This window comes from Carassius gibelio, chromosome A21 (assembly GCF_023724105.1).
Source record: "Carassius gibelio isolate Cgi1373 ecotype wild population from Czech Republic chromosome A21, carGib1.2-hapl.c, whole genome shotgun sequence".
In the NCBI taxonomy this organism is placed as follows: Eukaryota; Metazoa; Chordata; class Actinopteri; order Cypriniformes; family Cyprinidae; genus Carassius; species Carassius gibelio.
In genome coordinates this window covers 16083193-16227371 of record NC_068391.1, presented here as the reverse complement: position 1 = coordinate 16227371, position 144179 = coordinate 16083193, and the positions used below count along the sequence as shown (strand labels likewise).

Below are 144179 nucleotides of genomic sequence, written 5' to 3'. Positions count from 1 at the left end.
CACAACATTCAAAAAACAATTGACCATTTTCTCACAACAGACCTATTGGTTACCGTTGATAAAGTGAAAATTGTCGGAAATTTGACATTCACTTTGATAATACAAATTATGCATTAGGACTTGCATTTACTGGCCTAATAAACTCTTTTGGAGTCAAGCAAAATGTCACTGGGCCCACTTCTCGTTTTAATCATATGCTAGATTTAATTATATCACATGGAATCGATCTTACTGATATAGATATTGTATATTAACTATATGCCTCTGCGTTAATATCTAGGCAGAGCAATTGTTCCAGCCAATAATGACAGATTTGCAAATAACCTGCCTGATTTATCTCAACTGCTCTGTGTACCCATAAATACACATGAACTAGATGAAATGACTGTCAACATGGGCACTATTTTCTCTAATACATTAGAAGATGTTGCCCCCATCAAATTGAAAAAGGTTAGAGAAAAACCTACTGTGCCATGATATAACAGTAATACACACTCTCTCAAGAAAGAAACTTGTAGTCTTGAGCGCAAATGGAGAAAAACTAACTTGGAAATGTTTTTAATCGCATGGAAAAACGGTATGTCCAGCTATAGACAGGCTCTAAAAACTGCCAGGGCCAAGCATATCTACAAACTCATAGAAAATAACCAAAACAATCCAAGGTTTTTATATATCACAGTAACTAGATTAGCAAATAAACAGACACCACCCACCACCTGATTTAAATATTCCCTCACAGTTTATTTATTGATGAAACAGATAATATCAGAAATACAATAACAAATGTAGATTCTAAAGCGTCTAATACTTCAGTTTCACCCAAAAGTAACCTGCAGTGCTTTACTTCTATAGAATACTAAGAGCTAAATAAACTTATCACTGCATCTAAACCAACAACATGTTTATTAGATCCTGTACCCACTACATTTCTGAAAGAGTTGTTACCTGTAGAAGAAGAACCGCTTCTCAATATTATTAACTCATCGTTATCTTTAGGTCACGTCCCAAAACCATTCAAGCTGGTGGTTATTAAGCATCTTACTAAGAAACCACAATTAGATCCTAGCAAATTCTAGAACCATTTCAAATCTTCCATTTACGTCAAAACTGTTAGAAAAAGTTGTGTCTGCTCAATTGTGCTCCTTTCTGTAAAAAAAAAAAAAAAAAAAAAGATCTTTATGAAGATTTTTAGTCAGGCACCACCATAGCACATACACTACACTTGTTAAAATGACATATGACTTGATTCTTGCGTTAGATCAAGGGTGCATCTCATTGACATGTTTACTTGATCTTTGTGCTGCGTTTGAAACCATAGACCATGACATACTCATAGATCAATTACAAATCTACAGGTATACAAGGGCAGGTTTTAAGATGGTTTAGATCCTACCAGTCTGATCGCTACAACTTTTTTTATTTAAATAGGGAGTCATCTCATTCATCACCAGTAAAATATGGAGTGCCACAAGGATCTGTCCTAGGTCCTCTGTTATTTTCAATATATGTTGCTCCTTGATAATATTATTAGAAAATACGTGATTAGTAGACTTATCAGACCAAAAAACAGTACACAGAATCTCATACATTACAATTTGCAACTAGAAGGATGTACTGTTACTTCCTCTACAGTCAAAAATATGGGTGTTATATTAGACAGCAACTTGTCTTTTGAAAACCATAATTCCCATTTTACAAAAACAGCATTCTTCCATCTTAGAAACATTGCCAAGCTACAAAATGTATTACCCTTTATCTGATGCAAAAAAGCTGATTCATGCATTCATGGCCTCAAGACTGGACTTTTATAATGCACTGCTAGGTGGTTGTCCTGCTTCTTCAATAAACAAGACACAGGTAGTCCAAAATGCAGCAGCTAGAGTCCTTACTAGTTCAAGAAAATATGACCATATTACCCCAATTCTACAGTCTCTGCACTGGCTACCGATTAAGTTCCATATCAGTTCCAAAATATTATTACTTACCTATAAGTGTCAGGGTTATTATGCATTATTCTGCCTTTAAAAACCCTAGTCATTTCATTTCTGTTTTGTCTGGTCTACCAGCCAAGTACGTGTGTGTTCCTCCTGTTTCCATGTTGGATTTAACCTAATGTTGAATTAATAATGACTCTTTCGATTATTCTCGGCTCTGTGTTCCTTTTTAATTTAAATCTAGATTAAAAACACATCTCTTTGGCTAAGCATTCAAATAATGCATCTCATAATTTTGGACTGCAGTTATATCTGATCAAATGTACATGATTATTCTTTAGCTTGGGCTGAGAAAAGATGATGCCAACCCTACAGAGGACCCCAGGTGATGCTAACCCTGAAACAACATAAAGAACTACCAAATTTCTTTCTATAATTTTGATTGCATCATATAATAATTGCTGTTAATATTGTTCATCTTCTGTTTGATTACATCTTTAATTGATTTTCCATACATATTTGCCATACGCACATAAACTGACAGTCACTTAACTGATAACTAACTACTAAATATTGTAGAAACTTAATTTTCTAAAGTTGCTTTGCAATGATTTGTATCATAAAAATCCCTATACAAATTAACTGAATTTAATTAAATTGAATTGTGCAAACTTAAAATTTTCAGGTCAAAATCAAATAGATGAGTCAAATACATGTTCTCTTTTGTCAGACTCAAACTTTGGTCTCAGATGATACACAAACCTGTCAAATACAAAGACTATTCCCCTGACTAGAGAACACTAGTGAGATCAATTCAAAACACTTTTACAAAAACCTCCTTTTGGGAATTTTTTTATATATATATGGCATGCATAAGAATTGCATTTCAATACAATTACTGTTATCCAAACTGTTGCCATAGTTTATATTAAGTAATACTGAGGGTGTACTCACACTAGGCACAGTTGCCATGAACCGGGCCAGAGTACGATTGTCCCCCCTCCCCACTCCCCCTCTGGCCTGCACTCACATATAGGGTTTCAGCATTCGTGCCGGAGCACGCTTACGTCATTATGGTGCGACGGTTTCGGGATAAACAGGAAGAGCGGCGCTCTCTGAACACAATGGAGTCCATCGCTCTGTTTTCTTTGTGGATAATTTTGTGTCGTTTGGTCCACAGCGTCTCACAGTTAAACAGATGTGTCGCCTTAGTGGCGCGAAAATTTTCACGTAATCGTGCTGCTCGTATGAGGATGTTTGCAAGGTACCAGCTGAAGTGCAGCAAGGACTTTGCAGTTTTTAGTTTTTATGCATTTTGCACCTCTGCCGTAGACCAAAGCGACCCTTTCCCTGCCATGTTGGTTTTGGAGCGTCGCAAAACCGTGACGCAACGCGTCCTTTTCCGTGCTCCGGCACGGTTAGCGCTCACACTGCATGCGAACCGCGCCCGAGTCCAACTGAACCGTGCCCTGGCCCACCTCTTCCAAGCGGGCCAGGGCCGGCCAATCGAGCCGTGCCCGGGCACGGTTTGGAGCACTCACACTAGTCAAACGAACCGCGCTTTGGTGGTCAAACGCACTCGGGCACGGTTCAAACTGGCTAGTGTGAGTACACCCTTACAGAGTGCAATGTTATATTGACAACATGACTTAGTACTTTGACTTATTGATTTGTCAAGTCAACTAAAACAAGGCTTTTGCATGTAATCCATTTTGTGGTGCCTTTGTGGGAGATTCAGCAGTTATGAAAAAAAAAAACTAAAAGCTGTCAGAGATAATGGTATGAACTCCTCCGAGAATGCTGCTAGTGGAGAAAAGTATATTATAAATTCTCAGAAAAGTCAGGAATCACAGTTTGAGGCTGTGGACACATCGATTTTTGTTTATTTAAAATTGTACCTGAATTCCTTTGGCACTCTGCTAACACATCAAATGTCATTTTAGTGTCTGAAAACAATTACTGTCTGTTTGGAAATTTAGACATTTCCTCTCAGTGTACTGATATGTCTAAACAACCAATTTTGCCTCTTTGTATTAATAGTTTAATTTAGTACTTTGAAACTGATTTGGGCTTTGTGGAAGATTGGGATTTGAATGTATTATTGAATATCAAAATGATAAATCACAAAGTGTGATTATTGTTTTGCTATCTGGAGTTCAGTAGTCTGATGGCCTGCAAGAAGAAGCTGTCTCGCATTCTCCTGGTTTGGGTCCTGATGCTGTGGTACCATCTGCCAGATGGTAGCTGTGAGAAGAATTTGTGGCTCAGGTGGCAGGAGTATCTGATGATCTTCCATGCTTTCCTCACATATATCTGGGTGTATATGTCCTGGAGGGAGGTAAGCTCACCTCTACATGACTTTCCAGTTGAAAGCAGTGCAATTCACGTACCTGGTGGTGATGCAGCCAGTCAGGATGCTCTCCACAGTGCAACTGTGGAACTGTCTGAGGATTTTTGAGCTCAGACTAAATTTCTTCAGTCGCCTGAGGAAGAAGAGATGCAGGTGGACCTTCATCACTACTGACTGTGTGTGAGTAGTCCAGGTAATGATGTGAATGCCGAGTAACTTGAAGCTGCTGACCCGCTCCACCGGAGTCCCGTCGATGGTGGCGGGAGGGTGCTCACTGATCCATCTCATGAAATCCACCACCAGCTCTTTGGATTTCTTGATGCTCAGAGAGAGGTTGTTGTTATGGCACCAGTTAGTCAGGGTGCACACCTCTTATTTGTAGGCTGATACATCATCGTTGGTGATCATGTCTACCAGGGTGCAGGGTGAAGGCAATTGCATTATCTGTGAAGCAGTTTTAGCAGTAGGCAAACTGCAGTAGGTCAAGTGATGCAGTAGGTCTGGTAATATAATAATAATAGGGTGCCAGCTCAACAGGACACCAGTCATTCAAGCAAGAAGCAGTGTTGTTTTTGGCAGCACTTTTAGTTTTAGTCTTAGTCTTAGTCTTTTGGACTAAAATGCTTTTTAGTTTTAGTCACATTTTAGTCACTTATAAACTTCATAGTTTTAGTCAAGTTTTAGTCGACAAAAATACAAAAAGGTTTTAGTCAAGTTTTAGTCGACGAAAACGCAAAAAGGTTTTAGTCAAGTTTTAGTCAATTTTAGTAAAAAACTAAAAAGTAATCTTTAACAAATTAATTTAGGTTAAAAAGTATTGGAAATGGACTTAGGTTTGACAGGTTGTAACGAGTGTTGCAATTCATAAAACAACAGTTAACCTTAAAAGCTTTGCATAATAAACTAGACTTTCTCATTGATGGAGATGCAGTGCTGCCAAGCTGTACTTCATGGTCGCATTGGGCAGAAACCTTTTATCCACATGTTTCAAGTTATATTTGGGTGGTGGACCGGCAGAGGATCAATGGGAGGGATGGAGGGCCAGGTCCAAAGAAAACAGAAAACAGACAGAAAGACAAAAGAAAACAAAAACACAAAAACATAGGTCCATGAAGGACATCACGTGATGCCCACCAGGGCAGAGCAGAGGACCACCACAACCATGTGGTCAAGGCAGAAGCCCCCCAGGGTGGAGCAGAAGACCACCACATCCTTGTGGTCGAAGCCGGAGTCCCCCAGGGTGGAGCAGAGGACCACCACGTCCTTGTGGTCGATGCCAGAGTCCCCCAGTGCGGAGCAGAAGACCACCACAACCGTGTGGTCAGGGCAGAAGCCCCCCAGAGCGGAGCAGAAGACCACCACATCCTTGTGGTCAAGGCCAGAGTCCCCCAGGGCGGAGCAGAAGACCACCACATCCTTGTGGTTGAAGCCGGAGTCCCCCAGGGCAGAGCAGAAGACCACCACAACCGTGTGGTCAGGGCAGAAGCCCCCCAGAGCGGAGCAGAAGACCACCACATCCTTGTGGTCAAGGCCAGAGTCCCCCAGGGCGGAGCAGAAGACCACCACATCCTTGTGGTTGAAGCCGGAGTCCCCCAGGGCAGAGCAGACGACCACAACGTCCTTGTGGTCGATGCCGGAGTCCCCCAAGGCGGAGCAGAAGACCACCACAACCGTGTGGTCAGGGCAGAAGCCTCCCAGGGCGGAGCAGAAGACCACCATATCCTTGTGGTTGAGGCCGGAGTCCCCCAGGGCGGAGCAGAAGACCACCACATCCGTGTGGTCAGACCAACGGGAGGACGAACCTCTGGTAATCCCATGGCGTTTCCACTGGACTCCAGAAGACCAGTGCCGACCCGACTCTGCTCTTGAAGACCATTGGTGACCCGTATTTGTTCATGAAGATCCCCGGTGACTTGACTCAGTCCTCGAAGATCACCGGTGACTTGACTCTGTCCTTGAAGATCACCAGTGACTTGACTCTGTCCTTGAAGATCACTAGTGACTTGACTCTCTCCTTGAAGATCACCAGTGACTTGACTTGACTCTGAGAGGTCAACGGTGTCTAGCCTTGTCTCTGGAAAGTCCATGGTAGCTAATCCTGACTCTGGAAGGTCAAAGGTGACTAACCCTGACTCCGGAAGGACAACGGTGACTAACCCTGACTCTGGAGGGTCCCCGAGCACCTGACTAGACTCTGGAGGTTCGACCGGAACCTGACTCAACTCTGGAAAGTCAATGGGCACCTGACTCGACTCTGGAAGGTCCACAGGAACTAGCCCTGACTCGGGAGGGTCAACCGGAAGCTGACTTGATTCTGGGGAATCTACTGGAACGTGACTCAACTCAGGAGGGTCAACAGGGGCCTGACTTGACTCTGGAGAGTCAACTGAAATTTGACTCGACTCTGGAAGGTCAACAGGAACTAGCCCTGATTCTGGAGGGTCAATGGTACCTAACCCTGACTCTGGAAGGTCGATGGTGACTAACCCTGACTCTGGAGGGTCCATGAACACCTGACTTGACTCTGGAGGGTCAACCGGAAACTGACTCAACTCTGGAAAGTCAAAAGAACACTTGACTCGACTCTGGAAGGTCAACAGGAACTAGCCCTGACTCTGGAGGGTCAACGGTAACTAACCCTGACTCTGGAAGGTCGACGGTGACTAACTCTGACTCTGGAGGGTCCATGAACACCTGACTCGACTCTGGAGGGTCAACCGGAAACTGACTCAACTCTGGAAAGTCCACGGGCACCTGACTCGACTCTGGATGGTCAACAGAAGCCTGACTTGCCTCTGGGCAGTCAACTGGAATTTGACTCGACTCTGGAAGGTCAACAGGAACTAGCCCTGACTCTGGAAGGTCAATAGTAACTAACCCTGACTCTGGAAGGTCGACGGTGACTAACCCTGACTCTGGAGGGTCCATGAACACCTGACTCAACTCTGGAGGGTCAACCGTAAACTGACTCAACTCTGGAAAGTCAACGGGCACCTGACTCGACTCCGGAAGGTCAACAGGAATCTGACTCAACTCAGGAAAGCCCACTGTAACTGCTTTCCTCTGCAGTGGCTCCGGGCTGGCGGCCATCTTGTGCAGTGGTGCTGGATTTGCAGACGTGACGTGAACAGTCTTGGGAATCTCTAGGATTTTTGACAACCTGGAGAAGTAATCTTGCACTGTGGCGCTGGACTGGTGGCCACCTTGTGCTGTGGTGCTATGCTGGCATCCATCTTGCCTCCTGGCACTGGGTTGGCAGCCATATTGTGCTGTGGCACTGGACTGGCGGCCATAATGTGCTTTGGTGCTGTGCTGGTGGCCATCCTGCACGGTGGCGCTGGACTGGTGACCACTTTGTGCTTTGGCGCTATGCTGGCGGCCATCTTGCCTTGTGGTGCTGGGTTGGCGGCCATTTTGTGCAGCAGCACAGGACTGGCGGCCAGCTAGCACAGCGGCGCTGGCTCAGCTGATTTGCGTCTCCTCTCCCCTCTCTGGTCATAATGGGGAAATGGCGGCTCCCAACCGAACCCCGGGTCAATGGGAGCCCACAGTGGAGATCGCTGCCGGACCTCCTCTCGACTGCTTGCTCCGGAGCGACCTCCCCTGGTTCCACGGAACACAACTAGGCGAGTGCCCTCAAAACCATTTCTTTCCCGCTTGATGGCTGAGGAGGAAATAGTAGCAGACATACCGCTGGATCTGTTTTGATGGAATCCTTCTGTGACGATCATGCACTTGGAAAACACGAGGAGAGGGAGAGATCCAATAGCAGGTATGTTTAATAACAAAAAGGGTAATCCAAAAACAAACAGTCCAAAGTGACACACAAAACAAAAGAGGGAACCGGATAAAACGGAACGGGAACTCGGAGGAACGAGAAGGCAAGGGTAAGTCTCGGGAGATGAGAACATGAGTACACAAAGGGTAAGGACTCCATACAAACAACAGGGAAAGACAGGTATTTATAAGGGGACTAATGACAATAGATTTCCTGCACCTGTGCAATTAACTGGAGTGCAATTACTGTGAAGACAGGACCAGACTAGAGGAATTATAGTGCCTATGGTGAAGTGCCTAAGGAGAAGTGAGCTCACTAGTGGACACCCAGGAAAACAGAGACTGACAGCGTGACAGTTTTGAAACATTTGAGGACAACAGAAAGGAAAAGGGAGAGGGTGAAAATGTATGTGAAGACTCCAGCTAGTTGTTGAGTGCATGTGTTAAGGACTCGAAAGAAAGCCGTCTAGACCTGTGGCTTTGCTAATATTCATGTGCCAGAACGATTGGGTAACATGCGCTAAAGACACGGAGAGTGAACGAGCCTCAGCAGTCTCTGCTGACTTTGAATCGAGCACAGAAGGCATTGAGCTCTTTAGGCAGTTAGGAAGCTGTGTTTTTAGCAGGGTGATTGCGATTCTTGTAGTCTGTGATGTTGTGGAGTCCTTGCCAAATGTCTCTGTAGTTGGAAGTATGCTTAAATTTTATTGTTGTATTGGTGCTTTGTGGTCTTGATGGTTTTGTGGAGGGCATAGCTGGCTTGCTTATAATCATCTGCATTACCGGAATTAAAGGCAGAGGTTCGAGCATTGAGCATTGAGTGGTTTCTGATTCAGGTAGGTTCTGATTGTTTTTGTTGGTACAATGTCTTCTATGCACTTCCTTATGAAGCACGTGACGGTGTCTGTGTAAACATCGATGTCTTCATCGGATGCAGCCTGGAACATATCCCAGTTGATGTGATCAAAACCATCCTGTAACATAGAATCCGATTGATCCAACCAAAGCTGAATTGTCCTGAGGGCAGGTGTTTCCCGCTTTAACTTCTGCATATAAGCAGGCAGGAGTAGAACAGAATAATGATCCCATTTGCTTAGAGGTGGGTGGGGGATGGACTTGTAAGCATTCTGGAAGGGGGAGTAGTGGTACTACAATCCAATCTCTACTTGTGTTGCATGATATGTGCTGGAAGAATTTTGCTGCAGTCCTTCTAAGATTGGCTTTGTTGAAATCCCCTGTTATAATAAATGCAGCATCAGGGTGCACGGTCTCCTGCTGGGAAGAAATCTGTGCTCTCAGTTCACAGAGTTTATTGTCCAGGGACTGGATATTATCCATAATATACTTGTAAGTGGTGGTCAGTCTGACGAGGACACTGGCTCTCTTTACTCTCCTCCAGCTCCTCAATGTTGAGGAGTTTAAAGTCTGGTTTACTGGTTTGAGTAATTGTATGACCAATAACCAGGAGTGTTTGTCTGTTGTAAACAATGAGGGAGACAACATCCAGAAAAAGAAACATCCAAATTACATACAAAACATACAAAAAGCTGCCAGTTTGGGTTGGAGAATCACACTTGGTGCCATCTTAAAATATTTTTTACAATATATTTGTGCCATCCATTATAGGGCGCAAGAGCATTCCCTTTACAATCACTAAAAGTTGTCACCCATATTAGTTCATCTCTTATTTATTTATCTCTTATTTATATGCTTTTTTGTAATAAAATGATTCATGCTGAACACAACAACCAAACAAAAACTGTGATTTAAAAAACTCTGATTTAAACAGTGTGTGGATTCTAACTTAAATGCCTCTGATTGGCTTTTGGGTTCAAGATAAGATTGTGATTAGCTACATTTCTCAACAAGATGTTGAAATAGAAACCGATCACCAGAGTGCAAATCATAAAGCACTGTATAGTTTGCCAAATATGCATCATTGACTGAGGGTGCTTTCGATTTCGTTGAGGGTGCTTAGGACCCTCTAGCAACCTGACACTGAGTACAAAATGTAGCTTCTGCCATGACCAACCCAGTTCCCTGTCCTGAAACATACAGAAAATGAGTGGGGTGAACTTAAGAGAAACCAACATGGAGCTGTGAATCTGAAGGATCTGGAGAGAATCGGAATGGTCTCAGATCTCTTGTCAGGTGTTCTCCAAACTCATCAGGCATTATAGGAGGATACTCAGAGCTGTTATCTTGGGAAAAAGATGTTGGAATAATTGGGTGCCAATAATTGTGTCCAACTTGAACTAGAGAATAAAAAAATAAGAAATAAATCATAATGAGATTTGCTCCCCACTTCCCATTGCTTTATTTCAGTATAAGGTTAGAATTTTGTGATTTTTTTTTAATGAATGATCAATAGGATAAAAGATGCAGATTCGTTTTTACAGAGCCACCTTTGCTCATATTTACCTCATATTTAACACTGACAATATCAGTGGAGGGCAGTATACATATAGGTGGGGGTTGGTTCTATAGTAAAAAAAAAAGCAACTTTAACATACATCTGATCGATTGCGATGCAGTGCTCACTGACATGCTTGCGCACGAATCACGATCACGCACACGCTCAAAAGAATTGTAAGATCTACTGCATAATAATAATAATAACATAAACAAAGCAAATAAATAAGTAAATAAGAATGCTAAAATATGTTTGTAGTTATGAAGAATTCAGAAAAAAAAATGTAGAAGAAAATTTCAAACAGCACTTATAGGCTTTTGCATATGAACTCTTTACATGAAGTAGTAATCAATTTACACTATTTGAAAATAAATAAGAGCAAATGTGCACATTTGAAAATAAAATATTATGTTTTATAGTCAAAAACACAAACACCTCTTGTCACATTTATTTATGATTTACATGATTCATGATCGCAAATTTTCAATTCAAAACGGTTGAAATTTCATAAGAAGTTGAGTAGTTTGCATCACTAGATAATTTATTACTGTCGTTCTCTGAACATTTCTATCATAAAACGTTTTCTTTTACAGTACTACTTACATATTTCCATGAACTCTCATTGCATTGTGACAGTGAGAGTAAGACCCGCTGCCTTTGATTTAAATTGCCCATCTCGATCATTTTGACACTGACGACCGCTGACCAGCCTAAAAGTTTAACTTTTAAAACGATTCTTGTAGTCTGTGATGTTGTGGAGTCCTTGCCAAATGTCTCTGTAGTTGGAAGTATGCTTAAATTTTATTGTTGTATTGCTGCTTTGTGGTCTTGATGGTTTTGTGGAGGGCATAGCTGGCTTGCTTATAATCATCTGCATTACCAGAATTAAAGGCAGAGGTTCGAGCATTGAGCATTGAGTGGTTTCTGATTCAGGTAGGTTCTGATTGTTTTGGTTGGTACATCGTCTTCTATGCACTTCCTTATGAAGCATGTGATGGTGTCTGTGTAAACATCTATGTCTTCATCGGATGCAGCCTGGAACATATCCCAGTTGATGTGATCAAAACCATCCTGAAACATAGAATCCGATTGATCCAACCAAAGCTGAATTGTCCTGAGGGCAGGTGTTTCCCGCTTTAACTTCTACATGTAAGCAGGCAGGAGCAGAACAGAAGAATGATCCCATTTGCTTAGAGGTGGGTGGGGGATGGACTTGTAAGCATTCTGGAAGGGGGAGTAACAGTGGTACTACTATCTAATCTCTACTTGTGTTGCATGATATGTGCTGGAAGAATTTTGGTGCAATCCTTCTAAGATTGGCTTTGTTGAAATCCCCTGTTATAATAAATGCAGCATCAGGGTGCACGGTCTCCTGCTGGGAATAAATCTGTGCTCTCAGTTCACAGAGTTTATTGTCCAGGGACTGGACATTATCCATAGTATACTTGTAAGTGGTGGTCAGTCTGACGAGGACACTGGCTCTCTCTCCTCTCCTCCAGCTCCTCAATGTTGAGGAGTTTCAAGTCTGGTTTATTGGTTTGAGTAATTGTATGACCAATATCCAGGAGTGTTTGTCTATTGTAAACAATGAGGGAGACAACATCCAGAAAAAGAAACATCCAAATTACATACAAAACATACAAAAGGCTGCCATTTTGGGTTGGAGAATCATACTCGGCGCCATCATAAAATATTGTGTACAATATATTTGTGCAATCCATTATAGGGCGCAAGAGCATTCCCTTTATAATCACTAAAAGTTGTCACCCATCTTAGTTCATCTCTTATTTACTCTATGCTTTGTTGTAATAAGATGATTTGTGCTGAATACAACAACCGAACAAAAACTGTGATTTAACAAAAATCTAATTTAAACAGTGAGTGGATTCTAACTTAAATGCATCTGATTGGCTTTTGGGTTCAAGATAAGATTGTGATTAGCTACATTGCTCAACAAGATGTTGAAATAGAAACCGATCACCAGAGTGCAAATCATAAAGCACTGTATAGTTTGCCAAATCTGCATCATTGACTGAGGGTGCTTTCGATTTCGTTGAGGGTGCTTAGGACCCTCTAGCATCTTGTAGAACCAGGTATGATCAAATGTGTCACTGAGAACAAAATGTAGCTTCTGCCATGACCATCCCAGTTCCCTGTCCTGAAACATATAGAAAATTAGTGGGGTGAACTGAAGAGAAGAAGCACCAACATGGAGCTGTGAATCTGAAGCAGTAGTGTTGCCAGAAAAGAGACTCTGGGTGTGCATATGAAAATCTGGGTGTGCCACATATTGTCAGATTACTGTGCAAAATTATGGGTTAGGCCTTGTGTCCGGCTGTCCATCAAGCCAAGTTTTTTTGCTAAAAAAATTAAGAAAAGAGCTCTAGCTAGCAATGTGCAATCAAAAATTATCTGTTTATATCATAGACGGTTTATATGCGCGGCAAAGATCTCTGGGGAGCTGTTGGGGTCACAGTCAGCTGCTGTTTGCTGATTGGTTGGCAGTCCGAATGCCGGCAGATATATTTTAACAAAATTAATTTAAAATGTAAATTATACATTTTACAATTTTTTGCATTAATGCAACATATATTGGATTCTTATTTCTGTGCCCCTGAGAGTATGATTTAGAATGTTCAGTGGCGTCACAGAACTGCCAGATTCAAACTGCTTTCGTGCGTTGGCTGGCACTGAGGCTGGCACTGAGGCTGAGACGGACGCGCTCAGCGCTTGTCATATATCACTATTAATAAGCAGTGTTTTCAACCACATAATGTTGGTTTTAGGTTTCATACATTTAAATATACATAATCACTAGTAATAAAAATACATTGGTAGTTTGTAAAATACACACTGATGTCTATGGAAGCAGCAAAAACTATCTAATCAAAAGTGTTTTGCAGACCGTGTTTTATTTATATCTCAGACAGACATAGCAGAACAATAAAGTTTCCTCTATTCTTCGTCCAGTTCAACAGCCACTTACTTTCATGTATTTCGGGAGAAACTGGGGAATTCAAGTGCTGTACGTTAAATCCGGCTGACAGGACTCTGAACAGCAGCGCGGCTGACAGGACTCTGAACAGCAGCGCTCATCTCGTTAAAGATCAAGATAATTTATAAAGGTTTTTAAACGAAGAATCGGAATATCAGATAGTTGGCATGGTAAGCATGGTAAGTTTGTGTATATATTTTAATAAAAAATGAAAAACTAAATGAAACGAATAGTGATACATCTGTTAGTTATAGAAGTCGGGATCGTTGCATCACGTCGCAATGTATTGTGGGAATCGCGGTACAGAAGTAGATGTACTGTGTAGTAGGCATTAGGTAACGTTGGTCATTTGGTCATTAATTTTGATTATTTTTTGGAAAATGGTTCAGTATTACTGTATTGCGAACTGCTGTAATCGGTCTCATGATCGACAGGGCAAACGCAAGAAAACACAAGGTGTCTGAAATCACCAAGAGGCGTCAGATGGCTTGGGTCGCCGCTGTACGGAGGAAAACCATTCGATAATATTATAAAACATAGTTATGATGAGACATGTTGTGTATGGTCTCTCTCTCTCTCTCACACACACACACACAATCACACACACACACACTCAGACGCTCAGACACAGACACATTACGTTTTCCCTAGTTTTTGGTCAGTAAGGGAGTCAGTTTAGTGTCTGTATTTTTTGTTTAAAAATTTTCTTTTGACCCAATCCTGAACTTAATTTGCTTTTGATCTTTTTGTGCTGACTGTATTTAAAACTTTGAACAACTTATTTAAAAAAAAAAAAAAAAAAACTGGAATGAACTTCAAAATAGGAAGTTAAGCGTCTTGTTTTGGTGAACAGTGGGTTGTGTATGAGGTGAGTGTTCATCAATATTATACCGGATTACAGAACTACCGGATGAAAACAGTGGATTTTTGCACGTATGATAGGTGAGTAATTACTCCTGAAGTGTAACAAACCCGCATAGACAAGCTTCATAGCTCGCAGAATCTGAGAAGTGTGTGTGTGTGTGTGTCACCACTGATGCTTGGTTAATGTTAACATTTCCTTAGTGAGAATGATTGTTTTCTCCACGTTTAATTTGCAGATCCATTTGTGATCTGCAGGTGAGCCTCCAGTGACTTTAAATTTTTTAATTGATCGGAGATGTAAGCGCTCATTCCACAGACCCGGTAGGAGAAATTATCAGGGAAACTGAGGCTTGGTAAACTTTCATGTGTTCATAGGGATCGATTCCGCCTACAACCTCTTTTTTTTTTAAGTAGCGTTATTTGGCTTCATTATTAAGTTTGTCCGTATAGGTATAGGCAACTTTTTTTGTCACGTTCTATAACTTTTTCTGGAGACCGGCTATTATCTTATTACAAACCTGATTTGTGTTGCCTCTAAAATGGCCGGCATTACCCACAATGCACCATTCCATAACGTCTACGCCCGAGCTCTATTGTGGCTGTGGTGTGTCACGTGACAATCATGACGCATCGCCATGGAAACAAGGGGTCAGTAAAAATATTTGAACTTACGAGTGAAAGGGTTGATTTTAAAAATATATATATATTTTCCAAGTAAACAACAATAGCCCAAGTTTAGTAAAAAAAATTGAGACTATCAAAAATAATTCTGCATCTATTTTTAGGTGTGGGTGGCACAGGCACACCCTGGCACACCCGTGGCTACGCCACTAATCTGAAGGATCTGCAGAGAATCGGAATAGTCTCAAATCTCTTATCAGATGTTCTACAAGCTCATCAGGCATTTTAGGAGAATACTCAGAGCTTACATCTTGGGAAAAAGATGTTGGAATAATTGGGTGCCAATAATTGTGTCCAACTTGAACTAGAGAAAAAAAAAATCATAATGAGATTTCCCCCCCACTTTCTATTGTTTTATTTCAGTATAAGGTTAGAATTTTCAGATTTTTTTAAGTGAATGATCAATAGGATAAGATGCAGATTCATTTTCACAGAGCCACCTTTGCTCATATTTACCTCATATTTAAGACTGACAATATTATTGGAGGGCAGTGTATATATATGGGTGGGGCGGGGGCTCTATAGTAAAGAACGCAACTTTAACATACATATACATCTGATCGATTGCGATGCAGTGCACACTGACATGTTTCTGCACGAATCACGATCATGCACATGCTCAAAACAATTTAAGATCTACTTAATTTACACTATTTGAAAATAATATTTTATTTTAAAATGTGCACATTCGCTCTTATTTATATGTCTTATAGTCGAAAACACAAACGCCTCTTGTCACATTTATTTATGATTTACCTGATTCATGATCGCAAATTTTCAATTCAAAACGGTTGAAATTTCATAAGAAGTTGAGTAGTTTGCATCACTAGATAGTCTATTACTGTCGGTCTCTGAACATTTCTATCATAAAACGTTTTCTTATACAGTACTACTTACATATTTCCACGAACTCTCATTGCATTGTGACAGGGACAGTAGACCCGCTGCCTTTGATTTAAATTGCCCATCTCAATCATTTTGACATTGACGACCGCTGACCAGCCTAAAACTTTACAGCCTGGTACAAAAAGTGTTTTTGGACTTATAGTTAATTTTGCCCATCATGACAACTGTGAGGGTTGTAATTGTTTTATAATTTATATTTAGCTCATCCGTTTAAATTATATTAAGCCTTAAAGTTCTGCATAATTGAGGGATTAGCCACTTGAGTGACAGTAGTAATGCCGCTGCTGTCACTGCCGTCGAGCTACAGGTGGGTGTGGTTTCAACAACCTGATCCTGTCACTGCTGTCGAGCTATAGGTAGATCCCGCCTCTTTGCTCATTTCCAAATTCCAATTATCCAGGAGTGACACGCTGTGATGCTTTGCCAAGATGGTGACGATAGCGATTTCTTTTCAGAAATATATGGGTGACATACAGTACATACATTTTAAAACAACATTACTTAACTGTTTCTATATTTTAAAGAAGTTATAAAGAAATATTGTGTCAAACTATTGCACAAATAATAAAATAGTAAAAAAAAAAAAAAAATCCAATCAATTACAGCATTTATGTAAGACTGCTTTTCTCTCTCTCTCTTTTCATTTTGATTTCTGGATGGTTTCATATTCTTAATTTTGACTTTATACCCCTTAAAAAACATTACAACAAATTATTTGGGAATTGAAAACTTCATTATAGAAGATTGTATTAAGGTCATGAATTGCATTTCCAGGACATTTCTAATTAAATGTATAAATCCAAACACAAAATAATGAGCATCACATCATTGACCCATTTACAAATGCTGGGCTAATTTACTGGTCTCTCAGCAGCCTGCATTGACACAACACCTTAATGATAGCACGGATGCACTGTTCTCGGTCATGTTGCCCTCATATTAAGTAAGCAGTGTTTATTTATTATTATTTTTTTTTTTTTTTCATTTTTCACACAGTGAGCTCATCTCATTTAGCCATCAATGACTCAGCATCAAAATTAAAATTCACCCACAGAAACTGCTATTTCTTTTATTTATTTCCTTATTTTATTTTATTTTTTCATTTTTTGCTGAGGCTAAAGCAGTTTTCAGCAGGCCATGGCTCAACTAATCTTCTACAACTTTGCAGTGACAGTTTTTATGAGCATTGTTCTTTTGGCAATACATTTAATCTAGAGCATTTCTTCCCTACTCTAAATAGCAATGAGGGGGTGAGTGGTTCAGATGGATTGGACATGCACGTGCTTAACTAGTGTGGTTAAGAGAGTATGTGAGTTGTTATGGGGAGTTGGAAACAAATGAAAATGTTTTCTGGCGATTCATTTGATTCAAGGTGTTTTAGTGATTGATGGACAGAAGGTACCTCATTGCTGTCGGTTATTCCAAGGTTTCTGGAAACAGATTTATCCTTGACTGGCCAGGTTCAGGTAATTACTTTTTTTTATTATTATTATTCTCCAGTGATCCATGTCACTTCCTAAGAATCACAATGACTCAATAACACACAGATAAAGAATGATGGAGCTCTTGACTGAACTGTTGACAGCTGATATTATATAGTACCATATGTATTCTAACATGTGCTCACTGACTAAACCATTTGGGGGCAGCTGTGGCCTAATGGTTAGTGAGTTGGACTAGTAACCTGAAGGTCACAGGTTTGAGTCTCAGTGCTGGCAGGAGTTGTAGGTGGGGAGGAGTGAATCAACAGTATCTTCCACCCTCAATACTCATGGCTGAAGTGCCCTTGAGCAAGGCCCTGAACCCCCAGTTGCTCCCTAGGCGCTGGATCTATAGTTGCCCACTGCTCCGGGTGTGTGTTCACTTCTCACTGCTGTGTGTGTGTGTGTGTGTGTGTGTGTGTGTGTGTGCACTTGGATGGGTCAAATCCAGAGCACCAATTCTGAGTATGGGTTGGCAAATGACTTTTTTTTTTTTTTATACTTACTTAACTTTGAGTGTAAATATTAGCATATGTGTTTCAAATGAATAAAAACGGAGAGTAATGTCTGAATAAAGGAATAATTCACCCATAATTAGCAAAAAAATGTGGAGATGAGTTTCATTATAGTACAGATTTAGATTCACTGTAGAGGATTCATTGGCAAGCAAGTGATGTGCAGTTTATTTATTTATTTATATTTGATGAAGAAACAAATTCCTCTACATCTCAGATGACCTGAGGGTGAGACATTTCATCAGTTTTCATTTTAGGGTGAACTATTTATTTAACCCTAAAATGGGCAATTACCAGCTGGCGTGCCCATGAACTCCATTAGGCACTCCTTCAGATTTATGTTCCTGTTTTGTGTGTGTGTGTGTGTGTGTGTGTGTGTGTGTGTGTGTGTGTGGACTATTTGCCATTTACTAGGTTTGAATCATCTGTCTTTGTCTTTAATTATTAAAACTGTATGTGCATTTGGATTCTCTCTCTGACTTGTCTCTTCAAACGCATAACAAATATCAAATGTCAGAATGGGGTTTTGAGGAAGGTATATTAAAATATCTGTAAGATTTTGAAATCAAATAATGACAATCAGTGTTATATATATATATATATATATATATATATATATATATATATATATATATATATATATATAATGAACCACAATTACCGGTGATTGTTCTGTAAATTCACTAAATGGCTACGCCGTTTTAGCATTCAATATGTCAACATATGTATGTTTAAGTAAAAAGAGGTAAACTGCATTATTTAAAGAGTTCTGCTGTTAACCCCTGTGTGTGAATGTTCATCAAAAGCTAAATTGAAGATCGGACAGATGAATCTACCTTCTGTTTCTGATCCCATCAAAGACCTACAAGCACTTCGGACCCCATTGAATGTGCTAGGTATATGTTTCTAATATTGTTGCCTACTGAGCCTTTTTTTTTTTTTTTTTTCAGATATCAGATATCATCGGTGCAACTAAATATCCTGTTATACCGCCAACAGATCACTGCAAGTTCATGGTTTTGCCACTGTTTAGATTTGTCATCAAAGATGGCCTTTTTTTCATAATCCTGTTGCTGCTTTCCATGATTACGCTTTACCTAAATTACAGAAGTAACTATAATAAATATTTTGTTCAACACACTTGCTGAACAAAAGATTCATTTAGAATATGTATATATATATATATATATATATATATATATATAGAGAGAGAGAGAGAGAGAGAGAGAGAGAGAGAGAGAGAGAGAAAGTTATTTTAAATTGTAATAATATTTCACAATGTTAGCGTTTTTATTTTTGATCACATAAATTCATTGTTTGTATAAGAAGTATAAGAGACTTCTTTCAAAATCATTCAAAAATCTTAATCTTAATTAATCCAAACTTGTGGCTGGTATATACTATAAAAAGTGGTAAATGGCAGTTACAGCATTTATTTGTGTCTCAGAATATATTGGCTATTTTGGAAAGAAATTCTGAAAAACATTTCCATCCATCCATTTTTCCAAACCGCTTGTCTTATGTAGGGCTGTGGAGTTTCTTTCCCAGTGTTTCAGGCCGTATAGGCAGGGAAATACCTTAGATGGATGGCCAGTGAATTACATGTTTCCATTTAAGTTTGCTAATCCTATCAGGTTTACAGAGGCACTAAGGGGGTAGAGGTTGCATTCAGAAGCCACTCTTACATCAAAGGCCTTTTAATAAGCCAACACCAAATCATTGTGTTGGATAAATTGTTTTCCTTCTGTTCATTCAAACAGAAGTGTGCAGGTCTTCATTATATGCAGTTTGAGGTTTCACTGGAAATGTGTTGTCCTAGAAGACAAATATTTTATTAATGTTGCTGATGAGGATTTCAGATGCTTAAAGGCAGCACTAAGTTTTTCCTCTTTCCCAATGTTTGACAATGCATTCTGGGATTTTGCCTTCTCCATAAAGGATTAATATGATGGCGGTCTTATAATTTTGCCAAAATAATGCTGCACATGTCAATCAATCAATCAATCAATCAATCAATCAATCAAAACTGCCTATGCTAGGCTTTGAAACAGAGGATCTCTATTTGTTTTGTCTGTAAGTATGTCTGTCTGTCTGTCTGTGTCCTTTGCTGTCTCTCTTTCTGTGCTTTAAAAAGGGTCATAAAATGTGATTTCAAGTTTCCCTTTCAGTTTGGAGTGCTACAAGCTGTTTGTGAATAGCTAAGATCCCTAAAGTTGCAAAGACTAAAGTCTTAAACACAAAGAAATATATAAAATGGCTCGTTTAAACACACTCCCACATGTCTATGTCACGATGTGGGAAGCTTTGGACACTGGTTCATTGTAAACGTGAAAATACTTTGTTTGGCCTTCCAAACCAGGACACAACTAGAACTCAGTGGTTACGTTGTATTTACAACACTGTTTCAGAACAGTTCAGCACAAATATTCAGATGTGTGCAGTACATTTTGTGGACGATTGTGTTACACTACAGTGTTCTGACTCACAGTCTGTAAGTACGTTTACATATGTAAAGGATTTGCCACTGATGATTCAAATGCAAGTTTTGAGTAGTGTAGAGTAGTGCTTGTTGTTTGTCATTTCTCCTATCACAAATGCAGACATGGTTTTATGTATTTAACGCAACACGTATAAAGATGGTATAAGTAATTATACTCACTTACTGAATGCATTTCAGAAAGGCAGGGCATAGAGGAGAAACAATAATGCACAGTTTGTGAAAAATATTATTATTATTTTTTTTTTTTTACTTTAAACCGCATAAACACATTTCATTACACCAAATACACAAAATAATGTTCTTTTTAGCAACATTATATGACCCATTTAAGAGCATGTTGAATTTATTTTGTTTTGATCTCTCTCTTTGCCTCTTCTGTTTTGTCCCACTGGGCTGTTCTGATTTTCTCTCTGTGCCAGCTGAGCCCCAATAAAATATGACTTAAATGACGACCAGTAGATATTACTTCCAGACCTTTTGGGTATAAAACAGTAGTACTCAGCTGGTAAGTTGGAACCCCAAAATGGGTTGTAGGTCTGTATAATAAATAAATGAATCCAAATAAAAAATACAACAACAAGGATTAATGAAAAAGGGAATAGAATAATATGTAAGTCAGTGGATCATCTCATCACTGACAATGATGAGACGGCTTACAGAGAGGAGAAGAGCACCCCCCCCCACACCACAACATACTCCCACAACACAATATGCCACATACTGCACTTTAACTCCAACATAGTTCAATACTGCACTATATACTGCACTAAAAACAATATTGTGTCTGCTACCACTGGATACCATTCAATTCACATCCATAACATTTTCGCATATATTACGTGAATCTATGTCTACATAATGGAGAATGTGTACATTTGTGTACATGTGTACAATTATACATACTGTGTATAATTGTGTATTGCGAATTGTATGTTCATACTGTGTAAAATGTGTATTGTTAACTGTAAGAATGTTTAATAGTACACTGTGTGTACTGAGTGTATGTGTATATTACACATTGTCATCTGTATAAACTTTATGTCTATGTGTAAATTGTTCCTGCACTGTCTGGAGCACACTCCCAAGAATATTACTCACCAAGCCACATGTGCTGTGACAGTAAAAGTGAGGATTTTTTTTTTTTTTTTTTTGGATGCAGCAACTGTGTGGGCATCAACATTTTTCAAAATATGTTTTTTTTATGTTCAACAGAAGAAAGAATGTTATACAGGTGTTGAACTTGAAGGTGACTTGAGGGTCAGTGTATGATGACAGAAAATTCATTTTTCGGTGAACTATCCCTATACTATTAGCTCATGAAAGAGAAATTAATGAATTGGGTGTTTCAATGTTCCATGCATTTATTGAAAAATATTAGCACTAATATTTATTTCGAAAGGCAAATATGATTGCTTAAAGGAATAGTAAATGCTACTGAAATAATATTTGTTCTTTTTATTATTCAAAATCTACACTGATAAAATTATTTTTTAATAAACATTTTTCTCTTGTTTTTAATCTATATATATATATATATATATATATATATATATTTACTTGATAGTTTGCCTACTTTCAAAGAAATGAAGGGTCTGTGATTTTTATGGTAGGTTTATTTTATAGACATTATATAAATGAACTATAAATTAATAAAAAAATATTTTTTGGTAAGTATTCCGTCTCTATCCGTTTAAATAAACCTAAAAATGACAGACCCTTAATTTTTTTGTGAGAGGGGAAACTTACAAAATCAGCATTGGATCAAATAAATATTTTTCCAACTGTATATATAACGTACATATAGTAGAATTGATATTTTTATTAACATATAATTCAGTTATTAATTAGAATTTATATGTATACATTTTACCAGGCATATTTGTATAAACAAATAAGCTAATCTCATAAATGATATAAAGTAACAAGTGACCATGAATAAGAAGGTGTTTTTAAGCCACCACCCTGAAGGTAGGTTATTTTATCAGTTCAGAGATGTATTTTCATTCATCTTTGTCATTTCGACGTCTGATTTGATGTTTGATTCCTTCACAAAAACACCCCAGTGGGTCATTTTCAAAGCTTCAAAAGAGAAAATGAACCTAAATGCATTGCAAGACTCGTAAGCATCATTACATGTTGTCAAGCAGTGTTATTAAGCTATCACTTCCCTTGCATACATTACACCGTCTTGCATCACTTGGCAGCCACCGCATTCACTCCTTACATCTGTGTCTCAGAGCTCTAAGATATCAGAGATACTCCAGTCTCATCTTGACACATCCTCAGAAATCTTAAAGGACAAGAACAGAGGAATAACTTTGCTGATGCCTGATTTTAGAAAATGATTAGAGAAAACAAACTTTCTCTTTTAATAAGGATCCATGTGCTTCTGTGTATAGGTTATCTAGCAGATGGTATTTTTCACCTAACTCATTCCCCAGTGATGGGTCTGAGGCTCAGAAGAGCTCAGAGAATTTAGAAGCTTCCGTAGCTACTCGGAACACCAGAGAGCAGAATCTGAAAAATATTTGAAACTGAAGCTGTTCTCTGGCTTAGGTTAGCAAGATCAGTTTGTTCAGTAAATGTTTATTTATTTATTTATTTTTTTAAGAATTATGAGTATTAATAAAGATCTCCTACGGGATTTGAGTGAATTAAACTCTACAGTCATGGCCAAATGTTTTTGCAGTGACATCCATTTTGTGTTTTGCGAAGTTTGCAGTTTCAGTATGGATCATTGGAAGAAGTCTCTCTTGCAGGATGTTTTAAAAAAATTATTTATTCATGGCAGTGTTTTGGGTAAGAATTATGAGAGAGCCCACTCCCTTGATTGAAAAGCAACCCCACACGGATGATCTCAGGATGCTTCACTGTTGGCCCAACACAGGGCTTGTGGTAGCGTTCACCTTTTCTTCTCTGAACAATCGATTTTCCAGATGTCCCAAATAGTCGTAAGGGAGCTTCATCAGAGAAATAACTTTGCATCAGTCTTCTGCTGTCCAATCTTTGTACTTTTTTGCAGAATTTCAGTCTGTTCTTGATGTTTTTCTTCTTGGAGAGAAGTGGCTAAAGTGGTAAATGGTCCTTTCGGGTGCAATATTCTTTCTAGCAATTTCCTTGCATTTGATTCCATTTTGATGCAAAGCGCTAATGGCTGCACTTATTTCTTTGGTGGGAACCATTGCTAACAAGAACACAATGATTTGAAGTGCATCTTCCATCCTTTTATAGCAAACAGTCTCCTCTTACAATCGAATTGGAATGATAGTGATTAACCTGACTAGAACTCATTCACACTTTCCCAAGCGCTGCTGATATGATTAGTAATGTTAGCTGGTTATTTTGTGTCAGGATCACAAAACAGTTAAATTTATTTATTTATTTAGAAAAGTTCAATTTTTGGCCAACTAAGCTTTTAGCAATTATTTAAAATGCATCTGATCACTCACAGCAATAATCTAGAAACGATGTGAATAAACACCACAACGGCTTATAAGCTGCAAACTTTGCAAAATACAAAATGTATGTCACTGCCAAAACTTTTGGCCATGACTGTAGCACAACATACTATACATTTTTTTTCTCTTTTTGTGGCAAAAAGCTGACAAGAGCTGTTTTTCTGCTGGCCTTTTAATGATGACTTAAGAAGCTCTCAAAGCTAATGGTGTTTAATTCTTTGTCAAACAGCTGACACCTGTGATGGGTGACCACAAGGGTATACAACAATAATTAAACTCTGAATGAATATGCAAGTAGCATTTCTTGATTTCACCCATGAGAAATTCAAACTTCAAGCCCATTGACACTGGTGATTGCCCTATAGAGAAGCTTGTGGAAAATTGCAAAGTTAGACTTAAGTGGCACATTTCAGCTCATGTAGTCCTCTCAACCTAAATAAAAAAACAAAAATATAAAAATAATGTTTTAATTAATAAAAGTGGAATATAATGTGTTTTTTAACCACATAGACAGATTGCATTACACCAAATACACCAAATAATGTTCTGTTTAGCAACATCATATGACCCCTTTAAGCGTGTCTCATTGGATAATCGAAAGTTCTACATGCTTCATTGAACACTTTGGCCAAATCTGACCCCGTTCCATATGTCACTGGGAAAGCAGGACTCTCATGTGATTTCTTTCTCTTTCCTAACAGTCATCAATGTTAAGTGTTTCCCACTGGATAATCGAAAGTTCTACACGCCCCACTGAATAATTTGGCCAAAAACAGAAAAGATGTCATATAAGTAAGTGGTCAAAGGGTCAAAGATTGCATGTGTAAGTACTGGGACAGGCCTGAAAGTGACCATTGGATGCACACTTAAGAACTAGCTGGGTGAAATAGGGCATCTGGCTACTTTTTATCAACATATCTTTAAGACCCTTTCCAAATAAGGTGCCATCTGTTAACATTAGTTAACATGAATGAAAAATACTTTTGTTAATGCACTGACTAGCATTAAGAAATTTTATCGTATTGTAAAGTGTTACCTAACTTTTCCTTATTTAGCATTTTTCTAAATCCTGAAACCTTCTTAAATAAGATTTTAAATTGATTTTTGGTGTGATCTCAGACTTCAGACAACGCCATACATAATGGAATTATTTCTTTAAGGCTAACACCTTGTCATGTGGTGACACTGCTAAACCTTCTGTCCTGTCTAATTTTTCACCCATAACCTAATTGCAACAATGTGAGCTGGTTGCACACATTCCAGTGAGGGCTGAGTGCTTCGTCTTCACATCGCTTGCCTCTGTGCTGCGGTACACAATGCTACTCCTCATCTGATTAGCGTGTGCTGGAGCTGCTGCCACCCGCCCCCGGCTTCCCCCGATCTGACCCCGTTCCATCTCTCACAGTGAATGAAGGACTCTCATGTGATTTCTTTCTCTCATTTTCCTAACAGTCATCAATGTGCATGCAAAGTGGACACCTCCCTGCTTTTAGTAACTTTACCATGAGCTCTGTTCTTTTGTTGTTGTTGTTGTTTTGGTTTACAGCCTGGATGACAACCGACTGCAATTAGGGTTCTCTGCAAAATGTATTAAGCTTCTCGTTTGAGTCCTGAGAAGCTCTGCCAAATGCAGTTACTAAGCATGGCCTGAAGCAAGATATTACATATGTTTTGATGGCAGTTTTGTGACCACCAGAACATCACACTATTTGTTGTGAAACAGCATTGTCCTCTATGTTGGGTCAAGAGCAGAAGATAACGCACATGATACAGCAAAATTTTCCTCTGAGGGAATCTGTCCTTGCTTTTTGCTATTCTCTTTCATTCTTCCTTGATGCGTGTCTCTGGTCATTGAACACGATGTATCTGTTCTCAGAAGCTGATTTCAGAGATGGAAGTTTTTCAATAGCTTTCAAGTAGGAGAGCGAGATTGGCTTAGATATAACTGTGCACCAGTTCTGTCAGCTGTCTCATTAGGGAACTTGGTTTCAGAAAAGAACAGGGCAGAATTACTGAACGGCCATGTGGTGGGCCCCCCCAGAGGGCTAAGCAGTGAGGCACCCTCTTTCCTGTTTGTGCAGTGCATCCATTGAAACTGAATTGGAGCCGAATGTGTAATAAGGTGCCCCTGAACTTGAACAATTGTTGTTTCATTATCACGCACAGTATGCATCAAATGGCTGAAATAAAACACAACAGGATCCTTTCATCACTTGCATAATTTTCACACATCCTCCAACATGGGGGACTATTACCATCCATTGTTGCTAACCTGCTCTCATGCTGTGATAAGATGACTAACCAAGTTATTATTCCTTTTCGTTGATTATTAATTATTATAAAAGACACACACGCACACACACAAATTTATTTATTTATTTATAGTTTTCACTTTTGATTTTAACCTTGAAAATATCCCTAAAATACTCTGGCATTTGTGTCACAGGGACCTGTTGTCATTTGATCCAGCCTTTAACTGAGATTTTACATGAGTGCATTATAAAAAATAATACTGTATTTATTTCATTAACATCGTGTTGATTTATGGTGAGTAACATCACAACACTGTTATGATCTGGAACAATAAAGATTAGATTTTTTGCCAAATAAGGACAAAAAAAAAACAAAACACATTAATCATTCTTATTTGGCTCAGACAGAATGTGATCTATCATATAGTCTTTCATTTTAAAGGTGATTTGAATAAGCTACTCTGTGTAACTCAGTTCAGCTGAGATTTAAATGCTATGGACATTTTATTATACAATTATAGAGGCATTAACATATAAATTACATTGAAAAGAGGGCAATCACATTTAAACCTAGTTATTCTTATGCAGCCTTTGATTGATGTAGTTAATTTAACATTATTATATTGGGAGGAAAGGAAAAATTTATATTACATGTATTTAAAGCTTGTGGATGAGACAAATTCACCACCACGTTTTCTTACAGGCCTTTGAAGCCCATCAGGACCAAGGACAGCGGCAACGAGTCAGATCTGCAGTGTTGTCACAAGACTGAAAAACATGTGCTTCTAATGAGCAAACTTTTGCAGTTTTCTTTCTGGTAACTGATTAAAAAATATTCTGAGATATTAACAGTTAAAAGGGTTAGATTTGTTTTTTTTAAAAACGTGATCTTTCCTTAATTCCTCCCTGTCTACCTTGTACTTATCTGAACAATGTCGGAAACGTTGTATAGCAAACACTTCATGTTTTTATATGCCTCTTTATGATGAATCGCTCGTATTTCTCAATTGTAAATCACTTTGGATAAAAGCATCTTCTAAATGAATAAATGCAAGTGCAAATGTTTCTTTCATAAACACCGGTCAGCTCAAAAACTTTATTAAAATGTCTCACATTGATGTCTTTGTACACTGAGCCAATTTAATGAAAGCGTCTGTCTTATCTAAGATGTTTAAATCCAGTTCTGAAGTATTTTGAACATGTATTCCTGTAAATAATACATAATTAAAGAGGACTGCCACATAATGTGTGGTCTTTGAGGGAGTTTTCACATTAGACCAGATAACCTGTCTGTGTTTATCTGATGAAATAAACATATTGTATAACTTAAGTTAAAATCTCAAACATAAATAGAGTACAGTACAAAATATGTGCACAAGCAAGAGAAATGCTTAGAGAACCCGTAACACTATTTACAGAGCACACAGACAAACTCATACACAGATAAACATGATGGTTACATGCACACACATGCCAACACATACAATATATATGGGTCAATGATGTGACACTCATTTTTGTCAGGATCCATTAAATTATAAAAAAATGCCATTTCTATTTGAACAGTTGTACAATGATATATATATATATATATTTTTTTTTTTTTTTTTTTTTTTTTTTTTTACATTTATGAATTAGAAGTCATATTTGTGGGGTTTAATGAAAATATGTCAAAGTGGTGTAACCAGCTGGAGACTATAAAACAAACTACTAAGAGAATTAGAAGATAATTATATCTTTCACTTCAAAATAACAATGGAAGCAGTTTTTTAATTTGTATTATTATTATTATTATTATTATTATTATTATTGCGGTGTAACATGGTGTAATATGCAGAAAGACATTCTGTTTTCATGTGCCAAGAAAACCATAAAACTCGTACTACTGTGTGTTAAGATGATTTGTTTAGGTCCAATGGGGTCAGCCTCTAAGAACGCTATGATATTCATTAATCAAAATTCTATCATAATAAAAATTATGTTTGAAAACGATTTGAAAGCTTTTTATATACTAATATATCTATGCATATTCAGTGTGCAAGGAAATAATTTTAGTAGCTTTTATTTAATGATTAAACCACTTTACATTTTTTTAAGGCAGATATATTTATATATTATACACTGAAAAAAATGGTAACCTAAAAAAATGTTGATTAAACCTAAATATTTTTATATTTACCACTTTTTACAGTGTATAATATTTTATTATATTATATTTTATGATATATTAGATTCCCTCTCTGACACTTTTATTTGTCATTGACCCATACACATATGTGTGTGCATTTACGTGCGTATAGAATGCTTGCACATTATCTTCTTGAACGCTTTCCTAAAGTCTCTATTGAAAATGGTGTAAATTATGGGGTTCACAGAACTGTTGCAATAACCAATCCAGAAAAAGAGATTAAACATTGAATCCGGTATTGGGCAACTTTCTCGGCATATGGCATGAAGGCTGTACGTAAAGAAAAAAGGAAACCAGCAGAGCACGAACACCCCCATAACCACAGCCAGCACGGAGGTGAAGCGCTTCTCTCGCATCTGTGCCAGTTTGGACTTGGACAAAGACAGCTGACGCGCCTTCGGCTCCTGATCGACGTCCGACGCGCGACTACATGCCCAAGAGAGACGTCCATTTTGCTTTGGACACGCGTGTGCCCCTTCTACCTTCCTGCTCTTGGCGAAGCGCGAGTTTCTTTGTCTGTTGGAGACGCACGTCTCCTCCAGATCGATGTCGTCGAGTTCGCCTTTGCGCTCTCGGCTGCCTGAGCTGTGGCTGCTGGGGCTCTCCATATCTGACTTGCCTTTACGCACGAAGCAGGTCTCGGATTGGGAAGGCTGTCGCTCCATCCCGTTCTTAGCCACGAACACGGTGGACGCGCGCTGTTTGGCCACCCTGTAGATCTTGCAGTACACCAAAATCATGATGAGACCAGGCGCAAAAAACGACACCATGCAGGAGGAGAGGATGTACCAGGTCTCGTTGTTCAGCAAACACTCCAGCTCGTCGTGTTTGGTCATGAGAAGCGGTGGGAAGGAAATCACGGCCGAGATGACCCACACCACCGTGATCATGAACTTTATTCTCCGCGGGGTTCTCTTTAGGTTGTAGCTGACCGCTTTGGTGACAGACCAGTAGCGGTCCAAACTTATGGCGCAAAGGTGCACAATGGATGACGTGCAGAAGAGCACGTCTAAAGCCAGGTAGAATGCACACCAGGTGCTTCCAAAATACCAGTAGCCCATCACTTCATTGGCTAGGGAGAACGGAATAACCAAAGTGGCCACCAAAATATCAGCAGACGCCAAAGAGACCAGAAAGAGGTTCTGTGGCGCACGCAGCGCGCGGCTGGTGAAAACGGCCACCACCACTAAAACGTTACCCACTATGGTCACCAAGATAATTACGGTAACCACGAGAATGATGAGCACCGCAACGTACTGTGAATGCGGCGGGGGTCTAGGCGCGCTCGTGCCATTAGTATCCGCGGATGAGTTCGGCGAGAGGATGGTGATAGTAGTTATATCCATTCTGAGTGCCGTCGGCGCTGATCCCCCATTTCCAGGCGTATTCTCATCCGAAACGCGCTTCGACTTCAAACTTGTAGCAGCCAATCTGAAGCGCTGCGCGATCCGCAGAAAACTCTGCGCCAAACGTATCATACCAAAGATAGTGTGCTAACTTTTAAAACTCCCAGATGATATGAATATCTTTCATCAATTTCAGGTGCCTTTTTGACGGGGCAGTGGTCAACCACACAGAACCAAGACATCTTTTTTTTTGCTAAAGAGGAGGCAGGGAATGTACCAGACATGAGCCTGAGTCCTCGGAACGCTCCAGTGTGTCGGGCTGAACAAATATGGGAGTGTTTGTGCCCGTTTCACTCCTCCTCTCTCTCTCTCTCTCTCTCTCTCTCTCTCTCTCTCTCTCTCTCTCTTAACGAGACGGGGGTGTACTGTTTGCGCTGTCAAACTATGCAAGCTCTTGATGTGTGATTAATTAGCAATAAAGCATTGTAAAATCCATAAGTGGTGGCGTGTAATAACTTTCATGAATAAGTCATGAATGTACATGGGATATATTAATCAGTTTCACTTCATTACCCAGTAATCCTTTAAGAATTATATAATGCTATATATAATACAGTTAGTTACTAAATAATTTGTCAAAAGCAAGGTACAATTGCTAGATTGCATTAACATTTACCTTCTAGAGCCATTCATTGGGCATTTAATTTGATAACAATGGATCCCATGTGAATAGGTGCTGTCAGACTAAGAGACAAACAGCTGATAAAACATCACAATAATTGAATTCTTATTTTTGCAACACCTTAACACATAACAGTAACACAAATGAAAAAGTGTAATTTGAATGAAATATAAACAGATATAATAATAATAATAAGGAATCAAATGAATATAATAATATTATATCTTTATAGGTTTTATATTAAATTTAAATACAATTTTATTTTACAATATCAAAATTACAAACAATGTAATGTAACCTACAGTTTACCAATTATCAGGTTTTTATTGTGGAATACATTTATTTAAAGTTATAATTACTAGCATTTTCACAATATGTAATCTTGTGACAGTTCCTCCTGAAGGCAATTAGTCACTAATATAATTTCCAGTGTGAACTGATTAATGCCATAAAATACACTACATGCTGGAGCTTTGGGGTAATTTGGATGCTTCACTGTGCTCCACATGCTTAAGCAACAAATATCCTCATTTGTTTTTAGAGACGTGATTGTTAACTTGCTATACAATTAGGCCTGTAATTCCAGCCGTATATAATAACTGAAAGTGAGATTCATTGACTACTAGCTGAAAATAGCATATTATGCAGAATTTAAAATGTAACCAACTAATTGTATCTCTGGAGATTTGCTTTTACAAATCACACTAAAATGAAAGTGTTTATATATATAACACAATTTTTGAATGTAAAAACAGAATTCATGAGTTATTTAACGCTGCTGAACTATTAGTATAGTTATAGTTACTTGTTGAACAATGAGAAATTCAGTCAGCATTGAGGCGTAATGGCTTTTGTTAAAATGTTTTGTCAAAATAAGAATGTTTGCAAAGTATGGCGCTGAATTGATAAATCACATAAACCTAGTTGATTAAAATAGGAAATGCTATTGTGTTATATAAATATTGAGATTCAACAGTAATTTGCATTCATTTAATATAAAACAACTTTTTTTATACAACAAACTGATAGAACCATTGATGTCAATAAAAAGAGCAGAATCCTAAATATGTCTTCATTTTATTTCACAATGTACATTCAATATCCCAACATGTTTTATGTAATTCCAGATTTCAATTTATTTTTGAATACCCAGCTTGTCAATGTAGTCTTAAGAGTTTTAAGCCCCACTCTACTTTCAGGTCAGATTTTTCCAGTGAGTGAGAGAGAGAGAAATGCTTTCGAAGCATTGCATTGAGGAGCTTGCGACAGTAATGTGTTTTCTACACCAAAGGAGCTATATAGGAGCTTATAGGTGCTATAAGGGCATGCATTCTAAATGTAAATGGTAAATATTGAAAACAGTCTGAGGGCATTGTTTTTCATTTATGTGCATGTTATTGAAAATGACACCAAATCTATGTTCCAAACATACAGTCCACTGCTTACTGCTTTCTGATGTGGAACTATACATACACAAACATCACTCAACTCGCAAAGGATTCCAATAGAGTTTGATGTTAACATGTTGCTAAGCTAACTGCACAATACCAGTAAGAATAAAAATAAACAAATCTGATATAAATTATAAGATTACTGTTACATTAACAATAAACTGTTAAATTAACAATAAGTATATTTATAGTTAACATTTCTCTCACCTTTATACACTGTCTCAGGTATATTTTTAATGCTGCCTTTGAATTTGGCTATGAGATAATTTAACACTGCAAAGCGTGACTCACAAAACAACATTCAGAAATATATTTTCAAAATGTTGTTGATCAGGCTTTTATGACTCATATAGTGTGATCAAGAATATGGGGCTTATACTCGAGAACAATAAAACACCTCAGTTTTATTCAGACGGCCAAAGTGAGCAAAAATAGACATCTTTATAACAGTATAGCAGACTACTTACAGAAAATGCATGCAAATATCAGTTGTCGCTCTATATCTGTGATATTTAAATGCTTAAGATGATGTTATCAAAGCTTTGTAGTTTTTATTGCGAGGAGCAAAACATATAACGCAGTGCAATATATATTTAAAAAAAAAAATATATATATATATATATATATATATATATATATTTTACAATTATACTAAAAGGCCATTTAGTTGCAAAAAATGTTAAACTATCTAATAGTTCACTCAATGCATGCATTAGATTGTGTACAATATGTTGTTCATAATTTGCATTTCAGTCATGATACAATAGGCCTTATAGGTTTAAAGGGCACATTCAAATAAATAAATAAAAATCAGATTTCACTCCCATGTTGGTCCAAACCTGTATGACATGTTGTATGCCTGTGGAACACAAACAAATCAATAAATAACCACTTAGAGATTTCTTGAAATATCATCTTCTATGTTCAACAGAAGAAATAGAGTCATACAACGACATGAGGGTGAGTAAATGATGACCCTTCAACAGCATGTTTTTAACCATATTTTTCTCAGGTTTTGTAACATCTCTGATGCCGTCAAATATTGCCTCTGTAGGCAGCTCACTAAAGCACATGAGAAAGACACTGCATTGAATGCTGCATTACTAATATGAGCAATTGACTCACACTAGGGGTTTGCTGAGTAATCAGCCCTGCTCTCTTTATGGCTAGCTCTTTAAGGGCAAATGCTCTGGCTTCAAAATTGCTGATTGATGTAATTACAAATTCAATTGAGCCCTCTTAATTGTAATTCAGGAAGAAGGTCAATATTAAGAAATATTACAATATTCTTTGTTCTTAAATACTCACAAATGAACACTGGAGCTTCACTGTTTAATGAGTGGAGTGTGCTGGGATCTGTTGTTCTCATTTGGTTGCTTTTTTTCACAGGAGTCAGAGTCAGCACTTATATATCTCAGCAAACAGACGTGTCATTCCTGCTGCTTTCTGTGACAAGGTCAGATGTGTGGCAACTGTGCACATTTCTTGCTCTTTGTCACTATACTGGTTCTCATGCATGCAATCATACATGCAAACACACAATTTTCTGCAGAATATCCCACCGGGCAGCGGGATATTAAGTTTTATGAACTCAGGGATGCTGAACTCCCTTAGTGTGTGTAATGACTTGGTGGGTTTACCAGCATTGCAGCTGTAGCTTCCTATGATGCCACCGGCACACACTGCTGGAGGAAAACACAAGGTTTTGTGCCTTGAACACAGCCCTGAACTGTTTTCTGCTCCAAGTTCCTTTGGTTTTTGCCCTTCAGCAAATGAGGCCCTTATTTAAAGCTTCAAAGGGGGAGGGGGAAAAAAATCAATGCATAGCAGTTTCCTCAACCCATGATTTATGTTCATTTGCATTGATTGTCATCACCTGTAGTTTTTGTCGGGATTGATCACTGCCTTTATTTCTGTATCCAAGTCAAAGCAATGATCTATGAACATCTCAAATAATGTGCTGGAAAAAAAAAAATACTTAGAAAAAGGAGCTATTTCTGTCAGAACCTTAAATTTAATTTTGTTGGTGTAACCTCACTGATTGAGTATGATGCTGATGATTTAATAAAACAAATTTATTTGGATGTTATAACATGAGGCACATTATGAGATTAATACTTTTTTCATTGAATATATATTCTTATATATACTTAATATTCTCTGAAAATATATAATTATATATATATATATATATATATATATATATATATATATATATATATATATATATATATAGCTAAAAGTATTTTACTAAAACAAAAATACAGAAAAAGTAAATGATTAGGGTGATTATTAAAACATCAAATTCCTTTCATAGGAGCTCTTGATGGATGATGAGGAACTGGATGATCAAGTTTGTACTTGATGTTTCTGTTAGCTATATCACTCCTGACCATGTTGAAATGCTACATGAGTGTCTATGAGTAGATGTCCATTGAAAGGGGTTGGACAAGCCAACTAAAGGTTATGGCACAAATGATAAACCAAAGGCCTTTAAAAATTTCAATTCATGAGAAAAATAATTTTCCAAAGGCGAGCTGGTATGTGAAAGTGTGAGTAATTGCTATTTGAAGAAGGGCCTGTCCTTTCAGACTCAATGATGAGACTTTAGATGCTGGAAAAGGCTAAATGTAACAGCTAATATTTTCTGTGTTTAAAATCTAATGTGATATTTTTTAATGACCCAGGCTGTTTCTTTGCCCAACGTCACATGCATTCCAAAATATAGCTCATAGATGTACTTGGCCATTCACATTGTTATGCAAAGAGGTAAATGTAATTATAACATTGCTCTTAGACGTGCTCACTGGAGGTGAGAATGTGGGGGTGTGAGTGTGAGAATTGAACAGGGAGATACCACAAAGGGGAAAAAACAACAACCCGGTTTACCTTGAATCATTAAATGAGATGCAGAAAAAGAAAATCTAGACGATCAGGGCAGTGACAGCTTCATGTCAAAGGTCAAAACGCAGCCCCTGTGACAAATTCCCAACTTGAAGGGATCCCCCCGGGCCCTCTCTGTTCATGATTCAGATCCACAGGCGGTTTCTTTGTTCGCATTTGACTTACACAATCCAGCTTCTTTGCTTTAAAAGAGGAACGGAGAGAAGGCAAAAAAAAGAAAATGTAAAAAACACGCACAGTTAATAATATTGTGATATTGTCCTTATCATTATTATTTAATTATTTTAATACAAAAATTGATCATAAATAAAAACTGATAATATTTGAGCACCAAATCAGTATTGACAGCACTGAACAAATATTTGAAAATGGAAGTGCGCCACAAAGCTCAGTGTAAGAAGTCCTTTTGGTACCATCACCATGCCTTAACAACTGACCAATCAGAATCACGTATTCCAGAACATCACGAAATAATGAATACAAATTGACACAGGGGATTTATTGACTAATGATGTTCAATGCAAAAAGTCACTCATGTATCATTTCATCAACACAGCTGACGAAAGAGATTAGAGACATTGGAGATTTCCACATTAGACAATGTGTCTTTTGACTCCAATAAGCCAATTACAAACAAGAGATGCTTAATCCTCTTCATTTCACACAAGGAGAGTCACAGTAAAAATAAATAAATAAATAAATAAAAAATAAAATTAATCAGTTCATTTGCTTTATTCTGTTTACTGTTGCCTTTGTATGGCACTGTTGGTTTTTAATCTATCTAGTTTGAGTACAGAACAACCACAATAGGCTTAGTAACATAAAGTCAACATAATACGCTTTCTGAAGTCGTCAAGTGTATTTAAACAAGTCCTCTCTATTACTCAGTTACATGTCAAAATTGTCACCCATCGTTGAATATAAACCAAAAGTCAAAACTAACTGTGATATTGCTGGAAGACTTGGTGAATAAAGAGAAATGGAAGCTATATGCCAAACCATGAGTATCACTGCATGCACATGATTCGATTTCCTTCTTTTTTCTATTACAACCTTTACTTTTTCCCTTGACCTTTAGTCCCTGCTCATTAGAGATGAGAAATGATGACATTACCAGACTCCTTTCCTACTGAGCTGAGATAATTATCAAGTGTTTGATTTATATAACCCGAGGCATTCGATTTCTCGAAAGCGCTAATAACGCTGACACTCGCATGCTATTGAAAGCCATTCAATAGCTTTTGGCTGGGACGTCTCAATCATAGTCTTTTAAATGGATCCTACTGTTCAAAGCATTAAGTCACTGCATTGGAGAGCTTTCTGGCAGACATCTGCGCAGTCAGTGGAAGTGGGAGCGAGATGATTGAGAAACACAAAATGATAGAACATTTGACAATCGCAGCCCTTGCAGTGCTCAGATAAGTGTGCGGCAAAAGCATCTGTCAGATTTCAATGTGCATGCTGCTAAATGAGGATGCATATTAAAATTATGCTTTAGAATTTATGTAGGTGCTAACTGGATGATGTGGATTCAGTTGGGCACATGTGGATGATAAAGAAATGTTCACATCTCTGATTTGTTTTGAATTATAGAATTGTAATAGTTGGGGCTTGGTAAAATATACACTATAAAATACAGATCTAATATTATATCTGATATTCCCTGGAATGCTGACATATACTTTTAAATCGCATTATTCTCTCTTGAAACAGAGTTTCTTGCACTTTTTGTTATACAAAAATCCCATTAAAACTGTCTTCAAAAGGTAAACGACATGAAAAAGTTTCCAATGCCACACATGATCATGTCTTCAGCATTTACATTTGATATATATTTTTTATTAACCTTATTGTGTTAAGATTTGATTTCCCCTCAGACTTTCAATCCAAAGTGACTTACAGTGCATTCAGGCTATAACTTTTTTTACTCGTCACTTTACATCACTTGAACCAAATTATATTGTGCTTGATTTCCAGCTATAAGTTTGAAATTAGTCTTTCAGACAAAAATGGCGTAATGTATGTATGAATAACCCAGAAAAGACTTTAATCTTAGAATATATTTTAAGATGTTTGATTTATTTAAAACTATTGAATCATGGGGGTAATGATTGCATATTAATTTTGTTTTGAATGCTTTGTTATATTTAATAGCCTGAATGTGATTTCTGTAAACAAAATGTATGTAGCCTATAACATCAAGGTGTCTTTCAGGCCTCAGCAGGACCTCAAGGTCTCAGACCTACTGATGTTCTATCATGAAAGGTTTAACCCTGGTTACGTGTATCATCATGTGGAAGATGTCAGGGATGAAACTATATATAGCCCTCAGCGGGTGGGAGTGTGTTTGTGCTTATGGCAGGATTAGCACTTGACAGTTTCAGTGTTGTCACCGAATCTTTACATCCCACATTTCAAGCACATTTTATTGAAAAGGCTGTATTCCTTTTGCATGTCAGTGCCAAATCAGATATTATGTAAATTCATTAGCACATATACTTTACGCGAGTCAGTTAGGTGTGTGCTTGATAGTCATTAATGCGCAAAAATATGCTTCTGGCAAACCTGTAGTTATTTTAATATCAATATGTCATTTTTTATGTAAGTGTTGTAAATATATGTTAATATGAAAACAATCCAATTCACACCACAACTTGAAAAACATCATAAAAACATCAAATAAACTGTAATTTTACTAAATTTCAATATTATACCACAATCAATAGTCTAAGGACAAAAGCAATGCAAATGTTGTATATCCATAGAATAGCTACGGTATATACTAGTCTGTTTTTTTATAGTCTAGTCTAGTGTTTCAGCTAGGCTACTTAAAATGAATGAATGAATGAATGAATATACAGTATACAGTATACAGTACGAGGTATTCACTTAGCCCGTATTCAATTTTGAACAGAGCCCAGATGTGAGCATAAAGCTCTATGATGCCATCCAGTGTCTAGTCAAATGTACTGTAAGTCATAAACTAATTTCAGTTATAACATTTTTTATTTTTTTTATTTTAATGGAAACATGAAAGGCTTTAAAGACGTATTGCTTGAACATTCCAAGAGCAAACTGAAAGTACAGTTTCTTCACATATTATTCTATGTGGTTGATATAATCTATTGGGAAGTGCATGTCGTATGATTTTCAACATGCGCAAAATTGACCTATTTTTTGTGACTCCCATTTTTGGCCTGCTTCGCTGGCGTAAACAGTGTGGAGGCGTCGAGCTAACAAGCAGACCAATCAGATCGCTCGTTTCAGGGACAGCCAATGAGGTGGGCGCTTCTTATCGCTCCCAGAAACTCTCACGGCCGCCATGATGCTTGTTTGCCTTCAGTAAGAAAGAGCAGCGGATCAGAAACAAAGGAAACGCGCACTCGTCTCTGTGAACTGGTATGAGCTTACAGGTAAATCTAATAGTGGTTTAAGGCCTTTTCAAATCTATCTAGAAGTATGTGAGCAACGGAATATATTTTCTTTCACATTGCTTTGTTTGGTGTTGGTCTAGTTTTGTAAATGTATAATCTCATGTTAGCCAGTTAGCCCATGAGCTAATTTGCTCAATCTGAATAGAGGGGAAATGATGTATCAATAAGAATGTGATCTTAAAATTTTTATTAGATGCGCGCGTGGGCGCTTTAATAACTATGATATTTGATGAAATTAGCAACCAATCGACGTTGAATGTTGAGATCTATGTTCTTGGTTATGTAAGCAGCCTGCTGTGTCCGTAGGAAAGCTACATATGCTAACATATATGCTATCTTATGTTTCTTTTTTTACATCGTTAAACGTTTTTTACGTAAAATTTACGTTTGATGTTTCCGGTCGATTTATATAGCACAAGTTCGCTTAAAAGTAACTCCCAGTTCATCTAGAGGGTTCCCACCAGTAACGTTAAACGGATAACGCTCACATTATAGGGGGTCCGATCAAACTAATTCACTTCAGCAGTTAGACAGCAAATCTGTGGCAAGTACATATTACGATCTAAAGCCAATTCATTTCCTAATTTACGTTACGTGTTCTTAATTGACCCATTAAGGCGCCTTGCAAGTTGCAGTTTTTTTCAGTTTATTTCACTCGCGTGGCTAGCAGCCCTAAGTTAGCTCTGGGAAATCAACACGAGGTGGTGGTGTTTTTGTTTGGGTTCCGTTGCACAGCGATGACGAAAGACCCAAAAACGAACCGCATCTGGCCCAGTGGTTAACGGTTTAGTTGGCGATTAACACTGCAGTTATGTAATGGTTAGGCTTTATACTTGCACCTTGATTTGGAGTTCAGTAAGGACTTAAAGCTACACCTTTGTTTCCTGAGATTAGTAACATGAACCGCTTTTCTGTCTGTGCCACGACTCAGTTTTACTCTTTCAAACGTGGTTTTAAATTAGATCTGTTTCGATAGATTCGCCCTTTGCCTTATGTGCAAGATGCTCGCTCAAGAACGTTGAAAGATTTACTACCGCTAATGTTAGTTGGTAACTTCTTACAAAACTTTGTCACAAGTTGTTGATCTGATGCATTTCCCGTTTTCTCTTTTTTTTTTTCTTGGGAAAAAAAATAACGTTACTTCTAATTTTTTTTTCATTTATGGTTTTAAACTCTTATGGTGCGTTTTAACTGAAATCAGCTTTATGCAAATTTGAGAAGCGTGTTGACGTTGAGCGCAAGTATCTTTTTGTCATACGCAATGGAAAAATCCCCTCAGCCATTGATCCTGGAATTGCTTTTGCGTGTTCTCTCTCCTGCTCCCTTACACTCTCAGACAAGTTTCAATGTGTTTATGCACTTTAGTTATTTTTGTTTACTAGGCAGCCCACCTGTTCTTTGCACATTTGCGGCCATTGTTTCCTGTCGTATAAAACCGCTTCGTGTGTGTAAAGTTCTATACATTTCCTGTTATATTGTTCTGTAGTGAAAGTGATTGTTTGTTTCAGTATTACCGGGATGCCCAAGGAAAAATATGATCCGCCTGACCCAAGAAGGATGTACACAATAATGTCCAGTGAGGAGGCGGCCAACGGGAAGAAGTCATACTGGGCAGAGCTGGAGATTGTTGGTAATGTTTGGGCTCTCAGAGGGGGTCATGATGTCACCGTGAGATGAAAATAAAATGCATGGGATTTTGAAAATTTATATTGTATGAATGTTATAGATCTTATTGTGAACCATTAATCTTCTTTATTTTTATTTTTTGACCTCATTGTTTTTAATCAAAACGGCATAACTGGATATTCCAGTGAAAATGCCAGACTATTTTCTGGTGAAGTATAAAGGAATTCTCCAGTCATTTAGTCTGCTTAAACCCACCCCACAAGCTCTCTTTCACCTGCGGTAAATTGAGCATGACGCCCGCATCTCAAAATTCAAACAACCGATGAATAGAAACAAGTGTCTGCCCTAGGTTTTTTTTATTTTTATTATGCTCCGATGTTTGTCACAATATGGAAGAAAAGCTGTGTTGCTGATTGTTTCTTTGTGACTTTCAGTGCTCATTAGTCCAATGCAAAACGTTAGTACTAATTAATCAATGTACCAATTACTCCTTTAACCACTTTTGTTTTTGGCTTAGGTGATTGTTGAAGATAATGTTAAGCAATGGGCAAAAAGCTATTTGCACTTGTTTATGCTGTTGAAGTCTATCATGTTTTTAAGTCTAGCCAAGATTAAATACCGTAGTAAAATAATTTTAATGTAAATTAGTTTTGTAGAACTGCAAAAAAGAATAAATTTGATTCAATCACGTTTTTGTGGACAAATTTGAAATGCAGGACACAGACTGAGCTGTTGTGGAAAAAGTGCAAAAGCCAGTTGCTTTTGTAACCTTTTTTAATATTTGGAGATTTTTTTCCCCCATAGCGTTTTCATGGTTTTATCCTTTTCTGTAAGTATTAGAGAATAATTTGTCATTTTCGTAAAGGTACTTCAGACTTTAATGAATGAGCATCAGCGTGCACATTAGATGGCAATAATAAATTTACAATTAACTGTTAATTTAAGTTATCTTTGTGAGAGCAGTAACTGTAAAGACACTATTATAATTGGTAATTAGGACTCGATTTCACAAAACATTTTATCTCGCCATTAAGAGTTTTCCTAAATAGCAGTAAAAGTTTAGCTAATAGTTTTCTCTTAAAACCTATTCACAAAGCTGCGGAGACTAACTTTTACTATGGAATAGACTAAAGTCTTGAGCTAAGAGAAAAGGCGGGGTTGTCCTTGTTGGTGTGGATGATGTCAGCATACTTTGCACACAATGATTGGCCGATAGTCTCTGTCAGAGATTTATTCATAGCAATATTGTAGGGCACAGTATTATGTTGACGCATTCAAATAAAGGGTTTAATAAAAAAAAAAAAAAAAAAAAAAGTTAATAGCCAGATTTAAATAAATGAAGGCTAAGTGTCACTAATTAAACAAGTAGGCTATATATTCAGTTAATTGTCAGCCTCCCATGTATGCTTCTCATAAACAATTAGTCAATATGCATTAGGACTGCCCTTGATTAAATATTTTTGTGGGCATCTAGTAGTCATTTATTTTAAGCATCAGTCGACTATTAGTCACACTTTTATTAATAAACCATACAAATCATAATAATGATCCTTCAATTGCCTACATAGCCTAATAAGCACTCAAAGGCTTGCCACAGCGCTCCAGCAAATATAATAAGGATTGTGTTGTGGAAAAACAGCAAGTACACTGCATTAACGTTTTAATAAATTGTTATACTAGTGCTTTCTATTTTCGGTTTAAAAGATGAAGTCGATGACACTGACTCATCTCTACAGTAGTGATGCACCTGTATGCGTTTTTCGTATGGATTACATAATCTGAGAATATTTTTCAATTTTGAATTGGTTAATTTTAGTTTCACTCTCTATAGATATTTTTCATGTCCATAATAAGGCAAGGAGTTTCGCGCAAAAGTTCACAGAGTCCAAGAAGGCAAAAAGCCCATCCTGTTTGCTTTCATTATTTTACAAAAGCACAACGTTTTGTTATTCTGAGTGCACACAAATAAACGTAGAGTCTATACAGATACAAAAGATGTATTCCTATTATCTGTATGACCAAAAAGGAAGTATTTTAAGAGAAAAGGTTTCAGAAAGTACGGAAAATAAATTATTTGACTAATCTAAGAAATAAACATTAGTTGCAGCCTTAGAGTTTTGAAATAGGTTGGTTTCATTGGCGATGTGTTCAGATGCTTTTGAAGCTGCTGAATTCAAGTGCTACACTTTTTTGGTTTTAATAGAAAATACATTAATTTGCAGAAGCAAAATGTGCAAATGTTGTTTCATGTTGATATTTTGTTTGAAATTTATCATATTGAGTCTATTTTGAGTTTGTGTTGCTTAAACACAATTAACAGTTTATGCTCTGTTTTCCTTGCAGGAAGAGTGAGGAGTTTGAGTTCAGCATTATGGTCCCTTACCCATCTCACTGCTCTTCATATCAGTGATAACTCACTTTCGCGAATCCCGCCCGACATTGCCAAACTACACAACTTGGTGTACCTGGACCTCTCGTCCAATAAAATCAGGAGCCTGCCCGCCGAGCTAGGCAACATGGTATCTCTCAGGTGAGAAGCTAGTTGGCTTGAAACCACCATAAAGATTTTATTTTGGTGTAAAGCAGATGAATGACACTATTGTGGTAGCGTGCAGAGACTTTTTAACCCCATGCTTGCTTGTGCACGAGTCGTTTGGCCTCCAGGCTTTAATTAGGTCCTGTATTCTTTAAAAGTGATGTTTGCCTCCAGAGGCTGTACTCTGATAACACCACCGTTCTCATATGTGGGGGACACAGTGGCTAGCTCTGAATCAGTTTCATTTGTCACAGGTTGAAATATGTTACCACTTCTCTGCTAGTGTGATTAGTGCTGCTCGGTATGGATATAAATCATGTTCTGAGAGGAGCTGAAATGCTACCTTTTGAAAGTGGTTGGGATTTCATCCAACAGCTGAAATGCACCACGCTACAATAGGTTTTGTACAGCATGGCTGCTTTTATGCCAAAAAGGCCTGATGACGTGTAGATTTTTTTTAGCATTTGGCTTTTCGTTCAATAGTCGATCTGTTTAAAAACACCTTGTATTGTTTTGTGCTCATTGCTGTATGATTATCACTGTTTTTATGGCATGCAAATTTTTGTCTGTTTGTTTCACAGGGAACTGCTTTTAAATAACAACCAGTTACGAGTTCTGCCTTTTGAGCTTGGAAAACTCTTTCAGTTACAAACGTTGGGTTTGAAAGGTACTACTTCCCTTTATAACCCATTAAACTTTAGTTTTGCAGGCCCAGATGGTTTTTATGGAAGTTGTTGCTGTTTGTGTGCTGGTTTTAGAATGTAGAAATAGTAAAAGGTTTTAAACTAGCCTGAGTGTACTACACTTATTAGTAGCAGAAAATAATAATCATATTGGTCAAAAAAAATCTAAAATGATCAAGGGACAGAGAATGTGTGCAGAGCCTTTCTCCGGGTGTGAGCCTAGTTTCTTTGTGAGCCTAGTTAGTTGTCTATTTTGTTGTGCTGTAGTGAGTGTCATTCTTGAATAGGAATTGTAATGCATCTTATTTTTTATTTTTAATATTATAGTGTGTTAGTGTAAATGTAAAATGTATTTTAATCATGTTTAAAATTACTATGTTAAATTTATCCTTTTTTTTATTTTATTGTTTGGCAAAATATTAACCATTTTGATTTCAGATGTATTCCCCTATTGTACAATTCATTTTAGATAATATATTGATTTCTTTGGACTTCTTTCCTCTTTTGGATTTTCAATTAAGTTATGTTAGGATCAGTAATGGAACTTGAGAAAATTAGATGTAAATGTATTTTTACAGTGATGTTCTGTTATTATTTGTTTCTATGACATGTCAAGTTTCATGTTTTGTTGTTTTCTGTAGGGAACCCACTTGCACAAGAAATCTTGAACCTCTACCAAGAGCCTGATGGGACACGTCGGCTCCTCAGCTACCTGCTGGACAATCTCGCAGGCACCAAACGTGGTGAGTCAACCCTTGTACAACTGCCCTTCTTGTGTGGCGAGCACCGAAAAGCTTCTATTCTTGTACGTGCTCTTTAGAGCAGATTAAATTCATGCAATGAAATGAGTCATGGACTTGTTTGATTGAACATTTTTCTTTTGATGCTCTCTGAATTACTGTGGAGATAATTATGCTTTTGCATGGCAATGCGGCAGTCCGACCGTTTCCATTGAGTCATTGCTCCATTTTTATTGAAGGGTTCACTCACTGAGTGCATTGTTGTTGTTTTTTGGCCATATTATCTATAGAACAGCCACCACCTCGCTCATGGATACCATTGCAGGAGCCTGACCGGACACGGCCAGCAGGTGAGAGACACTTTCACTTCAGTTCACATTGTCACACAGGCCTGCACCATTTCATCTTTCACTTCTCTTTTACCCAGGTGCAGCAATTTAGAGAATTCTTTTCTAATATAAAAAAAAGGGCAAGACACCCTCAAAGCGTTGCTTAAAGGCTGTTTTAATTCAAGAGACCTAGGGCTGCACAGTCAATCGAATAATGCTGAATTTATAATAAGGTCGTGTTATAATTTTATTAATTTGACCACAAAATGCTAATATTTGATTAGACATAGTCTGCAGGCACTGTCTGTTTTATTCAAGCACATGCATTTTAGCTGTCCGAGTTTGGTTCGCTTCAAGAAAAGAGCATTAAAAAAACCTTTATTTTTCTAAATGCAGTGTTCTATTTGAATGGTTTAAGGTATAAAAAGCATGTCTTACCAATTAAATTCATAAAAAAAAAAATATCAAATTCAATTCTTTCAAGGTTTATTTTAATGGAAGTTTAAATGTCCTTGGTTTAATAAAATGATCAAACTGTAGTAAATTAGTTTATAAATATTTTAAAATAAAAGCAAATTAATTTTTTTTTTTTTTTTTTTTTTTGGTACAATACTGCTCTTTTTCAAAATTGGCCCAATTCTAGAATACCTTAATCCAATCTAAAATCCAGTATAAATATTGAATATTTTTGTATATAAAAGTAACAGCATCTTTAATGGATAGCTATTTTTGTCAACCTCACTGAAGTCTTGCTTCCTCTCTCTTCACACTCCAGCACTTTTCTCTGTAATGTGCTACAATGTGCTGTGTGATAAGTACGCCACACGTCAGCTCTACGGCTACTGTCCCTCCTGGGCCCTCAACTGGGAATACAGGAAGAAGTCCATCATGCAGGAGATCCTCAGCTGCAGCGCAGACATCATCAGCCTGCAGGTTTGTCAGCCGCTCCCATAATTCAAGCTGAAGAACTGTGCTTTAAAAAGGATTTCTTCCTGGAATAAACTCCTTTAAGGAAACTTCGTGCCATAATTAGCCAGTGATGCCAAAACTGTTCAGTCAGGTGATGTCTCATTTACACCCAGCAGTAACAAAACCACCAATCTGTTCTGTGCCCAATAGGAAGTGGAGACGGAGCAGTACTATAGCTATTTCCTGGTGGAGCTGAAGGAACATGGTTACGAAGGATTCTTCAGCCCGAAGTCCCGGGCCAGGACTATGTCAGAATCGGACCGCAAACATGTTGACGGCTGCGCCATTTTCTATAAAACGGAGAAGTGAGTCCACCTTAGGCAGACTGCACGCCTTTAATTTTTGTGGTTTTGTTAACAGTTGTCCTAGCATGTTGTTGTTTTTTGCATGCGTCATCCTGACCTCACTGTTTCTGTTGAGCAGGTTCAGTCTGGTGCAGAAGCACACAGTGGAGTTCAACCAGCTGGCTATGGCAAATTCTGAAGGTTCAGAGGCCATGTTGAACAGGGTGATGACCAAGGACAACATCGGAGTGGCTGTACTACTAGAGCTGCGGAAAGAGATCATGGAGCAGTCTGGTCCGTTTACTTTTCCCCTTTTTTTGCACTCTTGGTGGATTTTACTCCTCCTGGTGTGGCTTCACACTATATCTGTATGATTAACTGAAAATATAAAATCACCAGTACCTAAAAAAAAAAATTTTTATTATTATTATATATATATTTTTTCATTATTGTGCTATTTGGGTTAATGTGATCGATCTGCCTGCTTCATAGTGTGAAACGCACAAACTGAACTTTTTGTTGTGTGTGTGTGGCTTAAAACTAGTAAGATAAATGACGACGATAAAATAATAATCATTTATAACTTTTTAATCTGAATTTATATTTTACAAAGTCATTGTTTACAGTGATTTTTTTTTTTAAGGGGATAAGGTGCAACATTTATTGTTTTCATAAAACGGTTGATACGCATACCTTGCAAGGTTTCGTAAAAACGCAGTAAGAAAAGTTTTATGAAATGACACGTCTGCCAATCACTGTAGTTTTTCAGCAGCATTTAGCAAAAAGGGCGGAAAGCATGCTTGATGCAATGATGTTGCAGATGTTTATACAAAAACCAAGTGTAATTTTAGCAAATGTATATTTTTCATACTTAAAAAAAAAAGCCACAAGTTAGTAAAATATACCAATTATCACGCTTTAACTAAAACCATAAGGTGGCGTATCTCGATGGTAGTCATGTTTAATTTTATAGTACTTTTTCAACCGAGATTGATTCCATGCAGCTTCACATTATTAAACAATGCAAACTTCACGAATGAGACCAATCCAAGATGCTGTAAAGCAGCTGTAGCGAGACAATGGTGTCATTCTTCACCTCCAGTCAGTTCAGTTTTGGTTCAGTAGCTGCGCAAACTTCATTCATCATAAAATGAGTTCAGTTCAGAGATGAGCAGTTCAACTGAAGACAGTAGTAGTGTTGTTCAGCTCAAGTCAGTTAAGTTCGTGAATTTGTTTTTTCTTCTGGGTAGAGACTCTTAAGTCTCAGAGCAATATCTAAGCAGTGTCTTTCTACTCCATAGCTGGAAAGCCTCTGCATGGCATGGAGAAACAGCTCCTCCTTGTGGCCAATGCTCACATGCACTGGGACCCCGAGTACTCGGATGTGAAACTTGTCCAGACCATGATGTTTCTGTCTGAAGTGAAGAACATTGTGGACAAAGCCACTCGCAGTCTCAAGCTCTCCTCCATCTCAGGAGAAACCAATGCTATCCCCCTCGTCCTGTGTGCTGACCTCAACTCTCTGCCTGACTCGGGTATGTGTGCCAGAATCAGTTTTTAGAGAGATTTTCTTTTTTGCATTTAGCCCTGATGGAGATTTTCATGCTCACACAGGTGTGGTGGAGTACCTGAGCACAGGTGGTGTGGACAGCACCCACAAGGACTTCAAAGACCTGCGATATATTGACAGCTTGACCAACTTTAACTGCAACGGCAAGAACGGCACCTCCAGCACCAGGATCACACACGGCTTCAAGCTGAAGAGTGCTTACGAGAACGGCCTGATGCCTTTCACCAACTACACCTATGACTTTAAGGTTTGATTTTTTTTAAATATATATAATATATATAATCGATCACTTATCTAAGCTCCCACCCTTTCTTTTTAAGTGTGTGTATAGTGTCTATTATTGTCTGACTTGATTTTGTGTAGGTGTAGTAGCTTCTCACTCACACACTTAGTCCTATGTTAAATGTATTTGTTAGTTTTTATCATATTTAGTCTGTCAAATTTTGACAGTCTCAACGTTTTAGTCTAGTTTTAGACAATGAGAACTTGACATTTTAGCAATAAGATTAAGATTATTACTATTAAGCATACAGCCAGATTGCTCGCCTAGCTGAGGCATGTAGAGTAGTCAGCAATATTGTTTCCATTTTGACCAAAAAAAAAAAAAAAGGTTTTTGGTAAAGTTTCCATCTTTTATATACATTTTAGTCTCGTCTTATTTCGTCAACAAAATTGCGCATTGATATGGTCTCATCATTTATTATTCTTGTTGTCTCGCCTTAGTCAAATTTTCATCATAGTTTTCTATAACAAAATTAACACTACTAGTCATTTGCTTAAATCTGAGGGGCCATTTGTCTAGAGACAACAAGCTAGTGTTTAATGTAAAAATGTATGCCATTTGCCATATTTCTTTTTACATTTGCGACATGATGATGATCATTTATTTTGAGGATAAAAATGTTAAATGTAATTAAACGCTTATAACATTTTATATAACACTCGTTGTTAAATATAAAATATTATGAAAATAACACCCAATTTATCAATTGGTTTGTAGGGTTTTATCTTGAAGTGTCAAACAATCAGTTGCACAATTGTAATATTTATTTTCTGTTTTTCAGGGCATCATTGACTACATCTTCTACTCTCAACCTTTGCTTAATGTGCTGGGCATTTTGGGTCCCTTGGACCTCCACTGGCTCCACGAGAACAATATCGATGGCTGCCCCCATCCCCACGTCCCCTCTGATCACTTCTCTCTGTTTGCACAACTGGAGCTGCTCCTGCCCTATCCGCCTGCTGTCAATGGCATTCATCTGCCGGGTCGCAGGTAGTTCTCCGAGCCAGCAGGGGGAGCTCCGGCCCCGACCTCCTTTTGCTCTCATAGTGGAGAGAGAATGAGGCAAGGGCTGTTGTGTATAAATCTGATTCCCTTAAGAGGAGATGGGGTACGGCAAACTTTTATTCCCACGGATTTTAACTGAAAAAGACATTAATGTCAGTCTTATGTCTACCATCTCCCACCCAGTTTTTGTTGTTGTTTTTGTTTTCCCACCTTCTGTTTTCTGGGCACAGTTAACATTCTGTACTTTTTCTTTCCAAAACCCCAAGGGCCCTGAGTGATTATGTAAGTTTTACCTAAAGACAGAAAAAAAAAAAGCTTTTTTATAAATAACTAAATGGCAATATCTTTGAAACCCATGCAGGGAGTCCCGATCAAGCGAGTTATCATGAAGCGCATAATTTTGATCATGCTACTATAAAGCCAGTTTAGAGCATGCAGCTGAATTTGATGAAAAATAAAAATGAATTTCACCAGCTTAGGTCAGATAATCCGACTCCAGGAACAACCCTTTAAACAAGGGCTTTTAATGTGTAAAGAGAGCTGGCCGAACTCATATTTGCACTCAGTGGTGCTGAGGCCTCTAGCTGTACACCAGCGATGGCTTTGCACGGCCCACCATCACCACCTACCGGGCCTTGTTGGTCTTATAATTAAGTCCATTGGATGCCAGAGCGATTGTACCCTTTTTTTTTTTTTTTTCTCTCCCCTTTCTTTCCAAGTGTGAATGCCCGTTTATGCTCCCTGTGATGGCCGACTTATGAAGTCGTCTAGCTTCATGTGTCATAGAGCACTCCTTGAAATGAGGTGTTCGCTTTTTGGTGCGTACAGCTGAGAAATGATTTCAGGGAAGAGAATTATCTGGAATGGCCTTTGCAGCTGGGGAAGTTTAGCCGGAAATCATGTTAAGATGCGGAGAATGTTAGAACAGGCAAAGACGAGCACATCCCACTCCTAGACCCTCAGTGTGACCTGTAGATGCCTCACCCAGCCAAGACTCCAGATCACTCCAGATTCTTATTTTAAATAAAAAAATATCTACATGATTGTATACAAACAGCAAAGTTCCTGATAAACTGTTTTTTTTTTTTTACACTTTTAGATTTGGTTAAAATGATTGTATTGTAAATGGAAGTTAAGTTTCTTTTCGTTTCAGATGTTCATCCTAATGAACAGTCAAAAGACCAGCGTGTAAAAAAAAAAAAAAAAAAAGGTTTTCAGGTTTCTGCTGTGTAAAGTTGCACTTTTTTCAAAGGTTCCCTTTTTTTTCCCAGTGTACCTTTTTTATTTTTTATTTTTTTTAATATTCCACTGAGGCAAATATTTGGTGACGTCGTCTTGTTACCCACTCCGATATTTAAGAACATGCATCATTGTGTGCCTCACTGATTCTTTCTCGAAGCGCACTGCCAGTGCTATCAGTGGACACCTGAACAGCCTCAATCTTTCTGTACATCTTCACCATTCTTATATAATATCCTCATTTCTGTTGGTTGGGGCAGGGTTTGTATTCGCTAAAGGACATCTTAATCTAAAAAAACAATTTTCTTTGGGTGTCTACAAAGTCGGGTAAAGTAAGTGTTTCTGCTGTTGCGATCTGCGCTCGTAATTTGGAGAAATCCTGTCATTCTCCTTAAGGTTTTTTTGTTTTGTTTTTCCTCATTTTGAATTCCCTATTTACTGCCACTTTTCCTCTCGACTCAGGCAATTCACTTTATCCGTATATTTTGCTTGTGTATCTCTTTGTTTTGGATCTCGTTCTGTATTTCACTTCCTGCTAAATCACGGTTATCTCCATGTGTCGTGCCATCCAATGCATTCTGCCACGAGGCCAAGTGTAAAGCTCGATTTACTACTGTAAAGCCTGTTCTCTGACCTAATGAAAACATACATGGTAATTTTTTTTTTTTTTTTTGGCTGTTTTCTTTAAATGCAAGGCTAGAGTACCATTTAGTGTGGTCTGATTTATAACTTCATCGTCTACGGTGGCACCGTCGTTTATTGCCACATGCTCTCAAAGCCAATTTGTTTTCTGTTTCCCCCTCCCTATTGAATTTGTCAGGTTTTTAAAATCGAATGGATTGACAAGCACTTATTGTAGATCACTGGTGCAGCTACTCATTGCATTTTCGTTTTTTTAAAATGAAAACCCACTTTTGCTTTGAGGCAGAAGTCCATTTTAATGACTTTTATCAAGCAAGAGAAAATAGATGAACTGGGGAGGACCATCTTATAGTTGCCGTTTTTGGTGTCCCTTTTTAGTCCTTACGTTATCTCAGTCAGTTTTGTTTTTCTTCTGGTTAATTTTAATTGAAAGCAACTTGTCTGGTTTTGGATTGCTGATGGTGTTGTAGTAAAAAGATTTTTGTAAAGTGTGAATAAATAATGTATCACGTTTCCTTTCTTTGACCTGAATTGTTAATGTATTATATCTAATAGTTTGTCTCTTTAATTTTGATTTTGTTTTGTAATACACAAAACCAAATTTTTTTGTAAAAATGTTGGCACACTGAATTATAGATTTATATTGTTGCTAACCTTCACTTCAAGATACTTTTTGAGAAGGGAAAAAAATGCGTCAATGGGATCGTAAAGTGTCACAGAGAAATAAAGTGCTGTCATTTTGTCACCAAACAATTTTGACTTTGACCCTGAGCTTTATGTGACATTTCACTTTGTTTGAGAGCCAGTTAGTTTAAAGCGTATAAACACGTTTGGGTTGTGGTAAGCATAGCAGACACTTTTATTTCTCTCCAGATTTTCCTGTTTTCTTTCTATTGATTTCCAGAAGAAAGTATGCTTAAATGTAGATGAGATGGAGACCTCTCTTATATTAGCAAGTGTTCTTGTTCTCCTTCGGTTCTGTGCACTCCTCAGTTTCACAACCTCTGAAAAAGTCACTTTAAATTGTGCATGTTTAGATATTGTTGCCATCACCAACTTATTTAGGTGTTTTTGTTTCCTGTGGGTCAAAGGCAATGGTTTCAGGTGGTTTCTTGTGCACAACAGGCAAAAACAGCATAATGCTAATCATGTCAACATGCTCAACTTGGCAATAATGACTCGGCCATTTTCCCTCTTTTCAGATCCACTTGAGCAGATGTTTCTGACTTTACCATAGAATTTATTTTCGTTTCCTTTTCCTGTGTCATAGTCAATTTTTCTGTCAGTAGGGGTAGTATTTCAATGGTCAGGATTCTGGTTGAATCAGCTGAGAGTCAATAAGCATTTAGGTAATGTCACTATATAATGCACTGGACCAACTCTTGTTTACCATTTATGGAATACCAGCATAACACTTGCACAATGTTAAAAGAAAAAAAAATGTTGCATATATATAGGAAAAGAATATAGATATATATATTAAATCAAATAATGGCAGCTGTTTTTAATTCAATATTAAGTGTTGGGGATAAAGACCTAATGGTAAACAAGGCGTTTCGGATTTCACTGTTTCTCCAGTTCTCTTGGTTCTCTGAGTAGTGATGTGTTTATAACAGGGTCAGCTTGTTTCCTTTACACCGGTGTATTTTTTTTTTCCTACTCATGGTAAAATAAATTCTATATCTGTTTCAAGTCTTTGTGTTCTGTGTTTATTCTCAGATTTGTTTTTAAAGTTAATGCACCTCATATAGGCTGCAAAAGTCCTTTTTGAGTTGATTTCTTGAGTTTGGTACCACAAGTTACAAACTTTTTAACCGGTTAACTGCTCATTTGCCATTGTTTGAATGAACAGGTAGCCACGCCCACAAACTCATGTCATTGGTTGAGATTCTGATGTTAAACAGCAGTATTTTGATAGCACACACTTGTTATTGTTTGTGCAGTTTTAAGGGAAATTGACATTTACAGTTAGTTGTCTCTGCGTATTAAGCAGTAAATTGAGATTATAAGGTAAAATGACATGATTTGGCTGTTTCCTCCTAACCTACTTTGTTTTTCCCCGAGGCTGCTAGTTACTGTATGTCTGTCCTGAAGTGGTTCACCCAGCAGATGGAGTGCATGTTTCACAGCACTGATCATGGTTTTTTTTCATTGTGTTCTCAGATATGAACTCATCTCTTTTTTTTCCCCCCATCTATAAGCTTGGCAAGAATTGTCTGATTGTTAAAAATCTTTATGCATAAATCACAACCACATGACGCTATAGAGAAATGACCCTATAAGATTTCAAAGTTTGTGAGATTACAGTGCATTTTTACCAGACAGATAAATATTATATTGTCTACAAAACCCTCAAATTGACAGTCTGTATGAATGTGTAAATAGACATTTCCCCACAGTTCCATTGTGATTTAATGCAATTGCTATGGAATCAAACCATCCTGCAAAATGATTATCACAGGGAGCATAAACAGTCAGTCTTGGGTAGCAATGCGGCAAACATCTGCAGCGCTGAGATGAATAAGTCATGCCAGTCATAATTTGTTTAAACTTTGTCAATAAGACAGCCAAGTGCTCCAAATTATGTATCGCTGAGAAGCCGAGATTCATAATCATGACCATATGCACAATGGAAAATGGCAAAATATATTTTCTTGACCTGTTTGTGAGAAGTACCTGGGTGACAATATTTCACATTAAATTTATAGACATGAATACAGACCGATAGTCTATTTCACGGACAGACCGGTAGATAGAGTATTAGTTAGACGGAAAGATGGATGGAGTCTATTTGATGGACTGAGAGAAAAGAAAAACATGATGGATGGATAGACAGATAGATTTGATTGATTTTTGTTATTATGGCCTTCAGGAATATTGATTGATTGTTAGATCCAGTTTATGATGGTGTTTCTCAGCACAGACAATCCACAATAGACCGTTAGAATGCCACGATGTCATTTTGCTGCTTTAAAGCTGAAGTTGTTTACAGGTTGGGTTTATCCTTGGGTAGACTTCATTAGTTTTGAAGTTTCATTTCAAGGTTTGGGCCGTAGGGAATCTTTCTTAGTTCTCTCTGTATGTCCATATGTTGGTTATAATGACCCAAAGCAATGATCTCTGCTTAAAAAAAAGAAGAAAAAAAAAAAAAAACTTTTTCCGACACAATCTCTTAAGGGGGCCACTTTTTGAGGTATGATCGCTTTAGAATATGCTTGACTTTACACCGAGGGCCTTAATGTTGATCCTAAAACCACATTTTAAATCATTTGGTCCGCTGCCAGCAGAGAAATTTTTAACCAAATGCATGTCCATGCCTGGGCCTGTCTATCCCAAGGAGGTCTGTAATTCCTCATTTCTTCAGGTTTTGTCACTTTAATGACACCGCAAGCTCCATCTGCTTCTTTGGCCCCTTATACTATTTGAGGAAAAAATGTACTCGTACATATATTAGGCCTATCAATCTGATAGATTTAATGGATATGATAAAGAACCATCATGCATCAGCAGTCCTATGATGATTCTACCAACAGCAAAGATTTGAGGCCAATATTACACTTTCAAAATGACATGCAGTTAACACTTTTTTGAACATAGGAGATAATAATCCAAGTCTCGCTTAATTAAACCTGTAATAGAATTTATCAGATATAATTTTGTCATGTGGAATTCATCTAAATATTTATTATTAAATATTCAATTTAGTCAGGATTTTGTCATTTTTTTAAAATACACTTTTATTGTTAGGTTTACAATTTTGTTTTCTCAAAAAGACATTTAATGCTTGGGGTTGGTTAAGTAATTAAAATGGTTGAACACTTGAGTTTGCAGCAGGTCTATAGCTGAAAATAGATTTTGTTCCATGGAAAATGGAAGCTCATGGTCCTCTGCTTTTCGTCCTCTTAGGCTCATGAATTGTTCAGTGGGTTTCGTAAATGAATAAATCAAGAATCCAGAGGTTCTGAATGAGTTGCCAGTAATACATGTGCATCTTTATATTTTAGGATTTCATATTTTACCAACAGATTTCAGATGTTGCCATTTGACCTTCAAAGACATGCTGGTTATCAAATACATGTGGTGCATTTTATGTAATGATTTTTGGCTGTATATCCACAATTCTTGAGGAATGCAAGGGGATAAGAAGCTAAAACAGCATAACATGGCATGACTAGTGCAGTTTATAGAGTATACAGCATTTAAAGCTATATAGTGCTGCAGCCGTGACTTCATAACCCAGAAGACTAATTCATCCCTGTCCTATGGGATTTTATACGTTTTTTTTTTTTTTAATTCATGAGGACAATAAGGTCTATGGAAGCCCATTTCTCCCACTGAATAAAAAATAAAACAAGGTAATTGCAACTTTTTATCTCCGAATTGCGAATTCCTATCTTGCAATTCTGATTTTATAACACTCAGTTACGAGTTCTAAAGTCAGAATTGCGAGACATGAACTCATAAGTCTCCGAATTTTGACATTTTTTTTTTTCTCTGAGTTTATATCTTGCAGTTCTGACTTAATAACTCGCAATTTCGGAGAAGTTACAGAGACTAAATTGTGAGTTATAAAGTCAGATTTGCGATATATGGACTCTTAATTGTGAGAAAAAAAATGTCAGAATGGTGAGATATAAACTCGCAACTGTGAAAAAAAACTCAGAATTGCGACTGTATATCTCGCAATTCTGACTTTATTTCTCAGAATCATGAGTTATAAAGTCAGAATTGTAACATATGAACTCTCAATTTTGAGTAAAAAGTCAGAATTTTAAGATATAAACTCACAATTGCGAGAAAAAAAGTCAGAATTGCACGACTTATGCAGTAAATGGCAAATGAATAGTTTACACAAAAATGTTTCTTTGCCAGAGTGGTGATTCATAAATGCAAGTCTATGCTACTGTCAATATTAGAGTCAAAAACCCATATACAGAATTAATTACAATTAATCCATGTGACTCCTGACAATATATTCAGGTCTTATGAAGCAAAACGATCAGTCTGTGTATACGTACGTCATTATGCATCAAAAAGCTCACACTGATGAAAGCATTCAGAACTGTTTGCCTGAGGCTATGGATTACAGATAGTAATTTTGTAAATAATGTTCAGTTTTTTGCACAGACCGATCATTTCGCTTCATAAGACCTAAAAATATATATGGCCAGGAGCCACGGGTATTAATTTTGTGTGCCCTCTATATGCTTTTTTGACTCTCAAAGTGATGGCAGCAGTGGACTTTTTAACTTTTTAACTGTTCTAATGAAGAAAAATGTAATTTACATCTTAGATGGCCTGAGGGTGAGTAAATTAACAGCACTTTTTCATTTTTGGATGAACTATCACTTTAAAGCTCAGAGATGGCAATAACATGGGGTGTTTAACTCCTCACAGAGAAATTCACTGTCTCGCATACCAGGTGTAGATTACATTGTTATTTTCAGTGGTAGTGCAAATATCAGTGCACCAAGAGAAATGCCACCACACACACAGACACACACACACACACACACACACAGACGCACAAACACTCATAGAAGAGTGCTGACTGCAGTTACCTTAGTGATGTTGATTTGACATAAATGTCTGCAGACAGCTCCCAACTGCATCCTCTACACTTCCCTGATTGTGCTCTGCTCACAATGTGACGTGCTTTTTTTTCCCCTTTTGCTAAAAGCAAAAAAAGTTCATTTCACAGAGAACCTCCCCCCCTACCCCCAACCACCACCCTCTCGCTCCATTGATTACTTGTCACCCCCTGAGTTGCTTCCTTACTTTTGTCACTTCAAATTCTCCCCGTCATCCATCTGAGGCTCACAAGGACCCACACTTTGTCAAAGAGTTATTTAAGTGAACCCCCTCAAATTGAGTTGTTGATGAAGCCACGCTCTGAGCTGAGAGATTTAGAGGCCTGAAGCTAAACTGCCGCATCTAGAGCCAGGGAGAGGCATTTGTCTTTGCCACAGTGTCGGTGGGACATCAAGGACACTGATGTCTGCTAGCGGGGGAGCGAGGCTCAGCTGGAGGTGCAGGTATGGTTAGGATGAGGAGATGCAGGGTGACAGCAGTTCCAGGTAGCTGCCGCTGCTGAATCCGTGGGGAACTGCTGAGCTCAGCAGTCTGAAGTGAAGTTAACAGAACAGGCAGCTTGCAAAAGTGCAGGGAGGAGTGCAAGGTGAGAAGGCACAGCAAACATGACTGAGCAGATGGGAATTTCTCATTGTTTACCAGAATCTGCTCATAAGGGAACGTGCTTTGGATGTGAAAGAGCCTTTTAATTTTTTTCTCGCTTGAGCTCAACATTTTTAATATAAGAAACATCCAGTGCAGAACCTCAATTTATTACAGTCTATTGAAAGGAGAAGCAGAGTTTATACAATATTTGCATGTTGCGACATGTTGGTAATATTCTAAATCCAGCTTTATGTTTGTCCAGAGCCTTTGTGAAAGCTTTGATGCCTATAACACACATCCTTAAGCAATTCCGCATGCTTTTTGACCATCTGGAGAAATAAAAGGTGGAGAGTTTTGTTTTACTGCCCTTATTTTAGGCTTGCGAAGTTTGGCCATGGATTGTCCACGCCATCAGGGTGCAGTGAAATAGATCACGATTCCACCATGAAAAGAGATTCTCTTGGTGGTGATTAAGGTAACTTTAAGTGTTTACAGTGAGTTTATGGGGAACATGCTGTTGTCAATTCCAATTTAAGAATAAGCTATTTGAAATGCAATTTGAGGAAACCAAGATGCTGTAGATGAAAGTTGTGTACAAGAAATTATCACCAAAATGAGGAATTCAAATGAGGAATCAATTTCTTTACGCTTTGTGTGCATTTGAATGGTCTGTCAGCAAGCCTGCTCTGTGATTTAATACATCAGTGAAGGCTTTTGATTTCTTTTACTGTTGCTAAGCATTGTCAAGACTCTCACCAGATTTTCAAACAGGACAAGCAGTCAAAAACAAACTGTTCCTAAAACACCAGGGGATTTCCGTTCTCTCAGTCATTTTTTGGAAGATTTTGCCCTCCATTCCATTCCATTTCTTTCCTGTCCAAAGTTTCAATGGCTTTGATCGTGGAATTGGAAGCAGAAGATGTGGTGCACATTGTGGAGAGAGCCAGCAATGGATGCTGCTTCTGGTTAAACAGAGGGATTAAACCTTGCAATCTTGTTTGGTGCACAGTCTGTTATTAAGTTCATATTCACATTGTGATGATGTTACCAAGGAAATGAAAGGCTGTTTACAAGTCCATAGCTTTCACCGTGTTTCTGGACAATGTAACCCTTGCCACTTTCAGTGAATAGGGTACGAAATAGGGGACTAAATATGAGACATGAACCATGGGACATGTCTAAAACACAATAAACCCTTTGTGATTTTATTTTCATGCATTAAAACAGATAAACACCAGTATTACATTATTATTATAATATTTAAATCTTTATAACTAGACATATGTTATATGATAATAAAGTATCACAATATATTTTATGATAATGATATGTATTTGATATTTTGTATTACAATAAATTAAGTAACAGGGTTTCCACACATTTTAGGGAAATTAACATCAATGGTTGCAGAATGTGGGATACAGTGAAATATGGTTTTGTTAATTAAAATGTTTAATAATTATACTTTCTTATTACAATTAATATCAGTTAATGAATATCTATTCATCAGATATTTCGTATTGATATTGAATATGAAATGATCAGATTTTCATATAGATATTTAATAGAAAGACATCGTTCTATTGATGTGTTTAGCTAATATTTTATGTTAGATAACATCTAAAAATGGATTTGTGCTTATATTAATCATACATTTTTACACTCTAAAAATGATTATTGGCATTTGGTTTTATAAGAAAATACAATTTTGGTCTGTCTACTTCAAATTTCCCTTTTAATAAAGTATGTTACTCCCCGTTTCTTTGTAATTATTTGTGAAGATTGCTACCAGCAATTTCTACATTTTTTTTTTTCTTTTTCAGTGTAACATATTCAGAAAAGAGCCCTTCACTTTTGATCATCATTGTGCAAAAGCAAATCTGCTGTCTTCTAATGGGAATCCTTTTCCTATTTCCTCTGTGTTTGAGTGCACATTGAGACTGCAGGAGACACCTTGTCTATGAAACACGCTCTAATGAGGAGCGCCTGTGTTGCTGTGTGTAACCACGGTGACAATCTTCCTGATCCCATTTCGAGGCAGATCCCGCTGGCTGCTGTCACAGGCATGTCTCATACAGCCCACTCATGCTTTTGCCCCACAGTTCTGTATTGGTGACTTATCATTCGGATCTAAGTCAATGCAGGGGAAGTTCCAGAAGACATTGAGGTCCTCCCGGACCATAGTGTGCACTGCTGATGAGGCATATGGCAGCTCAGTAGATTTATTGTGTGCTTCAGCTAGGAGCTCTAACAATCTTCCTCCATTAAACAGCACAAACGAATAACCTTCACCTGAACTCACTCGGGATATCACTATCGAGGTGCAGTCAACTCTTCATCTCCATTGCTTGAGAGAATGATGTACCTACTAATGTGTTAGATGCATTCCTTGATGCATTTATAAATGTTTTACACTTAAAGAAAATTAACGGTCAAATGATTAGTCAAATAAACACTGTTTTATTTTACATAGAGAGGTTACCCTTCTTTCCATCCCCGGCAAGCTCTTTACCAGGATCTTGCTCACTCGTGCTCTCCCAGCCATCAGAAGCAGCCCGGACATTCCCAGCAGGCTGGCTTCATGCCTAACCACTCCACAATAGACCAAATCTCCGCCGTTCGCTTGCTGATAGAGAAGAGCTGTGAATTTCCATAAAGATCACCATCTTTACATCGGGGTTTATAGATCTGAAGGCTGCCTTCGACACCGTCTGCCACACTACACTGTGGAGTATCCTACATGCCCTTGGAGCACCACCCTAGATCGTTGCCCTGTTCAAGTTGCTTTATAGCAATGCTCAGAGCTGTATCTGCATCAACGGCAGAGACTTGGTTTCCCATCTCTAGTGGCGTTCGCCAGGGCTACGTGGCTGCTCCTGACCTCTTCGACAGTATCACTGACCATCTGATGTCCAGGGTTTGTGAGTGGGAGTGTCTTACCACCTGACTGACCTGGAGTACGCTGACGACACAATCCTGCTCAGCACGTCCTTCAGCCAGATGAGAGATGCTCTGGGCATGTACAGTGAAGAGGCTAAGAAGCTTGGCCTTCAGGTGAGCTGGACGGAAACCAAGTTCATTTACATCGGTGACACACCGCATCCACCTTCCCTGCGGCTTGGCAATGACATTGTAGAGCCTGTCAAGATCTTTGTGTTTCTGGGATCCATAGTGACAGACAATGGGGACCTAAAACCAGAGATTACCTGCAGAAGAGCCCTGGCTACGTCAGCCCTGAAGTCTCTTTGGAAACCACTCTGGTGGCACCAAACCATCTCATACAAGACGATGCTCCAGATTTACAACTCAGCAGTACTCTCCATCCTGCTTTATGGCTCGGAGACTTGGCCCTTAAATAAGACACTGGCTGCAAGATTAGAAGGCTTTGATAGCAGGGCTGTCAGAACCACCGAGAACATCAGGTGGCCCCAGCGGATTTCCAATCAAGTGCTTAGAGCCCGCACGTGCCAGCCCAGAGCATCCTGCCAGGTTGCGCAACATCGCACCTATTGGTTCGGCCATGTCCTCCACCTCCCTCCTGACCATCCGACAAGAGCCATTGTCCTGTTTGGTCCGAGGGCCGCAGGCTGGAGACGACCATGAGGTAAACCCCACACCCGATGGCTTGATGTCCTTACGGGGGACCTCCAACAACATGGACTTGGCTATGGAGGATGCAGAGCAGCTGGCACAAGACCGTCACCACTAGAAACAACTGGTTCATCTGGTAGGCTCAACACACAGGGATGGGCCGCCCCCCTACCCATCGCAGGAGCCAAATAGATAGATAAATAGGGTCTCCTGATGTGGGCAGCTATTTTGAGAAACATGACCAGTCGAATACCATTCCTTTTTATCTCTTTTAAATCCCTTTATTGGTCACTTTTGCTTACATAAATTAATCATGTCCATTTGTAAAAGGTTAGTGGCTTTTCATTCGCTAAGGTTTGTGTTTGCGGGATGCTGCATCCACACCACTAGGTGTCAGTATGTATCCAAGACAATTATTAACACAACAAATAATAGCCTACTGAGAAAATTGAAGGTGCCTTTAAAGGGGGGGTGAAATGCTCATTTTCACTCAATATCCTGTTAATCTTGAGTACCTATAGAGTAGTACTGCATCCTTCATATCTCCAAAAAGTCTTTAGTTTTATTATATTTATAAGAGATAGATAGTCTGTACCATTAGCTAAAGGATCACGAGCGCGTAAGCTTTTGTGTTGAGAGCGTCTGGAAGCTGTGGCATTACCGTGAGGAAAAAACCATCATCATAAACAAACCATGGCTAACAGTCACATTCAGCCGTATATTTATGATTCAGAACACAGATCCAGAGGCTGAAATTGAACAAGATCAGCAGCAGCAATGACTACAACATACAGTAGTCATCACATACAATGTGGAATGTATTGAAACTGTATATATTTGGTATATATTTCCATATAAGGAAATTCTGCACCATCTAACGTCACCCATACTCGAAAAAAACTTTACGAAACTTGTGACAAACCGGAAACGTACAACTTAAGTTTTGAAACTTTGTCCATGTTTAGCATGGGAATCCAACTCTTTAACAGTGTAAAAAACTCAGTATGCATGAAATAGCATTTCAACCCCCCCCCCCCCCAAGAATAAGAAAATATGCTTCAAAATGGGCTTATAGGTTTGTATGTGTGTACAAGATTATGTGTTTATTTCAGAAAACTGAACATCAGCTTTCATAACAGTGCCAGACTGCTCCATTTACTACTCCTTTCAGTTTTTTTTTTTTTTTTTCTGGTCCTGTAAATGTCATTCATAAATCAAGCAGCCCAGAGATGCTGCTCTTGACTTCTTGAAGGTCTCCGACAAAACCTTCCTATAAAGTAATTTTTCAGTGAGCCACTGTATAAAATCATGACTCCTTCAAAAAAAAGTGAAAGCAAACAGTTTGCCACTGAAATATGTACTGTTGAGGTATATAACTCTCATGAGAGTTGTAAGAAATGTGTGGTGATGTAATTTTTTCTTCATGTGCAAATGTAAATCCACCAAAACATGGGTTTGTGCTTTAGCTGAAAGGCATGGCAGTAAACCATGCTGGTGCTGAGGTGTAAAATATGTTACTGTGATGTATGACCTACTTTTCAGTGGTTTTTCATAACATACTCATTGGACTCAACAGATTTATTGTTTCCTTAAAGGAATAATTCAATGTTTTAAGCAAACATCACAAATTATTCTTTTAAACAGACCAAATTATCTATGAAATCCTTGTCTGTTTTATTTCTGCTTGTGCCCAAATTTGGGCACCACATGATTTTCTAACAGTAAATACAAGTAGGTAAATATCAGTGTTACAATATTAATAGTATTAGCAATATACGATAAAAATTATAAATTAAAGGTGCTGTATGTAAAATTATGATCCTACTAAAGCATAAAACCACCATAATATGTTTGCAGATATTTAAGAAACATGCTAAGTTAACATACTTGTATTTCTGAAAACCATGCTACAGTCAGTTATTCTCCTTTTGTAAATGTGCGTTCTGGGCCGGAATGTCGGTCGTGTCTTGGTTTGTGAAACCCGCCCACTGCCAGTTTACCCAATTGTATTTTGGGTTGCCGGTTGCCGGAAAATACATCGTAGCCTATTTCATTTAATGTTTTTGTCGTCAATCTGGCAACCTGCATGTGCGCCTCAAGTCTGAGGAGGAGGGGCCGGGTGAAAAAATCCCTCTCCAATATTTTGAATTTGGACTGCAATACCTAGTCCAACCACTCGGTGTCAATCCTTCATACAGCACCTTTAATATAATGAATAAATATAATAATATTAAATCAGCTTTCATTGGCCAAGGCCCGCCCATGAGGCCGTTTGACTGACATGTCAAACAACCATCACAGTTAGTTTTGTTGAGTGTCACGTTTTGGGGTGTGGAAATATTGCCACAATAACAATCGGTGTAAAACTCTCAGACATATTTTAAAGATTCTATGCCGTGAACTGTAAATATTTCACATACTTTTGAAAACCCAGCGTTTAGTTTATCCTGATAAGCGCTCATCTTCACAGTTGTAAACACTATGCTTTCTTCTTTCATGAGGGGTTTTGGCGGCATGTCATCTGTTTTTCCAGGCAGAAAATTTAATAACGCGACACACGTCTCCCGGGAATCCTGTATAATTCAACCAATCCGATGACGACTTCGACACTCCTGTAGTGTTTCCACTTTTGTGTCCCATATGCATCAAACTTTTAGCAAAAGGTCTGTGGGCTTGATGTCTGAGGCTGACACTGTATGTTTTATAAATCGTATTAAGTGAAGCGATTATGTTTATTAATTTTTGATTTATATATATATATATATATATATATATATATATATATATATATATATATATATATATATATATATTTTGCAAATACTAATAATAAATTATGCCAAACTACTTAAGGTTTTCTCATGAGGCTTTATTCCTTCATATCAGGACAGTTGTATCATTACTTGACTTTATGCCCCCAATAAGTTGATCTTAAGAGCCCTGTTCATTTGTATTCAATGGAAGAGAGCAGCATGAACTTTCTTCATAAAATCTTTTTTTTTTTTTCACAGTAGAATGACATGAGGGTGAATAAATGTTAACAGAAGTTTCATTTTTGCATGAACTATAAACTAAGTGTCTTGTCAATACTTGTATTTCTGTGCTTGTATGTATGTTCATGTGTCTGTTCAGCAGCAGCCATTCAACCAAGAAGGGCACATGACGTGAGTTTGTGCAGAAGGAGTTTCAGGAGGACAGGGGAGAGAGGGAGCAGAGGAACAAATGTGAAACACACATCCTGGCGGGACACACTGGCTCAGCCGTGGTTCGTTTGAGAGCCAGCAGCGACGGAACATAGACCCAACTCTATTTTACAGCCTCTTAACAGTAACAAGACCCTCTAGGGCTTACAACTGCCAACTGTGGGCCCTATCCACAGTCTCCGATTACAACCAAAGGCTAAGTACAACAGCATATATGTCAGCTTGCTGAAGTGTCCTCCTCTTGGATCCACATGAGTGAATCATATGATGGACTTGGCTGAGTGCACCGGAACTGGAGAGGAATTCAAACAGTGTGACACATGCATTAGGACATGTTGTTGAATATGGTGTGTGATAATGTCATCGGTCATAATGTAAATTAAGTAGCCAATACATCTCAGGGACTTTGGATGATTCATGGCTGGACATGATTAGACTTTAGGTTGTATGTGAATCCAGCTGCTGTTGGTTGTGTTTAGCTGCAGTATGCATCTATTGTTTTGTCCCCTTCAGGCTCTATTACACGGAGTAAGCTGACTCATCTTTTTTTCCACAGTAGACAGTAAATGGGTAGGAATTGCAACAGTCTATTGTTGCATGGCAATATTGTGTTTGCAAATTAAATTTTCAGTTTAAAAATGCATATTGTGTTGCAGTTGTTTTTTGTATGACATGCATTTAATTTATATATATATATATATATATATATATATATATATATATATATATATATATATATATATATATATATATATATATATATATATATGTAATGAAGAATGTTTATTTCATATTTATTTCATTAATTTAATGTAATTCAATTTGTGCTAGTTATCCCGTGGTATTCCAATTTTAATATGCTTTGAGAAAACATTTCTTTAGCAGATTGCCTCTGAGGGTGTTATTTAGACAAGGATTAATATACATGACCATCTGCTTTCATGATCACTCTTTTGCTACTTCTTTCATTTCAGTGAACTAAAACTCAAGTAGCCTTTCCTCATCTGACCCCATCATACAAGTTCAAATGACAGAACTGTAAAATACTCCCAGGATATGACCTTCCCCATAAATATGAAAGGCACTTTCGATAGCTTTAAAAATAGTTTTTGGCTATAATTAGGGACACAGTTATCCTTAAAATGTATTCTCTCTGCACCTAGTTTACATTCTGGATGCCAACTACAAGATAGGCAGTAAGTTGATTGCCTTGCATAAAGCAAGATAGCATGACCCATCTGGCCGAGGAGCTGGAATGAAGAGGTTCGATTAAACCATCGTCTGCCTTAACCACAGTGACAACCTCAATCTTTTACCTCAGTCAGGGAAGCATGAGAAATGGACGGTGTCCCAGCTGCCCTATTGTCGTCCCTCTCAGAAACCCTGTCTTCTGCTCTGCACTTAAAATCCCACAATCTGAGGTCTCCGCAATTATGTCATAAAGTTAACCACAGCTGACTTTTACTAACAGAGCATATAGTTTCATAGTGTGCTATTTTTTTACAGTCTTATTGGATTCAAAATGCTTTTCTGTAACCAAATAGTTCTGTAAGTAAATAGTTCATTTTTTATAAAATTCTCTTGTGAATGCAATGCAAATAACAGTCCATTACTGCATGTGATATAGCATAAATTGCATAGCCTAAAGTATTTAAGCATAGGCAGAGTGGCATAAAGTGAATTAATTCATATTTTCACTTAGTAGATAGCTTTTGGAGTTGAGAGTCTCTGCTTTTGTGTTCCACAAAATCTACAAAATGGGGATAGGTAAATAATTTGTTTTAATATTCAAAAGGCGTCTCTGTAATCAAAGGAAAAATGATTGGAAAAATCATCAGATTTTAAAAGGTTACCAATGACAGATTGTTTGCACTCCATAGAGTAGAGCTCTGTGGGTTTTTGCATGTTATTATCAGTGCACAACATTCTGTAAAATACACTGAAGCACTATGTACTTTTAGAGCCTTTACATCACAGAGGTGGTTGGAAAAGTAAAGGTGCTGACAGATAGATGGCACTTGATCCATTTCCTCCTGCGCCACAGAGATGCATTAGATATTCTTTTTCCAAGAACCCAGAATCCAATCTCAGCAGGTGATTTGTTTCAATAATCCACTAACTTCATAACAGAGCACGATGTGTCTTCTCCAATGGCTGTGTGGTCCTGTAGAAGACTATAATTTATGATATTAAAACTACTATGACAGATGTACTCATTTTAATTACAAATAGAAAGGGGAAAATGAGGAATAATGTCTACTATGACATCCGAAAAAGAAGCCAAAAAACATAGCATTTAACTTTTCCATGAATGTAATGCTACTGTTTACATGCAAGTGCCAAATGCTAGTACTCACTTTCTTATTCTGAAATATCTTAATAGGAAATGATCGTCTTAATAATTCATTTTCCTTCTGAAATGCTAAACAAACCATGGGTCACAGTTTGGCTGCTAAGTTGTTGCAGTTGCCCTGCCAGTAGATGCCGTAAGCACACTATTAGGGAATAATAAACCTGTTTCTTAATTTATAGTCATGCAAGGTAGCCATTGTTATTTATCACTCTTATTATTATTATTTATTATTATTATTATTCAAAAGTATTATTTTTCTGTCAATCACGTAGCATGGCTGGTCATGTGATGCAAACATGGTGGAGCCCATGAGGGGGCGACCCGCTCCATGTACAATAAAACAACTTTTTTCCTGGAATCTAGAAGACTTATTTGATTGCCTTACAGTGACTCATGTCTTTGTGTGTAAAACTTCAGGGAAAAATAAGTTTTAATACAACTCAAATAATAGGCCTACACAATTTGTTTTTCTTTTTTATATAGCCTACTGTAGCTATATAACCCCATATATTATTTACGTCATACCTCTCCTGTCTGCTATGTGGTTATTGGATGCGTCAATTGAACTTATACAACTTTTTAGACAAAAAAAAAAAAAAAAAATACATGATTCTGACTCTGAAGTGCGAGTATACCGGTTTACATCTAGCAGTGCATCACAAGAACCATGGTGTTGCCTGATTATGTTGATGAGAACAGAAGAACACGCTGGTGGTCTTCTGTTGTCATGAGAAGATCTGCATTCACGCTTAGTGTGGACTATGGAAGAGGAGAGGGGGCTGGACAGGGAGGGTGAGAATGAGAGCCTATCTTCCCCAGTGCACTTTGCAGTGAGTCTGGAAAGGGAGGGGGAAGGAGGGGGCAGCGTTCGCTGCTGGATCGCTTATATGAAATCTCAAAGTCCGCCTTTTGCCCGTGCGCTCTCCCCTCTCCGCGGACCTGCCATGGATGTTACTCCTGGATGTGCATTCTTCATTATTTTCCTTCACTTTCAGCACGCGGATACTCTTTACATCGCCAACAGTATGGGTAGGTGCAGATGTTTGTATTATCAATACAGATCACGGTTACTTTATGCAGGAGATACGGATCCGTTCAGATGTCCAGCGTTATGAAGCAGCAACTCAGTGTTTCATCAACTTGCACTTTTATAGAGATGAATGAGTTATAATAGTAAACGATTTTTACTGGCTGCGACGTTTTCATTTGAGAGTGTCTGGAAGTTTTCATGGCATTTATACTGAAAGATCTCTAACTTTTGTAACAATATAAAGAATGTCATTATACTGTAGCCTATATACATTTTATTATATTTACACTTATCGTGTTGAATGTGTGACTTAGTGGAAGCGCAAAAATCCATGCGGCATGTCAATAATGTAAAACAGCTGATGGATCTAGTGTCTCCTGCTTGAAATAACTGCAAAATGCCGACATCAATGTCAAGATGAGTACTACACAGAAGAGTAAATTATAGTACAGAAGCACCATGCACATTATTTTACTGTCAAATTAGATAAGAAAACCATGTCATAGTGTGACTATGTTGTAAGCTGCTCTTTCCTGATCAAGTGAAGGACACTTATGCATAGGATAAACAGAGCACCCAAATGCGTTGCTTCTGACAGGAAGATGACAGGAATGCATGTGACTGTAATGTTTGGGAGAATAGGGTAAGGTGTGTCGCCCCCTTAATCTAAAAAAAGCACAATTATTGTCCTGTGACCATATTAGTGGTTATATTCACATTAGAAAGGTGAATTTTTATTTAGCCTATTTATTTATTTATTTTGCATGTCAAAATGAATGTTCTATATGACAGGTGTACTCTTAAGGAAATGTATGCATATCTAAAAAACATACATTTTGGATAATTGCCAATTTAACTTTTGTTATTACTATTATTAGTAATAGTATTTTTGTAAAAAAATAAATAAAATACCCTTGTTTTTTCTGTCCCTATGTTATAGGTTTTAGAAAACATCCTGCAATATAATTAGAAGTATTAGTCTTATGTGACTCATGTATCCTTGTCTAGAGGACAATTTAAGTAAAAGGTGACAAAAGGTACCTCTTCTACTCAGTGCAGTGCTTCCATAGATTTTTCTCACTTTTAATATGAAAAATCTTTACATCTGTATCTTATAAAGATGTTATTTTAAATACTGGCTTGGACAGGGTGTTTGGACAGCTGTACTGTCCGCTTAATGTAAGTCTTGCAGCTGATTTAGAGATTGGTGGAGTTTTGACTGTTGCTGGAAGCTTCTGGTGTGCACTGTGAAATCTATTGACTTTGTGCTTGCATGCGTGTGTGTGCACATTTGAATGTGTGTAACTGTGTGCGTGCCCTTGGCAGATTCCCTGCAGCATGTCCTGAGGGAGTATGGGCTAGTGAGGCCGGTGAGCGTGGATGCAGACGGACGCTTCCTCTCCCACGCCGTCTCTGCCAGCCGGTTGAGTGGGCAGGGATCCCACCGGCGCAGGAGGAGGCAGGCCAACTATCATGGAGAGACCAATGAGGAGACGAACTCAGAACAGGACCACCTGAGGCACAAGGAGACACTCTTTTATAACGTCACTGTTTTCGGACAGGAGTTTCATCTTTGCCTAAGGCTAAATTCCAGGCTTGTGGCCCCTGGAGCCAAAGTGGAGTGGCTTGAGGACGATAACCAAACCCACTCTGAGCCCTTGTTGCCCAGTGACTGTTTATATGTGGGTTATGTTACCAATGTGCAGGATACATCAGTGGCCATAAGCAATTGTGATGGCCTGGTAAGTTATTTACACCCTCATATAAGGCTTAATTGCATGATGTTTATCAAGTGGAATGGGTTAATGACATGATGGTTAATTTTTAAAACATTAAAAATATTAAACACTCACTTAACACCCACACGCGTGTGTGTGTGTGTGTGTGTGTGTGTGTGTGTGTGTATGTATGTATATATATATATATATATATATATATATATATATATATATATATATATATATATATATATATATATGGGAAGCCGTGGCCTAATGGTTAGAGAGTTTGAGTCTCGGGCTGGCGATACCAGGACTTAGGTGCCCTTGAGCAAGTCACCCAACCCCCAACTGCTCCCCGGGCCGCTGCAGCATAAATGGCTGCCCACTGCTCTGGGTGTGTGTTCATGATGTGTGTCTGTTCACTGCTGTGTGTGTGCACTTTTGATGGGTTAAATGCAGAGCATGAATTCTGAGTATGGGTCACCATACTTGGCTGTATGTTACTTCACTTTTTTTAAATATATATATATATCTACATACAGTACAGACCAAAAGTTTGGACACACCTTCTCATTCAAAGAGTTTTCTTTATTTTCATGACTATGAAAATTGTAGATTCACACTGAAGGCATCAAAACTATGAATTAACACATGTGGAATTATATATGGAATTATATACATAACAAAAAAGTGTGAAACAACTGATAATATGTCATATTCCAGGTTCTTCAAAGTAGCCACCTTTTGCTTTGATCACTGCTTTGCACACTCTTGGCATTCTCTTGATGAGCTTCAAGAGGTAGTCACCTGAAATGGTCTTCCAACAGTCTTGAAGGAGTTCCCCGAGAGATGCTTAGCACTTGTTGGCCCTTTTGCCTTCTGTCTGCGGTCCAGCTCACCCGTAAACCATCTCGATCGGGTTCAGGTCCGGTGACTGTGGAGGCCAGGTCATCTGGCGCAGCACCCCATCACTCTCCTTCTTGGTCAAATAACCCTTGATGCTTTCAGTGTGACTCTACAATTTTCATAGTCATGAAAATAAAGAAAACTCTTTGAATGAGAAGGTCTGTCCAAACTTTTGGTCTGTACTGTGTATATTTAATAATATTTAAAATCAGACCTGAAAATATTCATTAAGATTATACTAGCATGTATTCAAGCAAAATGTAACCACATAACATTTTTAGAGTCTATTTCATTGAAAAATTACAGTTTATCGAAACCAATATGAATACATTGAGTACTTCTTAAGGACTTCAAAAATATTCCTTTTTTTATAATGGACATTAATGGCAAATGCTCATGTACAAACAGAGCGCTTTGTTTTAAGTGAAGGCTTCAAGGTAGTAATGATTCAGACCAGTTGAATGCTATCTTACCTGCTGTGTTGAAAAGGTTATTTTGCAACTTGCTATTGGAAGTAAGAACTGCTTTTATATTGGATGTCCGCCAGAGGTCCTTCCTGCCGGGTTTCTGTGCATGCTTGAGCACTGACTAGCATGATTAAGGCTATTGAAAGAAGGCTTCACACTGTGGGTGTTTGCTGTACATTGTATTTATATACCAAATAACACAGAGGGACGATGTAAGTTTGCTACCATTCTCTACCGTCAAACAGTTCTCAAAAAACGCTCTTGAAAATGTTATTTGGCCTTGGCAGTTGTCCATGAATTAGAGATTGGCATAGATATTTTTCATGTCTTTCTATCTTGGATGAAATTGAAATAGTTTTCATGCCCTTTGGGGATTTGACTGTGGTAAAGACGGTTTGAAAAGTGATTCTGTATTCAAGCGTAGTTCAGCTTGGGTTCTTAAACATGACAATGTTACCAATGGTCTCCCGTCTAAAAAAAGGAAAATGACCATCCTTAATTGCTTCACTTCACATAGGGTGACCCAGTGGTCATTTTAAGATTTGGAAGTGTGCTCAATAGTGCCCAATGTTTGACTTCAAAGTGGACTACTACCCATGGACTTTTGTATATCAGTGTGTTACTTGCTGAAATTTACTAGCAATTTCTCAGTGTAAATTGTTTCTGAACACATTTTGTTTTTGTGCACTTTAATTTTATAGACAAAAACATTTCAAAATATCTTATTTTGTGTTCCGGAGAAGAAAGTATGTAATACAGGTTTGGAACCTCATTAGCGTCATTTTTGGGAGGAATATCCCATAAAATATTTTATGTACAGATAATTCTGAAATTAACAAAAAGATGGTATACTGAATGGAATCTGGCTTTCATAATATAGCGAGCAGCTTATTTCTGTTGCGTTTATGCCTCGGCCTCAGTGAGGGATAGACTATCCCTCTGCTGTTTGTACGAGTAACTTTGTAGCGTTCTTCACGCGGAGAGTGTTACATTTCTGCACCTGGAGCACGTGGAGTTTAGAGCGTGTCTGGGCAGCATTGGAAAACACTCTGGAGTGTCCTCACAAGTACAAGCCCCTGCTCCTCCGTCACTGCAAGCTGAGAGGCGGGGTAACAGTAGCCCCGCAGTGAACTCACAGACACGTAGAACACCACGGGAGAGCAGGGCCTGGCTTTTAGTCGATGTAGAGTGGATTTCTGCATTATTCCATTTGACCCACATGGTTGTCACTCCGGAGAGAGAATCTGGAGGGAAACAGTCACCTTTTTAGTTTCCTCATAAAAAAGTAAAAGGAATTTTAATGTTGCATTTTGGGAGAACTTCCCTTCCCTTAAGCTTAATGTAGTCCAAATTCAGCAGATCCACTTCACACCGGTAACTGTTTTACTCATACACTTTTTTGAGCTTTCAGGGGCGATTTCAAAGAAGTTTTGCCAATTTTGCATATGTTATTTCAGCACAAAAACTTTCTGTTGACAAAGCTAAGCATTATTTGGCATGTGGGGTTAACAATGTGCTGTTCTTGCCAGGGAAATGTAGATGGCAAGCAGAATTTTATTAAAAGAAGATATCATTGTGTCCATTTTCCATTGATCACGTCAGCAGTTAAAAAATTGGAGAACAGCTATATAAATAATCAGATGGTATAGTCAAGCATATTTTCATCATATATTTGATTCAGATGTCTGAACAACAAGGTTTTAAGGTTGTACATTTCCAGTAAACTATGTCAGATTGCAGTAGTCTTCTGTATCCTCCACAACCAAGCTGCAGGATGTATTTGTGTAAATTGCATTCAACAGTAAATTGGATCTTAATTGCATAATTTCTTTATCAATTAAGTGTTAAATCTATAGCAGATGCATATAAGTGAAACTAAATTACGCTATCAGTAGGCATCATTCTTTGTTTCGACAGATTGAACAGCCAAGGCACAATATGTTATATTATTACACTCAATGACAAATTCAAAGCATGTGACCTCACAACCTGTCTCGCAAACTGCTTTTGATGCAGACTGCATATTCAATTCCATTCATATTTAATGTCTGAATCCTCCACATGCACAAACACACATGCCTAATTCTTACATAATAAGAGTTTGTGGAAGAACAAGAATTATGTAATTCCAAGAGCTAGAATATATATATTTTTAGATAAAGGAACACTGACCTTTCTTAAATAACAGGTAATCAATTTTATGGATATATATGTCCAAATTCTCCTTTGATTTATATGTGTGGTAGACCTAAGTCAAGAACAAAGGATGACCTTACTTTTGTGCACAGGGCAAAGATTTGGCAGTGGGATTTTTTTTTAAGAACCATCAAATTTTATGTTGAAATTTAAATCATAAATACTTCTTACCAGCCATTAAAATGTTTAGCCTAATTTTCTACTTAAAATATATAATTTTGTCCTCATGATAACAAAATTATTTTACCATGTGCATGTCATTTTGTCACTTGCAGCATCATTATTAAGACTGACAGCATAAATGTATCACTCGGCCTATTGTCAGGAGGGCTCCATCCTGATCCTGTGAATATACATTACTGCTGAATTTAGTCTTAACCACTCTAACACCTACCTAAAATTATTAAGCAAAAACATCAGATGTGTTTGTTTAGAGTTGATTCTCTGCAGGACGTGATCACTTCCTGTGGCAACACCCCTTTTGACATCCTTGAGGGGGAAATTTGCGTGCATTGTAAGCATTTTTCCAATGAAAAAGCTCCGCTCTCATTTGTCTCTTTTTACGAGGAAAGAGGGGCAGCCATCTGCTTCCCGTGGTTCAGGACCCACTGCTGCTGAGTCACGGAGGAGAATGAGCTCATTGTGATCATAGGTGGATCTGGTCGATGAGTTTAGAGAGGGGGTTTCCCTGTTGCACTCGTCAGCTATGGATGCGAAAGAGCTGCAGGAGGACGATGTTATTTCTTTAACACTGTCTCATCCAGAGGCTAGTGCTCTGCTGGGTTCGGCAAGGGCATACACAGCAGGAGGTCAGGCTGTGGCTTCATTGCACACGATGCTATGCTCCAGGCATATCAGGCTGATCTGCTGAAAGACATGGATAAAGGCAAGGGCCTTTCTCTTAATGAGGTAGCTGAGTTGTGCCGCACCACAGATCTCACTCTCCGTGCTACTAAGCCGCCTCTGCCATGGGCAGGTCTAAGGTGGCCATGGTAGTAATGGAGAGACATCTGTGGGTGAACCTGGCAAGTATCGGGAAGAAAGAAATGGGCTTTCTTCTCGATGCTCCGCTTTCACCTTATGAACTTTTCGGTACCTCCGTTGAGACTGTGGTCAAGAGGTTCAGAGAGGCAAAATTATGCTCAGCAGCCTTCAAATCCTTTATTCCAAGAGCCTGAACAACATAGGGGTCCTGATCCGTCTCGGTCTGAGGATCAGAGACGGGCACAGAAGGCTAATGTCATGGCTTGTGCTCCTCCCCCACCTGCGGGTAGGGTTAGGAGGAATCGCAGGTCAAAGGAAGTTAGGCAAGACCTACGGGATGTGATCCAGACAAGGTGTCAGCGCTTTCGTCCAGATCAAAGTAATACTTGAGTATCTACTGCTTCCCTTTGGGAGTTTTACATCTTCCCTTATCTTCCGATTCCTAATTCCCCTACAACCACCAGTCCTCCACCTGACCTAGGTTAGGTGGGAACTTCCTGCATTACAGTCTCCTATGCTTGACCTATGAGGTTTAAAGGCTTTGGAATCACCTCCTGAGAAAAGACGGGGCTCCAGCGCGAGAACCAGGGTGGATGAGTATGATCATCTCTCTCTCTCTCTCTCTCTCTCTCTCTCTTTCTCTGTATATATATATTTATTTTAATATTAATGTGCTGGTGGTTATGTGTTTATAATCCTTCTGTGAGATTTCTTTGCCGTGTTCTTCCGGGACATGTGGGTTTCTGTCCCTTCTAAGGTAGGTCCTCTTTGAGCAACCCTGCCCCTTGATTGGATTCAGAAACCGGGTGCTCGACTTGCAGTGTTTCTTCACTCATCGATATTATGTCCAGCTGGTATGATAGCCCTGGTTCTGGCTTCATGCTTCCTGGATCATGCTGCCAGGTCATAGGCTTCTGCAGGAGCCTTCTTGATGATCAAGCCCTGGCACGACACTCCAAAGATGTTCCTGGATGTCCGGCTAGGTCATCCTGAGGGGCTTCCTGGACACCCAGATATCCCATCTTGCTGAGGCATCGAGTTGGAATTACTCGCAGGTTCACTCGCACTTGAGCAACATGCACACCAATATCCTACGGAGAGATCGAAAATCTAGTTTATTATACAGCAACTATCCGGACCAGCATTGAGATAATAATAATAATAATAATAATAATAATAATAATAATAATAATAATAATAATAAAATTAATTCATTACATTTATATAACACTTTTCTATGCACTCAAAGCGCTTTACATAGTCTGGGGGTATCTCCTCATCCACCACCAGTGTGCAGCAACCACCTGGATGATGCGACACCAGCCATAGTGCACCAGAACGCCCACCACACACCAGCTTACTGGTGGAGAGGAGACAGAGTGATGAAGCCAATCAGCGGATATGGGGATTGTTAGGAGGCCAATAGGTGAATTTACTCTACTTTTTTCAAAAGACATCCTGGGATTTAATGACCACAGAGAGTCAGGACCTCGGTTTAACGTCTAATCCAAATGACGGTGCTTGTTGACAGTATAGTGTCCCCATCACTACACTGGGGTGCTGACCCACACAGACCACAGGGTGAGCACCCCCTGCTGGCCTCACTAGCACCTCTTCCAGCAGCAACCTAGTTTTCTCAGGAGGTCTCCCATCCAGGTACTGACCTGGCTCTGCCCTGCTTAGCTTCAGTGGGAAACCGGTCTTGGGCTCCAGGGTGATATGGCTGCCAACAATGGGCCAAAGCTCTATGGTTTCAAGAATCACCTCCTTCTTACAGAATTTCATCGGCCACTTTAAGGAAGTGTTTGGGCACCCTGTGGGAGACTCTTTGGTCAGCAATCAACTTTTAAACCTGCAACAAGGTAAAAAGACCATTTCTGAATACTCCCTTGAATTTCGAACTCTGGCCGCAGCGAGTGGATGGAATGTGAAAGCTCTTCTAACAGTTTATCAACGAGGACTAAAGCCTGCACTCCGACTGCAACTCGCCATATATGATGACAATCTGGGGTTAGAGAAATTCATGCAACAAGCCCTCCGAGTTCACTTGAGATCCCAGTCCTGTTATCGGGAAGCAGACACCCCAGATACTGCTCCTTGCTGAAACCTACCTGAGAAAACCCCTGAGCCACAGCCGGAAAATGTGCAAGTGGATTACTAACGTCTGTCCCCAGAAGAGGGAAACCGTCAGCGGGAGCTCAGACTAAGCCTATACTGCGGGAGTGGTGAACACTTTATACTGTCACTGTTTCTATTATTTACAGAAAATCAAATAAAACAGGGCCAAAGGGGAAGAGTGTCCAAAAATAACAGGGAATCTGGTGTCCTCGTCGTGCTGCAGGGTTCGTGTGGGTCATGCAGTGTTCATGGAGGAAGGGTCCAGGTAAGGGGCGGAGTCCGGCGGCCGCATCTCTCTCCTTGGCCGCGGCGCTGGTAGGGGATGGACGGCCCGGCATCCTGGCCCGTCGGCCGTGTAAACAGGTGCGGTTCTCCTCTGGATCGCGGGTCCAGCAGGTCACGTCTCTTGTGGTGCGGGAGTCCCTCAACGCACCCTTCCTGGACCTACGAGGACACCTGTGTGCATGCACGGGGAAGAGACCGGTCTCCCGAGGAGAGGCGCGTTGGGCGGCGGTGGTGATGAGGCTCCATTTCCTTCAGGTGTTCCCCATCACACGCCGCCAGCCCTGACTCGTCCAGCGCCCCTCCTCTCACACACCCACTCCAGTCGGGAGCCTGGTGAAGGGCGGCGATTTAGGACGGGGTGCCGGTGACAATCAGGGAGGAGGCAGCTGACTCGTCACATTCCCCCTCCCAAGCAACATCCCCGTCATCAGGGCGCCGCCCACACGGGAGTGATACCATCCTCAACCAGGCTCCAAACGGTTGGAGTGGGCGGGGATTCCTCTCCGGGGCTGTCCTCCCTCTCGCAGCGCACTGGAACAGGGACAGAGAAACCGTGTTTTAGTGACAGCCTCAACCAACCACAGGGTAAAATGATGATAACAGAAGTCACTTACCCCTTTTGTGGCTGGGAGGCTGTCCCCAGTCTTCCTCCGTCCCAGTCCGGGTTCTCACGAACGGTTGCAAGCCAGAGGGAGTGACGTCACCAGATGTTTCCCAACTGCGCTGTCTAGGCTCCACCTTGCCTGCATTCTCCACCAGTGTCACGGGAGGAGCACAAAACAGACACAGTGGGTGTGGCGTCAGGCCTCGGAGAGGCTTTTTTTTTACAGAAAATCAAATAAAACAGGGGATAAAAGGTGGCCAAAGGGGAAGAGTGTCCAAAAATAACAGGGAATCTGGTGTCCTCATCGTGCTGCAGGGTTCGTGTGGGTCGGGCAGTGTTCATGGAGGAAGGGTCCAGGTAAGGGGCGGAGTCCATCTCGTCCTCCATGTACGAGTCCATCTCGTCCTCCATGGTTAGTGGTAAGTTCGGTTCCTCCTCAACCTTCTGTATCAACCCCACTAACCATATGTGTGAATCTGAGATTTAGAGGTCTCGATGTTGAAGCCACCACCATTGTTGACTCCGGATTGGCTGGCAATTTAATTTCAGGGACTCACCACCTCCAAAGGACCCGAACCACAAAACCATTCTCCATCTATGCACTGACTGGTGAGATGATCAATAAAGGGTACGTGACATCACAGATAGGACCAATCACCCTCTGTGTTGAACATACCCACCAAGAACAATTCACTCCGTTCATTCTCACAAATAGCCGAGCTGAACTGATTTTAGGCCGCCCTTGGCTTATTCTACATCAGCCCACAATAGACTGAACCACAGGAAAAATACTACAGTGGGGTTGTAACTGCCATGTCATCAAGAAATCATGTCCCATACAATCCATTGATGACCATCCTGTTTCCATGTCAGTAAATTCCACATCGGTTGAGAGTCCCAAAGAGAAACTGTCTGTCAATGTCCCATCTTATTAAGCCTCTTTTGCAGACGTTTTCAGCCCCATAGCAGCCTCCAAGCAACCACCACAACGACCCTGGGACTGCGCTATCAACTTAGTTCCTAGAGAGACCATTCCCAAGGGTCGAATTTACTCATTGTCCATCCCAGAACAGAACGCCATGAAAGAATATGTAGGAGAAGCTTTGAAACAGGGATACATCTGACCGTCCACTTGAATATTGAATATTCACCAAAATAGACTTACGGAGTGCATACAACCTGGTCAGAATTCGGAAGGGAGAAGAGTGGAAAACAGCTTTCATCACCCCCGCAGGACACTACGAAAACTTAGTAATGCTGTATGGTCTAGTAAACGCCCCCTCAGTATTCCAAAGCTTCATGGATGAGGTCCTCCACGAGTTCCTGAACCATTTTGCCTTTGTCTACATAGATGACATACTCATTTACTCTCTCAATTAAGAAGATCACCAGTGTAATGTCTCCCAAGTGCTCCAATGACTCAGAGAGTTCTCCTTATTTGTAAAAGCTGAAAAATGCATCTTTCATCAAACTTCTATCGAATTCCTGCGATATCAAATCAGTTAAAAAGGGGTGAAAATGGATGGAAAGCACAGGTGATCATTTCGTGGCCGACCCCCAAATCTATAAAAAAAACTTCTGAGATTCCTGGGCTTCGCAAACTTTTATCGCCTCTTCATCGACTGGTATAGTATGATGACCGCACCACTGACGTCTCTCCTAAAAGGGAAACCAAAGACACTTCAGTGGAACCCCAAAGCTGAGCAGGCCTTCCAAAAATTAAAAACTGCCTTCACAAAAGCTCCATTGCTCCAACACCCAGACCCAGAGAAAATATTAATCTTGGAAGTGGTCACCTCCACAACAGGTGTCAGTGCCATCCTGTCCCATTACTCAGAGAACGTGGCCAATCCTATGCCATGTGCCTTCTTCTCTAAGAAATTACGAGAGAAATTACGAAATTGGCAATCGAGAACTCCTTGCGGTAAAACTTGCTCTGGAAGAGGGGAGAAACTGGTTGGAGGGGGCCAGACAACCATTTCTTGTGCTAACACAAGAATCTCCAATACCTGAAAGAAGCCAAGAGACTAAATCCTCGTCAGGACAGGTGGGCCTTATTCTTTACCATGTTTCATTTCCAAATAGCTCACAGTCCTGGATCCAAGAACACGAGAGCCGATACTTTATCCCGCCTCCACACCCTTGAGGAGACCCCAGAAGAACCAGAGCCCATCTTGCCCGCTAAGTTATTTGTCAACCCCATCCAGTGGGATCTAGATGAAGTTCTCCGTGAACAATCACGTACCTGTCTCTGCTTCCTCTGTAGACCTGGGCCCTGATGGCAACCCCCTGTTACCACCCATTGGCGCTGAGCCCATCTTCACAGTGAGGGAAATTCTGGACTCCCGACGGCTTGGTGGGCGGATAGAATATCTAGTGGACTGGGAGGATTATGTTCCAGAAGAAAGATGTTGGGTACCTCGTCAAGATATCCTTGACCCCAACCTGCTTACTGAGTTCCATGCCCAGCATCCTGAAAGACCCGCTTTGCGACCCCGAAGCAGCCAATCCACAACGCTCACGCTCTCCTGAGTTCAAATCACCCACACTTGCTCCGCATTAACGATCTCATCAAGGCACTATAAAACACTCACCTCAACTCCACTTCACCGTCAAGCCTCCAACAGGAACAGACCATACACTGTTGTCTCCTGAGACTCTGGTGCATCACGACCAACCAGACGTAAAGTATACTCACCCTTTTGAAACACTAGTCCTTGTTCTACTGCCCCCAGAACCCTGGAGCATTCTCTTGCTACCTGTGATTCAACGATCTCTTTAGTCTCCTGTGTTTATCCCGAGCTGGAAATAACTTTGGCATCTGTAAGGAAAGAGAACGAGTATGAGCAATCTGTGACTGTGGCTTTGACATTCCTGAAACGAAAGTACTCACCTGTCTACGATCCAGTACCCTGTGATCATCACATTGCCTGCACTTGAAACACAAAGTATTCACCGTGCACTTGAATCACAAAATAAACACTGTGCTATGAATTCACCTACCTTTGTCTCCTGTGCATATCCTGACACATTAAAGGCCTTATAGGTAAGTAATAATATTTTGTAACTAATACTCATAGGTAGCCAGTGCAGAGACTGTTAAATTAGAACAAAATATTCTGAACAGCTGTAAGGAGACTTTTGAAATTGTATTTTTATTTGCACTCTAGCATGATTCCACAAACCATTTGTAACAGTCTATAATTGGTACCAAACATTGGTATTGGCATTGGTGCCAGTGATTCATTTAAACCGTTTTTATTTCCACTCTAGATTGACCCTTTTTTACGCAAGGCCATGTATGACTGAAAAAAAATTAATGCATTATAGGATATTACAGGCTGCTGTCAAAAATGTCTTCCGGTCAGATGTTAAGCAAAAGAAATTCTGAATTGGATGTGGATTGATGACCCTTTTCCAGGATCCAGACATAGTCTGTGTCACAACTTCTTGTCAGCCAGATGATCCATAGAAATAATGACCAATTGTCTTTGTTTTTCATGTGTTAGAAATTGGAACCAAGGTATCTAAATAGTTGAACGTTGACCCATGTAACCGCTATGGCACGGTACGAAATTGCAATTTTCTAAAAGGTAATTTACACAAAGTACTATAATCACATCACATCTATAAAGATAATAACACAGAGGAACTATATAGTTTGACACTTTCAGAATGCGTTTTTTTTTTTCAGCTGATGAACTATAAGAAACATTGACAACCAATCAGAATCAACCTGACTTTAAAGAGCTTGAATATTTAAAGAGGCTGACAATATAACTATACCTCACACACTGTTATCCCCAATTAGTGTGTGTGTGTGTCTATATATATATATATATATATATATATATATATATATATATATAGAGAGAGAGAGAGAGAGAGAGAGAGAGAGAGAGAGAGAGAGAGAGAATGCTGTTCCTTCTCTGATGACATCAGTTTGACAGCTTGGGTAGAACATCCTTATCCACATCTTATATCTTATGTGCGATGTCTGGGAGGTGCGCTAAAATAAAACCCCACCCTAATATTCTGTTTCACTCTGAAAAAAATCACAATACTGAAATAATGTCTGTCAACTTCCGTTTTACACAGAATATAACAGGTTTCCCCAAACAAAAGTAGTCAAACCTCGATTTCTCTCAGAATTTTGTCTGAAAATGAAAGCAAATGTCCCTCCATTAAAAGTGCAGGCAACCATTATTTAGAATATCAAAAAAGGTCCTAAAGGCATTATTTAAGTAATCAAGTGGTTTAATCTAAGCTTTGTGAAGAGATATGAACACTGTATGTGTTTATATGCAAATAAAAGCCATTAATTAAATCTGTTCATCATATAAAGCCATCAAGTCTTGAATTAAACTGCTTGATTTAAATGGATAATTTTAGTAACGCCTTTATTAATTTTTTGGATCTTCTATGTTTTGGTTACTTGGACTTTGAGTAAATGATGGCAGAATTTAAATTTTTGAGTAAAACCTCTTTAAACCCAGTTCCTGTTTGTAACTATAATCTGAACATGGAGAGGAACACATTAACCTCACAGTGTCCTCACAATCACTTTCATGTTTCATGTCACCTTCTACAGCAAAGGATGGAGCTCAGGGATCATTGGTGCAGGGGCTGTTGTGGAGCTCAGTGTGGCAGTTGCGTGCTGTGAGGTCTAAACCCCAGCTAAGTGTGAAGTGAGTGGGAGGTTCACCGTGAGTTTGAGCCTCAGTTTTCCAGCAGGGGCACAAGCTGTTGCTGCAGCTAAAGCTAGTTTGTAGCAGGAAGCCTGAAATTAGCAGCAGACTCCTACTCAATGGGGATTAGCGCAATATACAAGGAGATTATTTGGGATCGTGGATAACTAAGTTGTGTCTTTAAAGGTGAAGTATGTTATTCAAATTTTTTTTCTCCTATCCCAAGATTAAGGTGCTATAAGTAAGCCATTAAAAGGCTGATTTTCCCTGAAAAGTGAATACATTGTTACTCTGCATTGCTTTCAAAACATTGTTATGTTTTTTAAGTCTTCTTTGATTGATCTGCCCAGGCTGACATAGCAACATCGACTACAATTGTGTTTGTTTGGGGGTGAGACTATCTGTCTGGTTGACCAATAATGTATGAGGTGTGTTCTGGGAAACCTTTTGGTAACGATAATTATTTTTGCAATTCCATTCGGTGACGCAGTTGTCTCTGAAATTACTAAATGGACATTTCAGACTCAGCAGTCATAGTTATGGGAAGCCTCCTGAAGTTTCGTTTTACAAATTTATTCAGCTGCTGAAATATGAGATGGTTTGTATTATTCTTTTGTAATGATGACATTACTCCAGCTAACGACTCCCCATTATACAGAAACATCTGGAAAACTGAATGAAAAAGTAAAAAATCAAATTTGAATCAGTCAGATTGCTGCTTGCTTGGCTTCTTGACTGAAGTCACCCACACATACATGGATGTTTGCGTTACTCTTTGTTAGAAATAGGTCAAGATAGTCAACTAGTCAAACTTAAATTCAGCAGTTGTGGTTGTCAGATATTCACTGTGAAAAAATACAGTGACAGTGTATCCGGTTTTAGAGAATGAAGTATTGGTAACTGTATACCTTACAATTTATAACCATATTTTCTTAAGCAATATAATGTCAATATACCAAGCTACTTTAACTAACCAAATCTGCATTTTACCTTACAAAATTACCAATAACCACCATAACAATACAGGTGATATAACAGAAAGCCACATGATGAATCAGAGTCCATCATAAGTGGCCTGCTCATAAAACATAAAATGTATAGACGGTGTACAGGATTATAGGTACAATACAAAATAAGACAAAATACTAATAGGATAACACACATGACACTAAAAGAATGCAATAAACATTAATTGAATAACCTGAAACACAAAAAAAAATGTTGCACAAAACACTCTGATGTACATTATCGTAAACAAAAATCTAATAAACTTTTTTTTAAACAATGTATATTTTCAGTTTTTCACAGTAATGTATGTGAAAAATTCATCCAAAACCCATAAATTGTATGGTATTTTCAATGTTGAACCTTTTAAAGTTTTCACAATAAAATACATGGTAAGGTAAGTCTTTTTTGGTAAAAATGACATGGTTTACAGAGTTTGTTAAATAGTTCATACAGGAAACTCTCCTGGTAAAACCTTATATTTAAATTAATCACTACTACAGCTGTACAAATGCACTCTTTTGCTATTGTGTTGTACTTCAACTCTCAAACCTTTACATATTTTTTGCATTCCTTTGTTGGATCCAAAATCATCTAATTCAATTCTTTCTTATTAACCAGTCAAATACAGTGCAGCAATCGGATTGTGGAAGTAAAAATCCCACTGACATTCTAATCTTCCAAGACAGAGCTACCATAAGATCTGATGTGAAGTGATGATATATTGCTCAACTTATGTGTATAATAGACATATTTATGATAAAGAACAGTGCCTTAAGTCCTCCAATCAAAGGTGGTTGTAACTATAGAAACCCTGCAAAAAATTATTATAAAAATCTCAAAAGTAAACTCTCACTCCCATTAGGCACTCAAAATGAAGAAATCCAAACTCCCTAATTTCTCAAACAACAAATAATTGTATAAATTAGACTTTTTTTTATAAACTTTATGCTCGTAATTCATGTCTCAGTATTATTCCATTGTGTTGGATAATATTTGATATTTAGATCTTCAAAACGGTACATTAAAAAAACATACAAAAAAATATCACATTATTATTCACACAGTGCTTCGTGAACAGCAGAGTTCTTTTTTGCATGCTATTGTGCATGGCTTTCTTAACACTGACTTCTTTAACGGGACTCCAGCAGTCATCCTCTGTGCCGATACAATTCTTTCTCCCCACCTTTGATGAAACTAAGTGTACATTAGTCTGATTCAAGATCCGACCGATAGCCTTTAATCTTCTGAACATTCTCTTTTGATGTCAGGTTTGTTAGAGACAAGAGTCTCAAGTGACCTCTGAGTTCTCAAATGAATTGGGGTGGGGGGAGGGGGATTGGAGGGGGGGGGGGGGGGGGGGGGGGCATATGTCAGACTTAAGCAGCAGGCCTTGGTGGCACTTTGTGCCATTTGTGTGTGTGTGTGTGTCATCGTTCCATGGCGGAGGATGAAAGGGGAGCTCTAGTCAGGTGGGGTTGCTCCAGAAATCTCCTGGCACCTGTCACCTGGGAATATTTCAGAGTGCTTTGATGATGTCATTAACATTCCACCAGCAACGCTCTCCAAAACATAAAGTGTTGGAGAAAAAAAAAGGAAATAAACATTTTGCAAATTCGAGACCGCACAGCTCAGTGTGCTAAAGTAACAGGGCGATTTAGAGGTACAAATGAAATCACTCTAGAGCTTTGGGCATGGGATTGACTTGGAGTTGCCTTCCAGATGGATGACAGCTCTCATTTCTGGAAGGGCCTCTGCGTTTTCATTGTGAACCTCGACTTAAGAGTCTTGTGATGTGGCAGCTGTGAAAGAGAGAGCAGGAGAGTGGTCTGGCCTGCTTCAGAGTAGTCTCCTGATACCTTAAACACACGCCTCTCCTTCCTGTGGAGGGAATAACAAAGACTGGCCTGACACACGTGTTCAGGGAGGACTGGACAGGGAATCACAAGCTAAATAAGGAGTTCCTCCCTACAGCTGTACTTACTTGAACTCACTGTGAGAAGCTCAAATCTGAATTCTTCAAATTATTGGGTGACATCGAGATTTGGATTTGTTGGTTCGTGGAGATAAAGAGGTGTTTCCCTTATTGCTCGTTTTCTTGCTCTCCCTCTGGCCCAGTTGTGCTGAATGTGTGCTATAGTGTTGTTTTAAAGTGATATTTCTTGTCAGAGGTTCCTACAGAGTAAATTGGCTTTGAACACTGCAAAAATCTGTTTTTCATCTGTATTTTTGCTTTGTTTTAAATTTAATTTTACTTGAGAAGTACACTAACACTATTTTCGTATGCCATTTCCATTTATTTTTTCTAGTTTTAAAGGAATAATTCGCCCAAAATGTAAAATTCTACAATAGTATACACTATTGTAGTAATGTATTTTTTTTATTATTACTATAAATAAATAAAATACATTTCAACTCAATTAAATGAGCCATAGCAAAACCTCATTGGACTGGAGTGTGGGAATTAGAAACAAACATTACAGTTTTTTTACGATTGCTTACACACTCAAATTTAAAATAAGACACAGCTAGTAAAACCTTAAACTCAAAGAGCAAAACTTCATCCCAGATCTGCACAACTGTAAGCACATTCTCAGCCTCACACTTTTTCCAAAACACACCTTTTGCAAAACACTAAACACGCTTCTCTACGCCATTTCAAGACACTGCTTTCCAAAATACTACACATATGAACCTATTGAACAGACACACGGCCATTAGATGTGCAGACACTTAGGTGCTTAATTGTAAATTCAACAATCAAGGTGTACGCACTATATTAAAAGTAAACAGGTCTTCAACAAAAATGAAAGGCAGTGGTGCAGGAAGAGGAATATGGAGAAGCATCTTTGGCCAGAGAACTCTTTTGAATGTCCCGGGTCAACATGGTGGTAACATCACAATATATGCTGCAATCACGCAGAATGGTGTTCTCCACTGACATGCAAAAATAGGTCCTTACAACACAGACACATTTTAAGACAGACTAAGCAGCGGACCGACTAGGTGTCTGGTCCCATTATTCCAGTACCTCCCACAACAATCCCTTCCTTTCCTTTTCCCATTCTGCATGACAGTGGAAGGTTTATGAACTCTGAACATATGTTATACCCCTCACTCAAGCAATGGAGGAGGCCTGTGACCTAAAGATTTTACAATGTGGTGAGAAACAGGGGAAAACAAGACTTAAAAAGAAAATACTTATCAAAAAGACAAAAAACGACAAAGGTAAGTTAGACCACAAAGCCTATAGAAAGCCATTGAATGAGTGGAGCCCAGTTTCCTTCTTAATACCTAGAAATATGGTATCCCCTTCAACCATATTTGAGTTTGGTTTTTGCTGAGCTTTTGATTTGATTCATCTGATTAAAGGAAATGTGAAGGCTTAACCTTGTTTAACTATGTAAATGGAAATGTGAGGTGGGAGTATCAGTTTTTCCTTTTGCTTAAGAAAGAGAAAAGGAAAAGACAATGAATTCTTGGCAGCTGATGAAGTGGCAAAGAGCCTGTAACATGAGATCATGGCGTCAGTTTAACCATAGGTCCATTGATAGAAAAGGTTTTCAGTGAGAGCTGACACTGAAAAGTTTTGAAAATTACAGTACTGTGTGAAAAAAGTTATAAGGTTATGAGGCTTTAAATAGGTTATTATTATTTGGCTGGGTGTCTTAATGCTCTTAGGAAGCTTGGCTGGAATTGAAAGCACTGGTTTTTGATCCAGACAGGAAAAAATGTGTGCATGCGTGTGAGGTCTGGCCTGATTCATATAGAGTGAGTGTGTGTGCACATGTGTGCAAATACTTTCCAGTACTTAGCATCCACCATCATTGCTTCATCACATCAACATTCCTGCTAAACCTTTAGGCATAATTGCGGAATTCTGGCTCTTTTTTCATCATCTGTCATTCTTTAATAGATCCAAAACCAAAAATCTGTGAAGTCGTCCAGAGCTCTTCCTCCTCTCTGAGAGCTGCTCATATTCCCTGACAGTTGTTTAGAGAGAAGACGAGACGTCTGTATGAAATACAGGCCAGCCATTGCTGTGAAAAAGCAGTAGGTTTGGCATGGGGAACTTGGTTGTCTTTGCCTGGCTCAGGAGATCAAATGATCAGAAGGAACATGTAAGGCTGTGTCTGTCTCTGTGGAATCGCTATTCCACTTCACTGTGTGTCTGATCACGCACACTCAGGTTTCTACTTTAAATCACAATTCAATAATCCTTAAGTAATCTGACCTGAATCATTGAACTGGTGCAATTCGCCACATGAGCACCAGGGTCGGCACCAGAGCGCACAAAGTGAGGGGGCATGCACAATTTTTGGGGAGGAGGCTGCAGGAAAAACAATGTTTTTGAAAGTAATTTTCAGATGCATCAAAAAAAAAAAAATTGGAATACACAAACATGCAACTTTTAAATAAAAGAATCTGATATGTACAATTTAACAACATAAAGCCTAGTTTCATTTATGAACTGGATGTTTGTCAACGATTTTCAACGGCCGGAGATTCCCATGTTTACACCTCCGTAAAATAACCTACTGGAAGCTCTGTAGGTTATGCTGTATAGGCCTATAGCTACAAATATAAAAATTACGAAAACACAATAACATTTTACATTACTTCTATTTCTGAAAAAAAAAAGAAAAAAGAATGTGTCAGATTCTCTCCCCATGTTTCGTATGTTTGATTTCTTTCCATGTCCCCCCCCCCCCCCACCCTATTGTGTTAATTTGCCCCAGGTGTTTCTATGTTGTTTCATTAGTTCCAGCTGTTCCTCGTCCTCTCGTTTGTCTAGTCTTGTGTATAAATAGTGATTCCAGTTTAGAGTTCCTTTGTCAACGTTTACATATCTTCCTAAATGTCTTTTGAGATCCCGTGTTTCCCCGTTGTGATTATATTAAAATTCCATGTTGAAGAAATCTCCAGCGTCTCCATGCTCCCCGCCTCATCCAGTGTCTGGAGAGCCTCTGATCCCAATCCGGGGCCCATCTGCCGGAAGTTCACGAGTCAAGTCAGCTGCAAAGTCAAGCCCGCCACCGTCCGCAGCTTACCCAGCCTGCCGCCCGTTAATGTGGAGGGCCAAAAGGACATTAATATTGCAAGCCCAACAAACATTAATGTTGCAAGCCTGCCAACCCCAGAGCTCATTTCAGTGCCTGCTCCTCCAGAGTTTGCTCTAGTGTTGGCCCAGACCACAACTTTTCCCCCCGATCCAGAAGAGGAAACTAGGGGTGAGGAGAAGGGTGTCTGCCTAGGCCATGGAGCTCGCTGTTCCGCCATGGCCTCCCGAGTCCCCAGATCCGCCACGGTGCCCTGACGGACCTCCAGAGCACCCTCCCCTTTGGATAATATTGGATCATGATTATATAAAAATTCCATGTTGAAGAATTCTCAAGCGTCTCCATGCAATTCGCCTCGTGTAGCTTGACAGAATGTAGGCCTAGTAATTGATGTCATATACACAAGCCTGATTTTTGTTTTAATTCTCCATCGTACATCCAAAAAAAAACAAAAAAACATTTGCAATCAAGACTGAAAAATCAACAATGTTGAAGTCAGAAGTGAATGTAAACCAGATCTGACCCAGACTCAAATTTGTTAACCCACAGTAAAAATTTGTAACTGATTCATTTTTGTATTGCATATTTTCTTTTTCTGCATGCTTTTAAAAAAACATTAATACATTTTTAGTTCATTTTTTTTTTTCGGAGCAAATAATGTAAAAAAAGATAAGTCTCGTATAAGTTGCGTTTTTCAGAAAATAATAACGGTAGGCCTAATAATGTTATAATGTACCAACATAATGAACACTATATGATATCTTAGTTCCCCTCACTTTACGCCAAATTCATTTAATTCAAGTTTATTTGTATAGCGCTTTTTACAATACAAATCGGTACAAAGCAACTTTACAGAAAATTAAGTTTCTACAATATTTAGTAATAGCTTATAAGTGGTGACTGTCAGTTTGTGCACGTATGACAGGATTTGTAGAAAAATTAATACAAGACGTAGTCAACCAGACGATGAACATTATTAATATTATTAATAATTAATAATTATTATATGATGCAGTCACACTTGTAGCAATATTTGTTAGTTCTGTTTGTTGATTCAGGGTTGGCATCATCTGGGGTCCTCTGAGGGTCAGAGTCATCTCATCTCAGGTGTTCTGGATCCAGACTGGAGCTTGTGTAAATCCTAGTTAACACGGGATGCAAATCCTGTGGCAAAACATAATAAAATAGATATGTTTAGCTGCTGATCCAACAAAGTAAAATTAATTTGTTTAACCCAATCTAAAGAATAAAAATGCGCATTTAATCAGATGCAACTACGCTCACAATTTATGATACATTATTCGAATGCTTGGAGAAAGAGATGCGTTTTTAATCTAGATTTAAACAGAGAGAGTGTGTCTGAACCCCGAACATTATCAGTATATTATTAAGAGTTAAGGAGCCAAATGTGAAAAATCTCTACCTCCTTTAGTGGACTTTGCTATCCTAGGAACTACCAAAAGTCCAGCGTTTTGTGACCTTAGGGAGCGTGATGGATTTTAACGTGGTATAAGGCTAGTTAGGTACACAGGAGTTAAACCATTTAGGGCCTTATAGGTAAGTAATGATAATTTGTAACTGATACGGAACTTAATACTTAGCCAGTGCAGAGACTGTAAAATTGGGGTAATATGATCATATTTTCTTGACCTAGTAAGGACTCTAGCTGCTGCATTTTGGATTTTGTTTATTGAATCCAAATCCTTTAATTTTAACTGCATCAGAACAGAACAGAACAATAGTTAAAAATATATAATTCTATTGCATAAATATAATTGCAGTATATAATAATATGGACTTAGCAAAAAAACAAGCCAAAACTAATTAATTTAAAACAAAACATAAGGTAAAGTTGGGCTTACATCATAGGCACAAATCCAAATGTGTCCATATTATTAAAAACATGCCACAGTGGAGTGCAGTATGCAGTAGTGTGCACTTGAGGCGCTGGCATGATCAAGCAGCTGAAACATAAAATAGATTACTCTGTCATTTTTGGTCATACAGTAAAGGCATTATTTGAAAAGTGCAAAGTTTTAGCAGTTTGAAAATTCAAAAATAACAGCAAAGTTAATAAGAATTCTTTCTGAAGGCAGTACCTTTCTTATTTCGCTCTGCGTAACCTAAACTTTATTTTTATTTTTTGCTAAGAACGAACTGACATTTTAACCTTTGATCTGTTTATTTAACACCCTGGGAGACCTTCCCAGGGCAGTACCCTGCCTCACAGACTAATATCAGGGCACCAACTACAGAGATGGCACCAGAGGTGAGGGGGAACTCAACATCTGGTCTGGACATTTGAATAATCTGAATGTAAGCCCTTTAAGATATTAAAACTTAAAAAGAGTGCCATATCCAATAGTAGAGACCGATTTAAGATACAGTAGATCACAGGGAAGCACAATTGATTCTGTTGTCCCAACAAAACCACACATGAGGAAGCTCATCATCATAAGTCTGACTGATCTTGAGTCTTCAGTAAGCTTAGTGTTGCTCAAACACCTCATACTGTGGGTGCCTTGGCTTTGCTTAAAATTAAATAAATGAAAACACTGCAAATGTTCTGTGTGAATGAAAACACAGGTGGCTGCTTTGTACAGCAGATCTCCTTACAGGTCTTAGTGAAACAAATCTTGTTTAAAAACAAGGTTAATATTCAATTTTCTTATAACCAATTCATGTCTGGAAACCACCCAAATCCGATCTTGATTGAAACCTAAACCTTAGCTGCTCTTCTTTCTCCCAAGGCAAGTATTGTATAACAGTCATCAGGAACTATGGAAAAACTGCTCTCATCTGGGATCCAGAGGACCAAAAGCATACGCAGCTGGTCTTCTGTGTACTATATTCCATGACTGACAGTCTAGTTTATCATATGCTACTCTTTCAAAGAGTTCTAATATACCTGGAGAGTGAGCTATCAGTTAGCATTTCCATTCATCCCAATAGCATTTGCTAAGGTATAGGTACTGCTATCAAACAAGTACAAACAATTGTTTTGTGATTTGCATTCCACTTAAAAAATATTTTGCTTGCACCTTTCAATGGCTGTCAGTTGGAAAAGCATGATTTTTGTCTGTGTATTGTTGCAGTTACATGCTAATGGTGTGTTTTAAGTCCTGGGAAGTTGTACAGTAATTATGACACTGAGTACTGTACGTTAAAGTCAGTTTGGTGTGAGCAAGAAGCCATTCTAACCTTTCTACCAATACTTTTTTTTTTTTTTTTACTCTAAAATTATGAATAAGGAATGTGCATCGAAAGTGTTTTTGCTTTTTAGTTGAAATTGTAAAATACTGTCATATTGTAAATATGCAACTAAGCTGGTTTTATTGTGAATGACAAATTTACCAACAAGATGCTGCATCTGACACATCCCACTCGTAATCACCACAGTGACGCTCATGTGCGTTCAGCTCATAAATATGATCTCTCCAGCATGATTTGAAAGCACCATAACTGCTGAAGCTAAAGTGGCAATTTTTTTTTTTAGCTGAAGCTGCTTTTTTAACAGAGTTAAAAAAGGGATAGTAAATTATGGTTATAGCTTATAATGAGCTGTTATATTAACATCTTGTTCATTTGTCATATTCCACACTCTGACAATATCCCCGTGATGGATTGGACAGGACAGTCCAATATGTTAAGTGTAGCAATCTGTCCATCGTCATTAATGTCATTACACCCAGCCACCTAACCTTTTCTCTTTTATCATATGTAACATTTTTTTTACACTATATTAACAGCTTCCTAATAGCCTTCTGTGTTATGTCAGAGTCTGGCTTCTCAAGGGCCTCAAGCTGGAGAAGAACTGCACTGCACTTTCTTTCTCTTGGACTCAGCTCTGACTGTAATCTTTAATCTCTCTCTCTTTCTTTCTCTCTCTCTCTCTGTTTGTCTTTCCATGTGTGTGTGTCCTCTGTCTTACACACTAACTTTTTGTCTCAACTTCATCTTGGTTAGTTTGAATGCTAGTTAGACTGTTTCCAGGGAGTATGCAATACATTTCTTTTGTCTCTTAAGATCCTTTCTTTTTAGCACTTGAAAGTGAAAGTGAAGTGACATTCAGCCAAGTATGGTGACCCATACTCAGAATTTGTGCTCTGCATTTAACCCATCCGAAGTGCACACACACAGAGCAGTGAACACACACCTGGAGCAGTGGGCAGCCATTTATGCTGCAGCGCCCGGGGAGCAGTTGGGGGTTCGATGCCTTGCTCAAGGGCACCTAAGTCGTGGTATTGAAGGTGGAGAGAGAACTGTACATGCACTCTCCCCACCCACAATTCCTGCCGGCCCAGGACTCAAACTCACAACCTTTTGATTGGGAGTCCGACTCTCTAACCATTAGGCCACGACTTCCCACTTAATGCTAATGCAATGTTATAGGAAGCCTTTTTAATCAATCCAAGAATGCATTGTGACAAAGTGAAAAGATAGATCTAAGATGGCTGACAAGGTTGGAGAAATGACACATGCCACAGTGGTAATTGTGTAGATGTGGGACGCCTATCCTGTAGCTTGGTTATTAGGATGAGTGTCTCTCAGTGGACCTCAGTGAGGTCAATGCCAACCGGGACTTGAAAACCTTAGTGATCTGAAACAAAGAGACGACAACCAGAAGGTGCACAGTAATATGCTCATGCTTATAATGGGGAGGGAGGGAGGCTTGCGAGCCATTTGAGCATACTTACAGAACAGTAGTGCCACGTATATATGTCCCGTGTCTAATTAGAGAATGGTAGTGATTGGAACCATTTGACAGCTGACCGCATCAGCTGGTCGCACCTTATGCCTCTGTGGCCTGACTGAACTAACGCTGCACTCCATTACACTTTCGTGACCATTTTTCTTAACACACTTAAGCAAACTTTCTTTTTTTACGTGTACTTTCTAATAATCTCAAATGAAAAGTAGTTGTCATGCTTTAAAGAAGTACACTTATTTTGAGTAACATAAAGCACATGTGAAGTACTTCATTATGATCTTAAAGGGGTCATATGATGCAGTTTCAATTTTCCTTTCTCTTTGGGGTGTTACAAGCTCTTGGTGCATAAAGAAGATCTGTAAAGTTGCAAAGACTACAGTCTCAAATCCAAAAAGATTAAGTTAAGCTAAAACAGCTCATTCTAACATGCCCCCACATGTCTACATCACGATGTGTGAAGATTTACATAACGATGCCCAAATGTTCATGCAAACAAAGAAGGTGTGACTTTTATTCTCGCTGTTGCCGCTGCCGCCATGTTGTGGAGATGCCGTGTTCACTTTGTTTCGCCTTCCAAACCAGGACACAACTAGAAATCAGTGGCTAAGTTGTATTTACAAATCTGCTCCAGAACAGTTCAACCCAAATACTTAGATGTTTGCAGTGCATTTTATGGAGGACAGTTTCCTGAACCTGGGAAAGTAGCCTACAATGCCGTCTACACACAAAGGCTGTTTCTATAAAGTTGGGCAGTTCCAACTTTGCAAGAATAGTCTGGCGCTTCTGACAGCCTGTAAGTATGATATATTTAATCCTTTAACGCGCACAATCACACCGGTGTGATCAGTCTTGGCTGGTTCCTGAAGTGAACAATTTTCACTTTTAGTGTGTCACGTCATCAACTGCTGAATTTAAATCCTCTTTCGGTCTTTGACTGGCACGGAGCCAGTTCGGACACGCTGAGCAATTGTCATATTATCACAAAAATTCAGTTTCATTTCAACCATATAATGCTTATTTAGGTTTCAGACATTTAAATACACATAAGTTATAGTGAAACTAAGCATTATTAAGCTTTTGAAATTAATATAAATGTAAAATAATAATAATAATTATTATTATTATACATTTCCATTTAATTGCTAATTGCAATAGCATGCAATTTTGTGTACTGAATTTCTGTAATAAGTACACTTATTCTCAAGTATGCTTCTTTTACAAAAAGTTTAGGGAGTAAGGCAGCTTGCTAAGTTTGGAGTAGAGCTTTTGTCTTAAATCTCATGATGTTGAAGCAGTTTTTTTTTCTTCTCCACACTGTGATACTTCGGTTCAAATGGGAACTTATAAATTGACACTGATTGTATTTTCTCCTAGGTGTGGATTGGGTGTAAATGAAAAATATTTCTCACTCTTTGAAGTGGAGACAGTAATTTGCTAGGCAGCGGGACACTGAAAAAATACCTTGCATCTTGGCATCAATTCCTGTTAAATTTGACAACAAGAAAATCTAAATGGCCACCTGGAGCCAGGAAAACTTGAAGCGGTATTGGCAATTGTATAGATATGGTTCTCATTGTTTTGTAGCTGTCAGAATCAAACAAATATCAGCTTTATAAGCAATCACACATATACAGTATAGAGTGACCACAGAAGGTTGTGGATTTCTTATTAAACAGGGTGGTTGGCCAGTTTCCACATATTCAAGCACACACAAACACAGATAATGCATCTGAATCTGCTCGTGAACTCTCCCTTGGATATTTTGGCAGACAGTGACACTTCAGATCAACTGAAGTCTGCCCAAGAACAATCTCGCTGATATTGTTCTTTTGGAGGTTTTGTGCTATGTTTCTGTGCTTCAACTGTAACAAAACAGAACATTTTAATATAGATTGTTCATACAAGGCTATTAGAGCCTAACTGTTTGTGCTTGAGTTGGCTGAAAGATAGTTAAGATAAAATATAGTTTTTCCATGAGAAAAGAGGGGCTTTGATATATATGATAGGTTCGATTTCAGATAATGACATCTGGAAAAGTCCAAAAGGACTCCAAATGGAAATAATTATTTAGTTGAAACGCAGACATGTTCGATTGTAGAGTAAAACCCAACTGACTAGCTTTTTAAAGTAGTCACTCAGCCTTAGTTCCTTGCATAACTCGTGAAAATTAGTTTTTTTTGGTAAAATGTCATTGGAAACAATGTTTCAGAAATCAGGAATCATAGTTAATCTGTAATTTCCCCTGATTTACTATTTTGTTCACTCGATATATAAATTGTGTGCACGATTTACTAATTCGTTCACTGAACACAATCGTAAATCGAGGGAATGCAACAGTAATTTTGTGCACGTTTCAGTACACTGAGGGAACGAATTTGTAAATTGTGTGCACAATGTGCATCAGTGCTAGTTTATCAACATAAAAATAAATAATTGAAATCCAATCCACCAAAAATTCAGTCCACACACAGAAATTACAAACTATTTTAACTGATGTTAGTTCAAGTTCAAATTCTTTATTTGTCCCCAATGGAACATTTCTTTGTGCAACAGATAGTATAACAAATCACACACAATCACACATACGATACCAATTTAACTTATTCAAGTGAGTGGACAAACATCCCAAACAGTCTTATAATATTTACAAATATTTTAGACAGAAGTGTTTGTAGTTTGACTGGTATTCCAGTACACTTTACTAAAGCATTTTGATTAACAATACAAACTAATATTTTTACTTTATTAAATTTTTTAAAGCTTGAAATCTTGAAATATATAGAAGTTACATTGTAAGGAATTTTAAGGAGTACATTTTCAATCATAATTTAAAATATATGAAAATATAGAAGAGTTATTTTAAATTATAATATTATTTAATAATAATCCAGCTTTTCTACTTTTAAAAGAATTAAAAAAAACTATCAACCCAAAACATTTTAACTGTAATGTGTGTGTGTGTGTGTGTGTGCGTGTGTGCTCTTGTTTTTGTGACATATCAGGACACAACTCTGTATAATGACATGGGAATGACACAGGTATTACAAGTAGAGGGTGACTTATGAGGACATAACCCATGTCCCCATTTTTTTTTTAAATGCTTATAAATCATACAGAATTAGGTTTTTTTTTGTTTTTTTATTTATTTTTTTTTTTTTTAGAAAGTAAAAATGCACAAATTTTCCTGTGAGGGTTAGGGTAAGGGTTAGTTGTAGGGTTGGTGTAGGGCCATAGAATATACAGTTTCTACAGTATAAAAACCATTACGCCTATGGGATGTCCCCAATTTTCACCAAAACAAACGTGTGTGTGTGTGTGTGTGTGTGTGTGTGTTTCTAAATGTGTTTTATTTCCATCCTTAAGTTTAAACTTAAGTCTTAATATCCTGTGTGATTTTGCTTCTCAAGTAAATTGATATTGTTTTAAAGGTTTTTACTGGTAAACAGAGCAAAAAATACTTACATTGCAGAATCTTTTTTCCCCAGATTTAGGATGTCTGGTAGACCCATTCAGGTCACTAAGAAGAAAAATGCATATTTAATCTCTGGTTACACTGTCATTTTCATTTGCAACAGAGATGGCACAGAGTGTTTTGAGTGGATTTAAGGTTTTGTTTTCACATCAGCACTTTCAGTCGATTTTGACAACGTGCGACAACAGCCCTTCATGCGGTGATGCCGATTTATGCAGTACCCGGGCATTTCCTTTGTAATGAACCCCTCAGGGGATGCAGGAGGGAGTGAGGGAGGTGGCGGGACTGCTAGCTGTGTAATATTTCCAGGGAGACCAAGCTAAATGACTAGCTCAGCTGCCTGCACTTTGCCAGGCTTCAAATTTGTGATGACTGACGGCCCTGTTTGAAGTTCACACCACATCAAGAAGAGGTCTAACCTTGCCTTCAATTCGCACTCTTGTTTGGGCTGTCTAATTGCTATGGATGCATAAGGAAAAGACCCTGCTTTCAGGCAGGGAAAAGTCAATAAGTCGTAGGGACTGTGACATGTCCTACAATCGATTAGACTGGTGTGTCTAAAGCCTTGCAGACTCTCTCTCTTTTGCTTTCGTTACGTTCACAGCGCCCCTGGCAGTGGATGTGGATCATCGCTCAAAGCCAGTGAATCTAGACACAGGGAGGACGGAACATGAGCTGTCAAGTGTATCTGTCAGTGAGTTTGTTCACTCTGGCAGAGAGATTCATATTGATCTTCCCTTTCGGTTTGGATTTCCCTCTTTGCCCTCGTAGACTGTTCTCACAGTCACTTCTTAAACTGTGTTAACAAAGCAATCTTATGTTTGTTCCCTAAAAATGTTCGGAAACATTAGCAAGATTTTTTTTGCTTATGACGGGCAATGTCACAGAGCTTTGGAGATAGTCAGGCCCAAACACGAGTTAGAAAGAGGATGGATCGATTCAGAGATCAGGTTGCCCGTGGGTTTCTTACAAAGCTGCTGAAAACATGATATAGCAGGCTTACAGAAATAGCCCTTATAGCTGATTCACTTAATGGACTTGATATGCCAGATTTGTGCTGTACCTGCCTTTGAAAAACCTAATCTCTATTTCTCTTTCTCTTTTTCAAACCTGTCAGGCAGGAATGATCCGTGCAGGTCAAGAGGAGTTTTTTATCGAGCCACTGGAGAGAGGAGGTGACATGACAGGAGAGGAGGAAGGAGGACCTGGACGTCATCACATCATCTACCGCTCCTCTGACATCAAGAAACCGGACATCAATCATCCCGCTGACTTTCATCCCAGAGGTCAGATCACTTTTTTGACACCAGTTCGTCATGGAGGGGCTGAAGCCACTCCTTCACATGCATGCTTGATGACCAGGGAGGGATGCTGAGGTTCAGTTTCTTGCCACTCGATCAACATTACCACTGTGACCAAATGAGTAAATAAATAAAAGTATTGAGGAGTTTGAACAATGCACTTTAAAGATAGGCTATAAGGCAACCCTTGCTTACTTTTTTGCAACTATTTTAATAAATTGCTATGGTAACACTGTTTGAGATATCCAAAAAAAAATAAAAATAATAATAATTAACAGTTTAGGTTCCTCTGTGTTTTGGCATCATGTAAAGTTTGGTGTAAATCATATGACCGCAATCAGAGGAGTATACAGAAGAAAAACTTTTACATTTGAAGCATTGCCATGGCAGCTGTATTTAAGATATCAAGAATCCCTTTACAGTTGTACATCTGTTTTGTCTTATCATTATCCTGATGAAGTTTGAAGCAAATCAGGTAAAAAAAATAAGAGGCTGATTTCATAGTAATTTTTTTTTTAAATAATACACTTCCTGCTTCCATTTGGTGGTGCTATAACTTTGATGCATAGTAGTAACAGCTATGCGATTAGCCTCCTTCAATGAACAAACTTCTGAAGTTTGATCAAAATCAACCAATGTATAATGAAGTTATAGCACACTTCCTGTTTCTCTTTTTTCACCATAAATACGTCACCTTGTCATGGCCAAACCATTCAAGAATCCTGAAAAACTTTTGCATTAAGATCATATTGACTGAGATTGGTGGGGATCGGTTGAAAACGCTAGGACGAATATATCAAATTCCAGAGCGTGCATTTTTCAAACAGTCTACAAAAGCTGTCTTCCTGTTGGGTGGAGCACCGATTGTCAGCACAAATCTATATATGTAAGAATGTCTGGTTACTTATAGGTGAAATGGTCTGTCCTGTAGTGCCCCTGGAATATGACCTTAAAAGAGGCTGTGCCATGGCCCCCCCTTGACCCCACCATGTGAACTTGTGTCCATGTGTCCAGCCCTGATGGTAGACGATTCCAATGTGTGTGGAAATTTCAATAGTTTTTGAGCATGTTACGGGCCCCAATAGCCTTGGGAAAATTATTTTAAAAAATCCTTAACAATAATAAAATAATAATAATAATAAAAAAATCCCTGGCTAGTCTGGTAGTGTCACGATCTCTAGCTTCATTAGAGGGGACTCCATTCCAGACTCTTGCCACTTCACCCTGGATTCAATTTACAATAATCCTTTGCACTGATTTCACACACACATCTGAATGAACTGATTACACACACCAATCACACATTCACTATGTAACACTTACTCAGATCACCTTCAAACTGCTGAGTATTGTTTAGCCCATGTTGTCTCGTTTCCTGCCTTGTCTTGCCTTTGTGTTTCATTTTGGATTGTTTACCTGGTTTTGATTCTTGCTTTTGTAGTTTTGGATTTACCCTTTGGATTACCCAGTCTGGATATTGTTCGCTCATCAAAGACATACGCTTATGTCACAATCTCCAGCTGGAGTGCCCTCTAATGAAGCTCACGGGCACTCCAGCTAGAGATCATGACCGGTAGGGACACCAGGAAACCAGCATCCAAAACACGTGCTGATGACCATGCTGGTATTTTTTGGGGGGGAAAGATCAACTAGGTAAGATAAAGTATTTGGCATGAGCGTCAAAATGTTGTGTGAAGCTCGTTAAATTTTAAAGCATGTTCAATGTAACCTCTTAGCAAAGCATGCAGTCTTTGAAAATACTGCTAAGGCTATATCCAGTCCATTTAAACTAGATTTAAAGCAGAGCTACAGTGTCTATCAAAGCTAAAGCCATGTCTCATAGTGTTAAAGAAATAGTTTATTCAAAAATTTGGATGAGTGAATAATGGATTATTATTTTTTCTTTTTGGTTGAACTTTTCCTTACTAAATGGACCTGAGGCAAGATATGTGGATAAAGTGAGAAAAGTTCTCCAGGGCTGAGTCATTGCCCAGGCTGTTCATCCCGCTCCACCCCCAGCACTGTCTCTCTCAGCATCCCATGTGAGACGTGTGAGGAGAGGAGCAGCAGGGTGACTGGATAAAGTCATAAACTTCTCTAAAAAGGATTCACATGTCACTTTGAGTTTGAGTGGTCGAGTTCAGCTGGGGAATATGGAGAGCCTCGACTTGCGTCACAGTTCCTTTGCTTTTTCATTTTTCTTCACAGCCTAGTTGTTTTAGAAGGCTGCATGAATTGCTTAACTGCAGTACTGTCAAACCCTATTTGACAGAAATACAAAAATTCTTGCTGATCCTTTAAAAGGACTGTAGGATTAGCACTGTAATCAATACCAGAGTTGGGCAACGCTGCTTTTAAATGTAAAATCAATTTACTCACTTATCTTTTAAAAGTGATGTTACAATCTTGCTTTATGATTCATAAAAAATAAGTGTGATAATTCCAAGTGTGCACTGCAGTTATATGCTCGCAGTGTGTGAAGTCGGACGCATTTTTATTGGTTATCGTTATCAGCAGAAACAGAAGTGCTCCAAATAATTTAGTTTCCTTGTTTCACTGTTGTTATGGCTCTTTTGTGGTTATGATTACCATTATGAGTAAACGGTCCTTAAAGGGATGGGTCTCAGAGTTTTTGTTGTTGTTGTTTATATGTCCTGGCTCTTCCAAGCTTTATAATTTCAATGAATGGTGGTAGAGAATTTGAAGCCCCAAAAAATGCATGCATCATAAAAAGTACTCTACATAGCTCCAGGAGGGAAATAAAGGCCTTCTGAAGCGAAGTGAAGTAATCTCTAGCTTCCACTAATTGTTGTATGCATTTTCACAAGAGAGTGGCATTCCAGTGGACAACGCAAAACACAGGTGTAGGACATAGGCAGTTTATACATTTTTAAATATGGACATTTTAGAATTTCATTTAAAATATAATTTATTCCTGTGAGAGCAAAGCTGAATTTTAGGCAGCTGTTAGTAAACAATTCTTAGGGGGGTGAAATGCTTGTTTTCACTCAATATCCTGTTAATCTTGAGTACCTATAGAGTAGTACTGCATCCTTCATAACTCCAAAAAGTCTTTAGTTTTATTATATTTATAAGAGAAAGATAGTCTGTACCGTTTTTTCCCGGAAAAACAGGAGCGGCTGGGGGCGTGACGTGTGGGCAGAGCTAAAGAATCACGAGCGCCAGTAGGCTTTTGCGTTGAGCGCATCTGGGAGCTGTGACATTACTGTGAGGAAAAAAAACCATCATCCAAAACAAACCATGGCTAACAGTCAGATTCAGCCGTATATTTATGATCCAGAATCAGATCCAGAGGCTGAAATTTAACAAGAGCAGCAGCAGCAACGACTACTGCAGAACGTCTCTATGTAGTATGTATTGAAACTGTATATATTTGCTTAGCGGTTTTGGAAAATGACTAAGTTCCACTTTATGTCGTCTTTTTTTTTTTTTTAAGGTGTACATGTGGAAAGTGCAGTTTGATGACAACATCGCATGTTGTTTACTTGATGTGCTTATGCGCCAATAGAGATATTTGAAGCAGTTTTACTCACCGCCTGCGGTTCCAACACACAATCGTGACCCTTTTTCGTTGGGACTGCATTATCCTTAAGAAATAAACGATATACAAATCCAGCGTCAAACTGGGCCTTGTTTGTAAAACAAGCATCTTCGAAATGCAGGGAACAAACAAAAACACTTGCACAACTCCGTTGATGCTCTGTAAAAATAAACTCCATCCACTGGTCCCTTAAAGAGCCACACAGATTGGAAATCAAAAATTACCTGTATTACAGTGTATGATATAGCTGTCCATCAGTGTAAACAATGTGCAAAGTAATTAAACCAAAAAGTACACGTTTTATAAAGTTATTGGCTTCTAAAGTAAGGAGTCGACTCTGAATCGCTTAAACGAGTCGTTATAGATTTCAAAGCTTTTGCCCATCTCTATGTACGTCACTAGAAACACTTTGCATAATAATCTCCGCCTACCGTCATGGGAGAAACAAAACTCTGACCTGACCCACCCCCCACACAGACTCTCTGGTTAGTGGTTGGTGTGATAGCATCATGTCGAGGAGACAGTGTGTTTTTAATTGTAAAGGCAAGTTTGTTTTATTTTCACTGCCAAAGAATGAAGATCAGAAGAACCAATGGCATTTCACTGATGACTGCTTTTCTAATCTCGGTGAGTTCAAGGCGGGATTTTCAAAGCATTTGGCCATAAAAGAGGGTTCATTACCAACTTTATTTAGACCAACAAGCATCTCCGAATCACAACGCGATTATGATAATGAAGTTATGTGTTTGTTTTCTCCCGAGCGTCTTATCAGTATGTCGCGCTAGCACTAACAGTTATGTTAAAACCCTCTGATAACCCCAAAAAAGTCGGTGCTGATCTTCATTTACAAACACGTCATTAAAATGAAGTGTAACTCTATGAATACTCAACGAAGAGACATGAGAGATATATCTATAGAACGCTTGACATGTCTACTTTAAAACTAAACAGGTGATGCCGAAAACAGATATTCTGTGATAAAGTAATCCATATGAAAACAACGTGATGTCCAATCTTTCAAATCTCCCTTCATTATATCTAATTTGACCACGCACCCACGCTGAACGCACTATTCAGATACAAACAGAAGCGCGCGGCTTGAATACACCCAGACAGAAGAAAAAGCAGAGAGACTGTACAAGGTTTTTATTTTACTGTTTGCTTCGCGATGAGAGGAATAAGACATAATTCACCCCAAACTGAAGTTGTGTGCGGAACAACCAATCAAAACTGACTATGTTAGTTGACCAATCAGAACACAGTATGCTACCGAAAGGTGGGGTTTAAGGAAACTGAATCTTTTGAACAGCTTTGCGCGGACCGTTTGGGGATCTCTGAGAATTGAGGTAATTTTAAAATGATATTTTGACAAAATATTTTAACCTTGGATGGATTTAAACCTTTTGTACAGGACTTATAAACAGTGACAGGAAGCTTAGAATTTTCATCTTACTGGCTCTTTAATGCTGTTTTTTTTTTTTTTTTTTTGGTAATCTGTGCAGGGTTGTCTTGCCCTGGCAACCAAAAACACACTTCTTTTTTTACATTTTGGTCTCTCGCTCTGATCAGTGAATGTCTCTGCTCTCAGTGCTCTGCTATACGGGAGCGCGGGCTCTTCCGGGAGAAGTGCCCTTAGGACCCAAATAAGGAAATTCCGCTTCTTCTAACGTCACACAGACCCATACTCGAAAAAAACTTTCAGAAACTTGTGACAAACCGGAATACAGAATATCATCAAACGTACAACTTGGGAATCCAACTCTTTAACAGTGTAAAAAACTCAGTATGCATGAGATAGCACTTCACCCCCCCTTTAATATCAATGTTTTACACACACACACACACACGCACGCACACACACACACACACACACACACACACACACACACACACACACACACACACACACACACATATATATATATATATATATATATATATATATATATACGTATGTAACCATAATTTGTATTTATTTTTGTATTTTCTTTTTTTTTCATTTTAGATGAATGGAAAGTTCAAAATGATTTAAAAAAAATCTTCTGTATCATTATACATGAATGTCTCTAAACTTTTGAACAGTAGCACTCGATTACCTTTAATTGTGGTTAAATTGTGGTTAAAATTAAGATTCTAAACCAGAATTGAAAAGTGAAATATGTATGTTCAGTATATACACTGAAGTTAGCGATTTTTTCCTATATCTTCAGGCAATTGTTTTAACACTGCAAATCTTACATCTTCTTTTATCACAGACATCAAATTAAAGTCATAAATCAATATTTAGCTGAAAAGGTTACACATGTGGCAGGCAGTAGGTTTGATGTTGTATTGCATTGTGGAAGTGCAGGTATGCCCATGCTGGTACTAAAAATAACAGGAGAATATACAGTATCTGTAAGTGAATCTCTGTTTTGGAGCGAGCAGGTCTTTGGCGACATCAGCTGGAGTGTGTGTGTGTGAATTTGAGAAGCTGCAGCTCTCAGTGAATTCCAGCAGAGACATGCCGGACTCAGACAGCCAGTGTCTACGTGGCAAGGCTTGATGAGAGTTTAAGTTCTACTTGGCAGACATGAAGTGTACAACATTGAGAATTACTGCAAAAGCGGTGGGAGGAGAGAAGGGTGAGAGGGTTTTTCCTCTGAAAATGGCCTGCAAAATCAGGTTTCATAATCAGACATGCTGGGAAAATTCCTCTGCTCTGTTTATATAATTTCTTCATAGTTTATTTGGTTTAGATAACTGCGTTAGAGAGTTCTTTTGTGCATTACCATGCAAATGTATTGGTCAAAGTTGACATTGACTTAGTCTTTGACCTTCTAGATCTGTATTGACTATAAAGATGAATGACAATGGTGAACATGCTAACATGCTACAAGGTATGCTAACAAGGACATGTCTGCTAGTGTCAAGCATTTATATATCTTGAGACATTTTTGCAGCACTCTTTCTAAAAAGCTCTCATTCTGTTCACTTCAACAATCATAAAAAATACTTCTTGTTACTTTAATCTGAGAATAAGTACTAGCCGTCACAATACTGAATTATCAATACTAATTATCAATAATCAATATGTGCTTTCTCTTCGAACATGGCTTTTGGTATTTTTTATTCAATGATCTATCAGAGTAATACAGGTGAAGCCAGAGTTTCTCTCCTCTGTGGATCGTTTGTTATTTGAGTATGGCTGTTTTTTTTTTTCCAAAGGACATGCTAATTAATAAGCATGTTTAAATCCTTATTGTCAATTAAATTTAATACCAATCTTATACCAATACGGCGCTGACACTGATATTCATTATTACATTTTCACCAATACAAAGCTTATATTACAATTATATATTCTGACTAAATACATGTAAAAATAAAGCATCACAGTTACAACATTTATTCTGTAAATTTCAGTAAATACAAATTTTCCATCGTAGTTTATATGCATATCTTTTTACAGAATAAAAACAAAATTGTCAACTACAATCAAGTGCATACAGGTGCATCTCAATAAACTTTGAATGTAGTGGAAAAGTTCATTTATTTCAGTAATTCAACTCAAATTGTGAAACTTGTGTATTAAATAAAGTTTTTGGTTCTTTTAATTGTGATGATTTTGGCTCACATTTAACAAAAACCCACCAATTCACTATCTCAACAAATTAGAATAAGACTATTAAAAGACAAATAAAAAAGATTATAATAATAATAATAATAAATAAATAACATTTAGTGAATTGTTGGTCTTCTGGAAAGTATGTTCATTTACTGTACATGTACTCAATACTTGACTCCTTTTGCTTTAATTACTGCCTCAATGCGGCGTGGCATGGATGTGATCAGTTTGTGGCACTGCTGAGGTGGTAGTGGAAGCCCAGGTTTCTTTGACAGTGGCCCCATTTTTTGGTCTCTTGTTTCTCATTTCCCTCTTGACAATACCCCATAGATTCTCTGTGGTCAGGTGCCAAATCCTGCTGGAAAATGAAATCAGCATCTTCAAAAAGCTGGTCAGCATGAAGTGCTCCAAAATTTCTTGGTAGAGATGGGCGCAGTTACTTTAGTTTTCACAATGGAAACACAATGGACCAACACCAGCAGATGACATTGTACCCCAAATCATCACAGACTGTGGAAACTTAACACTGGACTTCAAGCAACTTGGGCTATGAGCTTCTCCACCCTTCCTCCAGACTCTAGGACCTTGGATTCCAAATGAATTACAAAACTTGCTCTCATCTGAAAAGAGGACTTTGGACCACTTGGCAGCAGTCCAGTTCTTCTTCTCCTTAGCCCAGGTAAGAGACCTTTGACGTTGTCTGTGGGTCAGGAGTGGCTTAACAAGAGGAATATGAATATGTATGCCAAATTCCTTGACAAATCTGTATGCCGTGAACCCATGCAGCCTCAGTCAATTCCGTGTGAAGTTCACTCAAATTCTTGAATCGATTTTGCTTGACTCATGAGGACTCATATGTGAGGACTCATAAGGCTGTGGTTCTCTCAGTTGGTTGTGAATCTTTTTCTTCCACACTTTTTCCTTCCACTCATCTTTCTGTGAACAGCCATGTTCTTTGGCAATAAATGTTTGTGGCTTACCCTCCTTGTGAAGGGAGTCAATGATTATCTTCTGGACAAGAATTGTCTTGCCCATGATTGTGTAGCCTAGTGAACCAAACTGAGAGACCATTTCTCAGTCTCAGGAAACCTTTACAGGTGTTTTGAGTTGATTAGCTGATTGACTTGTAACCATATTCTAATTTGTTGAGATAGTGAATTGGTGGGTTTTTGTTAAATGTTAGCCAAATTCATCACAATTAAAACAACCAAAGACTTACACTACTTCAGTCTGTGTGCATTGAATTTATTTAATACACGAGATTCACAATTTGAGTTGAATTACTGAAATAAATGAACTTTTCCACTACATTCTAATTTATTGAGATGCACCTTTATGTTTTTATGTTCATTTGGAAAATGTTATTTTATATACAGTATGACAAAATAAATAATGTATAATAATTGTTTTATCTGTAATTGTTATTATAATATATTTTCCATCCCTCATTATTATGGGAAAGTGCAGAATATGTGGATATAAATCCATGTATTGAAAGCAAAATTTTCATAACAAATATAATTGGACATGACCTTACATATGAAGGTTGGAAAACATGATCCAGATTTTGTTTCCTGGTTTGTCATTGCATTTGAGAAGAGTGTCGTTTCTGCACTTTTGTCAGTTTCTCTTCACCTCAGTCGCTCTGACATTTCAGCCCACACATATCACACTGTAGCATACCAAATGTACTGTAATGGCTCCAGCTAGCCATCAGAGATCATATAGGATTGCACGCATGGCTTTATGTGTGTTCATGGCTTTAGAAAATATGGGACTGCATGTGTTTTTCAGCTAATCTTTTTCCTATTCCTGAAACAACAACATTCTAGTTGTTCCATTGACTAATAGCTGTTGGCCTGGTCTTACATTAAGGAGGAGCATACAGCTTCCACCTGTGCTGCAAATATCTCTATTTGTGCTGGGCCACCTTTGCAGCAGTGCAAGAAAAGACAGTATCTTAAGAAGGAGTCCTGCGGCATTTTGTCTGGAGAGCTAATGAAGACTGATCTTTCTGTGCCTTGGAATTCTAGCTCTGTGATATGAGTTAACTCTACAGTGCTGTGTTAACTGATGATGCCTTGGTGAAACGACATTAACTAACTGATTACAGTGTTTACTGGGATCTTTTTTTAAGATTGATGACCAATGTAAAGATGTGATTAAGTGCTCTTGAATGATGACTTTAAAAACAAGGTCAAAAATGTTGTTAGCTGACATCGTCATTAGAGAGACTTCAGGTTCACACTTCTGTCTGTATGTTTACATTTTCTATTTACATTAAATGGTTTTTGCTTGTCAAAGTACCATTTTAATATAAGCCTGAACTGGTAAATTGGCAGCTATGGTGCAAAGTGAGCCAAATGCTGAGGGGTAAATTGTGTGAGCATTTTAACTTACCCCACCATAAGGCACTGTAGTTAAAGGGTTAGTTCACCCAGATAGCAAAATTATGTAACTAATAACTTACCCTCATGTTGTTCCAAACCAGACCTCCGTTTATCTTTGGAACACAGCTTAATATATTTTAGATTCAGTCCCTCCATTGAAACTCTGTGAACGGTATACTGTCCATGTCTAGAAAGGTAAGAAAAACATCATCAAAGTAGTCCATGTGACATCAGAGGGTCAGTTAGAATTTTTTGAAGCATCGAAAATACATTTTGGTCCAAAAATAGCAAAAACGATGACTTTATTCAGCATTGTCTTCTCTTCCGTGTCTGTTGTGTGAGAGAGTTCAAAACAAAGCAGTTTGTCATATCCGGATCGCAAATGAATCATTCAGTTCACCAAATCGAACTCAATCATTTTAAACGGTTTGCATCTCTAATACGCATTAATCCACAAATGACTTAAGCTGTTAACTTTTTTAATGTGGCTGACACTCCGTCTGAGTTAACACAAACCAATATCCCGGAGTAATGAATGCACTCAAACAGTACACTGACTGAACTGCTGTGAAGAGAGAACTGAAGAACACATATTTTGAGCAAGTTTAGAAGGTTTACAAGTTTGCCTTTAGAAGGCAGAGTCATTACCGACAAAATTAAAAACAAACAATCAACTAATTACTAATTCAGTGGATCAACCACTGATTTATGTAGACTGTAGTGCATCTACCTGGTAATGCAATGATCTTTGGGAACTGTGGTCTCCTACCTCCAGAGAGCAGCACACATATTGTGAGTGATGCTGCAGAGAGGTGGGAAACACAGAGTGGATTAGCGGAATCATCGAATCTTCAGTGGAGCGGTAATAGACAGCTTTGAGCTGGGATGATGGAGGATTGGTAAGAGGGGCACCTCAGCTGATGAGGGCAAAGGGGCAGTGGCTCCATCCACCGGGCCACCCCACTGTGCAAAGCCCTGAGTTTCACCCAAGACCATGGTAGTCCTACAGCTAGACCAGCACTATTCCAGCACTTAAAGGTCCGTTTTTCATGCTTTTTTGAAGCTTTGATTGTGTTTGCAGTGTGCAATATAACGTGTTCATGTTTCGCGTATAAAAAAAAACTGAGTATTTTTCACACAATTCACTTATCTGTATACTGCTGTCTTCACTGTCATAAAAACGGGCTGATGACTTCCTTGTTCTATAAAGTCCCTCCTTCAGAAATACGTAACGAGTTCTGATTGTGCCATCGGTTCCTGTATTGTGATTCGACACCAGCTTAGAGCACGCTGCCCTCCTGGAAATGCGATTGGGCTAGTTTTGAGAAACAAGTGGGCAGGATTTGTTTTGAAAACCTGTCAATCCTGATCTGAACCATAGACAGTAAAATAACGCACGTGCTGGAGATGTACTTATAATCACAGGAGCGTTTTTACTGACGAGATGCACATGAAAATCGCATTCTATTTTTTTGCACAGCCCTAATATCTAGTTAACAAAGCTAAACAGCATGTAATAAGTTACAGAACTTACAGGTTGTGGTCCATAAACAATGCCTTCTCCAGACAAAGAGGGAACTGCTCCATCTTTCAATAATAATCTTTGTGCGAATCTGGCATTAAACTGATTGAGATTGAGCAAGCTGTCATCAGCAAAATGTGCTGCACATAGTTTTACATGTGGATTATAATTTTCGGGAACCAAGTTAAACATAAATTGTAACCATTGATCTCCAAGAACAGCGTCCCTGGGAAGCCCAAACAAAGGTGATTGGACTCTGAGATGAAAATAACAGCGTTTCGACCACACATGGCGACAAACACAAGCTCTTCCTCTTCTCCGTCGGAGTGCAACAAGACCACGCCCCCTTTTTGTGTATTCATGTGGGCGGTGGTTAGTCAAAAAAACTGTTTTAGTAACATCATTACTGCAGGAACTAGAGGGCTGTAGTCCAAATGGGTCATTTTTTTGTAAGCAAATTCTGTTAAATAAAATATCTCGCTTGGCATTGAACTTTGAGCTTTAGAATTTAACAGATATTATTTATACTCAACAACAACATTACTCACTAACTAAAGTTTAAAACATGGGATCACGAAGAACGGGACCTTTAACTTTAACAAACCAGTTGAAAACAGCATGGAAATTAATGGTAGCCTAAAGTCTTTTCAACAGGGTAGTCGTCCAGATATAAAGTCTACTAATTGGTGAATTAAAGGGGTCATATGATGCGATTTAAATTTTTGCTTCCTTTTTGGAGTGTTTCAAGCTCTTGGTACATAAAAAAGTTCTGTAAAGTTGCAAAGACAAAAGTCTCAAATCCAAAGAGAGATTCTTTATAAAAGTTAAGAATCAACCTTGCCTACCTAAAATGGCTCATTCTTACGTGCCCCCACATGTCTACATCATGATGTGGGAAGATTTGCACAATGGCGTCCAAATTTCTACACAAAGAAAGAAGGCGTAACTTTTATTCTTGCAGTGGCCGCCGCCGCCATTTCATGTTTATACATGAAAATATATAGCTTCCTTTGTTTAAGGGAGTCCCTCAAAAGGACAATAGGTCCTGTTTGTAATTTGCGACTAGTTAATGCAGACCCAACACTGACTAGTGGCAGAACTATTAGTCCATGGAACTCAAGCATTCATGTTTCTGTGTGTTCTGTAGGTTTCTGCGTGGGCTCATATTCCTTTGTGCTGACTTGAGTCATGCCTTCGTTGAGGATACTCAAGCTTGTCTAAGCAGATCAGAATCAGAATCAGAATCAGCTTTATTGCCAGGTATGTTTACACATACGAGGAATTTGTTTTCGTGACAGAAGCTCCGCAGTACAACAGAATGACAGCGACAGAACATAAAACACATAATAAAAGAATAAAAATACAAATATGTAGACAGTGAATGACAATATACAAATGACAATTGTAGGCAGGTATATTACAAAGTGAAGTTATGTATGTACATGTAAATTATGTGCAAAATTAAGTGTATACTAAGTATGTGTGTTAGATAAATAAAGTGTGTGTGCATATAAATATAAAGTGTAGTGTGTTCGCCATTATTATCAGCTGTTCAGAAGATGGATTGCCTGAGGGAAGAAACTGGTCCTGTGTCTGGTCGTTCTAGTGCTCAGTGCTCTGTAGCGTCGACCAGATGGCAACAGTTCAAAGAGGGAGTGTGCTGGATGTGAGGGGTCCAGAGTGATTTTGACAGCCCTTTTTCTCACTCTGGATAAGTACAGTTCTTGAATAGATGGGAGAGTTGAACCGATGATTCGCTCAGCAGTCCGGACTACTCTCTGTAGTCTTCTGAGGTCAGATTTAGAAGCTGAGCTGAACCAGACAGTTACTGAAGTGCAGAGGATGGATTCAATGATGGTGGAGTAGAACTGTTTCAGCAGCTCCTGTGGCAGGTTAAACTTCCTCAGCTGGCGGAGAAAGTACAACCTCTGCTGGGCCTTTTTCACAATGGAGTCAATGTGAATGTCCCACTTCAGGTCCTGAGAGATAGTGGTTCCCAGGAACCTGAATGACTCCACTGCAGTCACAGTGCTGTTCATGATGGTGAGTGGGGGGAGTGCAGGGGGGTTTCTCCTGAAGTCCACGATCATCTCCACTGTTTTGAGGGTGTTAAGCTCCAGGTTGTTGAGAGTGCACCAGAGAGCCAGCTCTTTTACCTCCTGTCTGTAAGCAGACTCGTCACCGTCCTGAATGAGGCCGATGAGTGTGGTGTCATCTGCAAACTTCAGGAGCTTGACAGAGGGGTCCTTAGATGTGCAATCATTAGTGTACAGGGAGAAGAGCAGTGGGGAGAGAACGCAGCCCTGGGGAGCTCCGGTGCTGATTGTACGGGTGCTGGATGTGTATTTTCCCAGCCTCACTAGCTGCTGCCTGTCTGTCAGGAAGCTGTTGATCCACTGACAGATGGAGGTGGGCACGGAGAGCTGATTTAGTTTGGGCAGGAGGAGGTTTGGGATGATCGTGTTGAATGCCGAGCTGAAGTCCACAAACAGGATCCTCACATAAGTCCCCGGTCTGTCTAGGTGTTGTAGAACATAATGCAGTCCAATGTTTACTGCATCGTCCACAGACCTGTTTGCTCTGTAGGCAAACTGAAGAGGATCCAGCAAGGGCCCAGTGATGTCCTTCAGGTGGGCCAGCACCAGTTTTTCAAATGACTTCATGACTACAGACGTTAGAGCCACAGGCCTGTAGTCATTTAGTCCTGTAATTTTGGGTTTCTTAGGGATGGGGATGATGGTGGAGCGTTTGAAGCATGAAGGGACTTCGCACAGCTCCAGCGATCTGTTGAAGATCTGTGTGAAGATGGGGGCCAGCTGGTCAGCACAGGATTTCAGACAGGCTGGTGTAACACAATCTGGGCCTGGTGCTTTTTTCCTTTTTTGCTTCCGGAAGACCTGGCGCACCGCATCCTCGCTGATCTGAATTGCAGGTGTGGGGGAGAGGGGGGATGCAGGAGGTGAGAATGGTGAGAGTGCTTGATTGGAGAGGTGTTCAGGATGGGTTGCAGGAGCTGTTAATGGTGTGAACGGTAGTTTGGAGAGGCATTCAGGGCTGGTTGCAGGAGTTGTGAAGGGTGTGAATGGTTGTGTGGGGAGGCGTTCAGGGCAGGTGATGGGTGTTCTTTCAAACCTGCAGTAAAACTCGTTCAGATCGTCTGCCAGTCGTTGATTCTCTACAGTGCTGGGGGGTGGTGTCTTGTAATTGGTGATGTTCTTTAGACTTTTCCACACTGATGCGGAGTCGTTGGAAGTGAACTGAGTCCTTATATTTTCAGAATAATTCCTCTTTCTCAGATGGAACATCATTCATCCTGCAAGCAACATAGATTTTAGTCAGTGTAGTTGTATTAGAGAAAGAAGATGTTGCATTCATAGCCAACCGAAATTTGTGCCACATTAATAACCATGTCTTTATTTTATCCATGTAAAACATGTTTCAGGTTTAACATGTTTAACATTTCAGGTGTTCCTGTTGCTCAAGTGGTAGAGCATTGTGTTAGCAAGCAAGCAAGCACAAGGTTGGGGGTTCAATTCCCTGGGAATACATGATAAAAATGTATAGTCTGAATGCACTGTAAGTTGCTTTGGATAAAAGCGTCTGCTAAATGCTTTAATTTAATTTAATTTACCTTCAATGTGACATTGTGTTAACTGAAATCAGTGTAGCTTGGAGTTTAAGGAACTTTCCTGTTTGTTTTACATTTCAAGATGTGTATCTTTCAGTTTCATTTACTTTACACATCTCATTTTTTCTGATTATTTTTCCAGTCACATCTGCCAGCATTGATTTATTAAAAAAGAAACAGTGTTTCTAAATTGCATTTATACAAACAAAAAAGAAAGAAAACAAAAGAAAAGAAAAGAAAAGAAAAAAGAAAAAAAAACATGTCAGAAGAGTCAGGCCAAACTTCCACTGCCCTATTCAAAGAGGATTTCTCCAGTTGTTAACAGATCTGAATGACTTTGATTTCATTTTCAAAGCAAAGGTCTACTTGAAAGCTTCTAAAATATTCCGTTTTTTTTTTATCCGTTTTTGGAGTTTTTCATAATGATTCCGTTTCCTGAATACAAATAACACTTGTGGGCCTGATATGTCAAAAATGACAAGCCCAGCACTCATTGATTCGAATAATTATGATAATTGGCGAGAGTTATTGACTGCTCAGACTTCATCATTATTCTATACAGCATTGTTCCTTGCAGGCAGGCAGTGGAAACCCCAGCTACAGATGAAATGGCAATGACTTCAGGTCATGGGATTACTGGGAGCAGACCTGGTCTCTCGGAATGGCAAGCAGAACACAAGATGCTTGTTTGTAACTTTCTATTTATAGTCAATAGCAAAGAAAAAAAAAACTTTGGCACTATGCTGTTGAAATACAATGAGTGTGGAATTCATTTGGGTGTCAGCTGACATTATGATACTCATTTGACAGTAACAATGAGAGTATAGTATTGTAGTAGTGCTACTTTACTGTCACTTCATGGTTTTACCTTAATCTACACAAGCTACAAACAAAAAAAAGGGCGTATTATATTTTACTTACATGTAAGGGCCAATATGTTTATATAAATAAAATACAATTTAAAAAAATCCAATCATTTATCAATTATTATTATCAATTTATCTTTTTTTTCTTATACAAACATAATTTATGGTGACAGTATTAAATGTGAATAGGTAAATTCATATTAAAAACAATAAAAACATACCTAGGATACAATCGAGTAAAAATTTTGCCTATAGGTACTGCAATCTGTGAATCAGTGTTGGGATTTTGTTTATTTAGATGAACTGTCTAAACATGTGTATTCACTAGAAAGAATCTGAATTAAAACTGAAACAATACTACAAACTAAAACTTTAAGGTACAGCATACATTATTATTATTATTATTATTATTATTATTATTATTATTATTATTATTATTATTATTATTATTATTATATATATTTTATTATTTTTTTGACAGTACCAGAAGAATCAAATAAGTCATTTGCAATAAAGAGGTTTGGATGTATCTCAATTAGGGTGACAATATTAAGCTTGTACAGGTAAATTTATATGAAATATAACAAAAACAACTAATAAACAGTCGATTAGAATTTTAGCCTACAATGATCTGTGAATCAGAGTTGTGAATCTGTACTTTTAGAATAGATGAACAATTTAACAACCGTATTCACTAAAAAAGAATCTGACCATTACAATAAAATCTTTGAGTAACTGAACATAGTATAAAAAAATAAAAATATATATGTTTTTTCTTTTTTTTTCACAATATTCACCCATATACAAGTTTTCTGTCAGTGTCTGGAGAATCTGTTATCTGGAATCTGTAAATCAGTTTTGTGATTCTGTTTTATAAACCATCTAAATAAACGTATTCACTAGAAATAATCAGATTTTGCAACAATATGAGAAAGCGTACCATTTAGGATGAACCAGTTTACTGGAATAAATCAGACTTTCCAACACTGTATGAAAGTGAAGAAGTTTAGGTGACTGTGTTTGTTTATTACCTCAAATAAGAATATCATTTGATAAAGCTTCTTACTTGCAAAGTAAGTTGTAAAAATGAGGAAAATAGCTGAACTACTGTTACAATGCTGGGAAATATAATTTATTAACAACACTGTTTGTAGCTAGAGTAGGTGCTCCTCATAGTCAGTGTTGATTCTCCTTTAAAAATAATTTTCATTCTAAGCTAATACTTAACCTTTTCCTTGACTCTGGACTTTTGTGTTGATGTCCTGGTAATTGCCTCAGTCCTTGTTTCCAGTACTAGAGGCACATTCACAGGTCACCTTGACTTACTAGTCCTTGTTTTTCAAAGACTAATTTGACTCCATGTGGAAAACTCCAATATGAGTGACACAGACCAGCTTTGGTTTTTCCACTAGTTCATTTATTGTGATATGTGTTTCCAGAGACACAGAGTGATGAATGGAAAGTGCAAAACAGATGTCTATTGCACAAACAAAGCCCATGACCAATTTTTATGTAAATTTGTCAGGTTTGAGATAATACACATTGTAAGATGATTGTATATCTTGCTCTAAATTTTAGTTTTTACAGAATTTGTCTAGGATTTCATACATTTATTTGTTTAGCTGATTTTCTTTTGCAGCATTTACACTCATAAATGATTGTGGTTTTGGCAGTAAACATTACTGATTTTTATGGTGCATTTGTTTGACTTCCCATTTGGTTTATTTATCACGGTGTCTGTGCTTGTTTAGAAAGACATTTATCAAATTCTATTTTATTTTTAAATTAAACGAGAAGTTTATGAGAATATGTACACTGCTTTGCCTCTTCCAAAACTAGGAACATTCATTAATCTCCCTCGATTCGGAGCTATATTAATAAACTGTAATGACATACAGTATGTTAGACGGCAAGTGTTATACTTTTTACAGACTCTCACACTACACAGTACACCCTGGACTACATTTCCCATACTCCATTGCACCAATCACATTCACCTGATAACAATCACACCAAGCACCTGAGACCAATCACACACACACAGCACAATCATCAGGCACACTTTATAAGCATTGGACACGGCCGAGTATTGTTCTGCACATATCCCTCTCAGTTGCGATCCCAAGCCATTCAGTGTTTGTTTTCATAGTCTTGTTTTATAGTTTTCATACTCTTGTTTCAGTTTATATTTTCCATTGTCTTGTTTCATTTTCTAGTTTTCATAGTCTTATCTTAGTTTCTAGTTCATAGTTTAGTCTTTTTTCTTACCTTGCCCTAGTGTTTTGACCCTTTGCTCTGGATACAGGATTCCCCTCTTGCTTAGCCCTCTGTATTGTAATCATACATGTATTGTAATCATAATTTGTAATCATAATCACTTTGTATCATTCATCACCTTGGAAAGAAACATTACGTTCTCTCCAAACAAACAGACTGAAGTAAGCAAGCACATAGCAATGACTTAAAAAATGTTTTGGACACAATTCCAAGTTCCAAGTATTATGCAAATACCATGGTAAATAAATATGATAGGCTAATTGTAGTTTTTAGTATCACTGAATTTGTATTGTAATGTTTTAATGCCTGACATCCGTTTTAGTTCTCTCTCACTCCACGCTGTCCCTCGCTTGAGCAGTTTTGGCACAGACAGTGCCTGAGAGACATGCCTCAGCGGCACCCAGTCTGAACATGAAAGCTTTTGGAGTTGAGAAAGTGTCTGTGCTGTGTATTAGATGACAAGAGAGAGAGAACCTGCTGAATGAACTGAGAAATATACTGCAACTGTTTTTGTTTATCATTGTGCAGCTATTTTCAAATTAAGTATGGGCTGAAAATGACCTTAATTTACAGTATGAAAAATATACAGTTTGCATTTTAGTTTTCATGGCTCATTTAAATTTGCCATCTTCATGATGTTGCATTTTAACTAGACATATCTTACTGTTTTTATTATTTAATACTTTCCCCCTCTATGATCGGCTTCTGGTTCGGAAATTTACAGTATTTTGTTATATTACTCAAAAGTTTGTTTCATCATGATTTGGCCTCTTTAAACGTTATTTAATCATGTGTGCACATGCTTTGCAGGTTCCCCTCTGGGTTTCCATGCTGGATTGGAGTATTTACCCCACCATGTTAAGAAGAAAATAAAGAGCAACTCGCGAACACGCAGAGAGACGTATGAAGATGAGATCTTTAACATCGAGGTTCTGTTGGGTGTGGACTGCTCTGTAGTGGTGTTTCATGGCAGAGAGCACATCCAGAAGTACCTCCTGACCCTCATGAACATTGTAAGTTTTCCAAACCCCATTAGAAAGATTTTAAGCTTGAGGTGGATGCTAATGGTTATGGTACTGAGATGACCTTCATAGCCTATTATCATATGCACATCATATGCATTACTGTATATCGTAACACACAAATCGTAAATGTTTTCCATACTCTTAAAAAAATACAGGTTATTTATTGTCTTCTATGATTCCATGCAGAACCTTTATCCATGGAACCTCTGCATTGCACAAAAGCTTCTGGAAAAAGGGTTATTTTAATGTTCTTAACACATAAAAATGCCAAAAAGAGGGTTTTTGTAGCAATGCAATAGAAAATGCAACAGGTTCCCCAAAGAACCTTACTCTGAACTGTTCTTAAAAAACCTATTTTTTTCCGTTTTAGTAATCTGAATAAACAATTCCATTTTAAAGAACCTTTTGTGCAATGGATTATGTGAATATAAAAGGTTTTTCATGGAACAATAAATGTGAATCAAGAATCCTTATTTTTAAGAGTGTATGAAAACAAAATTTCAAAATGCTAAAACCCCCTTTTGTAACTTTAACTTTATGGGAAAGTGTCCTCCTACTCTAAGTTACATTGTAAAGTTAACTAAATGTCATTTGCTAAATGTTAGCTAAATGACCAGTAATTTTTACCTCAGGAACCTATTGGTTTTCTGTCTAATATAAACAAATCTTTTTCCAAAAGATCTCCCTCAACATCACAATTCAGACAGTGCTATGGTTATTTACAATAAATAATTAATTTTAACAGACATTTACAAAAATTACTTTAAACTCAAACAGAAAATTAGCATTACTTGTGTATGTTAGGGCTTAACGCTTGGAAGTTGATCCAAACCTCCATCTGTCTCCCTGAAAACTACTCTGAGTCAGGAAATTACATCCACAACCTTGACAAGGTTTCCTAACTGAAAGATTGATGTACTTGAGTTCCTTAAAAAAGACCGGACTTCGCAATGATCTTGCTGCCAAACCCGCACAACAAAACATTTTATGCCTTTCCCTCCGTTTTTCTTATTCATTTTTGACTCATTTTCGCAAAAAAAAAAAAAAAACAACCTTCCCCAATGCTGAGCGATGTCCCATAGTCTACTTGAAAATATGTAATACTTTAAATGCATTGCTGGGATGGTAACAAACCTCATAATTAACAATAATAATAAACTAGAAGTTTTTTTTGGGGGGGGGGGGGTAGCTAACGTTATACAGTACATATAAACTTTATACAAGTTTGCTTGAAGCACAAATAAAACTACTGAAGAAAAAACGCTAACTCTAATATTCTTTTTATTGGACCTTGTGGCGATTTGACATTTTGAAATGAAACAACACGCAAAATATTATTTGTGTAGCTAGAGCTGTTGTCATTCTTATAGTTATATGTGACATATAAGTGACTATAAGGTCTTACAACTTACATTCCTCCATCCTCGTAACTCCCTCATTCACAGTTCACTTTTGTCTGGATGGCGGCCCTGTTCCCAAGCAGAAGACAAGCTCCGATGGAAGACCTTGCTGCATTATTAATTTAGTCCTAATGATTTTCTGGCACTTTGGCCTCTTATACGTTAATTAGCTACCTGTCAGCTACAAGCAGAGATCTAGACTAATAAAATACAGACAGGGTCTTGGATAGGGCCAGTGCTAATGAGAGACTCGCTGCTAAGGTGATTAGTATGGTGTGTGTGTTTGTGTGTGGGGGAGAGACCAGAATAAAAACGAGAGTATGTGATAATAGTCATTTATGTGGCAGGTTACATATATATATATATATATATATATATATATATATATATATATATATATATATATATATATATATTATTATTATTTTTTTTTTTTTTAAATAATATCAAATTAAATACTGCATTTAATTTACAAATACATACAAACTCACAGTTTGGTTACTGTTTTTTTTTTTCTTTTCATTTTTTTTTTAGTTGATAATGTTTTATTTTACCGTCCAGTTCTCACTATTAACTAGTTGCTTATTAGCAAATTAGCATATTTGCTGTTTATTTGTACTTCACTTTTCTGTGAAGCTTTTTTGCAATGATTTGTAATGTGAAAAGTGCTATACCAGTAAAGATGCATTTAATTGAACTTATAAAGCATAAGTATATTAATGCCTTATTCTGCATGACCATATTCTAGATCTTTTAATCCTACACTTAAAAATTACCTTACTAACTATTAATTAGCAGCAAATTAGGAGTTTATCAAAGCAAAGGTTGTAGTTAACAGTTAGTTGATAAACTAAAGTGTGACCGTTTAGTTTTATTGTCAAAAGGAGTGGTATGATAAGGAATAGGCATCTAATTGTATCTTTATGCATTCTGGTGAGGGTTTGAGTGTTTTAGTGGAAACTATAGGTAGAATTTCTCTCTTTTGCTGAGTATCTGCTTTCCATAAACAGAATCAGATTTTTAAACTTCCTCTAGTTTAATCCACTAGTAATTAAAGGCTGTAATTAAAGCAAAAAGGTGGTTCAACGAAATAGTGACACAAGGGATGCCTTTTTTTTTCAATTCAGTGATTCTCTCTCTCTCTCTCTCTCTCTCTCTCTCTCTCTCTCTCTCTCTCTCTCTCTCTCTCTCTCTGACTTGCTGGTGTTATATCTTTCACTTCGATGTTATGAGTTGCACTGAGTAAATACAGCTGTATAAAACAAAAAAATAATCTCTCTCTGATCCTGCAGTGTGTTAGAGTGTACCAGAGAAACCCTTCATCTCCCCCAGCTCCACCTGCCTAGATTTCCTAGGGAATTAATGTATGCCTATTCACACAACAGAAGCATATCTTACATGCCCAGGGCAACATGTATCAGATCTAATCAGCCATAGTCTTGTGTAGCCATACCTTCAAACTGACAGATATTTATCTACAAATATATATATATATATATATATATATATATATATATATATATATATATATATATATATATATATATATATATACATTTAAATCTGAATGTATAATTGTCACGCTGTCAGTCTCTGTTTTCCTGGGTGTCCACTAGTGAGCTCACTTCTCCTTAGGCACTTTACCATAGGCACTTTAATTCCGCTAGTCTGGTCATGTCGTCACAGTAATTGCACTCCAATTAAATCGCACAGGTGCTGACAATCCTTTGTCATTAGTCTCCCTATATAGAGTCTTTCTCTGTTGTCTGTATGGAGTCCTTATCCTATGTGTCTATGCTCTCGTCTCCCGAGACTTCACCTACCTTCTCGTTCCTCCGAGTTTCCCCGTTTCATCCGGTTTTCTTTTGGTTTGTTTGTCTATCAAGACTGTTTATTTTGTATTTACCCTTCTGTTAATAAAACCCATACCTTGCTATTGGATTCTGCCCTCTCCGTGTGTTTATCCTAAACCCAACCGTCACAGAAGGACTCCATCCAACAAGGATCCAGCGGTATGTCTGCTGCCATGTTCTCCCCAGCCAGCAAGCGGGAGAAAGGTGGCTTCGAGGGCTCTCGCCTAGTGGTGTTCCGGGGAACCAGGGGAGGTCGCTCCGGAACAAACAGCCGGGAGGAGGTCCGGCAGCGATCTCCACTGTGGGCGCCCGTCGACCCGGGTTTCGGTTGGGGGCTGCCAGTTCCCCAGTATGTCCCGAGAGGAGGGGGAAACGCAGATCGGCCGAGCCAGCGCCGTGGAACCAGATGGCCGCCAGTCCTGTGCATCGGCAAAAAATGGCCGCCAGTCCAGCGCCACAGTACAAGATGGCCGCCAGTCCAGCGCCACAGTACAAAATGGCCGCCAGTCCAGCGCCACAGTACAAGATGGCCGCCAGTCCAGCGCCACAGTACAAGATGGCCGCCAGTCCAGCGCCACAGCACAAGATGGCCGCTAACCCAGCGCCACAGCACAAGATGGCCGCTAACCCAGCGCCACAGCACAAGATGGCCGCTAACCCAGCGCCACAGCACAAGATGGCCGCTAACCCAGCGCCACAGCACAAGATGGCCGCCAGTCCAGCGTCACAGTACAAGATGGCCGCCAGTCCAGCACCACAGTACAAGATGGTCGCCAGTCCAGCGCCACAACCCATTATGGCCGATTCAACACCTGAGTCTCCTGATAAGGTGCCACCGACTCGCCATCATAAAGGACAGAGGAGGAGACAGGCGTCTGCCGTTACTCAAGGTCTGGAGAAAGTTCCCGAGTAGGCCGCTGCCGTCCAGCAGGATGTTCCCGAGCGGGCCGCTGCCATCCAGCAGGACGTTCCCGAGCGGGCCGCTGCTGTCCAGCTGGATGTTCCCGAGTGGGCCGCTGCCGTCCAGCAGGACGTTCCCGAGCGGGCCGCTGCCGTCCAGCAGGACGTTCCCGAGCGGGCCGCTGCCGTCCAGGAGGACGTTCCCGAGGCAGTGCCCAATGCTGTTCGAGATGCCGAGGCGGTGCACGATGCTGTTCGAGATGCCGAGGCAGTGCACGATGCTGTTCGAGATGCCGAGGCGGTGCCTGATGCCGAGGCGGTGCCCGATGCTGAGGCCGAGGCGGTGCCCGATGCAGTTCGAGAGGCGGCGCCCGATGCTGTTCGAGAGGCGGCGCCCGATGCTGTTCGAGAGGCGGCGCCCGATGCTGTTCGAGAGGCGGCGCCCGATGCTGTTCGAGAGGCGGCGCCCGATGCTGTTCGAGAGGCGGCGCCCGATGCTGTTCGAGAGGTGGCGCCCGATGCAGTTCCCGAGGCGGCGCCCGATGCCGTTCCCGAGGTCGTTCCCGAGGAGGCGCCCGAAGCTGTTCGAGAGGCCGAGGCGGCGCCCGATGCCGTTCCCGAGGCGGCGCCCGCTGTTGTTCCGGAGGCCGAGGCGGTGACCGAGGCCGTTCTCGATGTGGTGACTGAGGCGGTGCCCGAGGCCGTTCCAGAGGCGGTGCCCGAGGCCGTTCCAGAGGCAGTGCCCGAAGCAGAGGTGTCTCACATCTCCACAGGCAGTCTTAAGTCAAGTCAGGTGCCCATTTACTGTTCAGAGTTGAGTCAGTTCCCGGTTGACCCTCCGGAGTCGAGTCAGGTGTTCGTGGACCCTCCAGAGTCAGGGCTAGTCACCGATGGCCTTCCAGAGTCAGGGCTAGTCACCGATGGCCTTCCAGAGTCAGGGCTAGTCACCGATGGCCTTCCAGAGTCAGGGCTAGTCACCGATGGCCTTCCAGAGTCAGGACTAGTCACCGATGGCCTTTCAGAGTCAGGGCTAGTCACTATTGACCTTTCAGAGTCGAGTCAGGTTCCCATGAACTCTCCAGAGACAAGGCTAGTCACCGGTGATCTTCGAGGACTGAGTCAAGTAACCGGTGATCTTCGTCCTCCCATGGGGTCGGCCACAAGAATGTGGTGGTCTTCCGCTCAGCCCTGGGGGACTCCGGCCTCGACCGCGAGGACGTGGTGGTCTTCCGCTCCGCCCTGGGGGACTCTGGCCTTGACTACGAGGATGTGGTGGTCTTCCGCTCCGCCCTGGGGGGTCTTCTGCCATGACCACATGGGTTTGATGGCCCTCTGTTCCGCCCGGGTGGGCATCACCTAATGTCCTCCATTTACCCATGTTTTTGTTTTCATTTGTTTGTCTATTTTCCTCCTTTGGACCTGGCCCTCCGTCCCTCCCCTTAGTTTTTCCTCCGCCGGTCCACCACCCTCCTGGACTCCTTGTTTTGTGTTTCACCTCTCCTGCTTCTGCCTCGCCATTCCATCTGGTTGTTCCGTCTCTGTTTTCTTCCATTTTACCTGGTTGTCCTGTCTTTGTCTCTACATTCCACCTGGTTGTTTGTCTCTGTTTTCTGACCCTCCGTCCCTCCCCCTAGTCCGCCGCCGCTTCACCTCCCTCCTACCTCCTTTTTCTGTTGGGTTTTCCGGGGTTTCAGGTGGAGCATCTGGGAGCTGCTCTGTAGGGGAGGGGGTAATGTCATGCTGTCAGTCTCTGTTTTCCTGGGTGTCCCCTAGTGAGCTCACTTCTCCTTAGGCACTTCACCATAGGCACTTTAATTCCGCTAGTCTGGTCATGTCGTCACAGTAATTGCACTCCAATTAAATCGCACAGGTGCTGACAATCCTTTGTCATTAGTCTCCCTATATAGAGCTGTCTTTCTCTGTTGTCTGTATGGAGTCCTTATCCTATGTGTCTATGCTCTCGTCTCCCGAGACTTCACCTACCTTCTCGTTCCTCCGAGTTTCCCGTTTCATCCGGTTTTCTTTTGGTTTGTTTGTCTATCAAGACTGTTTATTTTGTATTTACCCTTCTGTTAATAAAACCCATACCTTGCTATTGGATCCTGCCCTCTCCGTGTGTTTATCCTAAACCCAACCGTCACAATAATAGACATTACGCTTCCGCAAATATATAAATGTCCGAAAACATGTCCGAGCACCAGTAAATGATCACTTAGGGTTGACCTTTAAATCCGTCTCAAGGTAACTAAGTGCTGTGCGTTTTTCAGCTCACAGCCAGTAAACTCTGCTTTTCCTGTTAAACTCTGTAACTTCTCAAATCGCCTCTGGCACTGTGACAGTGTGTAGTAAGGCTATGTTTGTGTTTTTTGCTTGTTTATCCTTTGTTTTTTTATATTATGAATTGTTCCACAGGTGAATGAGATTTATCAGGACAGCTCCCTGGGTGCCCATATTAATGTTGTCCTGGTTAGAATCATGATGCTCTGCTCCTACAAGGTAAGACAGCATCAGCTAGCTTCCTTCACCAGTAGCTGGCCAACAGAGATTGTATTGAAGTATATATTTTGTTTCACCACTGTAGCCAAGAAAGTTTCAAAGTTGGGTTTTTGAATTTATTTTGTAATGGATGTAACAATTTTGTAATTTTGTATTCATACAAAAAAAACAATTTTGTAGTCATACAAAGTGGTCCCAAAGTTCAATCCAGCAGGTTTAAGTTTCTTTATTATTTGGGCCACTTTTGATTTTTACTAATAAAAGATTAAAATTATTTAGACCTCTAAAATCAAACTTTCGAAAATTACAGAAGATTTCTCTTGAAAACACCCGGTCAAAATGATACAGTAACTCAGAAATTATAGAAATGTATGAATTAAAAGTAAGTAGAAATTATTATAACATGAATCAATTTGGCTTAAAGGGGTAATATAATGCAATTTAACATTTTCCTTTCTCTTTGGAGTGTTACAAGTTGTTTGTGCATAGATAGGATCCCTAAAGTTGCAAAGACTAAATTCTCAAATCCATAAAAAGATATTCTTTATAAAGTTAAGACTGAACGCAACACATAAAAAGACAGTATACGTCATTATAATCAGTAATTATGTCCCCACTGGATGCAACAAAAGCCTCGTTTGTAATGGGTTTTATTGATGTTGCCTCGTCAAATCTAGACACAGCAACACAGTAAGGTGAGGGGCTTAACATTTCCGTCACACGCTTGAGGATAGATGGCCAATCAGCATGCACCTCGCTTTTCAGAACGCTGAGCTTTGTAAAAATTGACACGTTTCAGAAAGGCAGGCCATAGAGTAGAAACAATAATATACATTATGTGGAAAATAATATTTCCACTTAAACACATTGCATTACACCAAATACACAACATATTTTTTAGCAACGTCATATGACCCCTTTAAGCTTTCTAATACTCTATGTAAAATAAATTAGATTTTGATCAAGTCCTCTTTTTTTCTTGGATTCTACAATGGTTTCTAAATTCAAAAAACTAAATAAAAAATGTGTCAGTTAATGGTGTCATGTATTAACCTATGATTTGTGTTGGTTTTGTCAGTCCATGAGTTTGATTGAGCTGGGCAATGCTGCTCAGAGTCTGGAGAATGTCTGTCGCTGGGCCTTCCTGCAGCAAAAAGAGGACAAGAATGATGCAGAATACCACGATCATGCCATTTTCCTCACCCGACAAGAGTTTGGGCCCACTGGCATGCAAGGTAATACTTTTGAAACTCCATGAATTTACATGTAAACATAACATGATGCATGTACAGTACATTAACAATCTCAGATATGCAGACCAATTGAAATTGGTGTAACTGGAATAATAAATTGCAAACTTACCACAATTTAATGCAGCATAAATCGCTGACAACGATTTATCTTCCTTCTCTTTGCAGGTTATGCTCCTGTTACAGGAATGTGTCACCCTGTGAGAAGTTGCACTCTGAACCATGAGGATGGCTTCTCGTCAGCTTTTGTTGTGGCCCATGAGACAGGACATGTGTGAGAAAAACTTTATTAAAATTTCCACCATAATATGCCACCACTGAACATTGTTGAAGAAGCTCGAGCCCCAAGTTAATCATAATTTAAAGTAGTTCAACTACTAGTAGTTCAACCAAAACCACTACCGTATTTTCTGGATTATAGTCAGGTGCGACTTATTTATCAAAATTAATTTGACATGAATTGCTTAATAACGCAATGCTCTACCAATTGAGCTACAGGAACATTATATAATACATTGGATAAAAATATACATAATATATTATTTGTTACATACATGCTTTCCCTCACCCACATTTCCATTCAGCACAGAAGATAACTGCATAGAGTTAGTGCATTTTTTTTTTTTATATTCAGACTGGGGATGGAGCATGATGGCCAGGCGAATGAATGTGGGGATGAGGTTCCAATGGGCAGTATAATGGCTCCTCTGGTTCAAGCAGCCTTCCACCGCTTTCATTGGTCCCGATGCAGTCAACAGGAGCTCAGGCGATACCTCAAGTGAGTTACTTGGTTTTGGTGGCTTCCTGCTTTGTAACATATGAATATATTCTATTATTCATCTGGTTCCTTGATTACAAATTCTAAGATAGTACTATAACTCATGCAGTACATATGACTGTCTCCGTGACGACCCCTTTGATCATGAGTGGCCCACTCTACCCCAGTTGCCTGGTCTGCATTACTCTATGGATGACCAGTGCCGCTTTGATTTCGGCATGGGCTACATGATGTGCACTGCGGTAAGTGAAAGAGAGACTTCGTTACTCCAGCCAACCTGACATGCCATCTCACTCCACATTCAACCACATCAACTAGTTAGGTTAATAGTTAGTAAACCTGGTAATGCAGCATACTGGGTTCAAGTTAGGATAATGAGATAATACTAAAAATATCATAATTTTTATGTAAATAAAGTTTAACTTTTTAAAAATTTCAAACAGAGAAAATACAGCAGCAGAATATGGGTGTCAGTCCTGTGTTTGAGTCCTTAATATGGTTATGTTTACACACAGTATCATTATTAACAGGAATCGACAACCACATTCTATAACCGAACTCACACTCATACATTTTCAGGACTCATGCTCTCAGAAAACTTGCTGGGCTAATGGAACAAGACTAGACAGCTAGCTGTCTATAAGATCATACACTGCGAGAGTGGCTCTGCACTTGTCTACCATGTGTTACAGGTTTTCATCAACTTACAGAGATGCAGATATGAGCTGTGTGTCATCTGAAGGTTTACATCCAGTCACTGTTGTTCTCCACTGGAGGTGCTCCCTTCAGTTTTTTGTTCTATGCATAACTCAAATGCTCACAGCTCGATTGGACACTGTCTTGTCAAAGGTACTGCCCCAGTGACAGCTTCTGTACCTATTTTTTCTAAAAGTGTAGGGAATACTGACTTGACTCCCATTGCACATTCATACAGACAGTATTCAAAACGCTACTGCAAGCCGCTGTGTGAACGGGACATTTCGAGAATCACACCTGCAAGTAAATGTGGTTGTCAATCCCAAAAACTGACAGTGTGAACGTAGCTTTAATAAAATTACGAATATTAAAGATTTTGCACTGTATTTCTAGGTGACTAATCAGATGTAATCAAATTATTACATTGCTAATGTAACTATTTATAGAGACAATCATACAGTATGTCTTTTGAAACAACACTGCCCAGATGCTCTTTGGATTATTCTTAAATCATTCTGGAGATAAAAATCATCAGATTTCAGTTCTTCTTGTTTATCTAAAATTGTTATGGTAACCATATAATAATAATAATAATAATATATATATATATATATATATATATATATATATATATATATATATATATATATATATATATATATATATATATATATAAAATTAAGTTGTGTAAGTCATAATTTATATTTGTATCCTTTTATTTATTTTCTTAAATATCTAAATTTTGTTTTGTTATGTTTTATTATTTTTTAATCATTTTTCTTTAAAATTTTAATCATTATTTGTCTGATTTACATATTAATTATTATTTTTAAACTATTAATGATTCACTTTTTAGTAATCAATTATTCTCGTAGATGCATTTCTCATGTACAGCATGTTCGTACTTTCAGTATTTTTAAGGATCGTATACCTGGAAACGAATTTCTAAAATGAAATAAGATTTTACCCATTGTTATCAATGGTTTCCTGTTATGAAAAGTAAAATAAAGATTTGTTTAAAAATGTGATACATTTTAAAATAATGCAAAATAGAAAAAAATATATATTTCTGGACTGCTGGACCCCACTTTCAGCATGTTCTATAATAAGAAATCATGTTGTTTAAGCAGGTGCAAGCAGGTAATTAATCTGTAAACAATAAAATCTCTGAAAACTATTTAAAAACACTTTTTTTAAAAAAAAAAACAAGACTTCTCCCAATTTTCCCATTTCTCTGCCAGTATACGGCCATGTAATCTGGGCTGGTCACATGGTCTGTGTATATGAATGCGAGCATGACTGTTTCTTTTAGTACAGCACCTACGATCCTTGCAAGCAGCTGTGGTGCAGCCACCCCGAGAACCCTTTCTTCTGCAAGACCAAGAAGGGCCCTCCTATCGATGGGACCAAGTGTGCAGCAGGAAAGGTTAGATCTTATACTCAGAACATGAGCATATACCCAGAACTATACTATAACTGAATACTAACTATAACTGATACTATTTTTCTTTTAAAACATTAGTCACATTTAAATCTAGACTCAAAACTCATCTGTTTAGCTGTGCATTTATTAAACGAGCACTGTGCGATGTCCGAACCGATTGCACTGTTTTTTACGTATTCACTGTATTTTATGTAAAATAATTTTCTATTTTTAACTGTTTTAAATTAATTTAAAATAAGTCAATTTTTAAATAATTTCCTACGTTTTTTTATTATTCTTCTTCTTCATGATTATTTTACTTTCTTTTATGTTAAGCACTATGAATTGCCATTGTGTACGAAATGTGCTATATAAATAAACTTTCCTTGCTTTTTATTTTCTCCCTCTCTCTTTATTTCTCTAGCAATGTTTTAAGGGTCACTGTATCAAGCTTACGCCAGACATTCTCAGGCAGGACGGCCACTGGGGTCAGTGGACCAAGTTTGGTTCCTGTTCTCGTACCTGTGGTGGTGGAGTACAGTTCCGCACTCGTGAGTGTAACAACCCAAGGTGAGTGTCTTCAAATCGGTGAAAACGTTTTTTTCATCTTCTCACATTTCTCCTTTGACTTGAACAAATCTATTCTGTTGTAGTCCAGCCAACGGGGGACGCACTTGTTATGGAAACAACTATGAGTTCCAGCTCTGCAACATGGAAGAGTGTGCAAAGGCCCTAGCTGACTTTAGAGAGGAGCAGTGCGAGATGTGGAACCCTCACTTTGAGCATGAGGGCACCAAACACCATTGGCTGCCCTACGAGCATCCTGAACGTGAGAAATTACCTGATTTATTTAGTGTTATTTATTTCCACACCATTTTTGTTCAGTCTCATTTTATGCTGGTGAAAAAGACATTGGAACAGTCACATGGCTTTGTATTTTTCATTTTAATACTTCTTTGCTGCCCAAGCCTTTATGGGGCTCTAAGCTGAGTTTTAATTTGGGTGGCCCCTCATTGCCACCAATATGACGGATTATTGTCAATGCTTGATTTGTCTTGCATAGTAATTCATGGCAGCTTTCACTGGCCAAGGCCCGACCATGAGTAAAGATGGGTATCGTTAAGGTTTTAAAGGTTTTACTACTCTTACCAATACTGCTTAACGGTCCGGTACTTTAACGTTATTCTTATCGGTACTTTGTGTTGTGTGTGTGTGTGTGTGTGTTTTTTTTAAGAATTTGATTTGATTTATTTAATTATATCAAGAAAGCCTTACAGTTAACATAAAAACAAAAAGGCATCAGATACAATCGAGGATAAAAACACAATAAAGTCCAGGACTTATTTCCATTGTGGTCCTCAATAACAAGTTGAGAACAGAATTACTATTTCTTTATTTTTTTTATGTAAAATTAATAATACGCTTGTCTTGGACCAGAGGTGTTAGGAGGAGTTGGTTGGTTCATAGTAGCTGCAGCTTAAAAAAAAAAAAAATCTCTCTCTCTCTCTCTCTCTCTCTCTCTCTCTCTATATATATATATATATATATATATATATATATATAATAAAAAGGTTGCAAAATGTGGCAATTGGCTATTTTGTAAACTAACTTGAGGTGCTGTGCATTTAAGTTAGCCAAATAAATGTTTACATTTACATACTGATTTTTCCTTATTTGGAATTTTAAAAGCAAGTAGACAATATGTTGATTTCATTCTCATTTTTCCCAAAAGAAATCAACTGAATTTCTACGTAAGGTTAGCAAACCAGGGAGATTTTACATTTGTTTTAAATGACGTGAAAAAAGTTGATTCAACGATTTTAGCATACATACCTGTGGTAGATCGGGCAACAACCAGAGATGAGCTAGCTAGGCAGGTGATACACATAATGCACTTTTGAAAGATGCTTTGACAGATTGGTTGTGTTTCAGCCCTTACATGCAAATATTGTTTTGCACTTATGACAACGAGGGTTGTCAGCATTAACTCTAGTGAAGTATAACCACACTTTGGAATGTTTTGCTCTCTCTGCCATCGTCACTCTTTGTATTAAGCGGGAGTTTTCCTTATGCGTGTACCACGCTCGTTCTTGTTGTGTGTGTGTGACTCACACAGAAAGCCTCCGCGGCGCGCATGCGAGTTCTTTCAGATCTCACAGACAAACGTCTTAATATGATCGCAAATTAGAAATGTTTGGTAAGATAAAATGTGCACGATAATATTAAGCAAATCTCTTCGCCATCGTCACTCTTTATTATTAAGCAGGAGTTTACGTACAGTTAATGCATGTGCGTGCGCTCGTTGTGGTGTGTGTGTGTGTGTGTGACTGACAGACAGCCTCTGCAGCGTGCATGAGAGTTCACGCAGATCTCACGGACAAACGTCTTAATATGATCGCACTTTAGAAATGTTTGGCGAGATTAAATGTGCACGACAACAAGCAAAAATACATAGTACATTTTTTTTCCTCCAGTACCGAAAGCAGAACCGATACCGTCAGATCTTACTGATAGTACGGTCTTTCATAATTTAGCCCCGGGGCCAGTTTAATACCGGGTTTCAGTACCCATCGCTAACCATGAGGCCGTTTGACAGACATGTCAAACAACCACTCACAGTTAGTTTTGCGGCATGGAAATGTCGCCACAATAACAGGCCGGTGTGTAAAACTCTCAAACATATTTTAAACATTATATGCCGAGAACTTTAAATATTTCACATACTTTTGAAAATCCAGCATTTAGTTGATCCTGATAAGAGCTTGTCATCACAGTTGTAAACACAGCACCTTTCTTGTTTCGGTAGACTGGTTTGAAGCCACAGAATTTTTGTTTAAAGATGAAACGTAAAAGGACGCTACACACACGTCTCGCAGAAATCCTGTGGCATTTAACCAATCTGATGATGACATCATCGCATGAACGCTCCTGAAGTGTTTCTAGTTTTTAGCTAATGGTCCGTGGGCATGACATCTGAGGCTGAGACTAATGCTTGATTATAAGTATTTCACAAAAAAAAAAAAAAATCAAGCTGTCATTTCATGTGTAAGGGTATGTAGTTTACAGTTGCTTGAAAGTGCAGATGATTGCTTTCATTCCGATAAGCTTGCTGCTCAACATTCAAATACGTATGCAATGCACTTCAAATACCCTCCACCTTGCCCAGCTCCACCTGTATAGATCTCCTATGGGGTCATTTAATCTACAGTATACTATGTTATATTTGTAATTTCATATAGGCTAAGTTATATGTGTTACGGAAAACCACAGGAAGCTGAGGAATAACAGAAAGACACACAAGCAGAGGCACAAGCAGAGGAGCAGGTAGTGCTGGGTAGAGTGATATGGAGTATGGCAGTGATGAAGTGATCCGTAGTACCAGGGTAGAGACGTCAAAGGAGGGAGGTGTACCTCACACACGCACGGAGATGGGTGGGAAATTCAGGAGATCGCTGGAGAGAGGTAAGAAGAGATAGAGTTAGTCCTTAGAGTTAGCATACAGGTAAGACCTTGTTGCAAACGAGACCGGACGCTGACTGATTGCGTGTGTGGTATTTGAAGTGCAAAGGTGATTGGATGATGATGAGGGTCAGGTGGAAGTGCTCAGTACTCAGTTGAGGGCCTGCGTTGTGAATGAGTGGAGGTGGAACCTGGCGTGTTTGTAACAGTACCCCCCTTCCCCACGTCCCGCTCCTGAGGGCCGAGGACCTCGACGACATGGTGGACGTCCTCCTCCTCTGGGAGCAGGCTGGTTAGGATGACTGGAGTGGAAGGTGTTTAGTAAGTTTGGATCCAGGATGTCATTGCGTGGGACCCATGAACATCCTCTGGACCATATCCTGCCCAGTCCACTAGGTATTCAAGTTGTCCACCACGCCGCCGGGAGTCCAGGATGTCTCTTACTTCATAGGCAGCACCGTCTTCTAGGAGGAGTGTGGGGGGGGGGGGGCTTCGGCTTCACCAGGTTCTGTGGAGGGAGAAACAGAGGGATGGTGAGGTTTCAGGAGAGACACATGGAAAGTGGGGTGAATCCGGTACTCAGGTGGTAATTGTAGTTTGTAAGTGACCAGATTGATCTGCTCAAGGATGGTGAATGGGCCAATGAATCTGGGACTTAGCTTGCGGCAGAGCAGGCACAGGCGGATGTAGAGGTGGACAGCCAGACCTTCTGACCGGGTTGGTATGTAGGAGCCTTGGATCGGCGAAGGTCGGCTGTCATTCTGCGCACACGTAGGGCCCGCTGGAGTTGGTGGTTGGCTGTGTCCCAGACCCTCTCGCTCTCCCAGAACCAGTAGTCGATGACGGGGACATCCGAGGGTTCACCTGACAAGGGGAAGTGGCACACACTGGAATGGAGTAGGTTGTCGCAGGGAGTTCTGTGCATACTCGGCCCACCCTAGGATCTGGTTCCAGGAGTTCTGGTGGCCGAGACAGAAGGTATGGAGGAAGCGTCCAATCTCCTGAACCTTCCTCTCTGTCTGCCCGTTCGATTGTGGATGGTATCCGGAGGACAGACTGATGGCCACACCTCGGAGTGAATGGAATGCCTTCCATAACCGGGAGATGAACTGAGGACCTCTGTCTTAGACAATGTCTTCTGGGATGCTGAAGTACCTGAAGACATGGTTAAATAATAACTCGGCTGTTTCCATGGTCGTGGGCAGATTGTTCAGGGGGAGAAGACGACATTACTTAGAAAATGACTCAGGTAATGGGGCTGATGATGACCTTTTTTGGGATAATGGTTTTGGGTTCCTCTAGATTTTCTCCGGGGGCGTGACACCGGGACAGGGCATCAGCCTTCACGTTCTTTGCCCCTGGGCGATACGAGATGGTAAAGTGGAAGCGGGTGTAGAATAGTGCCCAGCAGGCTTGTCTCGGATTTAACCTCTTGGCGACCCGAATATACTCTAGGTTCTTGTGGTCCCTGAGAACCAGAAAGGGGTGTTTGGCTCCCTCCAGCCAATGCCTCCATTCTTCCAGGGCCAACTTGATGGCCAACAGCTCATGGTTGCCAATGTCATAATTGAACTCCGCCAGGTTGAGCTTCCGGGAGAAGAAGGTGCATGGGTGGAGGCGACTGGGATTCCCCTGCTGCTGAGATAAGACCGCTCTCACTCCAGTAGAAGAGGGGTCGACTTCAACGACGAAGGGTCGGTCGGGTTCAGGATGGACCAGGAGTGGAGCGGTTGTAAATGCCTTCTTGAGGGAGTTGAAGGCCTCTGTGGTGGCTGGAGTTCAAGAGAGTGATTTTGGCTTATTTTGGAGGAGACTAGTGAGAGGGCTGGTGATGACACTGTAGTTCTGGATGAACCGTCTGTAGAAATTGGCCTTCCCCTCGTCCATCTGGATGCCACTGCTGTTGATGTTGTAACCAAGGAATTGCACTGAGGGCTGATGGAAGGAGCATTTCTCGGCCTTGAGGTAGAGCTTAAAGGCCCTCAGGCATTGCAGGACCTCCACAACATTGCGACGATGTTCCGCTAGGCACCTGGAGTAAATGAGGAAATCATCAATGTAGACGAGGACAAACTTATGGAGGAACTCCCAGAGCAACTCATGGATAAAATCCTGGAAGATGTAGGGAGCGTTAACAAGTCCATATGGCATCATGCAGTACTCATATTGGCCAGTATGGGTTATGAAGGCAGTTTTCCACACGTCCCCCTCTCGTATCTGGATGAGGTTATAGGCGCTGCGGAGGTCCAACTTGGTGAAGACAGTGGCACCACTGAGATGTTCCAGGGCAGCTGGGACGAGGGGAAGTGGATATCGGAATTTGACGGTTATGTTGTTAAGAGCCTGATAATCGATACAGGGTCGTAAGCCTCCATCCTTTTTTTTCTGATGAAGAAAAGCAACAGCTTGTCAGCATTTGCAGCGCCAGGTGGTAACAACGTTCAATGGTGTGGCTCTTTGCATAGGATCCCTAATGTCGTCACAACATAACTCACAGTGACTGATAGATAAGAAATGTCTTGATTAAATATGTACCCCTCTTAAAGGAACACTTTTTTTAAATGTTCCAACTCCCCTAGAGTAAAACAGTTGAGTTTTACCATTTTCGAATCCATTCAGTCGATCTCCAGGTCTGGTGGTAGCACTTTTAATTTATCTTCGCATAGATTAGATTAGATTAGATTAGACTAGATTCAACTTTATTGTCACTGCACAAGTAGGTACAAGGCAATGGAATGCAGTTAGCATCTAACCAGAAGTGCAATAAGCAGTAAGTACAGAATATACAAGGTCTATAATATGTACAATAACTATACAAATAAGTATTATGGACATAATTTACAGATTTTAAATACTATTAGCATGATATACAGATAGGTGTACTATGAACATACTGTGCAGATGGAATATGTAAAAGTGTACGTACACTATAGGCAGAACTATGAACATATGAACATAATTACACTATTGCAATGGACAGTATTTGTGTGGTGTGGGGGGTCTTGAGGGGTGTCAGAGGGCAGAGTTCAGCAAGGAGGCTGTTCCTGAATCTTGTGGTCCTTGTCCGGAGGCTCCTGAAGCACCTCCCGGAGGGCAGGAGGTTAAACAGTCTGTGGTCAGGGTTAGAGGAGTCCTTGAGAATGCTGCGAGCTCGACGTAGACAGCCTTTCCTCTGGATGTCCTCAAGAGCAGGAAGTGGTGTCCCTGTAATGTGTTGGGCAGTTTTCACCACCCTCTGCAGTGCCTTGCGGTCAGCCACTGAGCAGTTCCCATACCAGACTGTGATGCAACTGGTCAGGATGCTCTCAATTGCACATCGGTAGAAGTTCACCAGGATGGATGAAGACAGCTGATTCCTCTTCAGTGTCATGAGGAAGAAAAGGTGCTGGTGAGCCTTCTTGACCGGGCTGGAGGTGTTTGTGGCCCAGGACAGTTCCTCCAAGATGGTGGTTCCCAAGAACTTGAAGCTGGAGACACGTTCAACAACCATCCCGTTAATGTGCATGGGGTCATGCGTGCTTCCTTTCTTCTTCCTGAAGTCCACAATGAGCTCCTTAGTCTTATTGGTGTTAAGGAGCAGGTTATTGTCAGCGCACCATGTGGCCAGGTGCTGTACCTCTTCCCTGTAGGCATACTCATCGTTGTCTGTGATGAGGCCAATCACCGTGGTGTCATCTGCAAACTTAATGATGGAGTTGGATCCATGCACAGGCTTGCAGTCGTGGGTCTAAAGGGAGTAGAGGAATGGTCTCAGCACACAGCCCTGTGGTACGCCAGTGTGATGGTGGTGGAGTGGGTGTGGCCTGACTGAACATGCTGAGGCCTGTTGGTCAGAAAGTCCATAATCCAGTTGCAGAGGGAGGTGTTAATGTCCAGGTCTCCAAGTTTTGTGGTCAGCTTGGAGGGAATGATGGTGTTAAATGCTGAACTGAAGTCAACAAATAACATCCTAACATATGTGTTGTTATGGTCCAGGTGTGTGAGTGCAGAGTGCAGCACTGTGCATACTGCATCCTCTGCATAGAAGAGTTTCTGCATAGAGAGCATATAAGAGCTTCTCTCTTTTTCCTATTTGAAACTTGACTCTTCTGTAGCTACATCATGTACTAAGACCGACGGAAAATGAAAAGCTTCAATTTTCTAGGCTGTTTTGGCTAGGAAATATACTCACTTTCTGCCGTAATTGTTTAAAAAAATACAATAAAATCAATACATCAATTCCATGAATTCAAAAGCATGCACAAATGTATGTCTGTGCTAGAACTACAAATATGAATTGCATAAATTTGTCTGTGGTCTGTTTTTTTTTGGACAGCTGAAGAAAGATGTCAACTGTACTGCCAGTCTAAAGAGACAGGAGACGTGATATCCATGAAAAGAATGGTGCATGATGGCACACGTTGTTCCTACAAAGACCCTTACAGCGTGTGTGTGCGTGGGGAATGTGAGGTAAAGGTTATTCAAACACACCCACACAAACCATCCTTCACTGAAGTTCATCTTCAAATACCATATAATGAATAATATCAGGCCTAATCAGATATCTGAGGCCTTTCCGCTCCTCACTGCCAGGTAAATTGTTGATTTGCTAGAATAGGATGCTGTCTTCACTGTTCTGTGTTTAGTTCTGTTATCGGTGGAATGCATGACTGCTGAGTCCTTTGAGCAAGGCAGATTGATGAAGAACATGCTTAGATATCAATGTTTTACTAGTGGAATTAAAAGATGAAGTGCATGTGTGAATATATATGAATATAATTTCTGTTAATCGGGTCAGTTTATCTAAAGTCAGCACTTCTATGTCTCTATATATTCTTGGATCTTATAAATCCTGCTCTCTGCACAGAAAGTGGGCTGTGACAATGTTATAGCCTCGGAGCTAGAGGACGATAAGTGTGGCGTGTGTGGAGGAGACAATGCCACGTGCAAGATTGTCAAAGGAAATTTCACCCGCAGCACGAGGAAACCAGGTGAGCTCCATGAACAGGTCTCCATGAACAGGTTTTCAACCCAGATTCATTTAAAAATTTTAGTCACATAATTTCAAATCTCAACGTTCCTTTGGCTCAGTCGTAGAGCATTGTGTTAGCAGTGTAAAAGGTTGTGGTTTCAAGTGCCAGGGAATACATGTTAGGTTAAAAAAAATGTATATCCAAAATGCACTGTAAGTGACTTTGGATAAAATGTCTGCTAAATGTATTTTTATTTTTTGTGAATTGTCTTCTTAGGTTTTCTGAAGATCCTGGAGATTCCTAGAGGAGCACGCCACATACAGATCCATGAATTCAAAGGAACTCCACATGTTATAGGTATAAATCCCATATACTGTAGTAGTTAGAAACTCCTTTGTTATTGATGGAGAGATTAGGACTTCTCCTGGTACTGAGAACATTAGGAGCTCCAGCTCAGTGACCATGAAGCACCTTAGCTACTTAGAAGTATCTAAGATCCTTGTTTTTGTCTCACTGGGTACATGAATTGGACTTCATACAGTTAAGAGTGTTCCTGTAGCTAAAGTGGTAGAGCATTGCATTAACAAGCGCAAGGTCGTGGGTTCTATTTTCAGGGAACACATGATAGGTAAAAAGGATTACCCAGAATGCACTGTAAGCCGCTTTGGATCAAAGTGTCTGCTAAATGCATACATTTATTTTTTTATTTAATTTTTACTAATGTTAAATTGTCCTCTGCTAGTGGTGAAGAACCAGGCTACAGATCATATCTTTCTGAATGACGAGGGTGATTTTCCTGAGTCACGTACAGTAATTGAAAAAGGTGTGGCGTGGGAGTACACTAACAATGATGACATGGAGACGGTCCAGACCAACGGACCACTCAAATATGGAGTCCTCATTATGGTGAGAATGAGCATTATATCAGCCAAAGATAAAGAACTAAACCTAAACAGCTTTCAGGGTAAATAAGGGCAGTATGTGTATGTCTAGTAGTGGTTAGGTATGGTTCACCAAGAATTGAAAATTCAGTGATTACTTACTCAACCTGGGGTTGTTCCAATGGTGTTTGCCCTTCTTTTTCAGACCATGTATGAAGAAATGTTTAAAAACGTCCTACTCGCACTCAGCCATAATCTGGCAGTAAATATTGACAAGTATCGGGGTTTAAAATCAAATGCAAAAGTATCACAAAATGGTCCCATGCAACACCTATCATACATTTCAGTGTTCTGAGGGTAAACTGAGGGTGTTCTGAGGGTTTGGTGAAAAAAAAAGCTAAATTTAATGTAGTATTTAAAGTGTACATCGGATCCAAAATTCACTTTTGCATGGTGTTTGCACAATGACAATTACACAAGCACCCTGCCATGATAAAAATGAATTAATTCCTTTTTCTTTAATCCCCAAAAACCAAAACAGTTATCATGACATCATACTGCTCAGGCCCCGCCCATAACTGTTGACAGACTGTCCCGTATTAGCATATTTCCACCCACAGCAAGTTCTAAGCTGTCTGCAATAAGAGTATTCATTTTCTCCCGACATCAGAGCTACTGATGAAACAGTAGAATAGTTTTGTTTTTGATGGTAACATGCCACCGAATCCTATAAAAAACAGAAAAGGGGTGAGCTGAGCAGAACCTCATTGTCATTTATAGAGACATGTATCGAAACATGTCAAATGAAGTTTTTTTATTTCCTTTTTTTCTTGATACGTTTTATGCTGGGTGCTATCCACTACTATTTTATGGAGAAGCACATGCCATGTATTTTTTTTTTTTTATCCTTTTGTGGCCCAAAAAAAAGAAGAAGAGGAAGAAGAAGGGATGCAGCATTAAAATAACGCCAGGTTGATTAAACAATGGCTTCATTTTCATCTTTGGGTAAACTATTAAAAATTAAGGTTAAATCACAAGATACCAATAAGGACAATTAACAGAATGTATTTTTAAAGAGTAACATGCTCAACCAATATAAAACATCTTCTCCAGGTCCAGTCTCAGAGCATTTCTAAAGTCACGCTTTCATACAAATACATCCTGCCAGAAGATCCGCTCTCTTCAATGGAGAACTCCCTGCCTCAGGACGACACAGTTTACTTCGAGTGGGCTCTCAGGAAGTGGTCGCATTGCTCCAAGCCATGTGGCGGAGGTACACATCAGTATATAAGAACTGGCTATTCCTCCTCACTAAATAAAATAATTAATTTCTTCAAAATAAATATTAATTATCCCAAACTTTTAAAAGGTAATGTATGCTTATGTGTAATTCATAATAAAAAGTATTGTATTATTATTATTATTATTATTATTATTATTATTATTATTATTATTATTATTATTATTCCTTAAACTGCATTTTCTACATTCTGTATTCTGTTGAGAAAAATGGCTAAAAGAATTTAATCCTTAGTTCAACTCTGAATGTGCACAACCATGACAGACATGAGTTTTGAGTGAAACTTGGATCAGTGGTAGGAGACAACAGCTTGTATTGTGGCATTTTGTCTGTTTGTCTGGCTTGTAGGAAAACAGTACACACGTTTTGGGTGCCGAAGGAAGTCGGATGGCAAAATGGTACACCGTACACTCTGTGCCAACATACCCAAACCTCGCGCCATCAGTCGAGCTTGCAACCAGAAGGAGTGCTCAGAACCAATGTAAGCAAATGTGGTTCGCCATGTGGTAGTCTGCAAACCACTATCATACAATTGTACCATTAATGTCTAAATGAGTGATTGATGATGGTGTAAGGGTATGAGGGGTAAGTGAACAAATGTGTTTAAATGTGTCTAATGTATTTCAGCTGGGTGACAGGAGAATGGGAGGAGTGCAGTAAATCATGTGGAAAAACTGGTTCTCAGACCCGACCCGTGCACTGTGTGAGACCTGAACTGGACGGTTCATACAAAGCCGTCAATGCTAAGCACTGCAATGATGACCGGCCTGAAGGGCGACGACCCTGTAATCGTCACCTATGCCCTGCACTGTGGAGAACTGGGCCTTGGTCTCAAGTGAGTTTGAGTGAGATTAAAGTTTAAGAGTTGGACATTTCATTTTTCATGCACATTTTGACATTCAGATTACCTTTATCTAACACACACATAAAGTTAATCTTTAAAAACATTTTGATTAATGTGTCCCATTTGATAACACTATTAAATCACAAACCAGATATCCATTTTTCATAATGTATATTATGGTATTATAAAGATATGCCAAAATTCAAAATCAATAATTGATTTTAGTGTTTACTGCTTTTTTATATATATTAGATTTAAAAAAGTATTAAAATTATAATGGTAATATTGTTTATTTATTAATTATTGGGCATGACATTAAAATTATCATCAAACATCTTATTGGACCGAATATCAAGGATATTCTAAAAGAGAGAACCTTGTATCAGCATCTGTATCAGTTGCTGTATTTTGCTTGTAGTATAGGTTTATCAATGTTATCTTGTTATTGCGTCCCATTCTGCTAATATATATGTTTTTATGTTCTTCGTGTGTGTGCAGTGCTCAGTGACCTGTGGTAATGGGACTCAGGAGCGGCAAGTCCTGTGCAGCACCCCTGATAATGCCATCGGCATCTGCATGGACACCAAGCCTGAGAGCATCAGATCATGTCCACTTGCTCCGTGTCCAAGTAAGTGTCCGAATTCACTTAAGACCCTTTCAAAACCCAAATAACATAATGATATAAATAATGTTCTTAAATCCTCTCTTAACTCCCAGATGACAGAGGGAACTTCCTCATCCAGTGGCTCTCCAGAGCAAACCCCGAGTTCCCAGCTCCGAAGATCTCCTCAAGTAAACGTCCCATCTCCAGTCATCAGCCTGCTGTGTTTTGCATGGCCGCTCATTCCTGGACCCTGCCTCTCTCTCTTATGCTATGGCTCTGTTACACTCTGTCCTGACCGCTTCTCTGTCCCTCTCAGAGTCTTCACTTTTCCTTCATCCGAGGGAATTCTTCAGGCTTTTTCTTTCCTCTGCCCTTGTTCGCTCTGTATGTGGTTTTATACAGGGCTGAAGGCTAAACACGGCCATAAATTGCATTGAAAGAGGGCAGTAAGTGCCTGTGCAGAAGGAGCCTTGTTTGGAAAAGCTGTGGTGGTTGTGCTACGTCAGTCAATATGAATATGACTGTTGTAACGACGTCCAGGGTGAATCATTCAACAAACCCCTCTGTATGAGGGAGTTGGTCCTCTACTGTCGGTTACTGCATTTCAGTCAGTTTGTCAATTAAATACATATATAAGATGAGCATAAAAAATCTATCACTAAAATGACAATGTGGGCCATAATTTGAATCTGTTTTGACTGTTAAATGTCATTTATGTTCATACATATTCTCTTGAAAAATGGTTTAAGAACTCCGAAGGAATTATGAAAAAGCAACTTTTACAGAGCATTTTATTTTTTACCCTTTTTTTCTATACATTGACATAAAAAGACTAGAATGGTAAGGTGGTGCACGCTTTAACACTATGAACATTTATTTTATAAATCAGTTGCGTGTCGATGTTTGACGTCCTTTTGAAGGATACAAAATACCTCATGCTTCTGCTCACATCAGACTTTTTTGCCTTATTTTAGGTTGAAGTGGTGCAGGTTTACGTTTGCATGCCCACCAAATTTCGAAAAAGAGGCAGCTAAAGAAAAGAAGAACAACGAATATGGATGTTTACAGCTAAGCAAGTGTAGACAGTTGCCGCTCCTCAGATCTTCGGTTATATCATGGTCTCTCACTGCTGTATGATTGTAAATCTGTGGAAAGATGAAGCTACAGGCTACTGCAGACAATGTCAAAAGGCCTTTTTTTAGAAACTCTACAGCAATCATGTGTATATATTAAATGGCGTTGAACATACTTAGTAACGTTAATGACTGTTATCTCTTACACCAGTAACAAAAGTAATATATTGTATTTATCTATGGAAAGTAATGATACATATAAAGTATATATCATGTTTAAAACAATATTTAAGGTTATAATGATATTTTAAAGGACTATAAAGTATATGACTGTGTGTGTCTGTGCACGCGCGCGTGTGTCTGTGTGTGTGTGTGTGTGTGTGTGTGTGTGTGTGTGTGTGTGTGGTCGTGAGGTCCTGCTGTTTTTTAATGGGAATGGCTGTTCATCTGAGTAACTGAAATCAATGTGACAGGGTCCAGACTGATAACCCTCTTTTACTTACCACACAACACTAGCTTTACAAATAAAAGCACCTAACATTTGTAAAGAATGTTCTTCCAGCCCATTCTGGAATTACATATTCAAAGCACCTTGCATCTGGACTTATTAGTAATTAAAACTAGTTTAAACTGATATCAAATGGAGTGATGAAGGCAGTGTTTGGCCTGTAGTCAGATCTCCGCTGAATGCTGGGCCCTGTACGTCTCATTTGGCACAGCTCTTTCATTTCAGAGCGTAGCATTTCCTTACATTACGTGCAGTTACTTTACGTGATTGGTTACATGTAATACAGGATGTGCCATTTCCATTTTTATAACTATACTCCTCAAAATTGTCTGTTTTTCAATGGATTTGATGGTGTTGAAACATTTTACCAAAGTGTTACTAAACTGTGAATGGTGTGACATTTCAAATCAGTTTACATTGTACTGAGAAAAGTTGTATGTGTTGTCTTGTACATGCTCTATATTTGACAGGAAGTCTCTGTGTAACTAATGTGGTTTCTTGTCGGCTGTGTTTATGGGAATAAAGGGTCAAGTAATACATTGAATACTTAAATCCTGGTTTGCTCAGACTAACTGCATTTCACATTTCCCTCTTTTCCTAGTGTTCTGCTTTGTTCACTTTAATATTTTTTTATTGTTTTCTTGTTATTTTATTATTACATTTTATTATGTCATGTACACACTACCTCACACACAAAAATACATTAAAAAAATGTAAACTTATTTTGCAATTTAAAATGTTTTTCTTTTTTAATGTAGTTTAAAATATAAGTTATAAACAACAGTGTGTGTGTGGGTGTGGGTGTGTGTGTGTGTGTGTGTATATGTATATATATATATATATACACACACACACACACACACATATATATATATATATATATATATATATATATATATACACACACACACACACACACATATATATATATATATATATATATATATATATATATATATATATATATATATATATATATATACACACACACACACACACACACACACACACACACATATATATATATATATATATATATATATATATATATATATATATATATATATATTATTATTATTATTATTTTTATTTTTTTTCTTTATCCTATTATTTCGTTGAACTCGATAACTATCTGCCAGGGTGCATGCATGATTCTTTCTTTATTCATATTTTTTTTTTACATTATTAATATTTTACATTTGTTATCTTATTTTTTTCTAATTTCATTCGTATGATTTCCCCATTATTGTACTGACATCATTAACTCCACACTATGCATCCTGTTGATTTATCTTTCAGGATCCCGCTGTAAAGGAGACAGGTCTGTGTTCTGTCGGATGGAGGTTCTCAGTAAGTACTGCTCCAATCCGGGCTACTGGCAGATGTGCTGCAAGTCCTGCAAAGAGGGCAACTACACCTCTGAATTCAACCTGACGAGACCCAGGATGTACACTCCCGTAACTCCCACTGCAACAGCTCCTGTTCTCACAACACTGCTATACAGGACCTCACAGAAGCCTGGAACCACCATCACACCATCATTCAGCAGATGGAGAAACATCACCACTGAGCCCACATCTTGGGGCTACACAACCACCGTGAACCCAATAACCCTAAAACCAGGAACCACAGTCCCTTTTACCATTGGTTCTATCACTGTGCACACTAAACATCCCAGCATACTTGACTACGAAGAGGAAACCAGCACACCCTTCTACGAGGACGAAGCCTGGAGCGATATCTCAACCGAACACTTTTCAGAATCCGAATCATCAGAGTTTGCAGAGCCTTGGCCAACCACTCCACAATATACAAGCACACTTGAGAATAAAAACATCGGGACAACGTTTCTGACAAGGCTACAGGTGAATGTCACTGCAACAAGCCCTCCTGCCATAATCAATCTCCATCGGTCAGAAGACAAGAAGGAGAATAACTCCATCGACGTGTCCTACAGGATTGCCAGTCCAAACGAAGTCATGCTCAACCACTTTGTCCCCAGAAAGCGAGCGCCGTTCCGTGAGAAAACAAATAATAAAAGAATTCAAGAACTCCTTGCAGAGAAAAGACAAGACTTCCTGCTTCAAAGACTGAAACGTAAACCAGGAGACTGATGCATTTCCTTTTCTTTATCCCTGTGGTATTTTGTAAGTATATTTTTCAGTGGTCTTACGGCCTCAACACTCTTTCTTGGCACTTGCAATCATTCAAGAGGAAATAACCTCAGTTCTCAATCTTTCATGTAGTAGCTCTTCAATGCAACTAACCAGAATGAAAAATTACCCTAGTCGAGGCTTTTTTTTTTTTTTTGAGGATGACATCTTTCCAGGGGTTTACCACATTTGGCTACTTTATTGGGGTGAATACAGGGGCGCATTAAGCTTCTGTTGTGAAGATCTGACAGTTTAAGCTTAAGCCAGGCACATACTGTATGATTTGTCCAGTCCTCTACAATTTTTGTACATGATCCCAATGAGATCTTTGGTATGTCACAATGTCACAGCACATTGTGTGATGTGAGCAGTCAGACTGTTTGATACACATCCAGGATTTTGGTTCCAGTGTTGCTGCTGACAGCATACGAGTGGTCACTAGAGATGGTCTGGCTTGTTGGTTTTAGTTTAGTTTTGGTCATCTGGTGAGGCTGGCAGATCAGCTAAACCAGCTGAATACCATATTGACCAGACTGAGAGACCAGCTTAAATTAAATGTAAAAAAAAAAAATTAATGATTTTTTTTTTTAGCAGGTCTAATGTTTTTTTCTTTTTTTTTCAACAATAGAATGATTTTTCAACATCTGGTTTATCTTGTCCAAACTTTTCAAGTAAACTTGCTTTAAATCTTTATTACATTAGCGTATAAATATATCAAGGTAACTGCCCAAGAAGTTGTGGTCACATTAGCCAAATTTCAGCTAATATAGTGTAGCGCTGTGTGAAGCAAAGGTCACACAAAAGTCACTTTCAAACCAAGTAGCTTTCTGTTGATCAGTGTGGTGAATCCAGCTTGAGAAATGGCCATTTGGGAAATCTTTCACCACTACATGGAATTCCAGATTGCCTTGATTGGATTTCTGTTGAAATGACTGGATTTCACCCGTGAAAATTTGCAACAACAATGGTATTTGACTGCATCTTAAATGTGACTGCACCTCAACTCTAGATATTACAAAACTTATGTTGAAAAATAATGTGTTCAGAAATATTCTCCTAAATGAACAAATGTAAATCAGCTAGATGCAGCATAATGTAATGGAAAATAGTTCTCGCTTAAGCAATATGCTGAATAAACAGCAAGATGCATCGCACCAGGCAAATATGTCGCAGTGTTTACATGGGGAAAAAACTACACGGACGCTAGTGTGAACAACCCATTAGGATGACTGCTGTAGGATTGCTGACATTTTGGAACTAAATATTAATTCTGTAACCACATGACTATTTCTTGCTAAAAAGCAGTCTTCTTTCTTAATAAATGTGCAGATCTGAATCCCTTCGTAAATGTTGTAAATATGAACTAGAATTTATTTTTGTATTTATTGAAGTACATGTCCTTTCTTCCACAGCCGTTGTTTTTTTGTTTTTGTTTTTAGAACACTTTGTGCATGCGGCATGAGTGACAATCCTAACACATATCCAAGAGCCAATACTATGATAACTCCTCCGCATTCAGAGCACTGTACTGAGAAATCAGTGTATTTTAAAAATGCAGTGGACATATGCGTTCTTCATTTATGGCTTTTTACATTCTAGATTCAAAGGGTACAAGTGGATGTCTACATTCTTGATTCATCCCATTCTTGACTTAATAAAGCTGCAGATGAACTACCAGTGTTGGTCTTATTCCAGCTTTGGTTAAAAAAAAAAACGTTTGGAGAAGTGATTTGAAGTAGAAACCAACTAAAGGCCACAAGATGGCAGTGCTTCTCTCTATCAGTTTTTTCTGGTTCTGCAACGTTTAAAAAGTACTAAAGTTTTTTTCTTTAGTATGATGCAAGTCGTCTTGATTTTAATCCCTCCAAGTTTCAACTTCCTGAAATGATTTGTCTCAGTGTACTAAATGTTTAAACTGCCATTATGATGGTCACATACAGATTATTTTATAAGTAAAACAACAGTTTAACTGGCAATTTAGTGGCATTTTCTTTTAACTACTTTGTTTTCCTTCTATTGGGTAGTGAAGGTCTCAAAGTTACTGTTTTCCAAATTAAGCAATTTTGTTTCTGTAGACAAATGAAATGATGAAGGTCTGCTTTTTTGTTTTTTGTTTGTTTTTGCTGCAAATTCAACATGACTATCAAAGTTTCAGTGCTGCTGACTACAATAGACTTTAGATTTATTATAATAGGCACATGCTTTTGTAATTAATTATGTACATTTTGTATTTAAACTAAGAATATCACAATGATAATGTCCTTTACCAGAGCTGACACTCCCCCGTTCTTGCAAGATAAGAAAAAATAACAGTTCTACAACCAAATTAATTTTAAGGATACAATAATAGCAGCTTCCTTCTGAGTATGCATGCATGATTCATAACCAATTGTAAATATGACCAAAAAAAATATTAAATATTATTATACAGCACACTATTTACATGTTTTAAATTGTAGATTGTTAATTAAGTACATCATTTTGTATGGATCCTCCTGCATATAGAACATCAACAGGAATGTTCCGACAGGCTTCCAACTCCCATACAGTATATGCAAAACATTTAAAACAAACAAATCCATACATGTCATTAAATTAATATTTCATGACCATATTTCTTACCAGAGAAAGCAGCACTGAAACTTTAATGGTCTCTCCATTGCGTGTCCTGCTCTGCTGAAGTTGACTCTGTCTTAAAAATTCCTGAATAATTGAACAATTATCTCCCTTCAACTAACTCACACTTCTGCACTTCTGGTTTTATATGTTTTATATAACCGCATTGTGTATGAGTTCCTTAAAATCAACCCTTAAAACATCTGG

At 38.9% G+C, this 144179-nt stretch overlaps 3 protein-coding genes across 3 annotated transcripts; 2 read left to right on the top strand and 1 right to left on the bottom strand.

The window, feature by feature from the left end:
• Positions 1–27794: 27794 nt before the first annotated feature.
• LOC127941724 (alpha-2Db adrenergic receptor-like) lies at positions 27795–29954 on the bottom strand. Its single transcript, XM_052537085.1, has one exon. It carries the CDS (start codon positions 29790–29792, stop codon positions 28413–28415), a length of 1380 nt encoding a protein of 459 aa, XP_052393045.1. The 5' UTR covers positions 29793–29954; the 3' UTR covers positions 27795–28412.
• Positions 29955–37964: 8010 nt separating this feature from the next.
• On the top strand, positions 37965–51729 carry LOC127941723 (CCR4-NOT transcription complex subunit 6). Its single transcript, XM_052537084.1, has 12 exons — positions 37965–38110; positions 39640–39761; positions 42101–42287; positions 42875–42960; positions 43618–43719; positions 44007–44066; positions 44821–44978; positions 45165–45319; positions 45438–45592; positions 46600–46833; positions 46913–47115; positions 47933–51729. Exons 2-12 carry the CDS (start codon positions 39650–39652, stop codon positions 48143–48145), a joined length of 1665 nt encoding a protein of 554 aa, XP_052393044.1. The 5' UTR covers positions 37965–38110; positions 39640–39649; the 3' UTR covers positions 48146–51729.
• A 14511-nt stretch (positions 51730–66240) lies between these two features.
• LOC127941719 (A disintegrin and metalloproteinase with thrombospondin motifs 2) lies at positions 66241–143033 on the top strand. Its single transcript, XM_052537079.1, has 22 exons — positions 66241–66390; positions 67718–68133; positions 95726–95894; positions 114572–114774; positions 121352–121435; positions 122514–122670; positions 122854–122959; positions 123320–123463; positions 123573–123705; positions 125472–125585; positions 126007–126152; positions 126236–126411; positions 133357–133490; positions 133888–134011; positions 134270–134350; positions 134736–134899; positions 135988–136147; positions 136523–136655; positions 136802–137009; positions 137517–137646; positions 137736–137810; positions 140503–143033. The coding sequence occupies exons 1-22, from the start codon at positions 66249–66251 to the stop codon at positions 141315–141317; spliced, it is 4014 nt and encodes a 1337-aa protein (XP_052393039.1). The 5' UTR covers positions 66241–66248; the 3' UTR covers positions 141318–143033.
• The last annotated feature ends 1146 nt before the right edge of the window (positions 143034–144179 follow it).

Coding starts and splice junctions, on each gene's coding strand:
- LOC127941724 (XM_052537085.1), bottom strand. CDS start 29,792: ATGATACGTTTGGCGCAGAGTTTTCTGCGGATCGCGCAGCGCTTCAGA.
- LOC127941723 (XM_052537084.1), top strand. CDS start 39,650: ATGCCCAAGGAAAAATATGATCCGCCTGACCCAAGAAGGATGTACACA. Junction 45,320..45,437: donor ATTTTCTATAAAACGGAGAA/GTGAGTCCACCT, acceptor TCTGTTGAGCAG/GTTCAGTCTGGTGCAGAAGC. Junction 46,834..46,912: donor CAACTCTCTGCCTGACTCGG/GTATGTGTGCCA, acceptor ATGCTCACACAG/GTGTGGTGGAGTACCTGAGC.
- LOC127941719 (XM_052537079.1), top strand. CDS start 66,249: ATGAAATCTCAAAGTCCGCCTTTTGCCCGTGCGCTCTCCCCTCTCCGC. Junction 121,436..122,513: donor TGATGCTCTGCTCCTACAAG/GTAAGACAGCAT, acceptor TGGTTTTGTCAG/TCCATGAGTTTGATTGAGCT. Junction 134,351..134,735: donor AGGAACTCCACATGTTATAG/GTATAAATCCCA, acceptor GTCCTCTGCTAG/TGGTGAAGAACCAGGCTACA.